General features: G+C 36.2%; 2 protein-coding genes across 3 annotated transcripts; both read left to right on the forward strand.

Moving 5' to 3' along the window:
- Positions 1-56,998: 56,998 nt before the first annotated feature.
- Positions 56,999-69,883, forward strand: LOC138712289 (uncharacterized). Its single transcript, XM_069843908.1, has 3 exons — positions 56,999-57,215; positions 61,739-61,798; positions 63,450-69,883. Exons 2-3 carry the CDS (start codon positions 61,778-61,780, stop codon positions 68,724-68,726), a joined length of 5,298 nt encoding a protein of 1,765 aa, XP_069700009.1. The 5' UTR covers positions 56,999-57,215; positions 61,739-61,777; the 3' UTR covers positions 68,727-69,883.
- A 6,510-nt stretch (positions 69,884-76,393) lies between these two features.
- Positions 76,394-117,368, forward strand: LOC138712293 (ankyrin repeat domain-containing protein 17-like). Of its 2 annotated transcripts, none has more exons than XM_069843921.1 (3): positions 76,394-76,724; positions 81,498-81,555; positions 106,145-117,368. In XM_069843921.1, exon 3 carries the CDS (start codon positions 107,576-107,578, stop codon positions 113,861-113,863), a length of 6,288 nt encoding a protein of 2,095 aa, XP_069700022.1. In that variant the 5' UTR covers positions 76,394-76,724; positions 81,498-81,555; positions 106,145-107,575; the 3' UTR covers positions 113,864-117,368. The 2 variants fall into 2 exon arrangements, with proteins under 2 accessions (XP_069700022.1, XP_069700029.1); XM_069843928.1 differs by having other exon boundaries at positions 106,145-107,724.
- Positions 117,369-121,896: the final 4,528 nt, after the last annotated feature.

Below are 121,896 nucleotides of genomic sequence, written 5' to 3' on the forward strand. Positions count from 1 at the left end.
AGTACTAGATTTTCAAGTATCATAGCAAATGCAAAGGTATTCAGATAAGCCCTTTAATAACTATACTATATTTTCAAGTATCATAGCAAATTTCATTTCTTTTATTATATTCCATAAATCTTACATGAGCAATGAAACTTTAAGATGTGGAACAAGTAACAAATTTTGCAATATCACAATTACAATTTTTACAAATTTTTACCATTTTTAACACTATTTTGCGAGCTGTAGCGAGATAATGTGAGGCCCAAGGATTCGCCAAAAGATTACCTGGCATTTGCCTTATGATTGGGGAAAACATCGGTAAAAACCTAACCAGGCAATCAGCCCAAAGGGAGTGAAATGATGTGAGGCTGAGAACTCAACATAGACCATCCGGCTTCAGTCCCACGGCTGGGGAAGACCTCGGAAGAAAATATGCAAAGTTATTCAGATAAGCCTTTTAATAACTGTACCAGATTTTCATGTATCATAGCAAATGCAAACGTATTCAGATAAGCCTTTTAATAACTGCACTAGATTTTCATGTATCATAGCAAATGCAAAGGTATTCCGATAAAACTTTTAATAACTGTACTAGATTTTCAAGTATCATAGCAAATGCAAAGGTATTCAGATAAGTTTTTTTTAATAACTGTACCAAATTTTCATGTATCATAGCAAATGCAAAGATATACAGATAAGTCTTTTAATAATTGTAATAGATTTTCATGTATCATAGCAAATACAAAGGCATTCCGATAAGACTTTTAATAACTGTACTAGATTTTCATGTATCATAGCAAATGCAAAGATATACAGATACGTCTTTTAATAATTGTACTAGATTTTCATGTATCATAGCAAATGCAAAGGTACTCAGATAAGCATTTTAATAACTGTACTAGATTTTCATGTATCATAGCAAATGCAAAGGTATTCAGATATGCCTTTTAAGAACTGTACTAGATTTTCATGTATCATAGCAAATGCAAAGGTATTCAGTTAAGCTTTTAATAACTGCACTAGATTTTCATGTATCATAGCAAATGCAAAGGTATTCAGATAAGCATTTTAATAACTGTACTAGATTTCCCTGTATCATAGCAAATGCAAAGGTATTCAGATAAGCCTTTTAATAACTACTAGATTTTCATGTATTGTAGCAAATACAAAGGTACTCCGATAAGACTTTTAATAACTGTACTAGATTTTCATGTAACATAGCAAATTCAAAGGTATTCAGATAACCCTTTTAATAACTGTACAAGATTTTCAAGTATCATAGCAAATGCAAAGGTATACAGATGAGCCTTTTAATAACTGTACTAGATTTTCAAGTATCATAGCAAATGCAAAGGTATTCAGATAAGCCTTTAATAACTGTAGTAGATTTTGAATTATCACGGCAAATGCAAAGGTATACAGATGAGCCTTTTAATAACTGTACTAGATTTTCAAGTATCATGGCAAACGTAAATGTGTACACATGAGCCTTTTAATAACTGTACTAGATTTTCAAGTATCATAACAAATGCAAATGTATACAGATGAGACTTTTAATAACTGTACTAGATTTTCAAGTATCATAGCAAATGCAAAGGTATTCAGATAAGCCTATTAATAACTGTACTAGATTTTCAAGTATCATAGCAAATGCAAAAGTATTCAGATAAGTCTTTTAATAACTGTACTAGATTTTCAAGTGTCATTGCAAATGCAAAAGTATTCAGATAAATCTTTTAATAACTGTATAGGTTTTCAAGTATCATAGCAAATAAAAAGGTATTCAGTTAAGCCTTTTAATAACTCTACTAGATTTTCAAGTATCATAGCAAATGCAAAGGTATTCAGATAAGCCTTTTAATAACTACTAGATTTTCATGTATTATAGCAAATACAAAGGTACTCCGATAAGACTTTTAATAACTGTACTAGATTTTCATGCATCATAGGAAATGCAAAGGTATTCAGATAAGCCTTTAATAACTGTACTAGAATTTCAATTATCATGGCAAATGCAAAGGTATACAGATGAGCCTTTTAATAAAAGTACTAGATTTTCAAGTATCATGGCAAACGTAAATTTTACAGATGAGCCTTTTAATAACTGTACTAGATTTTCAAGTATCATAGCAAATGCAAAGGTATTCAGATAAGCTTTTAATAACTGTACTAGATTTTCAATTATCATGGCAAATGCAAAGGTATACAGATGAGCCTTTTAATAACTGTACTAGATTTTTACAAGTATCATTGCAAACGTAAATGTGTACAGATGAGCCTTTTAATAACTGTACTAGATTTTCAAGTATCATAGCAAAAGCAAAGGTATTCAGATAAGCCTTTTAATAACTGTACTAGATTTTAAAAAATTATAGCAAATACAAAGGTATTCAGTTAAGCCTTTTAATAACTGTACTAGATTTCCATGTATCATAGCAAATGCAAAGTATTCAGATAAGCCTTTAATAACTGTACTAGATTTTCAATTATCATGGCAAATGCAAAGGTATACAGATGAGCCTTTTAATAACTGTACTAGATTTTCAAGTATCATGGCAAACGTAAATGTGTACAGATGAGCCTTTTAATAACTGTACTAGATTTTCAATTATCATGGCAAATGCAAAGGTATTCAGATAAGCCTTTTAATAACAGTACTAGACTTTCAAGTATCATAGCAAATGCAAAAGTATTCAGATAAGTCTTTTAATAACTGTACTAGATTTTCAAGTGTCATTGCAAATGCAAAAGTATTCAGATAAATCTTTTAATAACTGTACTAGGTTTTCAAGTATCATAGCAAATACAAAGGTATTCAGTTAAGCCTTTTAATAACTTTACTAGATTTTCAAATATCATAGCAAATGCAAAGGTATTCAGTTAAGGCTTTTAATAACTGTACTAGATTTTCAAGTAACATAGCAAATGCAAAGGTATTCAGTTAAGTCTTTTAATAACTGTACTAGATTTTCAAGTATCATAGCAAATGCAAAGGTATTCAGTTAAGCCTTTTAATAACTGTACTAGATTTTCAAGTATCATAGCAAATGCAAAGGTATTCAGTTAAGCCTTTTAATAACTGTACTAGATTTTCCTGTATCATAGCAAATACAAAGGTAGTCCGATAAGACTTTTAATAACTGTACTAGATTTTCATGTAGCATAGCAAATGCAAAGGTATTCAGATAAGCCTTTTAAATACTGTACTAGATTTTCAAGTATCATAGCAAATACAAAGTTAGTCCGATAAGCCTTTTAATAACTGTACTAGATTTTCATGTATCATAGCAAATGCAAAGGTATTCAAAAAAGCCTTTTAGTAACTGTATTAGATTTTCAAGTATCATAGCAAATGCAAAGGTATTGAGATAAGTCTTTTAATAACTGTACTAGATTTTCATGTATCATAGCAAATTCAAAGGTATTCAGATAAGCCTTTTAATAACTTTACTAGAATTTTATGTATCATAGCAAATACAAAGTTATTCCGATAAGCCTTTTAATAATTGTACTAGATTTTCAATTATCATAGCAAATGCAAAGGTATTCAGATAAGCCTTTTAATAACTGTGCTAGACTTTCAAGTATCATAGCAAATGCAAAAGTATTCAGATATGTCTTGTAATAACTGTACTAGATTTTCAAGTGTCATTGCAAATGGAAAAGTATTCAGATAAATCTTTTAATAACTGTACTAGATTTTCAAGTATCATAGCAAATGCAAAGGTATTCAGTTAAGCCTTCTAATAACTGTACTAGATTTTCAAGTATTTTGGCAAATGCAAAGGTATTCAATTAAGCCTTTTAATAACTGTACTAGATTTTCATGTATCATAGCAAATGCAAAGGTATTCAGATAAGTCTTTAATAACTGTACTAGATTTTCAATTATCATGGCAAATGCAAAGGTATACAGATGAGCCTTTTAATAACTGTACTAGATTTTCAAGTATCATAGCAAATGCAAAGATATACAGGTGAGCCTTTTAATAACTGTACTAGATTTTCAAGTATCATAGGAAATGCAAAAGTATTCAGTTAAGCCTTTTAATAACTGTACTAGATTTTCATGTATCATAGCAAATGCAAAGATATTCAGATAAGCCTTTAATAACTGTACTAGAATTTCAATTATCATGGCAAATGCAAAGGTATTCAGATAAGCCTTTTAATAACTGTACTAGATTTTCAAGTATCATAGCAAATGCAAAGGTATTCAGATAACCCTTTTAATAACTGCACTAGATTTTCGAGTATCATAGCAAATGCATAGGTATTCAGATAAGCCTTTTAATAACTGCACTAGAGTTGCAAGTATCATAGCAAATGCAAAGGTATTCAGGTAATCCTTTTAATAACTGTACTAGATTTTCAAGTATCATGGCAAACGTAAATGTGTACAGATGAGCCTTTTAATAACTGTACTAGATTTTCAAGTATCATAGCAAATGCAAAGGTATACAGGTGAGCCTTTTAATAACTGTACTAGATTTTCAAGTATCATAGGAAATGCAAAAGTATTCAGTTAAGCCTTTTAATAACTGTACTAGATTTTCATGTATCATAGCAAATGCAAAGATATTCAGATAAGCCTTTAATAACTGTACTAGAATTTCAATTATCATGGCAAATGCAAAGGTATTCAGATAAGCCTTTTAATAACTGTACTAGATTTTCAAGTATCATAGCAAATGCAAAGGTATTCAGATAACCCTTTTAATAACTGCACTAGATTTTCGAGTATCATAGCAAATGCATAGGTATTCAGATAAGCCTTTTAATAACTGCACTAGAGTTGCAAGTATCATAGCAAATGCAAAGGTATTCAGGTAATCCTTTTAATAACTGTACTAGATTTTCGAGTATTATAGCAAATGCATAGGTATTCAGATAAGCCTTTTAATAACTGCACTAGAGTTGCAAGTATCATAGCAAATGCAAAGGTATTCAGGTAAGCCTTTTAATAACTGCACTAGATTTTCAAGTATCATAGCAAACGCAAAGGTATTCAGATAATTTTTTTTTTTATTAACTGTACCAAATTTTCATATATCATAGCAAATGCAAAGATATACAGTTAAGTCTCTTAATAATTGTACTAGATTTTCATGTATCATAGCAAATACAAAGTTATTCCGATAAGCCTTTTAATAACTTTACTAGATTTTCAAGTATCATAGCAAATGCAAACATATTCAGATAAGTCTTTTAATAACTGTACTAGATTTTGCAGTATCATAGCAAATGCAAAGGTACTCAGATAAGACTTTAATAACTGTATTAGATTTTTATTATCATATCAAATCTAGAGATATTTACATAAATATTTCAATAATTGTACCAGATTTTGCAGTATCATAGCAAATATAAAGATATTTAGCTAAAAATTCTAATAACTGTACTAGATTTTCAAGTATCATAGCATATGTAAATCTTTTAATATTTGTACTGGATTTTTCATGTGTTATATCAATGTAAAGATATTCAACTCTCATTTTACTCAAATTGTAGAGTATTGTATACATTTTTCTTTCACTTACCCACTGTATAGATGCTACTTGAAGTAATGGCAAAGGAATGCTTTTTAAGTGGTGTGCAACAACAAACATTAGTTGCAGCAGCTCAACTCTAGTAATAAATCCTGTTATATCCCTTGAACCCACAGGTTGAAGTCGGGTCTGGCAGTCAAAGTAGCCCTTTCCGTTTTAAAAATGTATAATGAAATGTAATTTTAACTGTGTATAATACCATAGTTAGGCGTCGACTGGAAGTAAGGCACATGGACCAACAATGTGGTGCGAATTCTCTCTCAAAATTACTCCCAAACTTCTTGATTTTGTATAAAAATGTACAGTGTTAAGTCGAAGTTGAACCCAAAACATATTTCCTCCTTTAAGATGTAGTTTTTAAATGGAAAGTTTAGATAATATTTTGAAATACTGATGGAGTCGAGTTGAATTTTTAAATATATATTTCTCTTTTCCAAAAGCAGGTACTAGAATTTCTGTCTTTCACCAGAGGTGGCCGAAGATGGTGTTTATGCCGCCGTAGGCGTTGGTCTCCTTGCAGCAAAGCGATCATTGTAATAATTTAACACTCAAATGAATACATTAATCAGTCTCTTCATATATATAGTTATACTCGATAGTATACCTGTACTGAGTTTGCAGTAAGCAAAATATAATATTCATACATAATAAAATAATATTGTGTGCAATAGTGTCTGACATGTAATAGGAAGTCAGTCCATAAGAATAGCTCCTAAAAGTTGAGGCAACTACTTCCAGACTACACTGCAAGAAGGAAAGCGGGTGACGTGCACCATCGCACAGAATATCCACCGCTGCTACTCTAGTTAAAGGGCTTCAAATTCTTGGGCACCTTGCCCTGTTCAGAGTAGTCTTCTGTTCCAATATATTTTGAGCCTTTTGTTTGTAATTCTTGTATATTTTATTGTTAATTGTGGTTAATAAAACTTTTGTTATGGAAAACCAGTGTTCCAAAACTATTTTTTCACAAAGAAACCTGGGATATCATGTTTACAGAGTGTGACATTTTCAAAGCCGTGCAGTGGAGCATTTTCAGTGTCGCCACATTTCAATCTGTGTATTTGTGTTTTTGGGCGCACTACCTCTTAGCCACACATCTTTTTTCCTGTACAGGAGGCTAGTCAGTGTTGACAGCGTAGTCTCATGGTAGACACTTCATTCTCTTACAGTCTGTCTGATCGCAGACTACCATCATCCTACACAAGAAAACGTGCCGTTATATCAACAGCTTACCTATACATTTCGCAGCAATTTCAGTTACACAGCGAATCCTAACGTCTAGTTCAATAGAACTATCGAACATAACAACATTAGAAACTGTAGGCTCCAGAATGAACATGAACCTCGTCCGAGTACAATGTGATGCATATCTTCCAGGCGCACAAGTATATCAACGACTTCATCTCTCCAAGGAATCAAAGAGGCGATTTCTGAAATCAGGGGTTTCCCCCTCATGAAGGCCAGAGAGGACGCTGCCAAGGAGTGCTCAGACTACAGCGGCGCAAAGCATATCAACGAGAAGAGCAATATAAAAAGAACAATTTCGCAACTATTATCAACTGAAAATTGCGACACGTAATATTCCCAAATGCTCATCATCATCATCATCATCATCATCATCATTATCATCATCATCATCATCATTACTGTAAAATGATGTTCACGAATGGTAAATCTGCTATTAATGTGATAGCAATATTGAGAGGAAACTAATTTTGGGGACATTCTGTATATAATTTAACAGGCGAAGTTGTTAGTGTTCAGTAACATTGTGACCTATTGAACATATTGGGATAAGTGGCTTAATGTAATTTATTGCTCTGAAGTAAAACGGAGAATACTGACTGCCAATCCGTGGGGTTTCGTGGTTTTTTCTGTTGTTTCGTACCTGCCCACTAATATGCAACTTGGAATGATCTCTCGCTCTTGTGATGAAATGTTTTAATTTTTAATTATATAGTTAATAATAATTTCAGGTAACCTACACGAAATATTACAATCAGAGATACAGGCTAAAATAGCACGGTGCGGAACGAAATTGATTCGAATACATTGTATTAATTTGAATAAATTAGAAATATTTGCGATTGTCTATCTAAATATGAGCAACAACTAATATATGAAGGTAATATAATAAAATATATTATTACTGTTACTATTATTATTATAATTATTATTAATATTATTATTATTATTATTATTGTTTTTGTCCCGTCCCTTATCGCATCTACGATAGAACTCACGTATTTGTTGTCCTGTCATCTGGTATCTTCAGGAGTAGGATCTTCTCCGGTCTAGAAGTGTGATCACTTATTTGTCTTCATCTCCAGCAGCTTCTATCCCGTAGTTTATCAAGGGACAAAAACTCAATAACGTCGCACGTAATTTTCCCACATCACCTACTTCAGAGTCCGTTGTTCCCCAATCTGTACGCTTTAGAAACGATTCCTGATGCAATTTTTTAGTCTTTCTCGACACATTTACATATTTATCATATATCAGTTTACAGCTGATAAATCCCGTGCACACCTTCAATTTTCACACATATTCACCAAAGCTACACTTTACGAAATCCTCCCTATTACCTGGAAAAAGTATTCCTTTGTGGTTTCTTAAAGGGTTGAATTAAAGATATACGTGAAACATTATAATCATATATTAAAACATCAGAACTGTTCGTCTATGAATCGTATAGTTTGGATGTACGAAGTAACGCGGCAACCTTATAGCTTAGACTTAAACAAAAACCGCATTTTACAGAATAAAAAACACAAAATTTCAAATAATACAGTATAATATTACTTAATCGCAATTACAGAAAAAAGGCACTAAAAAGCAAATTTTTGGTTGTATATTCACAAATCAGGGCTAAAATAGGTAATTCGTAATGGATAAAATTAGTCATATTAATTCGAAATTTTTCATGCATGTATTTTATAATTTTATATCCTTGTAAATCGAAGGGTTATATTTTGCATCAAGAATATCATATAAATCCATTAATATTATTATATTAATTATGTATATGGATTAGATATGTATCGAACCTGGAACACTCCACCTAGAACCTACAACACTGAAAGACAAGGCATTTAACAACTTACGCTACGACAACACATCGGCCAACGGCTTTTTCCCTGCTACATGAGGCGTGCTGGTATGTTTCTATCTACACGTTATCATATGTATACACAAGCAACTGTTCGTTCATATTGTCATTAAGATTCATTCGTGTTTTCCGCAGTTGCTTCGATAGCTCCGAGGTAAAGCATTTGGCTCTAATCGTTGTGTTGTGTGTTATAAGAGTTCGAAACCTATTTAAACCGAAAGTTTTATTCTTTTATATATTTTTAAACAACTAATAATAGAAGAGCGGGCACGTTGCACGATATGTGTGGAATTTAGATCGCTAACCGACATCGTTGTCCTTAGCCAAGCGTATTAAGGCGTGGATTGTTTAGTTCATTCTGAAGTTTACTGGTTCTAAACCTGATATAAAATTAAAAAAGATAGTTTTTTATTACTTATATATTTAATGAATAATTGAAAATCAATCGCCTAACAGGATAAGAACAAAATTTAAACCCTCGACCAGCATCCCCTTCCTTAGCTTAGAACGCTAAGGCGTGGTTTGTTCAGCTTGTTCAGTTCAACCTGAATTCCAGCAGTTCGAAACCTGCTACTGTATTAAAAAAAAGTACATTTTTTATTACTTATATATTTAATGAAGAATTGAAAATCAATCGCCTCGCAGGATAAGAACAAAATTTAGACCCTCGAGCAGCATCGCCTTCTTTAGCCGAGAACGCTAAGGTATGGTTTGTTCAGATTGTTCAGTTGAATCTGAATTTCAACGGTTCGAAACCTCGTATTGAATTGAAAAAAAAGTAAGTTTTTTATTACTTATATATTTAGTGAATAATTGAAAAATCAATCGCCTAGTAGGATAAGAGCAAAATTTAGACCCTCGACCAGCATCGCCTTCATTAGCCGAGAACGCTAAGGCATAGATTGTTCATTTCGTGGTGAATTTCATTGGTTCGATACCTCGTGTAAAGTAAAGAAAAAAAAAGCAATATTAAATTTTTTTATTACTTACATATGTAAAGAATAATTGAAAATCAATCGCCTCGCAGGATAAGAACAACATTTAGACCCTCGACCAGCAACGCCTTGCTTAGTCGAGAACGCTAAGGTATAGCTTATTCACTTTATTCTGAATTTCATTGGTTCGAAACGTGGTGTAAAATAAAAACAACATTAAATTTTTTTTATTACTTACATATGTAATGAATAATTGAAAATCAATCGCCTCGCAGGATAAGAACAAAATTTAGACGCTCCACCAGTATCACCTTCCTTAGCCGAGAACGCTAGAGCATGGTTTATTAAATGTGTTCTCCTACTTTCATGGGTTCGAATCCTAGTGAAGCTGTAATATAATGAAAATTTTATTATCTAAAAATCACACCTCAGTGTCAAGAATCACGCCCCTGCCGGCCGAAGGCCGGCAGGGGCGTGATTCTTGACACTGAGGTGTGATTTTTAAATAAGACACCCCACTTGGTGAGGTGTGTTTTTTAAATAAGACACCCCACCGGTGGGGTGTCTTATTATCTAAAAATCACACCTCAGTGTTAAGAATCACGCCCCTGCCGGCCGAAGGCCGGCAGGGGCGTGATTCTTAACACTGAGGTGTGATTTTTAGATACTAAAATTTTCATTATATTATCGGTTTCACCGGGATTCGAACCCGTGAAACTAGAAGAACATATTTAACAAGCCATGCCTTAGCGTTCTCGGCTAAGGAAGACGATGCTAGTCGAGCGTCTAAATTTTGCTCTTATCCTGCGAGGCGATTGATTTTCAATTATTTATTAAATATATAAGTAATAAAAAGAATTTAATGTTGCTTTTATTTTTCTTCATTTCACACCAGGTTTCGAACCAATGAAATTCAGAATGAAATGAATAAACCATGCTTTAACGTACTCAACTAAGGAAAGCGATGCTGGCCAAGGATCTAAATTTTGTTCTTATCCTGCTAGGCGATTGATTTTCAATTATTCATTAAATATATAATAAAAAATTTATTTTTTTTTCTTTCAATTCGACAGGAGGTTTTGAACCGCTGAAATTCAGGATGAACTAAACAAGCCATACTTTAGCGTACTCAGCTAAGGAAGGCGATGCTGGTTGAGGGTCTAAATTTTGCTCTTATCCTGCTAGGCGATTGATTTTCAATTATTCGTTAAATATAAAAGTAATAAAAAGTTTACTTTTTTTTTTCAATTCAATAGGAGGTTTCGAACCGCTGAACTTCGGGTTGAACTAAACAAGCCAAGCCTTAGCGTTCTCGGCTAAGGAAAGCGATGCTGCTCAAGGGTCTAAATTTTGCTCTTATCCTGCTAGGCGATTGATTTTTCTATTATTCTTTAAATATATACAGGTAAAAAAAAAACTTACTTTCATTCAATTCCAGGTTTCGAACCAATAAATTCTACATTAAACAAGCTAAGCTTTAGCGTTCTTGGGTAAGGAAGGCGATACTGATCAAACGTCTAAATTTTGCTCTTATTCTGCAATGCGATTGGCTTTTTACTGTTATTTAAGTGTAGAATAAGTTGTAAAAAGAAGGTTGGTTTTGTTAATCGGTAGAAGGTTTCGAACCGTTGATAATAACAACGAAGGATATGAACCATGACTTAACAAGCTCGGCTAAAGCAGACGATGCCGGCTGGCGTTCTAAATTTTGCACATAACGTGCAAAGTGCGCGGTTTTCTATTATTAGTTGTTCAAGAATTTATAAAACGATAAAATTTTATTTGGATATATGTAGACTCCGAACTCTAACAACACACAATAGAGCTTTTATAACCGGACTCTTTACCACGGAGCTATCGAGGCAACTGCGGAAAACGCGAATGAATCTTAATGACAATATGAACGAACAGTTGCTTGTGTATACATATGATAACGTGTAGGTAGAAACATACCAGCACGCCTCATGTAGCAGGGAGGAAGCAGTTGGCCGATGTGATGTCGTAGCGTAAGTGCTTAAATGCTTTCTGTTTCAGTGTTCTAGGTGAAGTGTTCCAGGTTCGATACACCTCTAATCCTATATGTAATTAATGTAATAATATAAATGAATTTATGTGACATTCTTGATACAAAATATAACTATTCTAGTTTATAAGTGTATAAAACTGTGAAATACGTGTATGCAAAACTTAGAATTAATATAGCCATCTTTATGCATTAGGTATTATTTATTTTAGCCCTGAATTGCGAATATTCAACCAAAAATTTGCTTTTTTAGGGCCTTTTTTGTAGTTACTTATTACAAATATAGGAAAAAAAATATATTTTTATGGTTTTGATTGGATTCGAACCTTTAAAATGCGAAAACATTACATTTCATGTCCGAGACTTTATCACGGAGCTAACATGACTGCTAAGAAATACCCAAATAAAAGTTAATCACAAAATGAGCGAATGATAGCGTCTATATGTATGATAACGTTTAGGTAGAAACTCACCTGCACGCCTCATGTAGGAATTAAGAAGCTACCAATCGCTGTGTTGTCGTAGCTTCAGTAGCTAAATCACGTGTCTTTCAGTGTTCCAGGTTCAGAACATGTCTGCTTCATGTATTCAATTATTATAATAACATACATAAATTTAAATGATACTGTTATGTTAAGACATAAAATTAAAATTCTTACTCTCTAAAATTATGCGATATTTGTGTGTTGCTTTTAATAAATTTACTGTAATTGCGATTAAGTAATATTATACTGTATTATTTGAAATTTTGTGTTTTTTATTCTGTAAAATGCGGTTTTTGTTTAGGTTTAAGCTATAAGGTTGCCGCGTTACTTCTACATCCAAACTATACGATTCATAGACGAACAGTTCTGATGTTTTAATATACGATTATAATGTTTCACGTATATCTTTAATTCAACCCTTTAAGAAACCACAAAGGAATACTTTTTCCAGGTAATACGGAGGATTTCGTAAAGTATAGCTTTGGTGAATATGTGAGAAAATTGAAAGTATGCACGGGATTTATCAGCTGTAAACTGATATATGATAAATATGTAAATGTGTCGAGAAAGACTAAAAAATTGCATCAGGAATCGTTTCTAAAGCGTACAGATTGAGGAACAACGGACTTTGAAGTAGGTGATGTGGGAAAAATACGTGCGACGTTATTGAGTTTTTGTCCCTTGATAAACAACGGGATAGAAGGTCCTGGAGAAGAAGACAAATAAGTGGTCATACTTCTGGACCAGAGAAGATTCTAGTCCTGAGGATACCAGATGACAGGACAACAAGTACGTGAGCTCTATCGTCGAGGCGATAAGGGACGGGATGCAAAAAATGTACCATTAGAAGTAATATAATATTTTTATTATGTTATTATTATGGTAATATCTTTGCTAGTAGTTGTAGCTCGTAGGTAGGTAGACAATCGCAAATACTTCAAATTAATATAACGCCTTGGAATTAATTTCGTTCCGCAGCATGTTAGTTTGGCCTGTATCTCTGATACTATTACGTAATACAGGTTACCTCAAATAATTATTGATTATACAAGCTAAAGTTAAGAAATTACAACACACACACAAAGTGAGATATGATTCTAAATTTTATATTAGTGACTATATACCAAACTTAAAACAAAGAAATATAGGAAGACAACGAAACCCCACAGATTGGCAGTCAGTGTTCTCTTTTTTCACTTCAGAACAATACATTACATTAAGCCACTTATCCCAATGTGTTCAGTAGGTCACAATGTTACGAAACACTAACAACTTGGCCTGTTAAATTATATACAGAATGTCCCCAAAATTAGTTTCCTCTCAATATTGTTACCGTATTATTAGGAGATTTACCATGCGTGAACATTCATTTTACAGTATGAATGATGATAAATTTTACATATGGCGTACATGTAAATCTGTTGCACGTCGTTATATAAATTATATTAAAAATAACGGCTGAGACATTGAACATCTGTAGGGGAAATTATCTTTTGTGACAGCTTGTACACTTACCGTTTGGTTTTGCATTGCTTTCATTGAACTAAATTTTATGATTATAAATATTATTATAATGATGCATTGGTGAGTACAATCCCTGTAATAAAAGTGAGCATTTTGGGAATATTGCGTGTTGCAATTTTCGGTTGATAACAGTTACGCAATTGTTCTTTTTATATTTCTCTTCTTATTGATGTGCTGTAGTCTGAGCACTCCTTGGCAGCGTCCTCTCTGGTCCTCATGAGGAGAAACCCCTGATTTCAGAAATCGCCTCCTTGATTCCTTGGAGAGATGAAGTCTACGATCTACTTGTGCGCCTGGAAGATATGCATCACATTGTACTCGGACGAGCTTCATGTTCATTCTGGAGCCTAGTTTCTGATGTTATGATGGTCAGTAGTTCTAATGCACTAGACATTAGGTTTCGCTGTCTAGCAGAATTGCTGCGAAGTTATAGGTAAGCTGTTGATATAATGACATGTTTTCTTCTATACGATGCTGATAGTCTACGATCAGACAGACAGTAAGGGAATGAAGTGTCTACCATGAGACTACGCTGTCAACACTGACTAGCCTTCTATACAGGAAAAAAGATGTGTGGCTAAGAGGTAGTGCGCCCAAAAACACAAATACATAGATTGAAATGTGGCGACACTGAAAATGCTCCACTGCACGGCTTTGAAAATGTCACACTCTGTAAACATGATATCCCAGGTTTGTTTGTGTAAAATAATAATTTTTGAACACTGGTTTTGCAATACAAAAGCTTTATTAACCACAACCACAAAAAAAGCTGTACAAGAGTAACAAAAAGAAAATACAAAATATATTAGAATAGGAGACAACTTTGAACAGGACAAGGTGCCCAAAACGTGAAGCGCTGTATCTCGAGTAGCAGCGCTGGATATTCTGTGCTATGGGGCACGTCACCTTCCTGCGTTCTTGCAGTGTAGATGTCAACTAGGAAGAGCTATTCTTAGGACATCTGTGTACAAGTATATCCGATACAATGTTGTTTAATTATGTCTTAATGTTAGATTTTCTTTCGGCAGAAAATTCCTACACTTGTTATATGAAAAGAGACTGATTTATACAGAGTGGAAGTGAAATAATCCTGCAGATTGAAAGAGAGAAAATATGTTTTGCTTTTAAGTTTGACTTGGGTCGTTATATTTGTAACCGAAATCCACAAGCTTGAAAATAATTTTGAGAGAGAATTCACAACGTATTGTTTGATGTGTCACTTTTGTCAACAATGTAATACACAGTAAATTTACATTTCATTTTACATTTACAAGGCAGAATGCCACCTTGATTGCCAGTGGGGTCAAGGGATATGACAGAGATTCGAACCAGAGTCGAGCTGCTGCAACTAAAGTTTGTTGTTGCAGATCACTTGCCATTGCTTCTAGTGCATTGTGTGTAGCCTACATTAAAGGAAAACACAATACTGGAGCAACTTGTCAATTTAGAGTTGAATATCTTTACATTTCTGTGGCATTACCAATATTGTAATATGGCCTACAGTAACTAACAGTTGGGCACGAGAAGCACAGTTCCAGTGAGAGAAATTTTAGGAGTTTTGTTTTTCGTCGGTGATTAACATGAAATGTAAATTTTGTTCAAAACTAAACCTAATCCTACTTGAATAGTCTGCGCGCTTCCCAATCAAGAGGTCCAAGGATAGATTCCCGGCGTGGATAAATTTATCTTTAATCCACAGGACTTGGCGTTTGTCTTGTAATTGTCCTGTGCTGCCTCTGCGGTGGTCCGATCCCATGACTTGCAATGAGAGACGTCTAGTACACGGTCAAAAAATGTTCCTCCCCAAGGTTAAACAGAGAAAGAATGATGATTCCAATTGTAAGTCAGTATATTTCGGAATGTACAGGGAGTTAAAAATGGAAGGGGACTTGTTACACAACGCTTCATCACGGAGTAAATGTAAATTGTACTACTCCAGCAAGATGATAAACAATAGGTCCGCAATGAACAAGTCCTCGCACGATTCAGCTCTATTCTTGAATTCGTCTATGTTGTTTGCTGGTGAGGTACTGTCAGGATATTGTGGTAAGAAATATTTGAAATGTTAAGTTTAATTTTCCGAGGTTATGATTTTTACAGGCTCGTAACTTACCTAAGGAATATCGGTTGAAAGAAACACCGATTCCTTTATCTATGAAATATTGAAATTAATTCTTTATTTGAAACTTTTGTGTGTTTTAGTAGACCTATAGTTTGTATTGGTTTATATATTTATTAGTTACAAAGCATAATTATGCCACAATATTTGCATTACATTTTGACAAAGTAAAAAGCTCTATTTCGTGTTTGTACACTCAGATTTCTATTCAAGTTATGTCTAGAGAAAACAACGAAAGCAGTTCAACAATGTCACGAGTTTACAGAACAAAGCACTTCGAGGAACTGCCTACTCAGTCTTCACCACAAATCACGTGGTTTCGCTGCCAACAGTGTTCCCACCAAACCAACAGAAGAATAGGCCTACAGCTAAATTCTGCATTACATTTTAAGATATGTCTAGTTCTAATGATGGCTGACTTAAGCTGAAACTAGTCAACTAGGTACTTAAAACTTAGTTCATTTTAATATGTGAAAGTGGTTATACAGGGTGTGTCAAACCTTTAGGGTCAAAATTATACACTTTGAGATCAGGGGTGTCTGTTGTACAGTGAGGCAGGCAGGTAAGAATCTATTGCCCAGGTGATCATGAATATGAAATGGGCAGTGTTACAACCACATTCTCTTGCAAACCACAAGATATTTAATGTTTTATTTCCAAAACAACTTAGAGTTTGGAGCAGTTGTTGAAAGTGGCGACCACCCGTTTCAATACATGCATTACAACGACGCATGAACCAATAACAAATATCACCATGGAAGCGCCAGGCAGTTGTTTGTTATGAAAATTAAAGTAGCTTACAGAAACGTCCCTCATATACACTTTCAAGATCTTGTAGCGCCCGAAATATCCATTTCCAACCACTGGTTCCACATGTCAAAATGCTCAGTTTAGAGTCCTCTATCATCTGTATAATTTTGACCCTAAATGTTAGACACACACCCTGTATAAACTATATTCCTAAGCAAGATATGCATTTCAAACCGAGTAAATCTTATTGAAATGTACAAAAATACCAGAACAGTGCCTCGCCACTCTGAAAGCAATTTCTCGTTAAGTACATACTGTATTTATTGTGGATTATATTTCTTTAATTCATACGTAAATTGACGTTTGTGTGAAAGCTAATTTTTAACATGGATGTAAAATAAAATAATTATTCCTTTAATATACTAATTTCTAATATTTGAACTCCTAATGCTCTTTTGCACCTTTTATAATATACTACGAATTTGTAACCATGATATATTTTACAATTTTTGTAGCTATATTATGTCCGATGAAGGCTTATTTGAAATATTTAAAAATTTACTTTGTAACAGGGACAAATTTTTCATAATCTCTGATTAATACTGTGTGTTATAACAGTTGTGTTCTATCTTCAGGCAAACCAGGTTTAAAATCAATATTGTAAAAGAAATTTGTGGTGAATAAAGATGAAGTTCCAGACCACTCTTGCTTTATTGTACCATTATATCTGCTTTCATCGTATCAAGGATTTTCCGAGTTTTCACACTGAATTCTGAGGCAGATATACGATTCTCATGTGACTTCAGGTCAAAGGAATATAAGATAGTGAGAAAAATAAACACAGTCTTGACCACTATATTCACAGTTATATATTTTAAATCTGTCTGTATACATTCATTTCATGTTCTATGGATTTACTTTTTCGTTTTAGTCTTTACGTAGAAGCGATGAGGGATTCACAACCATTTGCATCCTACTGCGAAATCCGCATCCATCACGAGCCGTAGTATCTGCAACACAAATTAAATTATGAATCAGAAAAAAGACGAGCAGTTCAGTTCTGTTAAATCTATGAGGACAGTCTCTTACAGAAATCAAACATAACTGCTATCCGTTTAGTACCGAGGGTTGTCATGAGTAACGAAAAGAATTACCTCTACAGAAATAAAATAATAAAAGTGCTATAAACGTTTAATTTATCACTTTGAAACAAGTTCATACATAATATAATAAAAAACGTACGTAGATTTCAGATTGAGGAAGTGAACGGGCTAGGTTGCCTAGTAACAGTTGTGGTAACAGTAAATACAAATTAAGATTTAATATTTGCAAGATTTCTAAGAACATATTTATATAATACAAAATGTTGAGGTAGAAATCAACGTGGCATTTCAGTGAAAAAATTCAACATTCGTGAGCTAATAACATTCCAAGATAAAAGAAGAAATGTGTGATAGGAATAACTTGATATTAACTCGTACTCCATCCTGAAAACAATTACGTAATTATATAATTATATATTAAAACTAATATAAGAAAAAATAATCCAGACAATAAGAGCGACCTAATATTATAGCAAATTAATAACATTTACAAAAATTAAAATGTATAATGTTAATAACAATTTAATATCAACACACAAAAATACAAGTAAATAAAGCCAAAAATATACAGACAATATAAAAATCACAGAAGGAAACCTTTAGGAAACCTTAAGAATTGCATTCTGTAGGAATCTATCACGGACTCTCAGTCCTATAGAGTAATACCAATCTAACTTAATCCTAAAAGTGTAAGAAAAAGACAATTATATTTTAATTATTCGTCATTAATTCTAAATCAAAACATTTGTTAAATTTTTTTATTTTAATTGGGAACATGATTCTCAGTACTTTCTGCGAAACTATGTTTTGTCCGAGAAGTTTTCAAACGTCAGTGAGTTCCGGCGTTTAAATTACGTTTTTATGAAAAAACTTGAATTTTTCATCAATATCCTTCACGATTGGAATTTTGTTTCTGTAAAGCAACTCCGATCTTGGAGGTACTGAAATCTCCGCTAGGGTTACCTGTGTTCCGGCAACGAAACTAAGAGTTAAATAAATACAAAAGAACTTTGGAACTTAGTTCAGTTCCACACTGTGAATGTGACTTCCCAGAGAACTGTCCACAAATTTAAGCGATTGGTTTTTTTAAAAGGATCCTTGTACCCTTCTTCGCGCCTCAGATTACGCTGCTTTGTTAGTTGAATTTTATTTTCTTCCATGTTCATAGATTTTTATATCCTTAAGTTACGATTAATTTCTTCGATATCTTTTGTTTCATTGACTATTCTTACGTTTTCTCAATTCTTTCTTCAGATTTCTCAATTCTTGCTTCAATTTTCTCTATTCTTTCTTCAGTTTTCTCAATTCTTTCTTCAATTTTCTCAATTCTTTCTTCTTTCTTCACTTCATTTCTTTGAATTTCGTTTCGCCTTTTATTCACTATTTCACTCCCCCATTTCGCATCACACGTTCACCGTTTCACTTCACTACGCACTTCGCATTCCTACGATTTTTAAGAAGGGTACAAGTTTCACAGAAGAGAGAATTAGATAACGTAACATTGGCATCGAGCAATTCTTGGGAAATCACAATCGAAATTTCGATACAAAATTTGGCATGAACATTCTTAGTAATACGTCATAACGTACAAAATTTTTACGTGTGAATAACTTTCGAATTCAAATTTAATTCAGTAGTTTCTGAGTTACATGAATTACATTTTTCATTTTCTAAAAGATTTCAAACGAAATTATTATATTAAAATTTGACAATACACATTTATCCGAATACGAATAATTCACAGTGAGAATTTGAATGTATTTCTTAAGAGAAAAGTTAACAATAAGGTATGGTACATGACGTTTCTAAGATCTGTATCACAATTTAGTCCAAGGCTAAATATTCTTTGCATTACGGCAATATTTGTGTACTGAAAGTACGTAAACATTTTCTACTTTTTCGCGAACATGAGATTTATGTTCCCACTACTTAATGAACACTAACAGAAGCATGCAACACTCGAATGAAATTAGTTTTAATTAATTATTCATGAAGGCCAGCTGGAAAAGAAGTGTTGATTATATGAAGCGACTTGTTTTAATTATAAACATCTCTCCAGAACCCTGCAAATTAAAACATTAAAAAATTTGAAATGCTATAGAGAATACGAAAATCTTAACGAATGTGCTTACAAGTCACAAATTACGCATTTTTTTTTCTCGCAAGACCATACAAACACTGGAACTATATTTTAGTGTAATCAATTGAAAGTCATAACGATCACTTTCAGGTTATTATATTAAAATATATTTTATTTAAGAAAAAACAGCTGAAGTGGTATGTACACATGGTGCGAATGGGAGAAGAACGAAAACCAAAGCAATGGAGGCAATGAGGAAGGGAGAAGAGGGAAGGGAAAACCAACGACGATGTGTATGGATAATATTGAGATGGCAAGGAAAGAGGGAAAGGAATTGGGGAAGTGAGGAGAATGGAGGAGATGGATGGAGGCAGACCCGACGCCGTAAGGCAAAAGGGAAAGAAGAATATATTGCTACTTGGATTCAGAAGAAGAAAGTATAATATTCTATATTATATTAAATTTAATATATTACAATTCACAGTTAATGCAGTACATAGAAAATATGAATAAAAGGTTGTACCCGAGGAAACTGGCGTAGAAGCTGAAAGAGAAAATGGAGAATTCAACGTGTCACAGGAATATAAAAATTCAATTATAGACTATGTATTTCGAAATATAGGAATGATGTTTTCACGTTTACATAATGAGCAGCGATTCATTATCAATTTATTTTCCGCGATTAAAAACTGAAAATTTCAAATAATTAAAAATAACTATCATATTAAAACACAAATATAGTGAGATTTAATTCAGTTATCAGTACGGACAAATTATGAATAATACTATTACATAAATATAGAACTTAAATAACGCACATATAGAATAATAAACATTCTTACCCTATTTAATACATAAGTTATGGGAGAAATAATTATTTTTGTGTCGAAATTCTCAGAAAATTAATCAAATTCACGTCACATAATAAAATAAAAACTCATTAATTTTAGAATTAACCTCAAAATATGAGAAAACACTGAAACAAATGAAGTCCAGGTAAATAAAAAATATTACGAATTATCTCTTTCTCATACATGCAAATGTTACCATTGTTGTAAATTTAAAGAGTTAGGATGACCTGAAAAAAGTTATTTTCAAATATGAAATAATTTCAAGTAAACGATATTTCAGAACACTTTTGCCTCACTAGAATTATCTTAGGAAGTCATCTTTTACTGTCTTATTGTGTTTATGAAGTCTCTTGTTTATGCAGACTGAACTACATAATCAAAGCAGCGAAATGCTAGAGTTCTTAAAAAATATTTGAACTACTCAGGAACCTGATAAATAATTTCGTTCACGATTTTTATAATTATTATAGTTTAAAAATTCATCTAATTCTCTCGAAGAATTTTCGCTATACTCATTTCATCCTACGTTCCTCAACTACTTCCCGCCATCAGGTTCGTCTCTCCCAAGGTCTGAAGTGTTGCCTGTTCTATTTGATCCAGTTGTTTCGGCTGGCCTGATATATCGGACAGAACCAAAATGGAAACCATTTAGTTTGTAATACAAATCTGACGGAGAAATTCTCTGGTCCGAAACTTGCAATATATTGTATGTCAATTCTGATGGCATTGAAAAGTATAAAATCTCTTATCTGATACTTAACTTCGTTTCATTGCGGCTCCAGATATCTTCCTGAAGATCCTCTTGTTAAGGCATTACCTTCTCTGCTCTGTCATGCACGCCGCCTAGATTTGAGGCAACAAGGAAAATATTTTAGAATTCTGTACATGAACAAAATATAAAGAGTAAAAGAACAGTTTGAGACAATGTCATTGCAAAATTAAAACAAGATGTCTGCATATCACCCATATTTTTGTGTCATTGCGTATTTCATTGTAAGTTTCTTATTTCTAATGAAATTCATCCTCAGTTACCTGAACGAACGTCAAAAGTTGAATATTAATGTTCACAGTAGCGACCTGATTCTTAGAAGTTTCATAGTGAGAGTAAACGTATTCCAGAATTATGCATGAAGAGCGAAGGAATGTATTGCCCCGCACGATCTTTATATCGCCTCGAAAACTCACACGCCTGCATTTTGAGGCTATTAACGCTGTACGCGTTCTGATTGAAACATTATTTGTAGGTTGGATTATATTAAGTTATGTTCAATGTATTCTAAGTCATTTAAAATTTACCAATTGTTCGATTTTATTTTTCTCCGCTAATCTTTTTCGTGTTATTTAATTTTTTAGCTCAACTGTCACTAGAATACACATTTATTAAAGAATACGGGTTCCCTCCATTATCTATAGTCCCGTCGCTCTAATTTCCGGCAGCCAATCACGTTGCAGGTTTGCTACATTTAAACGTGTGCGTCTTGTGATTCGCTGATGAAGACGTTATGCATTTCCTAAGGCTTGATAAATACTTAATATAATCGCCCGCCATTTTGGCTCTTTCGTTGGCGTTCGCAGAAAGCACACGAGGACGTTATTTGCCGCTCAATTATTTGCTGAATTACAGTGCGTTTGATTTATTATCATAGGAGCTACGACATGTTTATGTTTAACAGTGTGGCAAATAGATTCCCCGTCTGGGATCTCGGCAACGAAAGAACAAAAATGGCGAACGATACTACCTACACTTTATAGAGTCTTCACTTCCTAAGACGTAAGCAAAGAGGAGGAGTCACGGCGGGAATAACATCGTCGCAACTACAGCATATACACCAGTGCCAATTAATTTATTACGTGATTTCCGCTGCCAATACTTAACTTCTCAGCATCAAAATAAACCATGATTTTGATCATTGGTGAAAGGGTTTCGGAGCCACAACAGTTTAAAGTTGTTAATTTTATGAAAATACGATCAATTTATTTATTTTCAATTTAAACACTGTGAAGTTCTGATGCCTCAAACTTTGCACAAAACATTGTATCACAGTTGTCTACGGACAGAAAAAGTTTCATTGTCTTTAAAAATTGCAATGTCAATTTTCTCTATATTTCGGTCGATTTGAGATGGAATAGCTCGAATGCAAGACCTTTCTTCAAGGAAGTGAAATTTCCACACGAAACACATAGTTCTTTTTTTTAGCATAGAGTAGGTTTATTTCCCATTTTGAAATGTTTTCTAAATTTGTATCCCAAATCTGAAGGGACCATGCTTCTCTGTTTTTAGAGTATAAGAAAACTATTGCTTTCTGTTAATCTATTTTTATTTGTGTAATTTGTCTCGATTCTAATTTTACAGATTCAGAGCAGCGCTAGGAATTTGAACTTCGATCTCTCTACAAGAATAATTTTGGTTAAATGCAGATCAGCTAATATTACCATTATTAAGAGTTTCTGTGTAATAGTTTGAAACCTGAATCGGGTTCATCTCATTCTATCCTGCAATAAATTGTTAACTACAGAATAGATGTAGGGCAATCTCGTAAAACAAGTAAATCTATCACACTTTCATAAATTTGCGTTATTTTGTTTTATAGTACAATTGTTATAGTATGTCACGATAAAGATCAAATTTATGGTAACACCTAAATTATACCATTCTTTCTTCAAAGTTTAAAATTTTTACATTTAAATAGTTTTCTTTCTTACAAAAGGATGATAATCGATTTAAGAACTTATGTGACTTATTAACTGAACTCACCGATTGCCATTACGAGATGGAGGAATCTGGTCCATGGCGCTGGTTCCCTTCTTCTAGTCGCAAAAATCTCTCGGCAACATTCCTCGGCAAAAAATTAAGAAATTTGTCACAATTCATGCCAAAAATATATTCAGATTTCATTAAAACGATTTAATATACATACAAATACACACAAAAATAACCCTCGTAAGTTTTATTTTCACTAATCCTTCAAGTTACAATGGCTATTATTTGTGTTACCTTCCAGAGTATTGCTGTCAAAATAATATTTCCGGAACAAATTATTAGGTTTAGAGAAATTTAGTGACAGAACTTAGTACACAGCTGAAAATGATCTCCTTTGTGAGGTAAGTATATGTAGATCCAAATTGAAACTTTCTTTTTATCAAATTCATTATATAAAACGAAACTTTCTTCACGTCTAATCTTTGGACAGTAGGCCTAGCAGTAGTTACCACCCAATGAAGGAGCAGTAACACCTTTTGACAATTAACATGGAGACCAGCAAATTTGTAAAAAAGTTACCGAAACATATAAAATTTTGAAATGAAAACTTGACATCCATCTCGACCACAAACCAGTTTTGTACATTTTCCATTAACGTGTTCTCTAATGGGAAGTTCCCGTCCGATTAGCGGTAATCTTGATTTTCAATTTAAGATTCATTTTTATTACATAATATGTATTATTTTAGAATATAATTTGAGTCAGATTTTGTTTATTTCTGACCACTCATATAAACTGAGGGAAAGAAGACAGAGGACGGACACTGGAAATTTTCTTTTCTCAATCGTACTATCAGGGACTGGAATGCTTTACCTGCAGACTTACTAAAGGCTTTACCAACAACCAAAAATGTATTTAAAATTAGGCCTAAAGACTTTACTAACAGACGGTAGTATGCCACTATTTAAAGGGTGTAACTGATGATTTGTTATTTGAAGTGTTGTATCAGTGAAGAAGTTTTTGTATAAGTGAAGTGTGTTTTTTTGTCAGAGAAGCTTTATAGTTCATAGTGGCAGTGCAAAGTATTTGAACAGTGAAATGTTTTTGAAGTTAGTGAAATCAGGATAGTATCAGTGAAATGTGTCGTAGTTCCAGTGCAGTGAGTGAGTTGACAGCGAAATGAGTGTAGTGTTGAAAGGTACTTGTGCTGGTATGAACATATCATACTCGTGGGCTTTAGTTCGAACGTAGTGTTAAGATATAAATTAGATTCGCTTTAAATGTTATTTTAAATGATCGTGCTTAATTTAATTTAGGATTATTATTATTACTATTAATTATTACTAGTATTTATTATTATTAGTAACATTATTCATTTATTATCAATTGTCATTATTGAGTAATTAATTACCACTGCCATCGGGTATTTACCCATTTGCAGTGAGAATACATACATTCCAGCGGAATTTAAATGTAAACTCAAGTTCCCGTAAACAAAAATTAACAGACGCATATACGTGGGCTATATTTACTTAAAATTTATAAATCACATTTCGTAATGAGAAAAGTGCAGTATGGTAAGTATTTTTCACCACCACCACCACCACCACCACCACCACCACCACCACCACCACCACCACCACATTTAATTGCAATGAAGATATGGATCACATTTACCACTCAGCTTATTTTCAAAATCTATTTCTAGAATTACTTCCATCGCCAATATTTTAACAACACTGCTCAACCATAACTACAACACTGACACACCGCACAGACATGGACTAACATTAAGACACTGTTCACTAATTGGCCAGGAAAGTTTTGTCATGCACAGACTAATCTACTGCACTTTTACCATTGGCAAATGTAAAGTGTTGACCAATGTATTTTTTATAGTTTTGAAAAAAATTAACGAAATTATAAATTTGTCGTCAAGTTCCCTCTATACCCACAATAAAATAATAGACCTCTTCTGCATTTTCCTTGAGTCATACTGACAAAGAAATGTGGCCAATTGATTTTCAAAAGTTTATTTAAAATTCTTCTATAATTCTTTAGCCAAATTACACCCAGAACTTCTAGCATGTAACATGAAAATTAGAAACGTGTTGATGTTTTCAATTTGATCGAATAAATTTATGGCCTATGTGTATGAATTAATCAGCCTATATTATATTTGTACTCTATAATTTCAGAATATGTATATTTTTTTCATAAATTGTTCTACTTTATTCACGTACGATATTATTCATCTTTATGTTAATATTGTAAGATATAATTTCATTGTAGCTGTAATTTTAATACTAGTCCCTATTTTATTTTATTTTATTTTCTATATTCCTCTTATATTAATAATATATCTGAACTGCGACCGAACACGAGCGCTGCTCATTCGGTCCTGAAATTTTGTTAATAGTATTGTATCCTCTTTTTATATTGATTGTAATATTTTATTTCTATTTCTACTGTTGCAATTATATTCTGTATTCTGTATATTTATATAATTAAATAATAAATTAAATAAATTAAATTAAAATACGAATAATTAAAAATTAATATTTACATTTCTTATTTGGTTTTCGTTGTTCGCTATAAATTGAATGTTCATGCATTAAAAACTTAGCCAAGAGTGAAAATTAATCAAAGCAAACTTTATGATATCGAAAAATATCAGAAGTGGACGTGACCCTCCACCCAAGTGACTTCAACGCGTTAAAAAGGATAACTTTTGGGGGTAATACAGATAGCCTACTTAAACCCCGGCCCAGGACACAAACACGGGTTCCCCCCTCCTCAGTTCGTGCGGTCTTGTGCACCCATTTTCATAGGAACGTAACTGGATTTTTGCCTTCGTTTTCTTCTCTTTTTATTTCTAAGTTCTTTTACCTTCCTCCCCCCATTATACTCGTAATATGCGATATACAAACGACTATGTGCAGTGTTCATTTCGTGTAGGAAGTATTGTGTTACAACTCTATCGCTGTCTTTCTCCGTAACCCAGACCGTTCGTTTACACGTAAATTTCATTTTTAAATGCCAAGAACACTCGTAACATAACAGATGTCAGCAGACAGTGGGTTATCTATCTGTAATCATGTAATCATCTCGCATGTAATCTGTTGTCCCAAGGTCAGCGGGGCGAGACTTGTACATGCATAGTTGAGGTCAGCGTTGCGTGCACCATGTCAGAGTCGCGTGCACCATGTCAAAGTCGATGTCAGTGTCGCGTGCACCATGTCAGAGTCGCGTGCACCACGTCTGCGTTGCGTACACCACGTCAGAGTCGCGCGCACAAAGAGTAGGAGGCGTATGAACCAGGAGTGGAGCCGATGACCCAGAGCCAGAGGGGCTTGTCCTTGAACCCAGAGGCGCTTGTTCCGAATGCTAGATGCGGTTCTCCCGGGTACCCGGCGCTTACCCGGTGTTTGTGAGGCGAAACGCCATCCACCGTGACCAGAGGCGCTACATAGTCCCGGGTCTCAGCCGCATAGCCCGTGATACAGCGGCGCTTACGAACAAGGTCAGCGGCCCGTAGCCCCAAGTCAAAGGTTCGTATCCCCATCGTCAAAGACGCGTATTGCCATCGTCAGAGGCGCTTAGCCTCGTCGTCCCAACGTCAGAGGTGCGCGGGTCGTAGTCAAAGGCATGACCCCGACGCCTGATGCCTTGTCTAGGGATAAGAGAAGTGGATAGGCGCGAGGTCAGTGGCGCGTGTACCAGGGGACAGAGGCGCATATCCCGAAGGTCAGTGGCGCATAACCTCGACGTCTCTGAAGGACAGGGAAGACAGGATGTGTGGCACTTAACCGCTTAACGGCGCAAACACACTGCGAACCTTGACACACCTTAAAGGTTGGACGCCCTTGTTTGCTAATAACGATGTAAGCACCAAGCGGACAGGGGTCCTGTCTACGAAAGTCAAAGACTTTGAACCAGAAATAAGTGGCTCATAGCCGTCAGTCAGTGGCGCATAAACCGGCGGACAGAGGCCCATGTCAGCAGACATCGGCGTATGCACCTGTAGTCGGTGTCTCATAACCACGTGATCAGTGACGCATACACCGGCGGAATAGAGGCGCATGGCCAAAGGGTCAGGGGCGCTTATTCACGACGGACATTGGCGCACGTCCCGAAGGATGGCGCCGTCACTACGGCCATTGGCGCCCTTACCAGCAGTCAGAGACGTTTGTCCTGTGAAGTCAGTTATTCATAACCAGAAAGTCAGCGACGCATGTACGGTACCGATGTCCACCCCAGAGATCAGTGGTTCACAACTGTGAGATCAGTAGCTTACAGTCGCGACTATGTGCAGTGTTCATTTTGTGTAGGAATTGTGTTACAACTCTATCGCAGTCTTTCTCCGTAACCCAGACCGTTCGTTTACACGTAAATTTCATTTCTAAATGTCAAGAATACTCGTAACATGACAGATGTCAGCCGACATTGGCGTATCTACCTGTAATCAGAGTAGCACGTCTCCCAGGTCAGCGTCGAACGTAACCCAAGCAAGCCACGTCTATAAAAGTCATGTAGACACAACAACGCTGTGCTTTATTATTCATAATCGATAATCTTTTAGCAAATTCAAATTCGTTTACATGAATTCGTGTGATCAAGATATCTCAATTTGAACTGGTTTTATAGTTTTGGTTTTAGTAGGTTATTTTACTTCTATCATACGGGTTCGAAATGTTCAAGATCTGAGATTGGTTATAATTGTTAATACCAGTTTATCTCACATTTATCCTTATGTTCATTTGAATATAGAACAAGAAAAATTATTGGATAATAAAATCTAGTGCTATATTATAAATCACTAATGACTTACAAGGCAATGTCCTGTAGTCCAAAAGTCAGTTTTTCGTAGGTGGCGTGTAGGGGCTCTTAGCACAATCGTCAGAAACGCGTTGTACTAAGGTCAGCGGGGCGAGACTTGTACATGCATAGTTGAGGTCAGCGTTGCGTGCACCATGTCAGAGTCGATGTCAGTGTCGCGTGCACCATGTCAGAGTCGCGTGCACCACGTCTGCGTTGCGTACACCACGTCAGAGTCGCGCGCACAAAGATTAGGAGGCGTATGAACCCAGGAGTGGAGCCGATGACCCAGAGCCAGAGGGGCTTGTCCTTGAACCCAGAGGCGCTTGTTCCGAATGCTAGATGCGCTTCTCCCGGGTACCCCGCGCTTACCCGGTGTTTGTGAGGCGAAACGCCATCCACCGTGACCAGAGGCGCTACATAGTCCCGGGTCTCAGCCGCATAGCCCGTGATACAGCGGCGCTTACGAACAAGGTCAGCGGCCCGTAGCCCCAAGTCAAAGGTTCGTATCCCCATCGTCAAAGACGCGTATTGCCATCGTCAGAGGCGCTTAGCCTCGTCGTCCCAACGTCAGAGGTGCGCGGGTCGTAGTCAAAGGCATGACCCCGACGCCTGATGCCTTGTCTAGGGATAAGAGAAGTGGATAGGCGCGAGGTCAGTGGCGCGTGTACCAGGGGACAGAGGCGCATATCCCGAAGGTCAGTGGCGCATAACCTCGACGTCTCTGAAGGACAGGGAAGACAGGATGTGTGGCACTTAACCGCTTAACGGCGCAAACACACTGCGAACCTTGACACACCTTAAAGGTTGGACGCCCTTGTTTGCTAATAACGATGTAAGCACCCAGCGGACAGGGGTCCTGTCTACGAAAGTCAAAGACTTTGAACCAGAAATAAGTGGCTCATAGCCGTCAGTCAGTGGCGCATAAACCGGCGGACAGAGGCCCATGTCAGCAGACATCGGCGTATGCACCTGTAGTCGGTGTCTCATAACCGCGTGATCAGTGACGCATACACCGGCGGAATAGAGGCGCATAGCCAAAGGGTCAGGGGCGCTTATTCACGACGGACATTGGCGCACGTCCCGAAGGATGGCGCCGTCACTACGGCCATTGGCGCCCTTACCAGCAGTCAGAGACGTTTGTCCTGTGAAGTCAGTTATTCATAACCAGAAAGTCAGCGACGCATGTACGGTACCGATGTCCACCCCAGAGATCAGTGGTTCATAACTGTGTGATCAGTAGCTTACAGTCGCGTTGTCATTGTCAGGTGAGTGGCGAGGGGCAGAGGCGCGTGTCCTGAAGGTCAGTGGTTCATGTCCGGGCTTTCTGCAGCATTACAACGTGTTCATAATGTGTGTATAAGATACGTGTGCAATGACCGACGATACCATTTCACCGTTTTTCGAATCCTTATCTTGGCTCCGGCTCAACGATCGCAGAACTTTACACTGTCTCTCTCTTCTATTTCAAATTCTGCGCATCTCAACCCCAAGTTATCTGTCGTCTCGTGTATTTACGCTCCAACCATAACCTAAATACTTGATCTCAGATCACCGGTACATTGGGTATACCTCATCATAACACTTCCCGATACTCTTCTTCATTCACCGTTTCAATTTCTCGACATTGGAACTCCCTACCTCATACCTTAAGGGGCTGTCAGACATTTACTAATTTCAAAACCCGGTTGTCAAAGAGACTGCTTAGACTGTGAGCTTTCCTAAAATATAATTTTTTGTAGTATATGATTTTTATTTTTAACATATCAATTTTCTTCATTATTTCAACAATTAATTCAATTCACATTATTATAATTGTTCCATTCTTAGAATTACATGTAATTAAACTTGTTTCCATTTATTATTATCAGGGAACGGATTTATATGGACTAAAAATATATGAAATATGTAAATATATATGTAGTTATTTTTACCAAAATATGGAATTAAATATGGATTTTTACCAAAATATGGAATTAAATATGGACTTAAAATTATAAAAAAATGACTATGTACGTTAAATATTGGTACATTTTAATCAAACTAAACAAAAAATATAATGGACGTACCTTATCTTCCAATGTAGTTTCAACAAAACACAATTTTTATTGTCTGTTACCATAACAATAGGTTACAAACATTTCTTTCAAGTGCTGAAAAGTGAATCTTCTTCTATTGTCTCTGAGGATAGATTTATACTGACTAAAAGAGCGTTCGACGTCACAAGAAGTAACTGGTACATAATTCAATTTCACAATGTCTGCTGGGGATAAGTCCAAGTTAATCTTCACTGTTGATTCACCACTCATCACAGCAACAACCTTTTGTAGTTCTTCATATCCAGGGTTTTTTTAAAGTACAGTGTCCACCTCAGCTCTTACTGCATCTGCAACTTTACCTCTACCACGATTCAGTTGTTCCACAGTACTATTTATAATTTCAAAACTTTCAGATAGTGAAAGGTGCCTATTTTGGAGACTTTTGAGCGTTTTTATGATGCATGAAAATGTATGCTGAATGTGAGCTAAGTCATTCTTCACACTTATGTCACAGGTAACTGTTTTCGCAGTATCAATTGAGACTGCATCTTCAGAGTCCAATGCAAGGAGAACATTGTTAATAGAGTCTATATGTTCGGCATAATATTCAACTGCTTCTAGCCATGTACCCCATCTAGTTAAAATTGGCTTTGGTGGCAATGGAATTTCAGGGTACATTTCTTTCAACACGTTAACTCTACTGGGAGCTTTGAGAAATACTTTTTTCACTGATGAAATCAACAAATCTACTTTAGGGAAATTGTCTCTGACCACTTCTGCCACACGATGAAATGCATGCGCCACACAAGTAAAATGAGTCAATTTAGGATATACAACAGATAATGCTTGTCCAGCTTTGACCATATAAGGGGCAGCATCGCTAATAAAGAATAACACATTATCGTACATAATACCCTTTGGCCACAGGATACCCATAGGTTCGTTGAACAGTTTAACTATAGTTTTGTTATTGCACTTTTCTAGAACATCACAATGTAAAAGAATTCGTTCAGAATATTGTTCACTTAACAAACCGATAACTACATTACCAACAAGTCTACCTTCTTTGTCGGGAGTCTCATCAATGGAAACCCAAATTGAACTATCTTTAATTTCATCTCTTATCTTCTGTATTGTCTCATCGTAGATGGATGGAGCATACGTCTTCCTAAGTGTTGACTCATCCGGGATTGTATGTTGAGTATATTTTTCAAGGAATTCCCTGAAGACCTTATTCTTTAGTTTGTAGAGAGGAATATCAGCAGAGATGAGAGAACGGCACAGGTCGATGTTAAACTCAGATCTTACATTCGATGTTGTTGGTTGTGTTAAAAACAATTGTCTCTGCTTGGAATTTAGTTGTTTGTTGGCCTGATGTTTACTAGTTGTAATGTGTTGTTGCACCAGGAACTTTTGTGTAGATGATACTGCACACTGACACAAATTACAAAATAATATTTTATTGTCAGTTGATAAACCATCTTCTTTAAATTCTGAAATGTAACTTGTTAGTTTTGATTTTAAATTGACTGAATGACGTACTTTTGGCATATTTACCGTCTTTATAGTATGATTTACAAAACTGAACCTATGTGTACTCTGACTGGCATTTAACTGTTGAGCTGCACAACTGAAGTCTGTTAAAAATTTTAAATTAAATTAATACAGTTTTGTAACTTACTTTCCCATTGTTGATAGGACTGCTAATTTTCAAATAACTCTGATGTTAAAGGGATTACTGAACATGTGTTTAAATCTCTATTGTTGAAATGTATTTTTAAAAGTTAATGGAATTTTGTTTTGTTTTATTGTTAAACCTAATATAATATGGACTGTTTTATATGAAATATGGAAAATATATGGAAATTAACGAAAATATGTACTAAACTCTAAAATATGGGAAAATATGGAAAATAAAAGTAGGATTTTTCAACCCTACACATTGTGAAACATAAAGATAATGCAAAATATAAATTATATTAGCTTTATAAGTAAATATGTATTTACATATAAATCCTTTCCCTGATTATTATTATTATTATTATTATTATTATTATTATTATTATTATTATTATTATTTCCGTATTTCTGCTACTTTATTGTTATACTAGCTGAGTGGATGAGAAGGCTTTATGACCTTAATTCTGCCAGTAGAAATAAATCTACTGAATAAATAAATAATTTTGGATAGAACTTTATACTTCTGATTTTATGATATATCACCTGAATCATATGGGTTCCAAATATTCAAGTTGTGATATCGGTTATTTATTGTTAAGACCAATCCATCTCACATTTACCCTGATGTTCATTTGGTTACAGAACGAGAAAAATTACTGAATGATAAGTTCTACTGCGACATTATAAATCATTAAAGACTTACATCAGCGAGCTGAAAAGCTTCCCTTTGGGCTTCTTCGTAACAGGCGCGGAAGTAGTGGCAACATCTGAAAGACGAAAAGAGCAAATGAGTGACTAGTACAAAAGGAATAGGAATATTTAAGCATTATCTGTAATAGGGATGTACCGAAGATTTTTATATGTTTGGAGTGGGTTTGGTGACTGATTATTTTGGTAAAAGACAGGGCAGTGACTGAGGTCACCGGGTCAGAGATGCTTAGCCCTTTCTCAGAGGCGAAGGTGAACTGTTTTGCAATCCTTGTTCGCGTAATGACAAATCCCCTCCTTACGTTTGTAGCGCTGAAATATGGACTAAATAACAAGGATATTTGGTACTATTGGCGTAGAAATCTGCCAGTCGATTTTATGCTATGAACAAATACAATTTGGACTAGCTGCTGACATAACTTGGACATTGTTCACATCCCGTTTCTAAGAGTGCCCTCATTTTCTAGACTATCCTGGTGACTTTAGACGTGCTATCATATGGTGTAACCTAGCTCATTAGTCACAAAAAATTGTTAGATTGAGTTTCTAAATCAGACATATCCTTGCAATATACATTATAATTTTGCAATTTATTCCGACTTACACTTTTACTACATCGTACTACCTTCGACCAATAAACGGTACGTATCCATGTGTTTCAACCGATCATGATTGCTTATCCTACAATTTTTATCACCTCCCCAACATTTGTTTTATCAGCTCCCTAACATTGTTTCTTTGTTTACCAACATGGCGATTTCAATAACTGTACCCTTTAAAATTCAGGTTTATTTCATCGTCTTTAATTAAAACTTTTCTAGCATTTATCTTGTTTATATTATTTAGGTTATGTTATGGCTTCCACTGTATGAGATAATGGATAGTCATGTATCAGAAATTGTCTAATATATGTTGATTATTTAAGTGGGATGCAACTGTTTTAATAAAAAAGGAACTGAATCGTCCATAGAGTTCACTGTACTTGTCAACTGGTAACAAGAGAACAGCTCATAGCATACTACTGCCATCTAGCGGAAAACTTATAATAATAATAATAATACATTTTAAGACAATTTAGTATTTTACTAAGTCAATGTTTTATTGTATTAGAGAAGGCCTACTTTATTTCTCCTTATCTTTATATACTTTCGTTTAATCGTGTGATAGTCAAATCCCACCGTAGTTTTTTTATTTTCTCTACATAAAGCGAAACCTCTAGCGAGATTACTGTAGAGAACAGCTGTCTTCTTGAAAGATTCATAATTTACATTTAAATATAAGAAAACGAGGTTAAATATATTATCAAGTCCTTACCTTACTGAATTCCGGATCACACGCTCCGCTCCACTGGGTACATTGCACCAACACATTTCAGCAACTGCACTAACGGCAAGCCACGTACTTCAGCCAGAGCCTTGTAGACGTGCAGTACGTGCTATGAACAAACACGTAGGCACCTTGAGTATTAGTAAGAACTGAATCTCAGTCTAGCAAATTCATAGACAATTTCATTGTAATTAATCTCACACTAAGGGATACAAGTTAAAAGTGAGGCACACAAGAGTTTACATAGAGAACCACCTGTTGACTTCTAAAATGTTTTTGTAACCACTATACCACGCTGTGGCTTTCGGGTGGTCACGGATCAAGTTTTTGTCCAGATTACACACGGTTATCACGTGATTGCTCAATTTCATCAGGTAGTGAGAACGTAGCTACGAATTACAACTGGGCACTTTTAGCTATTTAACTCCTCAGAAGTCCTGAAATGCGGATATATTTAAACCCATCGTTTGAACGCATTCAGGCCCTTTCTGTTAAAGATGTCATGGATCAACAAAGAATTAAATGTTCTCTAAATTAAATTTAAGAGCACACGAGTTGACACAACCCCACTTTCTCTACAAGACAAGATATTCAATGACGTTACTTAGGAAATACGAAGAATTCGACGTTACAGACTATTCTGGGGAACAGAACGACGCAGGACGATTCTGAACGTCTCGATTGTTCTCGAAGGGGAAGCTTACAACTAAGATCCCAGAAAAGTTTAAGAGTTAAAATACTCCTTTGTGAATCCTGCTGCCGAAGGTGCAACAAAGAAATCAAACCAGAGAACTGGGGTTTGATACCCGTACTGTATTCTTTAATTGCAAACGGAGAAGCGGGCGCGTACTGAAATGCACTGCCTCAGGAATTCAGCCCGTGAATTTTTCCTAAAGTCTTTATTTCAATATGAAGGTTTTTTAAATCCCATTATTCTACTACACGTTGGTTGGCCATATCAGACTACTGCTATTCCTATGACGTGCTTAAAACATTCTAATCTATTTGATTTCTTCCCTCATTCAATATAATGAAGATAAAGCTCTACATGAATCGCTAATGATCTTGGCTTCAGCTGCCCGTCATCTCTCGAAGACGAGGGGACTTTAGAGGCGTCCAATATTGCATCCACGAAATACACCAAGAGTAGTTAAATGCGTACTGGAAAAAAATTTAGCAGTAATTAAAACATTTTCTGTAGAAAGTACGACTAAAGACCTTTAATTTTGCTCCATTATTTGCACTTTAAATAGTGGTTTCCTGCCTGGAATCGACAACAAATATTGAAAAACTCTAGAAATTAAAAATTTAAATTTCATTTCAAATTTAGAAATCGATGAGTACATAACTTAAAAAAGAAAAAGATTGACTATCATATTTAATTTTATGTGCATTATCTTTTATCAAAGAAAAAAATACGAATCATCTTTAAGACAAAAAAATTTGAACGCAATTTTTATAATGGCAGAAGTGCAGTAGGTTGTAATTTCACCATCACCAAGCTTTTTTACAACTTACTAAACCTCCACACACTACGGTTAATTTTACTCAACACAAAATGGCCGACATTCAAAATACCTTCACCAAATTAGTTTCTACACGCTACATACATTTTTCTAAGTATTTTATTGCACTTTTACCATTTGCACAAAATGGTGGGCATTTTAACCATTCAAGAACCGCGATAAAATTTCCAGTTGCATCCAAACATTTAAGACCAATCTCTTTAATCAATTTAATTTACTGCTTCCTCTTTCCATGCATCGTATTAACGAAAAGACGTACAAGGCTAAGATATTTACCAGAATCCTACCCGAACAGTACGAAATACAAGCCTATAACGGACATTCTTAATAGAGTACTTAACTAGCGTCGCTTTGCTTTGAGTCAGAATAAATGAAACTGATATGGCTGCAGAAAATGTCGTTTAACAAAATGGAGTCCACGAATAAAATATTGCATGTGAGGTAACACGATTTTCCAGAAATTTCCAGAGTCCAGTGGTTCTCTAGAATGAAAGCACTTAGTCTTCTGAAATGAGAAATTACTTTAAGACATAAGCTATTCGAACTGGCTTATTCATATCGCATAGAATTTTAATATTCCCATTCTAAACTATCGTTACAGAGACTATCACGAATTTTAATTTAACTTACAGCAACAGAAAATATCTGGCGTGATTCAAAGTTACAGCTATTATTGCTTTCTATTTATTTTTGCTTAATTAAAAATTAGATTTCACCTAGAAATTATACTTCAACTCCACCTGAACGAAACACCGTTACAAATTCGAAACTCAACAGCCACCTTACCAAACCCAGGACCGTCCGCTCTCCTCTACGACGTATGTTGGACTAAATGGAGTCCAGCGTTCAGCAACACGTAGTAACGGCAAGCCATTCGGTTCAGCCAATGAGATTGCACACGGAAATTACGTAGTTATCGCTGTTCAGGAACTTTAACAACCGTTTCGTATAATATAGGATGATGAATAGCTTTAAATGTGTGTATAAGTTGTTGAAAATAATTTCTAATGCAACTGTTTAACATTTTCGTCTGTCTGCCTTCGAAATTCCATATACATACAAATAATCGTAATAAAATATTAAGGCGGAAGTTGACCCAATTCTAATATCCACTCCTTTACATTCGACCCTCTCGCATAGTACAGAAATTTACTAGCCCCATCTCCTGAACGCACTCAGGGGTGCACAAACCTATTCATACTATTAATATTAGATTTAGAAGTAAATAGGATTACTTTTAATTTAACAATTTGAAATTATCTGAGTACGTACAAGCTAATAGTGTCAGTGCAACATGAACTTTGCTTTACTACGTTCTTAGTTAACAAAGATTGCTACCATATTGATATAATTTGTCTTTAGTGAAATATATGGTACGTTCAAGCGTATCCGACCTATGATTTTAGCGAACTTTGTAACCACGAGATAAGTAAGAACCAAAGATATTAAAAATGGACAAACTTTGAAATAATTCCGCTAGTTCTCAATAGGTGGCACCATTATTGGGCGACGTTAAAAAAGTGTCAGGGAAAATGATTATGTAGATTAAGCATAAATTATTCTTCTAATAGAAAATATCAGCGGTTTCCACCCAAACTCAGTGTTGTTTTACAATCAATAGAGTGAGATGAAAAATATAATTCTATAACACGGGTATATTTATCTACGATTGGCAACACTGACTATTATCTTCGCCATCTATTCATAGAAGTAATAACTAAAGAATCCACATTTACACCATCAAATTATCGATCACTATCGATTAGTCGGATCAGATATCTTTGAACGTGAGTATACATTTTTTCAGGTTCAATGAAACTGTTTTCAAGAACATCGAAAATATTAATATATTAATTGTGACATATTATATAAACTGCCTTATTTGCATATACACATTCCACTTCTAGCGGAATTTTTTGATGAAGCAAGCGAGGCAATTATGAATGAAGATCCACTGCAAGAATGATGGATGTCATTTGGAATACATTTTGCAGGAGAAGCAATTGAAAGTTTGAAATGCTTATTAGCGTTCAAAGCTTAACTGTGATTTTCCGGTCATTACTGGACAATGACTATCAGTGTTAATGCCATATAACTCTCTATGTACATTCTATATGTCTTAAGCTATGCACTGACAGTCTCGGTTCATTTTCGACAAGAAAGTGACATCCATCATTCTTGCAGTGGACTCTGCAAATGAAACTACCTTTCATCTCAGACCATAGCCCCCTACTGTAACAAATTTTCTTGCAGTGTTTAGATTGAATAACAATAATTCTTAAATATCATACAGTATTAGCACATTCTGAGTCCTGATCTTCTTTATCTAGGCCTAGGTTTTTTGTTTGTTTGTTTGTTTGTTTGTTTGTTTTTTTTTTTTTTGTTTTCCATACATTGTAGAACTCGGTACCGAGATAATAGTCTAATGACTTTTCGCCTAAGTGTGATAAATAGTGGAGATTTTTAGAATCACAACCCACAATATCCAAAAACTTGTTTTTTGGCAATTAAGCAAAAACTTACATCTCACTAATTACCATTTGGCAGAATTATTTTAAATATGCCGTCTATTATAATTCTAAATATTAATAACTCTTTTATAGTAAAATAGTTTGTTCTGTATAAGTTTATGAGTTGTTAAACAATAAATAATTCTTTCAATATTGTGAGTTATGACTCCAGAGGCCAACCATGGCTCTTCTTAATGTTTTGTTTACTTCTGTAAAACCAGAAGAAAGGAGGTACTTAAATACAGAAATTGTAAATGAACTTAATTATGTCGAAAATTAAATGTTTATTGAAAAGTCCTCAGTATGATTTAGATCTAGGCTCCTAAGGCGACGGACTTAATTGATACTTTTGTTGCCAGATGGTGCAACACATTAATAATGCCGCGACCTCTTGTGGGGGTGTTGAACACTACGTAATGACATTCCTGTAATTAATTTCTGAGTTACTTTTCCAAAAGTAAGCGTGTAACAGCGAGTAACTAATTATTTCGTGTCTCAATTATTTTTTAAACGTTACAATTAAGTATTAGTATTTAGTATTTATTTAGTTAACTTGATATAGATGAGGCCATTAGGCCTTCTCTTCCCCTCCACCAGGGAATTACAACTACAATATTAAGAATACAATTAAAACTACAATTAGGCTACAAGAATTATTAAGTTTTCAACTAGAATTACAATACAAAAATATCTGATCCTACTAGTCGAAAAATGTGTCGGGGAAAATAATGGTGTCACCTATTGACAACTAGAGGAACTATTTCAAAGTTTGTCAGTTTGTTATATCTTTGGTTTTGATAACCCGTGGTACATGTGGCTTCTTTAGTTATTACTTCTATTAACAGATGGCGAAGATAACATTCAGTGTCGCCAATCGTACGTAAATAGGCCTATACCCGCATTACATCATTAAAAATTCACCTCGCCGCCCCCTCCGGTAATTGTAAAAAGCAACGGGAATCCTCTGCTACTGTCTTATGAGATTAATTTAGGTATTCTTAATCTACATTACCATTTTCCCAGAACACAATTTTTACCCGTCCCAATAATAGGATCTCCCACTGACAACTATACTTGTTTTTTTGAAAGATGGGACATGACAGGAGCGTTGCGATCGGAAAAAAAAACTGAATGTCACGTAGCGTGGTAGACCTGTTGCTATGGTAAAACGGTTGAGTTGCCAAACTTACCATTCTCACGTGGCGAGTGCTTAATAGCTCTTGGCGACATTTATTGCGCACACAATGTTAGCATTGTACGTTTCGCGTTTGATTCTCTGTCAATTTTTGTGTTGTTTTCTTACCTTCGCCTCAATTGTCAATGAACGTTTTAACGTCAGTCATCTTTTCATCAATTGCTAGCTTCCATCAGCTGGCAGCGTGATAGTCCATATTGGCAACATAGCACTGTAGTTCCAAGCTCGGCCGCTTAATTGTCATGTCCCATTTAAAAAAAAAAACAAATATAGCGGAATTATTTCAAAGATTGTCAATTTTTTATATCTTTGGATCCGATTTATCCCGTGGTTAGAAAGTTCGCTTACACCAGTCATGTCAAAAGAAGCTCATAGGCGCAAGCGCGCGCTTTAGAGCTCGGTAGAGCCTGAGCGCTTTACAGCGAAAAGGAAAGAGACAGACGAAAGAGGTGGTATATGCTTCTTTGGCGAGCCTTATACAGGATTGACCAGCACTGATTCAATGGATAAAGGGAAGAGAACTTATTAAAACTGTATCCATGTTAATTTTTAGTTTTATCTGAGAAGTATAAGTGCATTATAAGAATGTAAGTTTTAATTTTAATGCTCATTTTTCACAAGTTTGCTCTTTTATTCAAAAGGAATATTTTCTCAACCTTTGTACAGAAAAGTGAAATTTTCAGATATGTTTATTTGTTAGTCGTACAGTACTGAAACAATGTTTTCTTAAATCTAATAGGGGGAAGTCTTGCAGTACCGACCGCTTAAGGTTTTTGAGTTATAATAGAAAAAAATAACATTCTGGCACACTCTTTTGATATAATGTAAATACAAATATTACTTACTTACTTACTGGCTTTTAAGGAACCCGGAGGTTCATTGCCGCCCTCACATAAGCCCGCCATTGGTCCCTATCCTGAGCAAGATTAATCCAGTCTCTGCCATCATATCCTACCTCCCTCAAATCCATTTTAATATTATCTTCCCATCTACTTCTCGACCTCCCCAAAGGTCTTTTTCCCTCCGGCCTCCCGACTAACACTCTATATGCATTTCTGGATTCGCCCATACGTGCTACATGTCCTGCCCATCTCAAACGTCTGGATTTAAAGTTCCTAATTATGTCAGGTGAAGTATACAATGCGTGCAGCTCTGCGTTGTGTAACTCTCTCCATTCTCTTGTAACTTCATCCCTCTTAGCCCAAAATATTTTCCTAAGAACCTTATTCTCAAACACCCTTAATCTCTGTTCCTCTCTCAAAGTGAGAGTCCAAGTTTCACAACCATACAGAACAACCGGTAATATAACTGTTTTATAAATTCTAACTTTCAGACTTTTTGACAGAAGACTAGATGACAAAAGCTTCTCAACCGAATAATAACAGGCATTTCCCATATTTATTCTGCGTCTAATTTCCTCCCGAGTGTCATTTAGATTTGTTACTGTTGCTTCAAGATATTTGAATTTTTTCACCTCTTCGAAGGATAAATCGACAAATTTTATAGTTCCATTTCGTACAATATTCTGGTCACTAGACATAATCATATACTTAGTCTTTTCGGGATTTACTTCCAATACAAATATTATTGAACTCAATTATAAATACAAAAAAAATTCAGAAATTAATATTAATACAAAACATAAAAAGAAATTAAATGTCCATAAAATCGATACAATCAGAAAATTGGCAGGCGGTACCGGTCACATATTACTTTTGACAAAAATCACATTCATACGTGTCAGATGTCTCAGGAATGCTGGCAAGGCTTGGGGAGCCCACATTTGACATGAAGAACTCTGATCCAATCTTCGTCATCAGATTCCCCGCAAAACTGCATGTAGTTTCCTCCTTTTCGTCATTTTTCTTAGTTGTCTTTCTTGAGCTTTTTGGGAAGAATTATCCTGATAGGGGGCGTTTCCCACGCACCAGGCTCTAGACTCCTCTCTTCAACTTTTAATTATTTTTTCCTTCTAGATATGTCTTGGAAGGACTGGATGTCAAAACCTCACTTCCCCCCCCCCCCCAGAGATTTTCGGCGTCGACTCACTTCTCGCTTCTTACTGGCATCAGGAATTGGGCTGAGCTGCTGAATTGTTTCCTTTACAACAGTGGTATCATTAGGCCTATCAGAATACTGAGCATGCGCAGTGTGTAACTTGGAATACTGAGCATGCGCAGTGTGTTATAACTGTAACTTGGAATACTGAGCATGCGCAGTGCGTTATAACTGTAACTTGGAATACTGAGCATGCGCGGTGTGTTATAACTGTAACTTGGAATACTGAGCATGCGCAGTGCGTTATAACTGTAACTTGGAATACTGAGCATGCGCGGTGCGTTATAACTGTAACTTGGAATACTGAGCATGCGCAGTGTGTTATAACTGTAACTTGGAATACTGAGCATGCGCAGTGCGTTATAACTGTAACTTGGAATACTGAGCATGCGCAGTGTGTTATAACTGTAACTTGGAATACTGAGCATGCGCAGTGCGTTATAACTGTAACTTGGAATACTGAGCATGCGCAGTGCGTTATAACTGTAACTTGGAATACTGAGCATGCGCAGTGTGTTATAACTGTAACTTGGAATATTGAGCATGCGCAGTGTGTTATAACTGTAACTTGGAATACTGAGCATGCGCAGTGCGTTATAACTGTAACTTGGAATACTGAGCATGCGCAGTGTGTTATAACTGTAACTTGGAATACTGAGCATGCGCAGTGCGTTATAACTGTAACTTGGAATACTGAGCATGCGCAGTGTGTTATAACTGTAACTTGGAATACTGAGCATGCGCAGTGCGTTATAACTGTAACTTGGAATACTGAGCATGCGCAGTGCGTTATAACTGTAACTTGGAATACTGAGCATGCGCAGTGTGTTATAACTGTAACTTGGAATACTGAGCATGCGCAGTGCGTTATAACTGTAACTTGGAATATTGAGCATGCGCAGTGTGTTATAACTGTAACTTGGAATACTGAGCATGCGCAGTGCGTTATAACTGTAACTTGGAATACTGAGCATGCGCAGTGTGTTATAACTGTAACTTGGAATACTGAGCATGCGCAGTGTGTTATAACTGTAACTTGGAATACTGAGCGAGCGCAGTGCGTTATAACTGTAACTTGGAATACTGAGCATGCGCAGTGCGTTATAACTGTAACTTGGAATACTGAGCATGCGCAGTGTGTTATAACTGTAACTTGGAATACTGAGCATGCGCAGTGTGTTATAACTGTAACTTGGAATACTGAGCATGCGCAGTGTGTTATAACTGTAACTTGGAATACTGAGCATGCGCAGTGCGTTATAACTGTAACTTGGAATACTGAGCATGCGCGGTGTGTTATAACTGTAACTTGGAATACTGAGCATGCGCAGTGCGTTATAACTGTAACTTGGAATACTGAGCATGCGCGGTGCGTTATAACTGTAACTTGGAATACTGAGCATGCGCAGTGTGTTATAACTGTAACTTGGAATACTGAGCATGCGCAGTGCGTTATAACTGTAACTTGGAATACTGAGCATGCGCAGTGTGTTATAACTGTAACTTGGAATACTGAGCATGCGCGGTGCGTTATAACTGTAACTTGGAATACTGAGCATGCGCAGTGTGTTATAACTGTAACTTGGAATACTGAGCATGCGCAGTGCGTTATAACTGTAACTTGGAATACTGAGCATGCGCAGTGTGTTATAACTGTAACTTGGAATACTGAGCATGCGCAGTGTGTTATAACTGTAACTTGGAATACTGAGCGAGCGCAGTGCGTTATAACTGGAACTTGGAATACTGAGCATGCGCAGTGCGTTATAACTGTAACTTGGAATACTGAGCATGCGCAGTGCGTTATAACTGTAACTTGGAATACTGAGCATGCGCAGTGTGTTATAACTGTAACTTGGAATACTGAGCATGCGCAGTGCGTTATAACTGTAACTTGGAATACTGAGCATGCGCAGTGCGTTATAACTGTAACTTGGAATACTGAGCGAGCGCAGTGCGTTATAACTGTAACTTGGAATACTGAGCATGCGCGGTGTGTTATAACTGTAACTTGGAATACTGAGCATGCGCAGTGCGTTATAACTGTAACTTGGAATACTGAGCATGCGCAGTGCGTTATAACTGTAACTTGGAATACTGAGCATGCGCAGTGCGTTATAACTGTAACTTGGAATACTGAGCATGCGCGGTGTGTTATAACTGTAACTTGGAATACTGAGCATGCGCAGTGCGTTATAACTGTAACTTGGAATACTGAGCATGCGCGGTGCGTTATAACTGTAACTTGGAATACTGAGCATGCGCAGTGTGTTATAACTGTAACTTGGAATACTGAGCATGCGCAGTGCGTTATAACTGTAACTTGGAATACTGAGCATGCGCAGTGTGTTATAACTGTAACTTGGAATACTGAGCATGCGCAGTGTGTTATAACTGTAACTTGGAATACTGAGCGAGCGCAGTGCGTTATAACTGGAACTTGGAATACTGAGCATGCGCAGTGCGTTATAACTGTAACTTGGAATACTGAGCATGCGCAGTGCGTTATAACTGTAACTTGGAATACTGAGCATGCGCAGTGTGTTATAACTGTAACTTGGAATACTGAGCATGCGCAGTGCGTTATAACTGTAACTTGGAATACTGAGCATGCGCAGTGCGTTATAACTGTAACTTGGAATACTGAGCGAGCGCAGTGCGTTATAACTGTAACTTGGAATACTGAGCATGCGCAGTGCGTTATAACTGTAACTTGGAATACTGAGCATGCGCAGTGTGTTATAACTGTAACTTGGAATACTGAGCATGCGCAGTGCGTTATAACTGTAACTTGGAATACTGAGCATGCGCAGTGCGTTATAACTGTAACTTGGAATACTGAGCATGCGCAGTGTGTTATAACTGTAACTTGGAATACTGAGCATGCGCAGTGCGTTATAACTGTAACTTGGAATACTGAGCATGCGCAGTGTGTTATAACTGTAACTTGGAATACTGAGCATGCGCAGTGCGTTATAACTGTAACTTGGAATACTGAGCATGCGCGGTGCGTTATAACTGTAACTTGGAATACTGAGCATGCGCAGTGTGTTATAACTGTAACTTGGAATACTGAGCGAGCGCAGTGCGTTATAACTGTAACTTGGAATACTGAGCATGCGCAGTGTGTTATAACTGTAACTTGGAATACTGAGCATGCGCAGTGTGTTATAACTTAACTTGGAATACTGAGCATGTGCAGTGCGTTATAACTGTAACTTGGAATACTGAGCATGCGCAGTGTGTTATAACTGTAACTTGGAATACTGAGCATGCGCAGTGCGTTATAACTTAACTTGGAATACTGAGCATGCGCAGTGTGTTATAACTGTAACTTGGAATACTGAGCATGCGCAGTGTGTTATAACTGTAACTTGGAATACTGAGCATGCGCAGTGTGTTATAACTGTAACTTGGAATACTGAGCATGCGCAGTGCGTTATAACTTAACTTGGAATACTGAGCATGCGCAGTGTGTTATAACTGTAACTTGGAATACTGAGCATGCGCAGTGTGTTATAACTGTAACTTGGAATACTGAGCATGCGCAGTGTGTTATAACTGTAACTTGGAATACTGAGCATGCGCAGTGCGTTATAACTGTAACTTGGAATACTGAGCATGCGCAGTGTGTTATAACTGTAACTTGGAATACTGAGCATGCGCAGTGCGTTATAACTTAACTTGGAATACTGAGCATGCGCAGTGTGTTATAACTGTAACTTGGAATACTGAGCATGCGCAGTGTGTTATAACTGTAACTTGGAATACTGAGCATGCGCAGTGTGTTATAACTGTAACTTGGAATACTGAGCATGCGCAGTGTGTTATAACTGTAACTTGGAATACTGAGCGAGCGCAGTGCGTTATAACTGGAACTTGGAATACTGAGCATGCGCAGTGCGTTATAACTGTAACTTGGAATACTGAGCATGCGCAGTGCGTTATAACTGTAACTTGGAATACTGAGCATGCGCAGTGTGTTATAACTGTAACTTGGAATACTGAGCATGCGCAGTGCGTTATAACTGTAACTTGGAATACTGAGCATGCGCAGTGCGTTATAACTGTAACTTGGAATACTGAGCGAGCGCAGTGCGTTATAACTGTAACTTGGAATACTGAGCATGCGCGGTGTGTTATAACTGTAACTTGGAATACTGAGCATGCGCAGTGCGTTATAACTGTAACTTGGAATACTGAGCATGCGCAGTGCGTTATAACTGTAACTTGGAATACTGAGCATGCGCAGTGCGTTATAACTGTAACTTGGAATACTGAGCATGCGCGGTGTGTTATAACTGTAACTTGGAATACTGAGCATGCGCAGTGCGTTATAACTGTAACTTGGAATACTGAGCATGCGCGGTGCGTTATAACTGTAACTTGGAATACTGAGCATGCGCAGTGTGTTATAACTGTAACTTGGAATACTGAGCATGCGCAGTGCGTTATAACTGTAACTTGGAATACTGAGCATGCGCAGTGTGTTATAACTGTAACTTGGAATACTGAGCATGCGCAGTGTGTTATAACTGTAACTTGGAATACTGAGCGAGCGCAGTGCGTTATAACTGGAACTTGGAATACTGAGCATGCGCAGTGCGTTATAACTGTAACTTGGAATACTGAGCATGCGCAGTGCGTTATAACTGTAACTTGGAATACTGAGCATGCGCAGTGTGTTATAACTGTAACTTGGAATACTGAGCATGCGCAGTGCGTTATAACTGTAACTTGGAATACTGAGCATGCGCAGTGCGTTATAACTGTAACTTGGAATACTGAGCGAGCGCAGTGCGTTATAACTGTAACTTGGAATACTGAGCATGCGCAGTGCGTTATAACTGTAACTTGGAATACTGAGCATGCGCAGTGTGTTATAACTGTAACTTGGAATACTGAGCATGCGCAGTGCGTTATAACTGTAACTTGGAATACTGAGCATGCGCAGTGCGTTATAACTGTAACTTGGAATACTGAGCATGCGCAGTGTGTTATAACTGTAACTTGGAATACTGAGCATGCGCAGTGCGTTATAACTGTAACTTGGAATACTGAGCATGCGCAGTGTGTTATAACTGTAACTTGGAATACTGAGCATGCGCAGTGCGTTATAACTGTAACTTGGAATACTGAGCATGCGCGGTGCGTTATAACTGTAACTTGGAATACTGAGCATGCGCAGTGTGTTATAACTGTAACTTGGAATACTGAGCATGTGCAGTGCGTTATAACTGTAACTTGGAATACTGAGCATGCGCAGTGTGTTATAACTGTAACTTGGAATACTGAGCATGCGCAGTGTGTTATAACTTAACTTGGAATACTGAGCATGTGCAGTGCGTTATAACTGTAACTTGGAATACTGAGCATGCGCAGTGTGTTATAACTGTAACTTGGAATACTGAGCATGCGCAGTGCGTTATAACTTAACTTGGAATACTGAGCATGCGCAGTGTGTTATAACTGTAACTTGGAATACTGAGCATGCGCAGTGTGTTATAACTGTAACTTGGAATACTGAGCATGCGCAGTGTGTTATAACTGTAACTTGGAATACTGAGCATGCGCAGTGCGTTATAACTTAACTTGGAATACTGAGCATGCGCAGTGTGTTATAACTGTAACTTGGAATACTGAGCATGCGCAGTGTGTTATAACTGTAACTTGGAATACTGAGCATGCGCAGTGTGTTATAACTGTAACTTGGAATACTGAGCATGCGCAGTGCGTTATAACTGTAACTTGGAATACTGAGCATGCGCAGTGTGTTATAACTGTAACTTGGAATACTGAGCATGCGCAGTGCGTTATAACTTAACTTGGAATACTGAGCATGCGCAGTGTGTTATAACTGTAACTTGGAATACTGAGCATGCGCAGTGTGTTATAACTGTAACTTGGAATACTGAGCATGCGCAGTGTGTTAAAACTGTAACTTGGAATACTGAGCATGCGCAGTGCGTTATAACTGTAACTTGGAATACTGAGCATGCGCGGTGCGTTATAACTGTAACTTGGAATACTGAGCATGCGCAGTGTGTTATAACTGTAACTTGGAATACTGAGCATGTGCAGTGCGTTATAACTGTAACTTGGAATACTGAGCATGCGCAGTGTGTTATAACTGTAACTTGGAATACTGAGCATGCGCAGTGTGTTATAACTTAACTTGGAATACTGAGCATGTGCAGTGCGTTATAACTGTAACTTGGAATACTGAGCATGCGCAGTGTGTTATAACTGTAACTTGGAATACTGAGCATGCGCAGTGCGTTATAACTTAACTTGGAATACTGAGCATGCGCAGTGTGTTATAACTGTAACTTGGAATACTGAGCATGCGCAGTGTGTTATAACTGTAACTTGGAATACTGAGCATGCGCAGTGTGTTATAACTGTAACTTGGAATACTGAGCATGCGCAGTGCGTTATATCTTAACTTGGAATACTGAGCATGCGCAGTGTGTTATAACTGTAACTTGGAATACTGAGCATGCGCAGTGTGTTATAACTGTAACTTGGAATACTGAGCATGCGCAGTGTGTTATAACTGTAACTTGGAATACTGAGCATGCGCAGTGCGTTATAACTGTAACTTGGAATACTGAGCATGCGCAGTGTGTTATAACTGTAACTTGGAATACTGAGCATGCGCAGTGCGTTATAACTTAACTTGGAATACTGAGCATGCGCAGTGTGTTATAACTGTAACTTGGAATACTGAGCATGCGCAGTGTGTTATAACTGTAACTTGGAATACTGAGCATGCGCAGTGTGTTATAACTGTAACTTGGAATACTGAGCATGCGCAGTGCGTTATAACTGTAACTTGGAATACTGAGCATGCGCAGTGTGTTATAACTGTAACTTGGAATACTGAGCATGCGCAGTGCGTTATAACTTAACTTGGAATACTGAGCATGCGCAGTGTGTTATAACTGTAACTTGGAATACTGAGCATGCGCATTGTGTTATAACTGTAACTTGGAATACTGAGCATGCGCAGTGCGTTATAACTTAACTTGGAATACTGAGCATGCGCAGTGTGTTATAACTGTAACTTGGAATACTGAGCATGCGCAGTGTGTTATAACTGTAACTTGGAATACTGAGCATGCGCAGTGCGTTATAACTTAACTTGGAATACTGAGCATGCGCAGTGTGTTATAACTGTAACTTGGAATACTGAGCATGCGCAGTGTGTTATAACTGTAACTTGGAATACTGAGCATGCGCAGTGTGTTATAACTGTAACTTGGAATACTGAGCATGCGCAGTGTGTTATAACTGTAACTTGGAATACTGAGCATGCGCGGTGTGTTATAACTGTAACTTGGAATACTGAGCATGCGCAGTGCGTTATAACTGTAACTTGGAATACTGAGCATGCGCAGTGCGTTATAACTGTAACTTGGAATACTGAGCATGCGCAGTGCGTTATAACTGTAACTTGGAATACTGAGCATGCGCGGTGTGTTATAACTGTAACTTGGAATACTGAGCATGCGCAGTGCGTTATAACTGTAACTTGGAATACTGAGCATGCGCAGTGCGTTATAACTGTAACTTGGAATACTGAGCATGCGCAGTGCGTTATAACTGTAACTTGGAATACTGAGCATGCGCGGTGTGTTATAACTGTAACTTGGAATACTGAGCATGCGCAGTGCGTTATAACTGTAACTTGGAATACTGAGCATGCGCGGTGCGTTATAACTGTAACTTGGAATACTGAGCATGCGCAGTGTGTTATAACTGTAACTTGGAATACTGAGCATGCGCAGTGCGTTATAACTGTAACTTGGAATACTGAGCATGCGCAGTGTGTTATAACTGTAACTTGGAATACTGAGCATGCGCAGTGTGTTATAACTGTAACTTGGAATACTGAGCGAGCGCAGTGCGTTATAACTGGAACTTGGAATACTGAGCATGCGCAGTGCGTTATAACTGTAACTTGGAATACTGAGCATGCGCAGTGCGTTATAACTGTAACTTGGAATACTGAGCATGCGCAGTGTGTTATAACTGTAACTTGGAATACTGAGCATGCGCAGTGCGTTATAACTGTAACTTGGAATACTGAGCATGCGCAGTGCGTTATAACTGTAACTTGGAATACTGAGCGAGCGCAGTGCGTTATAACTGTAACTTGGAATACTGAGCATGCGCAGTGCGTTATAACTGTAACTTGGAATACTGAGCATGCGCAGTGTGTTATAACTGTAACTTGGAATACTGAGCATGCGCAGTGCGTTATAACTGTAACTTGGAATACTGAGCATGCGCAGTGCGTTATAACTGTAACTTGGAATACTGAGCATGCGCAGTGTGTTATAACTGTAACTTGGAATACTGAGCATGCGCAGTGCGTTATAACTGTAACTTGGAATACTGAGCATGCGCAGTGTGTTATAACTGTAACTTGGAATACTGAGCATGCGCAGTGCGTTATAACTGTAACTTGGAATACTGAGCATGCGCGGTGCGTTATAACTGTAACTTGGAATACTGAGCATGCGCAGTGTGTTATAACTGTAACTTGGAATACTGAGCATGTGCAGTGCGTTATAACTGTAACTTGGAATACTGAGCATGCGCAGTGTGTTATAACTGTAACTTGGAATACTGAGCATGCGCAGTGTGTTATAACTGTAACTTGGAATACTGAGCATGCGCGGTGTGTTATAACTGTAACTTGGAATACTGAGCATGCGCAGTGTGTTATAACTGTAACTTGGAATACTGAGCATGCGCAGTGCGTTATAACTTAACTTGGAATACTGAGCATGCGCAGTGTGTTATAACTGTAACTTGGAATACTGAGCATGCGCAGTGTGTTATAACTGTAACTTGGAATACTGAGCATGCGCAGTGTGTTATAACTGTAACTTGGAATACTGAGCATGCGCAGTGCGTTATAACTTAACTTGGAATACTGAGCATGCGCAGTGTGTTATAACTGTAACTTGGAATACTGAGCATGCGCAGTGTGTTATAACTGTAACTTGGAATACTGAGCATGCGCAGTGTGTTATAACTGTAACTTGGAATACTGAGCATGCGCAGTGCGTTATAACTGTAACTTGGAATACTGAGCATGCGCAGTGTGTTATATCTGTAACTTGGAATACTGAGCATGCGCAGTGCGTTATAACTTAACTTGGAATACTGAGCATGCGCAGTGTGTTATAACTGTAACTTGGAATACTGAGCATGCGCAGTGTGTTATAACTGTAACTTGGAATACTGAGCATGCGCAGTGTGTTATAACTGTAACTTGGAATACTGAGCATGCGCAGTGCGTTATAACTGTAACTTGGAATACTGAGCATGCGCGGTGCGTTATAACTGTAACTTGGAATACTGAGCATGCGCAGTGTGTTATAACTGTAACTTGGAATACTGAGCATGTGCAGTGCGTTATAACTGTAACTTGGAATACTGAGCATGCGCAGTGTGTTATAACTGTAACTTGGAATACTGAGCATGCGCAGTGTGTTATAACTTAACTTGGAATACTGAGCATGTGCAGTGCGTTATAACTGTAACTTGGAATACTGAGCATGCGCAGTGTGTTATAACTGTAACTTGGAATACTGAGCATGCGCAGTGCGTTATAACTTAACTTGGAATACTGAGCATGCGCAGTGTGTTATAACTGTAACTTGGAATACTGAGCATGCGCAGTGTGTTATAACTGTAACTTGGAATACTGAGCATGCGCAGTGTGTTATAACTGTAACTTGGAATACTGAGCATGCGCAGTGCGTTATATCTTAACTTGGAATACTGAGCATGCGCAGTGTGTTATAACTGTAACTTGGAATACTGAGCATGCGCAGTGTGTTATAACTGTAACTTGGAATACTGAGCATGCGCAGTGTGTTATAACTGTAACTTGGAATACTGAGCATGCGCAGTGCGTTATAACTGTAACTTGGAATACTGAGCATGCGCAGTGTGTTATAACTGTAACTTGGAATACTGAGCATGCGCAGTGCGTTATAACTTAACTTGGAATACTGAGCATGCGCAGTGTGTTATAACTGTAACTTGGAATACTGAGCATGCGCAGTGTGTTATAACTGTAACTTGGAATACTGAGCATGCGCAGTGTGTTATAACTGTAACTTGGAATACTGAGCATGCGCAGTGCGTTATAACTGTAACTTGGAATACTGAGCATGCGCAGTGTGTTATAACTGTAACTTGGAATACTGAGCATGCGCAGTGCGTTATAACTTAACTTGGAATACTGAGCATGCGCAGTGTGTTATAACTGTAACTTGGAATACTGAGCATGCGCAGTGTGTTATAACTGTAACTTGGAATACTGAGCATGCGCAGTGCGTTATAACTTAACTTGGAATACTGAGCATGCGCAGTGTGTTATAACTGTAACTTGGAATACTGAGCATGCGCAGTGTGTTATAACTGTAACTTGGAATACTGAGCATGCGCAGTGCGTTATAACTTAACTTGGAATACTGAGCATGCGCAGTGTGTTATAACTGTAACTTGGAATACTGAGCATGCGCAGTGCGTTATAACTTAACTTGGAATACTGAGCATGCGCAGTGTGTTATAACTGTAACTTGGAATACTGAGCATGCGCAGTGTGTTATAATTGTAACTTGGAATACTGAGCATGCGCAGTGTGTTATAACTGTAACTTGGAATACTGAGCATGCGCAGTGCGTTATATCTTAACTTGGAATACTGAGCATGCGCAGTGTGTTATAACTGTAACTTGGAATACTGAGCATGCGCAGTGTGTTATAACTGTAACTTGGAATACTGAGCATGCGCAGTGTGTTATAACTGTAACTTGGAATACTGAGCATGCGCAGTGCGTTATAACTGTAACTTGGAATACTGAGCATGCGCAGTGTGTTATAACTGTAACTTGGAATACTGAGCATGCGCAGTGCGTTATAACTTAACTTGGAATACTGAGCATGCGCAGTGTGTTATAACTGTAACTTGGAATACTGAGCATGCGCAGTGTGTTATAACTGTAACTTGGAATACTGAGCATGCGCAGTGTGTTATAACTGTAACTTGGAATACTGAGCATGCGCAGTGCGTTATAACTGTAACTTGGAATACTGAGCATGCGCAGTGTGTTATAACTGTAACTTGGAATACTGAGCATGCGCAGTGCGTTATAACTTAACTTGGAATACTGAGCATGCGCAGTGTGTTATAACTGTAACTTGGAATACTGAGCATGCGCAGTGTGTTATAACTGTAACTTGGAATACTGAGCATGCGCAGTGCGTTATAACTTAACTTGGAATACTGAGCATGCGCAGTGTGTTATAACTGTAACTTGGAATACTGAGCATGCGCAGTGTGTTATAACTGTAACTTGGAATACTGAGCATGCGCAGTGCGTTATAACTTAACTTGGAATACTGAGCATGCGCAGTGTGTTATAACTGTAACTTGGAATACTGAGCATGCGCAGTGTGTTATAACTGTAACTTGGAATACTGAGCATGCGCAGTGTGTTATAACTGTAACTTGGAATACTGAGCATGCGCAGTGTGTTATAACTGTAACTTGGAATACTGAGCATGCGCAGTGTGTTATAACTGTAACTTGGAATACTGAGCATGCGCAGTGCGTTATAACTTAACTTGGAATACTGAGCATGCGCAGTGTGTTATAACTGTAACTTGGAATACTGAGCATGCGCAGTGTGTTATAACTGTAACTTGGAATACTGAGCATGCGCAGTGTGTTATAACTGTAACTTGGAATACTGAGCATGCGCAGTGTGTTATAACTGTAACTTGGAATACTGAGCATGCGCAGTGTGTTATAACTGTAACTTGGGATACTGAGCATGCGCAGTGTGTTATAACTGTAACTTGGAATACTGAGCATGCGCAGTGTGTTATAACTGTAACTTGGAATACTGAGCATGCGCAGTGTGTTATAACTGTAACTTGGAATACTGAGCATGCGCAGTGTGTTATAACTGTAACTTGGAATACTGAGGATGCGCAGTGCGTTGTAATTAATTGAAATAAAGCACACACGATTCAGTACGGAATTCTTGGTCATTCATTAATGCACGTTTCAAGAATTTTCAGTTGGATCGCACGCATTTTTTGACGTGTTGAAATTATATGTTATGTGTACTCTATCAGTACTTCCTTTATTTCTATATTCTCCATTATGCATTATAATTAAGCATAAAGCTGCGTATAACTAGTAAATACAATATCTCTACACGTATTGCATTTATTCGTTTCATACGGTACTCCAATCTGAAGTCTGATTAGTTCAATATGTTACTGGAGCTAAAGTAGCGCTGAGGTAGTTCCCTTCGTACTCATACACTTACACATACGAATTAGTTTTGATTACCTTAGGCTTTTATTATGCTTTGCGTATAGTATGAAGTACATATCCACAAAAAATAAATTCAATGGTTTTCACTTCACAAAATATCAAAACTACCTCAGCGCTAGTTTTCGTTGTAGTCAGCGATGTATGCATTGGAAGGGAGAAAGAAACTGGCTACTCTACCCTATTATATCTTTGTTTAGTTGCTTTATAAGTGATACCTATTAGTCCTATTAGGACTAGTCTCATGATGTGAACTTGCCTAGGTGCAGAAGTCATCTCAGGAAATGGAAGCATAGGCCTAACTGTTGGACTCTCAGTGTGATCCACGTTCGAATCCATTGCTATGTCTGTCATCATTGATGGTAGGTAATCGAGCTCTGTGAACACATTGGGATTCAGGGGATGAATTCCTGTACTCTGAAATCCTTTTGTTGCAATTTCAGCCCGTGAAACTCTTACAACTGCGTCAGCTACAAGACTCGCTATTTCATACTCTGTTATCCTTGCAGCGGGATTCTTTCTCATCCAGAGCCCACAAGCTTCATAATATGCATCTTTAAATGGCTTCATGAAAACACGATCAAGAGGCTGAAGCTTGTGGGTCGTGTGTGGTGGAGTGCTTTAGATATGAATATTCTGGTTTCGAGCATAGGTGATCACCTCCGAGTCCTTATGCTGACATGGCCATCTGAAATTACCAAAATGGGGTTTTGAACAGAAGGTTTGGCATAGTGAGCAAACTGCTGCGTCAACTGGGATGTCATCCATCCGTTTGATTGAGCTTCACCTGTGCTCTCTTTGGGAGCACCAATGAGGAGTCTTTCATTCATGCGTTGTCGAGGAAATATGAAAAATGGTGGAATGTACTGACCCCCAGCATTCATACAGAATAGTACAGTAACAATTCTTCCCCTTTCAGCCGAAGTCAGTTTACCGACTTGACAGTTCTGTTTCAGCGAAATAACTTTGGAATGTTTTTTTACAGTAGTGACACTAGTTTCGTCACAGTTATAAATTTTATAGGGTGTGAATTCATATTTTTCCATTACATTTGTATGTCTCTCAAAGAATCGATTGACTACTGGCTTGTTAAACCCAATTGATCTATTAAGGCTTGTCGATTCAGGAGTTCGGAGAGACAAATTCGGGTGCCGTTGCATGAAATCATAATAAAATTGCTTTCCAGCAGTCTTTTTGTCACGGTTGAATTGATGAGGAATTTTTAAGGCCTCAGCAAGTTGAAAAGCTAGATTCAAAAACTTTTTCCTTCTGAGTGGTAATAATCTATCAGATAGATCTTTCACATGACCCAATAGAAATCCTTCGAATTCGGCATTGAACGTGGGTTTAAAACGTCCAAGTGCAGGAGTGAATGTAATTTCCTTACCTCTTTTTACGGCAGAAACACTATAAATCAACGTACTTTTGGGGATATTGTATATTTCAGCAGCTTTGCGGATAGAAAGTCGGCCTGTTAACACTTTCTCTACAGCCTGTTTCATAGAATCTGGATGCCATTTTCCTTTGGAAGGTCTGCTTATCACTGGAGGCATCATGAACGTTCTATAAAAATATTAAACAAACATAATTTACATGAAAGAATATGACCGGTACTGCAAGATCAAGAGGTAACCGGTACTGGCTGACACACAGCGAAACATATAATATTTTTTTTTTCTATAGCATCATTATGTTATGTAACATGGATCATGCACAAAAGTAATTCATAAATCATGACTGAATCGAATGAAACAAGATTTATAACGATACTTACCGAATTGCCTTGGTGTCTGTCAATTTAGTTGTAGTCGATTCGCGCCACAGCAAACAGAAAAGTCTTTCAATCGACTTTGTTAACGAATGGATGTAGATTTAAGTTTGAATTACATACCAGTGATTATTGACCGTTAGATGTAACGTACACCACGTTGCACGTCCTGCTAATTGTTGTCGGTATTTAAAAACACACACTGACCTTTACTGTATGCCGACCGGCGCTGCAAGACTTCCCCCTATATCATAAATACGTATTACTGAAGATAGTGTATTGAAAATTTTGAAAATATTCGCATGGAAATTGTTTGTAAGGAAATGAATTAATAAAGCAACTACTGTACATCATAAATAAAAGATATGTGCCTATATGTTGGTAAAACGTCAGCTCCATAGCTTCAGCAGATTTCGAGAAAATAAATTAATATTCTGATGATAGGAAGTTGCTCACCAATATCACCTTAAAAACATAATGCGATAAGAGTTTTGTTATGTAATATTAGTTGCACTTAAAAAAATACCTAGGTAACTTTGCTTTGTACTATAACATTTTTTTTTATTATTTTACTGATTATTTTTATAAGGCTAAAGATATCATCAAAATCATTTCCGACTTATCATGTCATACTCAATCTCTTTCTTTGGGATATCACTTTCTTTATGAATGATGTGTTTCAATCATTTAGTACAGTATAGTTGTACTGCTATGGAATTTATGTGAATATTCCTTCTTAGCCCTTTATTATGTTATTAACGTTTAAAACAAAACAGCAATATTAAGAAATTGGTGTTAGTACTTTTGTTTTACAGACAATACAGATAATATCAAACAGAAAGAAGCCATATAAAAATAACGACACAAAATTTCACGTTCCGTTTGAAGTTTGTACACCACTGTTTTCTTAATCCAACAGGCTGCTTATTCATGTACAGTACATAAATCCTTCCTCATTCCATACCTAGCGCTTGATGCCCGCGCACGACGTCAAGGTCAGAAAAATGCGCTTGCTTTGATATCACTGACTTACACGATCATAAAATTGTAGGTCAGATAACTTTGAACGGTATTATACACAGTAAAGAAAATACATGATTAATAGAAATTAGACAATTTATTGTAGAATTTAAGAACAAACAAAAAAATATTTTTTTTTACTGATGTAAAATTTAGACGTAGAATAATAATTACTTAAGGGTAAAATTATCGGAAATTTAAGTATTTTATTTTAGATTAAGTTAAGTATTTACAAGAAGCCATGGTCGAACGAGTCTCAATTTCTGACCAAGTGCCTAGCAAGTAACCGTGACAAATTAGGCTACCTAACTGCTACGTTATTTTTGAACCATCCCTAATCTTTACGCCACCGGTATGGTCTAAGTGTAGCAAGTGGGATTTATGCTACAAGACTGCACTCTGGCGTCGGACTAAATCCCGGTTGGACTGACTGCGTCGTTGAAATTTTCAGGTGGTTTCGCCAACTGCCAGACGAATGTCGGTTAATCCCCTCCGAAATCCGAGGAGCAACACCCCATGAAGGACGATGGCTGCTTTCCTCACGTCCACATGCCTCAGAAGAGGTCAACGATCATCCAACCAAAACAATGATCCCACTAGTCCTGATACTATTTTATTTACCGCTATCACACATCTCTGGTCATTTCGCATTTCGTTGTTAGTCACTCCGCTCCTTATCTCACCACTTCCGCAAATGACGTCACGTTAGGAAGTGTTATCATCTTACTTGACAAGGAAACTTTAATTGTGGTTTGTACACAGCAGGCAGTCAACTAAAATTTCTGATTCCGAGTGCGGTACAGTTGCAAAACTATCCTTTACAGTGTACGTGCTGTTGCAGGCATATGTTTAGGCAGCTGTCCGAAGATGGTTAGAACTTCATAAGTGACGCCAACAAGGCAACTAGGCAGAAGACAATGGGGTAGTGTGGCAAGTTCCTTCCTCCCTCCATGTCATACATCGCTGACTAGCAACATAGTTCAGGTAATTGCTAGCATGTTATCGATTTAATTCATTCTTGACGCAGTATTCATTTCAAACATGGCCTACATAATTGTAAAACTGCCTATGTGGGTATAATAGATGTTTTTCATATAATCATGGAGTTCATCAGCTCTCATATCTGTTGAAGTACTGCGAAGTTTTTCACCTGAAGAATGATGGATACAAAATTTTGGATCACAGTAAGTGTTGTGCAGTTCGTGTAGAGCTGTGTCGGATATCAGGAAGTCTTGATAAAGTCATTCCAAGAGAAAGACGTCCACTGAAGTACAACTGAGGTAGACCTACTTAAAAATATAGGCTTCACTGGAAGAATAGGTACTTAGTTTCCAGAGAAGCTAGTTATCACCTAAGAAAAGTATTTGAATCTGCTCCAGATTTCCGTTTTCCATAAATTCCTAAACTCCAAAGAATTTCACTGACTTTGGAACCATAGTGCTATCACTGAGATTGCTAACTGTAGCACTTTGCATTATTGCATCTAAATTCACTGAACAACAAGAACTGACGTAGAGCAGCATGAAACTGAGGAATCATATTACCCATTATTATTATTATTATTATTATTATTATTATTATTATTATTATTATTATCATCATCATCACTATCATTATTATTATTATTACTATCACTATTATTATTATTATCATCACTATCATTATTATTATTATTATTATTATCATCACTATCATTATTATTATTATTATTATTATTATTATTATTATTATTATCACTATCATTATCATTATTATCACTATCGTCATTATTATTATCACTATCATTATTATTGTTATCACTATCATTATCATTATTATCACTATTATTATTATTATTATTATTATTATTATCACTATCATTATCATTATTTCAATTGCGGTAGTTTGTTTACCAGACGTCAGGATCTTGATTGCGATCGTATTTTTTTTTGTAAAGCCCTTAAAGATGATATTGATTGTGAATCATTCATAAGCAATATAAGTCTTCGTATTCCTGCTAAGGGTTTAAGATTTCAAAAAAAAAAAAAAAAAAAAATTATAATACGAATTCTAAATCTCTCTCTCCGGTCTGCAAATGTATTAAATATGTTAATTTGCATGGATTGAACTTGGATCCATTTAATGTGTAGTATATACTTTTGAGTTTTTATCTCAGTTTTATTAACTTACTAGCAGTACCCGTGCGCTCCACTGCACTTATTAGAAATAAATATAAAGTAATTACATAATTAAAATAGAACATTGGGTCCAGGGAACATTCGTGTTTGATAGAAGACTAAATCGTTTAATGTGCTACTTAATTTAAATTGTATTTAAATAATTAAAATGCTATTATTTTGGTCCAGAGATCACTCATTTTGTGCAAATATAATTCGTTTAACATTTTTCTAAATTAGTCTTGAATGCATCATTTAATAAATCACTCCAAATTAATAGAGTTGATTGTGTATGAAGATCATTTTTATGTTAACCTTACTGTGCATCTTTTTTTTTGTTAAGTTTATTTTATTCACGCCTTAACATCTGTGGTCATGTCGCGTGTTTAGAATGTGTGGGTATATCAGCAGGCCGTTTTTACTCTTGTTGAGTTCCTGTTTCTATAGTGTGTTGTAGATGGATTATGTTCATGTAACTGATTATAGACTTTGATTAATGTTTTTGGTATTGGTAATTGAGGCGGTGATGAATAATGGCATGTATCTTTCCAATCCGGCATTTGCCTTTATGACTAAGAGAAATAATGAAAAATCTCAGTCACATTGGTCGGCCACGGGGTTTGAACTCGGGACCACCGAATGCGTGTCTCAAATGCTACCGCCTGAGCCAACTCGCTCGCTTGTTTTGTTATTTTATTTTATTGGGTTATTTTACGACGCTGTATCAACATCTCAGGTATTTTAGCGTCTGAATGAAATGAAGGTGACAATGCCGGTGAAATGAGTCCGGGGTCCAGCACCGAAAGTTACCCAGCATTTTCTCGTATTGGGTTGAGGGAAAACCCCGGAAAAAACCACAACCAGGTAACTTGCCTCGACCGGGATTCGAACCCGGGCCACCTGGTTTCGCGGTCAGACGCGCTGACCGTTACTCCACAGGTGTGGATCGCTCGGTTGTATATCATTGTTTATGCAAAAAAAAAAAGAGGTACCCTACATAAATATTATTTTAAGAAACACAGGAAACTAATATGGGTAAATTATGAGCGCAGGAACGCCATTTCATGACACCTTTTAAAATAACTCAGCTCCAGTGATCTCTATGGTAAAATGAGTGTATAAAATTAGAGTATTTTATGTGGACCAAATAAAGGTGCAATAATCAAGTTATACAATATTTCGACATAATATCAAGTTTTCTGTGCGTACAGATTTATTTTCATCTTACCTCAGTCCTCATTTGTAGCATTACATCCATCTAGAGAAACTACAAAGTTCAAATAGTGAAGGTTAATTAGCTTCTGAGATTACTTCATACAAACACACAAAATATTCTCTGTATATTAATATTGATAAACGTCAAGGCCGCCTTAAATAGACGGAGTCATTTGTTTTGATTTCATTGTAGCCATCGTCGTCGTTCCTGCAATAACTCCTATGTGACATATCGATTTTCAGATTTTTGCTCTATTAAATAACTTAAATAGTGATGCAGCAGATAATACAATCTGCTATATATAATTTAATTATATTTATTTCTTTCGAAAATGTAAGAATTCACGATCTCCTATGCACTACTGCCATAGAATGAATAAATTTGTTTTTCTTCCTACTAAAAAATTTAATATTTTGCACATAGAAGTTACGGAACGACGAAACTATAATCTGTGGCGGCGGTGGAAATGTATTGTAATGTTATTTTAAAAATCTTGTATATCCTTAAATATCAGTCCTATCAAAATTTTGCCTGGGATAAAACTTATCGGAAATCAGTTTTAAAGAAACGTTTGTTATGTAACATTTTTTACAAAAATCAATAATAAGTGAGATAGTTCGGTTTATTAATTCAGGCCCCCTTATAACCCCCCTTTTGAATAAAGTATTTTGAATGCTATATAGCCTAAAATCTAAGTTACAACGAACTTAATTTATATTCCAATTTTCATCGAAATCCGTTCAGCTATTATCGCGTGAAAAGGTAACAAACATCCAGACAGACAGATAGACAGACAGACATACAAACAAAAATTTCAAAAAAGCGATTTTCGGTTTCAGGATGATTAATTATACATGTTAACACCAATTATTTTTGGAAAAGCGAAAATTACCAGAAAAATTTCGCTTACAGATTTATTATTATTATAGATGCTATTTTTTTTTAGATATGTATCATAATATAAATTCTCATTGCATATCTTTGTAATACTACTTATATTATTCCAGTCTTCATTTATATGATTTCATTGATTCATTTGTAATTCATTTTATTTAATTGCCATTATTTTAATTATCTCATTGTACTAATTTAATAATTATTTGTATGTATTATTTGTATTTTGGTATCTATTCATTTTGTCATTATTGTTTAATTGTATTGGTCTGTAATTTTAATAATATTTGTACGCACTTTCGTTATTCCTTGTTCACTGTAAATCTTGTGCTGAACTGTTATTGGCCCAGGCTGTTGTACAGCACATTAAACATTAGTAAACAAATTAATAAATTATTATTATCATCACTATCATTATCATTCTTATTATCATTATTATTTTCACTATCATTATCATTATTATCATTATTATTATCATCACTTTCATTATCATTATTATCATTATCATTATTATTATCACTATCATTATCATCCTTATTATCATTATTATTATCACTATCATTATCATTATTATTATCACTATCATTATTACTATTATTATCACTATCATTATTGTTACTATCATTATCATCATCATTAGTATTATTATTATTATTATTATTATTATTATTATTATCATTATTATTATTATTATTAATATCATTACGGTGTGGCGAAATTTTGTCCCGGAGTTCTTTTACATGCCAGTAAATCTACTGACATGAGCCTGTCGCATTTAAAGACACTTAAATACCATCGACCTGGGCCGGAATCGACCCGGAAACCTCGAACACAGAAGGCCAGCGCTATACCAACTACGCTACCGACGCCGACTCTAATGAGTTTTTTTAATAATAAATTCGTTTAGCGTTAGGATTTTATTGTCTTCTGCTTGCTTAATTTATAATGCTGATTATACAGTATGTGGCTTACTATTGACTTTGTCGGTTACACATAAGTTATTTGTGCTCACAGACAGTACAGGAAATTCTATAAATTGTAAACGTGGCAAGCTGTCTCTGTGCTCAGTCATATTTTCTTTCTTTTTTGGGGGGCGGAGGGGGGCAGTCTAGCATAGAGGAATATTAAACTGGTCCCTGCATGTCACTTTTATTTGAACTGCTCCAATATTACATGTAACTTTGTAAAATAAACTGATTTACATTTACGCTAGACTGCTAACATGAAGTAATTGTTTCCAGGTTTGTTTAACGACGTTTGATCACAACATCAGCAGCAGAATGGCCGCCAGCAGGAAGTGTGTAAGTATCTGATATCAGCAGACACTGTGTTTCATAATATTATACTTAAAAAGCAGCGGAATTTCATATTTTCTCCTGGTCACATGCAGTCAGAAGCACAGATCCTGGGTTATTTGGAATTCATTGTCACGTCACAGTATAAAGATGTATAAAGTATAAAGTATATACCTAAGGTATACTGTGTTATAGTATGGTCACGTGTTGAAGTTTGTTCTCTAACAGTCGCCAGCAATGGATTTTAAAACGTCCAGGACTGAAGTAATAGATACGTATAGTACGGTAGTCTGTAAGTAAACTATGGTGGGACCGATGTGTCTGCTGGTTTTACATCCACACCTCTCAGCAGAGAATATTTACAAGAAAGACACAAACTCAACAATGCACGTGTGTATTGCCTATGTACATCCTGTAGTTAAAATCAACAATCAACATTTTAAAATATAAACCGTTTTTTAAACGAAATACCAGTAGTAACGGTTATAGTCTAATAAATCAACAATAAACATAAAACTGTCAGGATTCGGATACATTCTGTTGTCTTCCTTATGCATGGCGTGCGTTTAATTGAATGTGGAAAAATATGGACATGCCTCAACAGAAATCATCAAAGTGTACATGAGTTCTGAAAGTGAAATGAAAAATGTAAGTTAACTATGCTCCTCTAACCTCTGTTAGTGTGGAGTGTGCCTTCTCCGCTTACAGACTGATATTGACTGACAAAAGGCACAGTTTGAAATTGGAGACTTTGGAAAAGATGACTGTTATATAGACTGCTCAGAAGCCAATCAGTGTAAGTCATCAAATGAGGGTTTTATTAGATAGTTCATTCCAAAACCCCATTAAGATTTAAAAAGAAACTAATCACTTATTCATGTGACAATAACTCAAATAACATAACACACACATAAGTGTCAAGTAATAAATGTCACTATTAGAGGCAAAATATAAAAAATTACTGACTTATTGTTTATATCCACTGAACTGTTATCAAACATCTTTGTGGCAAATCTAAATCTAGGTCTGCTAGTCACAATAGTCATCGGTATCATCCTGGTGGTCACATCTCTGTTGAGTCCCTGCAGAAGTAATGGTAGTGATATCGGCTTTTGGGTGCTCAGTTACAGAATTATCTGAATTAAAAGCAATTAAACTTAATGTTGTGGTAGGCTATTCCATTTGCTATTTCAGTTTTTCTATTTGTCAGTTCATTGGATTACTTCTTATGGGATTACGAAGCCATGGCAGCCATTTAACTGACGTTCTCTTTCATACGTAATGGCATTAAGTGTGCTTCAAAATAACAGTAATTAAATAAATAAACCTCTTTCGTACACACAATAACATCTGTTTCATTTTGAAAGTGTGACATTCGTAATGGAAGACAATTTATATCAGTTTCAATGGTGTAAGGCTAGCGAATTTTTCCCTTAGGCTGTGTTCTAACGTGCTAGCAAAGTACACACTCTGAGATGGCGCTCATATATTTTTCTCTTTCTTACAGGTTCCTCGTACTTTCTCGAGTTAAATGTTGCCAAGTGCCCCTTATTCACATTCTGGAAACTTGGCAACTTTAGATTAGCAGGCCATCACTTCCAAAATAAAATAACTGCAAATAATTATCATGAAATATTTATTTTCTTGTCCTTTACAGGATTACAAGAAGACAGGCGGTGCCTGCGGCATGTCGGGGCCAATGTACGAAGTGAAGCTGTCTGGTCTTCTTTTTCTTAGAGGAGTCAATGAGGGACAGGAGTTCCGTATTGCCTCCAACATGGAAGCAGGTGGGAAGTTTGACGATATTGTATTTAGCTTTGGAGGTAACACAACGTTCGTACAGTTGAAACACAAAGCAGGGACATGCCAGACAGTAACGGAGAGGACTCTGACGGCAGAAAAGGGCGATTTCAGCATTCCGATGTACTACAAGTCCTACTGTGAGCTCAAGAACAAGTGGGGACAGCATCAAGATCTGCAGCACTGGGGTCCATTCCGTGATGTGCGGTTTGTTGTTTACACAAATGCTGCAATGACTAGAACTCTGGCTGAAAATGTTGACGACACTGCACTCGATGATGTGCTCATGACAGGAGGCAAATGCATACATTTCTCTGGCTACGACTTGTTGAAGGACAAACCTGAAGCGAACCAGTTCCTCCATCAGTTCAGATATTACACCGAGCAAGCCACCGAGAAACAACTTGATCAATTCATTAAGGCAGAAATTCAGGCTGCATTAGGAACAGAGTCCCATTTCGACAAGTTTCTGTCCCATGTAAAGAATTGGTGGGAAGGCCCTGGTTCGTACCTCACAAAAGATGTCGAGTTTTGGGAGCAGATGGTGGAATGCAGTATTGCTGACATCTGCAAAGCAAAAGAAGATCAGCTCTCATTACTTAATGTACGATTTGATGAAAGGTATTTGAAATCATTTAGACAGCATCTGCCAGCTGAAGGTGGTCTTCTGATTGTTAAGAACGTCAATGCTCTCACTTCTCTGAAAATCCACCAAAGTCTTGAAAAGAAGATTCTGATAGATGCTAATGTATTACAAGATCGAATGAGTGAAGTGTTAGCTCTGTGGGATCGATGGGATATACTTGTAGTGAATGGCTGGGCCAAGGAAATACCAGAGTTACATAAACATTTAGGTTCAAGAAAGACACTTATTGAAATTCATGATGGTGAAAAGACAGACAGAAAGAAGCTTATTGATGGTGAAAAGTTGATAGAAACAAAGACACTTAGTGAAATTCATGATGGTGAAAAGTTGAAAGAAAGAAAAACTCTTATTGAAATTCACGATGGTGAAAAGTTGATAGAAAGAAGGACAATTATTGATACTCATGATAGTGAAAAGATAATAGAAAGAAAAACAGTTATTGAAATTCATGACAGCGAAAAGATGATAGAGAGAAAGATAGTGACTGAAATTCATGACGGTGAAAACATGGTAGAAAGAGAGACTCTTACTGAAACTCATGATGGTGGAAAGTTGATACGATTCAAATTTAGAAGTCATACAGATACATTCCGTTTTGATCAAATCGATAAGGAGACAAAAGAAAAAGTATTAGAATGCAAACTGAAATTCCAAGGTGAGTTCATCAAGCTGAAATCGTTGGTTGACATCAGAACATTTGATGAAGCAATAAGTGCTGAAATTGTAATACAAGTTGTTTCTGGAAATGTCGAAGGAATTGGAAAGGAACTCACTAAACAATACGAATATTATATTCCTCGTACTTTCTTGCGTAGAGAACATGTGTATAGGACAATATTTTTTGCTGAAAATGATTGTATGGTTGTGAGTGGAGTAGCACAACAATATCTGCAGCAATTAGTTCCACCTGGAAAATCTGTAGAGACATTTGATGAAACGAAACACAATGAAACAAGCTATTGCCGCCATTTTGTTGGACGTAAAATGGACTTTGAAATGGCCACAAAGGTATACAATTGCGTTCACTGGCTTCACAAGGAGGAAACTGGTTTTGTTTGGAAACAATCAAAAGGTGGTGTAACCAATATCATACGGCACTTAACAGATGAAACATCGAACAGGAGCTTGAGGAAAGCCATGTTGCTGTCCGACAAGGTGAAGGTTCTTGTGGCTCATCCTGGAATGGGGAAATCCACGGAAATGATTAATTTAGCTCACGAACTGAAGCGAAATGATCCTGCCTGTTGGGTGGTGACAGTAGTTTTGAATGACCATACTGATTACCTGAGTGGGCATCTGGTGTCTCCTATCGATCTCCTGATAAAGGCAGCAAAGTTCGACAGTGCCTTCCAGAAATCACTTTTCGAATTTGAGTTGAAAAATGGAGGCAATATCGTAATTCTAATAGATGGGTTTGATGAAATCAGCCCTAATTATTCAGATATGGTATTAAACACACTAAGGCAACTTACTGCGTATAAATTCAAACAATTATGGATCACTTCTCGTTCTGTGACGAGGAAAATGCTGGAAAAGGAATTCTCCTGTCTTGCATTCGAGCTTCAACCTTTCACAAAAGAAAATCAACACGATTTCCTCGCCAAACTGTGGAAAAATATATCTGATGGTCCCTATGACATCAACATATTTATTGCCAGGTTGTTGGAAGTTATAGGCAGGTCACTAAATGACAAACTTGGACAATTTACAGAAATTCCACTACAGATCCTTATGTTGGCTGAAGTGTTTCAAAGCAAAGCCTCTGACTACTGTCAAACCGGGAACATAGAAATTCCTGACAAACTGGATTTGTTGGATCTCTATTGCAGATTCGTGGATAAGAAATGGAATATATATATCAATGAAAAGGGCGAAGGCATAACAACAAACATAGTTACGCAAGAAATTTACCAATCGCAGAGGAAAGTGCTTGAGCAGAACCACATGGCATGTGCCTTGCATTCCCTGCTGGAACGTGAAGACCTTAAGAAACTCAGCTGTTTCCATGATATTATGAGCCAAGTCGAAGCTTTCCAGACCCGATTTTACCAAGGTCTTGAGAAAATCGGAATTATTGTTGAAATTGTTAATTCCAGAGCAGTGTTCATTCACAGAACCTTCTCAGAATATTTTGCTGCAAAGTGGTTTGCAAAAAATATCAAGAAAGAGAAGAAATATTTAGAAAATATATTGTTTGATCAGAAGTTCAAAGTAATAAGTACATTTTTTCACCGCATTCTGACTCAAGGGTTTCAATTGCATGTGGCTGTCCTAAATGAAGACAAAGTCTCTCTCCTCGAATTGCTCGATTCCCAACGGAGTGATGTGAATGAGAAGGACAAAGGTGGGAGAACGCCCTTGCACCTGGCTGTGGTGAATAACATTGAATGTCACGATGAATATCATGGAAACTACGAAGCCATTCGTAATACAACTACACATGAAGTCCTGGAGATACTACTTGATCACGGTGCTGATTGTAGCATTGAAGACGAAGTCTTGTGCTGTCAACCCCTCACACTGGCAGACAGATTTGGAGCATGGTCAGTTGTAGAGAAGCTACTGGAAAGACACGCACAAAACAGTGACATTAGCTTCAGCTTGGAGCATATTAAGAGTAAGGAGCTCCTAGACAGAAACTTGAAAATGGTAGCAGAAGGTGGGTACATTAATATTGCCAAGTTCCTCTTCAACTCTGGTGTAAGTGTTCAGCATCCAGTGCGAGTAAAAAGTAACTGGGAATGGGAAGTAGTTACTGGCATAATGTTACACGTTGCTGCAGTTGCGGGAAAGGTAGAAATGGTGGAATTTTTGCTAAATGCTGCAAAGAAAAAATTAAAAGACTACAACATGACATATTTTAAGAAGGCTGATGACAATTCTCGTAGATATAAAGTAAATATGTTATTTCACAGGGATGAATATATTAACATGCAGGACGATATGGATAATACTGCTTTGTCATATGCTGCCCGGCATGGTCATGTGCAAACTGTGACACTGTTAATAGATAGAGGAGCGGATTGTAATTTACGCAATAAGGATAGTGACAGTCCAATATTCCTTGCATCCCAGAATGGTCATGTGGAAGTAGTGAGGCTGTTAATAGAGAGAGGTATTGATGTTAATGCATGCAATCAACATGGTGAGAATTTGCTGTTCACAGCGGCTAAACATGGGCATGTGGAACTTACGACATTTTTAATAGACAGAGGCATTAATGTCCATGCACCCAATAAGAACGGCGACAGTCTAATATCCAGTGCAGTGGAATATGGCCGTGTGAATGTTGTGAATTTGTTAATAGAGGAACATGGCATTGATGTCAATGTATGTAACAAGTTTGGTAACAGTCTAACATTTATTGCAGCCAAATGTGGCCATGTCAACATTGTGAAGTTGTTGATAGATAAAGGAGCGGACATTAATGCGCGCAACAAGCTTGGCGAAAGTCCATTATTCATTGCATTGAAGGTGAGGTACGGTGATGGAAATATTGAGAGGTTGTTAATAGAGAGAGGTGCCAATGTTAACGTACGTACCAATGACGGCATTACTCCAATACTGGCTGCAGTTGAAAGTGGTCTGCTGAATGCTGTGTGGATGTTAACAGAAAAGAACGCTGATGTTAATGTGCGCAATAAACTTGGTGAGACTCCTATAATGATGGCACTGAAGCACGGCCATGAGGATATTCTAAAGTTCTTACTAGAGAAAGGAGCGGATATTAATGCAAGAACCAACGATGGTGTGAGTCTAGCAATTGCTGCAGCCAAACGTGGTCTGGAGAAACTTACAATGTTATTAATAGAGAGAGGAGCAGATGTTAATGCAAGAACCAAAGATGGTGTCAGTCTAGCAATTGCTGCAGCCAAACGTGGTCTGGAGAAATTTACAATGTTATTAGTAGAGAGAGGAGCAGATGTTAATGCAAGAACCAAGGATGGTGTTAGTTTAGTAATGGTTGCAGCTGAAAATGGTCTGGAGGAAGTTGTACGTTTATTAATAGACAAGGGTGCTAATATTAACGAAAGCAATAAGCATGGTCAGAGTCCAATATTGATAGCAGCTCTACGCAATAAGAAGAATATTATGTGGCTGATGGCTGAGAATGGTGCCGATGTTAATTTGTGTGATAAGGACGGCATTACTCCAATAATGGTGGCAGCCAAAGACTATGACGTGGAGACTGTGAGAATGTTAATAGAAAAAAATGCTGATGTTAATGCACGTGGGAAGTGTGGTGAATGTGCAATTCTGAATGCGACTGTAAGAAGGCGTGTGGATCTTGTGAGGCTGTTAGTAGAGCATGGCGCTGCTGTCAATGTATGTGATGAGGATGGAGAGACACCAAAGTCTATCGCAGTTAAATATCGACATGAGGCAATGGTGAGGTTGTTAACAGAAGCAGGTGCAGTGAATCAGTTAGAATTATTTTATGACAGGCTTATAAGATATTTTTTCCCGTGTCACAACTATCATAGATGATCTTCTTCTGCTTCTTCTTCTTCTTCTTCTTATATTTTCGATTCTTATTCACCAATTCCCATTCTGCAACTTCCCAGTGTTATCAATATGAATTATATACGTAACTATAAAAACTCTAACACAGTAAAACATGTGAGGCGGACAGCCTCTGTAACATGACCACCTCTTTCAATTGACAGCATTTTTAGGAACCACCGAATTTCAATGTTTCCTTCATTGTTCTATATATACTGTATTTTATTTCATGGAGTGCATTTCATAGAAAAATATTTTGCCGACAGACCTTCTACTACCCACTACTAATTGGTTGTCATAAATAAATATCTTCCTTACTGTGACGGAAATCTTGTCTTCTCCTGTCAGTAACCAATCACAACCCCCGTTCAGAAGAATTGACAGGCTCCCGTCAAATGCACGTGGAGGCAGAGTTGCCGCATCTTTTCCGAATTCCAAGAAACTCGTCAGTCACACTGTCTCATTTCGAGGGTCACCAGGATTGTGGCAACTGTGCAATGTTGGGACGAGTAGACAGGATGGAATTGTCAGAGGTGTTTATGCAGGAAGTCATAAATCTGTAAGTGGGTGTTCAAAGGAACCACCGAACTGCACTCCTTGAAATAAAATGGAGTACACACTTTTAACACTTAGATAATCACTGAATAACTTGCAACTTCTTTACTGTGCTGACTTTTTAGATAATTACCTGGTGACTAGTTTCGAAGTGTTATCCTTCATTGTCCAAAGCCTAGTGAAGGTCCGCACTATCTTCTGTTTTTCTCTTGTGGTGGGGTTTTTCGTGATTGTATCGAAAAGGGTGTGTGTTTTGAAATTGAGTTTCAGTGTTTAGGATAAGCTGAGGGTGTGTTTTTGTATCTTTGTATATTTCGTATTGTTTTATGTTGAACCAAACATATTAGTACATCTGATATTGCTTTCATTTTATATAAATCATAAGCAGAATACATACTGATATACATAAGCCTAGTAATATGTAAATATTTAGAAGTAATGTATAATATTTGTTGTAAGAAAGGTAAAATTGGAAGTTACTTCATGTATATTTTTACTTAAGCACTGCGTAATTTGTTTGTTCTGTAAAAATGTGTAAGTAAAAAAACTAATTATCACAAATGTTAGTATTTTCATATATATATATATATATATATATATATATATATATATATATATATATATATATATATATATATATAATGTTAACATATTTATTATCATATTTTAATGTTTAATCATGTTTAAATTTTATATTCAACCAAACATACTAGTATTATATATTATAGCCTATTACAGTACTTTCATTTTTTATATAACTCATACCCAGAATGCATACTGACATATATAGGCCTGGTAAGATATAGATATTTAGAAGAAATGTATAATATTTGTTGTAAGAAAAGTAAAATTTTAAATTACTTCATTTATATTTTTCTTTAATCTGTGCATAATTTGTACCCACACTTCGTGCTACAGTTGAACTGTCCATCAATCTATGTGATAGTCATGTTTCCTTTGTAGTTCTGTGGGTATCCTTCCTGCTCACGCATGATTCCTCATCCCCAAGCCATACATATAACTGTGATTTGTATGTACGTGTTACAAGGTAACATTTGTACTCAGTATAGTTACAGACATACAAGCCATGCTCCCCACTAATTTCAGATGTTATTCAGTATTCCTCTTTGGTACTGTTAATGACCTTTAAACCTCCTCACCTCCACTTACTCGTACAAATCAGTGTGCGGTTTACAAGATACAAGGTGTCTATTATTGCATTTTGCATCTTGTGAACTAGATTTAAACATTCTCCTTATCCATTTAGTCTTAACTTTTCGTACATACAAATCGCAGCTCTAGTCACGAGTAAGCTAGTTTTCCTTCTTGTTACTGTTTCCATTTCTCACAGTCTGTTACTTTGACTGCAGGCCTCACAGCTCTGCCTTTCCTCACTGATAAGCAGGACACATCAGAGTGTGATCTACCTCAGTTTGCAGTAACAACTGATTCCTCCCTGCTTGGCATGAGTTGTTTTTCTTCATTCAGAATTGCTATTTTATTTTATTCAATCTTTTAGCATGTATTATATTATGCTTAGTCTTCAAATATCTATTGTAAATGTATCATGTGTTGAAGAAATATTGTGCCATTGCCTAGCCAAAAAGTATTATTATATGAGAGTTTATCGTAGTCAATTATTGTAATTTTCTTATCGTGTGACAGAGATTGCGTTTTTCACTTATTTGTTCCAGGTTAAGCTATTTTTATTAAACTGTTATTTAAAGTCGAGAATATGTATTTATTTACAGATTGTGGAGTTACCTAATTTCTCACGCCTTCTATTCCGTAGTTGAATTCATAACATTCAACAACGCTTCCTGAATGTTTCTGTTGTATTATGTATTGATACTAAAACTTTGTATTGTACTAGTAGACTATATTATAAAACTCTTCTGTATATATTTGAACCAGAGAGTGACTACGGTATAATTAAGATCCCTATTAGAAACAACAACAACCAAATTCCGTGGCTTAAAAATCGATAATGTGTTAAATTGGATGAAATTATCTCCAAACTAAATTCAGCTTGTTTTGCTGTTAGATCTATGCAAAAGATAGTAAATATTAATACCTTAAAAACAATATACTTTGCACTCTTTCACTCGGTAATGAGTTTTGGAATAATAATCTGGGGAAATTCCACAGATAGTAACAGTATAATCCCATTACAAAAAAGAGTAATTAGAATAATAGTAGGTGCCAAATCTAGGGAATCGTGTAGGACTATTTTCAAAAAAACACAAATAATGCCCGTGGCTTGTCAGTATATCTTTTTATTAATAATCTTCCTCGTATGTAATCGTGAAAACTTTGTAACTAATTCAACAGTTCATAGCATAAATACACGTCAAAAAATGACTTTCATACTCCATCGGCAAGTCTATCGTGCTGTCAAAAAGGAGTGCGTTATTTGGCAGTAAACATTTTTAATAGCCTCCCTATCGATATAAAAAATGAAACTCAAAACGTAAGATTATTTAGGGCCAAATTAAAGAAGTACCTAATTTCTCACGCCTTCTATTCTGTAGGTGAATTCATGACATTCAGTAACGCTTCATGAAATTGATACTAAAACTTTGTGTTGTAGTAGTAGACTATATTGTAAATCTCGTCTGTATATATTTCATCTAGACTGTGACTATAAATTAAGACTTTATAATAGTATTAAGTTTTTTGACGTGTACGATATTCTAGCTGTAAAGCAATGTATGAATATCATGGAATGTTAATAAATACAATACAATACTAGACAATGTAGTAGCCCTACTACTAATATTTTTTTGTTTGACATGTTCCAAATCCTATCTATGAAGTGCTGTATGAAAACCATGGTACTCGAACCTCCCAATAATGGGCGTACTGAGAAATGTGCATTCTGACCCCAATGTGCCTTAAGCCGTCAATGTCGGGTAACCAGGCTTCTCTCGACGTAGGGGTACTGAGGGCAAAGAAATTCACAAAAGTGTGGTGTTCTAAAAAGAGTACAAACATTTGTGAAAATTCGTTGTTGGCATATTTCCTAGACAAGTCTACATTCCCCCTCAAGTTTATGGTGTGAGTATTCCGTGTTAAAAGCTATGTTGGTGATAGTGAATAGCCTATACAACTATTAAAATAATATACCGTAGGAGGGGGTGAAAGTTCTAGTACTAATAAGGCAGCAGGCGCTAAGATGAACGTAGTTCAAACTGTGGAAAGCCTCGATATAAAGAAAGAAATACAATTAAATCCTGAATTGAATCGGAATATTGTAAATTTTAAGTGATTTGTATCAGATAAAATCTGAAGAAATACCAAATTTAAGGACCATATTTTATTTTCATTAAAGCTTTATTTTAATTAGCCATTTATACAATTCAGGATGTGGGCGTAACGTCAAACATCTGCTTATTTTTGTTCAACCTTCATTTGTTTTATTCCTTTTGTATTTTGTTTTCATTATTGGATGAAAATACAATATTAATGCAGCAGATTCCTTGCTTAAATTATACAATTTGGATCTGTGGCAGGGAGCAAAAAGGTCTTAAGTAAAAATTTTATACTTTGGAGGAAAGCAGTAGAAAGATTGAAATTGGTGTCAATTATAGAGTTTTTTTAATTAAGAGGTTTTTCCTGGATATTATTTGTTTATATTTCTTCTAAAATAGGTAATGTTGCTCATTTAACAATTTTCTTGATTATTTCCAAAAATAGCCGCACTTAAGCCCTTTTAAGACTAGAAACGTGAGTAGAAGGGACTATTAAACATAAGACCTTTTTCATGTCAAAATAAATGAGAAATGTAAATTATTAGAATGCAAAATGGGTCTTAAACAATTATAGGACTGTTTACCCTGATGCTTAAAGTTTTGAAAGGAAAGGGCATCAGTATGTGATAAAATGGCTGAAATCAAGTTAGACCCTTTTAATAGGGAAGCATGGAAAGTAAACTTGTGATGGTTTGTAAGAAATAAATTATTAAATATTCTTAAGCTCTTTATTCTATGTGTGCTCGATTCAAAAAGTACTTAGGACATTTGGTAACGCTCTATAAATCCAGTCAGGAGTCTTATTTGACTTTAGTCGTTTTATCAGATTGTAGAGAATTGTTTCTGCTTTCAGAATTATAAAAATCTCATTTTCACAAAAAATTGACTTAAGACATTTTTCCTCCCGGCCACAGAGATAATGAATTATGAATTATTTTTCTTTGGATAGAATACTTCCTGAATTGCATCCAAATATTGTAAATGATCTCAGCTCTGCAATAACTTCAGTTCGTCATCGTAGGGAGGTAAGTTAACTTGCTTCACTTGGGAGACAAGTTCTGGTTATTTCGTCAACACAGAACACACATAATAGCATTTTACCATAGCAACAGTGGAAAAAATTGAGTAATTTAAAACTAAACAAATACACTGATGAACACATGAAACACGAAATAGCACGCTGAGCGCTGACTTGGACAATGTTGAGACTGATTCTGAATTCACTGCTGTGATGTTTTGAACCAGACGAGAAGAGCATGCGTTTAGTGTGGTTGTCGCAGTGGTTCGAATTTTGTTATTTTTGGTATTGCACCGGTGGTAAAGGGACTTTGAAGCTGTTTCATCTCATTAAAATAAAATTATAGTCTTGAAATTTTGGCCAGAAAGAAGGGTTTCGCCCAGCCTGCCACGCTCTTGGTTAAGGGTGAGTCAGAAAACACCACTGGAGGGTGAAAACTATACTACGTTTCTGGAATCTGTTAAGTAAGTCGATGCAATTGAGTGGAGTCGATGACAAGCGAATAGGGGTAGCCTATCAGTTCGGCAGTGTATTGCGGGCTGCATCGGCTCACAGCCGCTAAGTTTAAGATGCGCGTGGAAGAAAGTGGTAGATAGGGTGGCATTTTAGACTCTCGTCTTCAAGCAATGCTTTCTCCCAGAGAGGTCGTCGGACTGGTCCTCTCCAATCACTACTTGGATGATCGTCAACCTCTGCTAAGGCACGTGGACTTGAGGCAAGCAGCCAGCTGGTCAGTCTGGACGGTTGAAGGGCTGTACAGCCACGGAAAAACAGAGAGAAAGCATAGCCTATTAGTTGTTTTTAACGACTCTGTACCAACTAGCTACACAGTTTATTATTGTTGTTTAATATGATAGCGGAACGGAATTGAACGAGATGAGACTGAGAATTTGATTACCCAACATTCGTCTTACAGGTCTCTTTGGAAAAAACCCTCAGAAACATGTAATCAGGCATTCGGCCCAATTGGGAATCGAACCCACGACCGAGCGCAACCCCGGATCACTAGAAAAACTCACTACGGAGTGATTTATGCCGGTGGCGTGCAGAAAGGGGCATCTGCGGAAATACGGGATGAGTGACGTCACACAAAATTCAATGGAACGTCATTCTGAATTCCTTTCCATGGAAGCAACCCTTCAACTGTTACAATATATAAAGATTTCTATGAACCCATTTTGTAACACTGTCTGTTTTCCCTTCAGATTCTTGTTGTAGATTACACAGATTCTGTAATATGTCTACTGTAGTTTGAAGCAGAATTCTGAAGTACTTCATTCTGTAGGCCAGCGTATAGGTAATTAAGTAGGACACTTCGCGTCGGTACCTTTGATGTAGCCGGACTGATTTCAATGACCTTCAAGCCAGCTAGAGCGTGAGGTTCTGCTTTCTCCCTAGATTTGGCGCTGACATCACATCAGCTAGCAGTCGACACAGCGGAAATATAACACATATAATTAATACATCTAGGTACATTATGTACGCAAATAAAATAAATTGGATCCATAAAATAATAAATCCGGCATTAACTGTAATGTCTAGACTCTAGAGTTCCTTTATAATGAGAGTTGAGACGTTGACCCCAACAACAATTAAAATATGTACTGATTTTATAGCACTGAAAATGGAAAAACAAAACTCCTATGAGAAGTAAAACCATAGGCCTATTCCTATATTATGTTATATACAAATATTAAACGAATTTGATAATTAATTTTATAATATCTTATATTATTTTATAATATAATTTAGTATATCTGAAATATAAAAAAGTATTATTACGACTAGTTTGTCATTGAGAAATAAGGAAAAGCTGTTAACTTAAATTTATTTGAAGCAAAGCGTTACTAGATTATGCACTAGGGTAGGCGATGTTTGGATCCTGTGTCTCAACTCTATTCTCAATTATTATCTTAGCGTATGCTCGATTACACTAACCTCTAGCGCTTGAAAGTGGAACTAAACGCCGGCGCACAGAGAAACAAAAGACAGGAAAGTTCGCTCAGTGTCCATTCTTCATAATCCCTATTCGCTGTGTAGGCCTTCAACATCTTCAAGATTTGCGAATTACAGCTTCCATCTTCAGTCAGACCTGAATGATCACTTAGTCTATAGGACTCGTTATGCCTGGTTACCCCAAACAACTCCAGTGCCGAATCCTATCTCAAATCTTTATTGTAAACATTTGTTCTCAGTGCCAAGTCTTGTGTTGCATTAACTTAATCAAGACTTCCATCTTTTCCTCTTGAGAAACAGTGATATGATACTCCACGTATCATCAATGAAAAACTGTAGAGAAATAAATATGAAGTTCTGAGTCATTCAACATACAGTCCGGATATGACGCAATCACCTTATCATTGCCTTCATGTATGAACAGATGCGAAGATGCGTTATCGAAACCAGTTAAGAATTTCAATGGGGTGGGCGTTATATTCTTCCTTATGGAATATCAGAAGAAACGTTTACAGCAGGATTATTTTCAAATCTTGGAAGCGAAGGAAAATGTATCCATAGAAATTATATTTTGTACAGTAATCAAGAAAGACAGAACCTTTATCACACGGTGAGTAGATTGTTGTGCAACATCTCTGGACACGATAACAAGCTCTTGACTTGTGGTACCAGTCATGTCATTTTTCTCATTAAATATTTATCTTATCATTACTTTGGAACTTTATCTTATCATAATCCTTTCTCCCATTGGCTGTCTTCAAACGTCACTAGCATGATCTCCTCTTCCTTGCTTGTGTAAGCTACCTCACAGCTTTATCTGGCTGTTTGTTAACCGGTAGATAAGGCAGTATAAAACTCCTCAGAAGCAGGGCTGTATCACTACTCATTCTCGTTTTCAACCAAGTGGTTTTTGGTTCGAACTTCTTCACTTTTCTCTCCGTGTACAAAGTCTGTGTACGATTGTGTTCGGAATTGACCAGAACTCCGTCACCGTTGGTAGCACCGTTCTTCGTTTCGCACAGTGTTAACAGAACTTCATTTTCAAAGCTATTCGGCGATGTGTGCAATGGAGGGGAAAGAAACTGATCACCCTACCTCATTGTTTCCTAGTCTAGTTGCCTCATAAGTGGTGCCTTCTTGGTATCACTTGTGAGGTTCAGACATGTCTTCGGACATTGACTAAACAACAACAACAACAACAAGGTAAGTTCTTGCTGTGTAACAACAGCTTCTTCTTCATAATCATATAGGCTAACAGTGTGGAACTGATAAACAGGCTTCCAGAGTTTGGACCCGATAAAATAAGTTTACTGTGCATGCACTATAGGTTGTTGACTCGCTGCAGGTAGATAGAGATGTGTTGAGCTAACAACGTTGCTATTTAGAGTAGAGTACGGTAGTATGGGGGAACACACACATATGGGCATTCTGAAAGTAAATATACATTACACAATGACAATGTCAAAAGAATGTGAAAAGCATTTATTCTCCTGTCTTTTACAAGCATTTGTGTTTAATTATACATTATCCTATTGGTTGTCTTTAGGAAGTGCAGTTACAGTACCGAATTGCAATGTACTACAAGATACATTCTCAGTGTCTCAAACGTAAATCTTTTTCGGTTATCTGCCAAACACAGTTTGTACTGCAGAAAGCTGCGCTCTACGTCGCATGACGTGATAGGAGCAAAACGAAAAAACCTAACATCATTGCAGTCTCTAAGAGACAGTCCTTTATTCTCGGGTGACTCTATGTCCACTAATTTGCTGTTTATGTTACACAATGCTCCATATCCGTTATTTTTTACATAAAATTGATTTCCACTTCTGTTTTACACGTTCAGTACCCGGTGTACTTGATGTCTCATTAATTCTCTGCATCATTTTCTAAATTAATTTGAGGGCTTCGGGCATCTCTTGCTCTGACTTTTCTAACCGTGTAATAGTTTCAGACACAGTTTGTATGAACACCAAATTATTCGTCAGAACCTTCAAATCCAGAGCGTTTTCCTTTGCGTACTTGTTGTCATTCATTCTACAGTACCCCACCCACTGTACGCTTTACCACTATACTCAGTACGCCGTTATGCGGATTTCCCACTGAACTGCTCTATTGGGTCCGAAGTCTCGAAGCCTGCTGATAAAAAATGAATACCTGCTTCTCCCATCACTGGCTACTGATAAGGGTCTCTGCACTCCCATAATTCAATTTTTCCATATCAGAATGAATTTTTTATCCACTTCTTTTATGACATATTATCCCCTACTGGTCTGAACAGAATTTTGAAATATGTAGCCTATCTGTTGTACAGAAAAGAAATCTTGAATAGTCTCTCACCGCTTCAAGTGCAGAACACGAACCCTCTCGTCCCGCATTTCCGCTGGACGAAACAGAATTCCTTCCCAACCGGCACAGGCAGGCGAAGTTGCGTGTTGGTCGTAATTCAGCCAATCAGAATGCAGGAACTAGTAATATCTGAATACGGCTACATAATCTATATATATAATTTGAACTGGTAATGAAAATTATGGGAAAACGGCTGAACGGATTATAATAAATGACCCCTCATTTTGAAGCTTGGAACCCAAAGTTTTTCAGAAAAATAGTAGTTTTCAGTGAAATGTCAATTTTTCAACATAATTATCCTGTTTTCTAAAATCCATCTGTCGTCAGTAATTGCATTTCAGAATAAAACAAAACACACACTGCAGTAAACAATATTACACGAAGGCCATGATCTGCAAGAATGCTGACATATTTAGAGCTCAAATTAAATTGGTTATTAAAAACTTCAAGACTTGCTAAAACAATTCACAAGTCTGATTCTGTGGTGTGTAATTTTCTGAGTATAGTTGTGTATTGGATATTAAAAACTACAAAACTTGAGGTGGTTTGATGACATTATTACCATTAGAAATGAAATATTATTATAGTTAATGCCATTATGTCACTGTTTTTCATTAATTATACATATTATTGCTATATTGATGATATGAAAGTGAAACGTTTTGGGGTTATATAAGTAGATGTAGAGAATATCTTAAATTAGATCTTGATTTCTATAATTTACTAAGTGGCGTATATATAGTATATGTTACTGAAAACTATAAAAGTTACGTCAGATAATAATATTGTTATTAATAACCAAATGTTTTTATAGTTATTAATCAAGTGAGGTTGGGTCTTTTTCACATATTTAATGGCGGTGTGTTGTAGATATTTATAGGCCTATACGTGATTCTCTTCAATATTGGTTCGAGAGAGCGCAAGAATTAGAGTTCCTAAGGAAAGACCAAATAAGAGGCCTACAAGATTTTTTAGTCTCCCGATCATTTCAGCAAGATCTCTTAGCAGGATAAAATGATTTTACTCTCTACATTTCAAGGTAGTTTACGAAACATGCAGCAGCTAAACCAAGATGCTATGTCTATTGTTCAAAAGCATATCAAATGTGATATATATATTTTTTTTAACTCTCACCTACAATCCACAATGACCTGAAATAGCTACTGCTTTACTCCCACATGAAAAACCGTCTGATCGTCCTGACATTGTTACTTGCGTTTTCGCTTTCTAACTAAAAACTGAAGGTGTATAGGTTCAAGAAAAAGTATTTGGCATAAAAACGCCGTTCAGAGGGATTATGTTTCATTACTATGGAAGCAAATAACTTTCCGAATGTCTGGTATTCTTCATTGAAAATAAATCTGAAAAATGTTTATTTGAACGTCTAATGAACTTAGTTTGCAGCATTTGCTGCACAAGCCACTAGTGTGTTTATAAATTGTAAGAAGTACACTACTAGACAAAAATAAGCACACGTTGACCATAATGAATGAATTAACAGCCGATTGTCCCTGAAGGGCTAGGGCCCCCTCCTGCGAGGGGTAGCTCGGTAAGACTGACGCCGGGAGCCAGTCCGTGTACCGGAACACAGCGCGAGAAATGCGTTAGCTACGTGTTTAGTTGTAATTGATGTTCAGTACATTTGATACTGTTGATCATGCAATCCTTATTAGCAAGCTGCAACATATAGCAATCAGTAGGATTAGGGTAGAGTAGCATAAATCGCACCGCTTCCTAAATGGCACCACTGCTAGTTTAAAACATGTTACTGTAGTAGTGTGGCATCTAGTGGTATTGTTACAATCTACCACATGAACTTCCACCACAGTCTACTATAGACCTATACATTCACGAAGCTTGGGGTGATTTTTTTTTTGCATTTTTCGCGATAGTTGCTAGCCGCTTGGAGCGCTGTGAGTACTAGGAACAACAGACTGTGTCACTGCCATCGTGATCTAATACAGGCCGTAAGGCAGACCATGTGACTCGCTTAACCCGATCACGAAGGGCGGCGTTTCAACCATATAAATTAATTGGAATGCATAAAGAATAACATATATTTCTCTAAAATGTAGTGTAATTCCGTTAATAAAATTTAAAACAATGATTAGGAGACACTTCAGACATAATCACTTGCGAGTTAAGGTGTAATATTATTTTTTTGTGTGAAAATTACGTTGTTCGTGTGTGTGTAATACCTGACTTTATTTCGATTAAATATTGCGAAATTCTTGTACATTCATTTATACACGATTCAATAATTTTGAGTTGCACCCGCACGGATATTTAGATATGTTGAAATTATAGGTTATGTTTACTGTACCAGTTGCCCATTTCTGTTTAATTTTAGTGGTCTCCAATGCCCTGCCACTACATATGTATGTTATATCACATGGATATTATAGGTTATGTTTACTATATTTAACTTATATTCCTATATTCGCAATTATACATTATAATTAAACATAATATCATGTATGACACCCGTCACATTCTATTTGTCTGTATTTTAATACTACAATTGAGTACTGAATTGTATTTACTGTACCTACTACCTAAGAGACGAAGTAACACAATCGTACGTACACTAATTTCATAGGAGTGGTATGGTAAATTTTGTGTCTAGAATTAAGGGAGGTAGATGTGCTAAATTAAAATCACAATATAAATTCGCTTTATTGAACCTCAAAACAGCTTCCATTCTAAACTATGTTGATGCGAACAGATTATGTTAAGACGTAAAATTCTCTTCACATTAATTATTTCTGCAACACATTACGGAACAAGAAGTAAACGGAACTTATGGATACATTACACTAAATAAAACTTAGCTATGATACGCAATAAAGTTATAATATAATATTTCACTGAGCTCCATACACTGAAATAGAAAAGCCGAACATACATTACGGTCTGGTCTAGATCGAAAAGGCATTGACTGTGCCGTATTTCGCATTGTTGTGAAAAGTTGTGTAAACTGTGAAATGTTCGTTATCGGTTGTAATAACTGTAAATAGCTAAAATACAATAATTTGAATAATAATATGGGACAAGAAGACGTTTGTGGTACTGCAAGGATACATCAGGACATTGAGAAATTATAAGCGCAATAAAGAAGAAATACACATTCTTTGATAAGAGAATTGCACGAATTGTCGATAGGTATGAAGCCTGTAACGGGAGTAACATCCTTGGTTACCTACGTACCATAGGTCACAACTTCAGTGGAAATTTTGGTTGAATTTCCATAAAACAGGGTGAATGTATGCGACTTCAAAATCCAAGCTAATACAGAGCATTAAAATAATTATACAGCGATGTTATGGACTCATAATAAAAACAACCTAAATGTAATCTGTACTTATTATTTTGATGACAAAATTCCCTCAGTATATAAAAAACTAAGAAAAAATATATAAGATAACGAAATATCTTCGATGACAAAATCCCCTAAGTAACAATAAACATGATGACAAAATTTATTTGACGACTAAAAAACTAATAACGACAAATAGGTGACGAACTATAACGGTGACGAAATTTCCGGTTACGACATGCCCTAGACCCCAATATTACATGTGACTTTGCTATATTTAGGCTAAATTGTTAATATCAAATAATTGTTTCCAGATTTGTTTAACGACGTTTGATCACATCAGCAGCAGGGATGGCCGCCAGCAGGAAGTGCGTAAGTACCTGATATCAGCAGACACTGCGTTTCATAATAGTCTGTTTACTTCGTACGATTAAATTTAAAAAAGGAAAACAGCGGAATTTCATATTTTCTCCAGTTCACATAGGCTACAGTCTGAAGGACTGATCTTAAGTTATTTGGGATTCGTTGTCACGTAGGTTATTGAAGTGTTATCTCTAACAATGACAGAAATAGAATTTAAAACGTCCAGGACTGAAGTAATAGGTACGTAACTATAATGTAAGTAACCAGGGGTGGGACAGCCCATGCCACAGATCACAAACAGGAAGATGTGCAGCTCAATGCTTAAACGATGCCAACGTAGGATGCCAGGACGACCGTAGAGCCATCTGCTGGCGATTGTAAATCTGAAGTCGGTAACAGCATTTACTATTTTACCACCCACCTCTCTTTCTGTATCGGTAACAATATTCACTGCTACATCAGACCATCTTATTCACTACTGCAATGTACATCATTCATATTCCATTTCGATTACAATTTTATCCTCCACTTTCCAGCCCACCTGCTAGTAACAATAGTCAATAGTTACCAGCTTCGTATTTCGCGTTGGATAGGGAATGGAAAGGGCTCGTTTTTTTATAACTCTTAAGGGATGAAATGTCTTATACGTGTTCAACAGATTATCAGGTAAGGAGTTGATACTTACTGGGTTTTAAATGGAAATGTATTTACTGAAATTGTAAAAATAAATGAAACATAACGAGTTTATTATTGGTACGCTTCATGCACACAAATGCGAAAGAATTAAGGTACGTAATACGTGTAGGCTCAAACAGAAGGAATCCGGACTTGCCATTCTTTCCACAATCCGAAATATGTTGAGAGGCATGTAATATTGTTCCCTTAATCCTATCTCGTTAAATGACTTCCGTCTTGGGACCTGCAGAGAGTAATACAACCGTGTTTTTTATAGGTGACTCTAACATTGAAACATACGATTAGCTGTGTATCTTTTAATATCGCAATAAACAACAAAAGGTTTTTATTTGGTATCGTGGACTTCATCTGTAGTAACTTAATAGAGCCCAGACACCTGGTACACAGCATGTTTTGACCCTGGTTTTCTGTGACATGATGGAATCATAGAAAACAATGTTGTGATATTTCTTACATCCCTAATAAATAACACATATCATGTATTTAATTCTTTTACATTTGTTTTCTTGCAGCGTATCTGTCATCTCACCTTACAATAAGCTCAGCGATAGTATGTGAAAACTACATCACAATAATTCACGTTATGTTTAATATGGTATTTATAATTTCATTAAATACATTTCCATTTAGCCTATATAATTAGCAGTAAGTATGTATTAACTGCTTACCTGATATTTTGTTGAATCGATTAAAAGAACACGTATAACACACACTAACAAAAGACGTGAACAGTACTATATTCTGCTGGTACTATGGCCACTGGGCTCGAACGTTACAATTTGAATTTCAAATGAAAATACGGTCCACATACGTCGCTCACGATTGGAGCAGAATTCGATTTGTTTGCCACCTACTGAGAAATGAAGGAACGATCAATTATTGAAGACAGACTCCGTTAGATGTCTATTTCATATATGAAATCTTCCGATCAGAGTTGCACCCCCCTGGCCCATGATGTGTCTACTCTGACCAGACAACAGCTGGCTTTACATCACACCTCTCAGCAGAGACTATTTACAAGAAAGACACAAACTCTACAATGCACGTGTGTACTGTGTAGTTAAGGGGAGGCAGGGGTGAAATTTTCGAACAAAACTGAAGAAAAAATGAAAATTTGGTTTTTTACATTTTTATTATCTTTATTTTCATATTCCGATGTTAGTTTTTGATTTTGTACCCTTTAAAAATATGAAATTAAAACCAAGATAACTGTATTACTATATTATTCCCATAATAAACTAATACTTATCATTATTTATATACCTTCTCTGAACATATAAATAAAAAGGAATATTGAAAATTTCTTACAATATGGTGCATGGAGCATTTTATATCAAACGATATAAAGTTTTATAAAATTATTAATATTTACAGAACTATTGTACTTAGAAAGTTTAAACTTGGTATGTCCATCACTAATAACATACTTAGCATCCATGATCAATTTCAAACAAATCGGATAAATTTTGTGGATTTTGAAATATTCACCTCTGCCTCCCTTTAAAATGAAAAATCAATATTCTAAATTATAATTTTTTTTAACGTCTCAATTTGTGAAATACCAGTGGTATCGGTTATGGTCTAATAAATCAACAATAAACATAAAACTGTCAGGATTCGGATACGTTCTCTTGTCTTCCTTATGGCGTGCGTTAAAGTGAATGTGGAAAAATATGGACATGCCTCAACAGAAATCAGCAAAGTGTACTTTATACGATGACTCTTAGATGACTACTGAAATTGAAATGAAAAATGTAAGTACGTTAACTATGCTCCTCTAACCTCTGTCTGTGTGGAGAGTTCCTTCTCCGCTTACAGACTGATATTGACTGACAAAAGGCAGTTTGAAATTGGAGACTTTGGAAAAGATGAGTGTTATATGTAATGCAAAACAAATTGCAGTGCAGTAATTTTTTATTGCTTGACTTCTGTCTAAGAAAAAAACTTAGGGCTATTATATTATTTTAAGTGTCTAGAGAAGGCCAGCTTAAATAAGCCATTACTATAATAATAATAATAATAATAATAATAATAATAATAATAATAATAATAATAATAATAATAATAATAATAATAAAAATAATAATAATAGTATAAATAACAATATTATTATTGTTATTATTATTACTATCATTATTATTATTACTATTATCATTATTATTTTATTAATTTACAAGCTAACTTTAGATGCCTAAGCGGACGTACCTTTTTTAGTACTGTCCTCAGATCCGAAGCGTAATTGTAATTACACGTGCGGTCAGTTATGCTTTCCCCACGGCGCACAGTGGGGTATTTGGTCGATTTAGGCGGCCAAAATTATTTTTTCACTTCAGTTGAGCCTAAACGTGAAGTCTTACTAACTGATTGTGTATTAAGCTGTACAAGATACTTTTTTATGAAGAAAAATATAATTTCTACATTTTTAAGCCATTTAATTAGGACCTATTCCTTATAATCAAAATTTAAGTTTAATCTATTTTATTATTATTTCAAATCTGACTCACATTGATCAGACGGGTGGTGGTGGTGGTTATGAGAGCTAAGGTTGATCAGAAAATTCTGTTTGTTATGTTAGTAGATTCTTTGACAAATCTTATTCTAATAGCGCGACAATAACCTGGCTTAGAAGAAGTTGCGTTCTATCAGATCAACTTCTTATTTTGCTACAAATTAGTTGAAGTGGTACAAAAGAACTCTGAGAAATATCTGTATCGGGATCATATAATTGTGAAATCTCTGTTAATATTAAGCATTCTGTGATTAATCACATCCTTACTTACTTACTGGCTTTTAAGAAACCCGCAGGTTCATTGCCGCCCTAACATAAGCCCGCCATAGGTCCCTATCTTAAGCAAGATTAATCCAGTCTCTACCATCATATCCCACCTCCCTCAAATCCATTTCAAAATTATCCTCCCATCTACGTCTCGGTCTCTCCAAAAGTCGTTTTCCCTCCGGCCTCCCAACTAACACTCTATATGTGTTTCTGCATTCGCCCATACGTGCTACATGCCCTGCCCATCTCAAACGTCTGGATTTAATGTTCCTAATTATGTCAAGTGAAGAATACAATGCGTGCAGTTCTGCGTTGTGTAACTTTCTCCATTCTCCTGTAATTTCATCTCTCTTAGACCCAAATATTTTCCTAAGAATCTTATTCTCAAACACCCTTAACGTCTGTTCCTCTCTCAAAGTGAGAGTCCAAGTTTCACAACCATAAAGGCTTATCTTGGGGTTTCGTAACAGGAATTTTACGGTGATTGGTTGTTAGCCCTTCGCCCAACCCCCAAGCTGGAGGACCACCCCTCATCGGCTGTCCACGACTGCTTATTCAATATATTCGCAGCTACCCTCCATATCTGGAGGTCGTCTCCCTTATTCGGTACCCGAGGACCCATTTGCAAATTAATACCAATGAATTATTTTCGTCTTCACTTCAAGTTTTTACAACTCCTAGCAAAGGCGTGTAATCCTATAGTCCAAAAAAATCTGTAACTTTATCTAAGCAAAAGCATCGGTAACATCATATTACTGTTGTCTGGATAGCAATCCAGTTTTGCCTTCTGTAACACACTGTAGCAAGCTTTACTTTATATTATCTCATATCGTAATCTTCAAAGATCAGCTTCAACAAACATGCCAAGTTCCTAATGTCACCTCTGAATTTCTATGCAATTCTTCTGTCTTCTTTTGCTTCTCTCACTCAATTCCTGAAATGTCTTCGTTAGTCCCATCGATTCGTTACTTTAGGAATCACGAATAAAAAATCTCGGAGTGCATTTCGAATCTAATCTCAATTGGGATACGCATATTAAATATACATGTAAGAAGGCATTCTCTATTCTCCATTCACTAAAAAGATTGTATCATTATCCATCTAAATTAAAACACACGCTGGTACAGACACTCATTCTACCTCACTTCGAGCTCAGGATTGATTCCGCTCAGAAACTACAGCGTGTTCATAACGCGTGCGTCCACTTCATTTGTAATGTTCGATACTGTGATCATATCTCACCTTCTTTCGAGAAGTTATCATGGTTTAGGTTACATCAGTGATCGCCAAAAGCTGTGTCGCGACACTTGCCCCTGTCTCCACTCAAGCGTAACGATGACATCATATATCCACCCTCTGTTTACAGCCACCACTTCGATATAAATAAAGACCTTTATAAGCAGCGGACGTACGCATGTAATGTTACAAGTGTGTAGGATATTATGTTTCGATGTCTTTTCCAAAACAGATAGTAAGTAAAAACTTAATTTTAAGGAGCATGGGAGGAAAAGTATTTATTTTGTGCAGATGGCAAAAATATGAGATACTTAATTTGTTGTAAAATTTTAAATGAAGTATAAAAGAACAATGTACGTTGTCATTATTTTTCTTGTTATGAAGACTACCACGCCCTTACCTGTAACTTGAATAATAAACGAACAATAAAAAGTAACGGCTTCTATGTCTTAATCGGGGTAAAATACATCGACTTTTTTTTTTTGACGTATGTAGTGTAATTGGAATATTCCATTAATAAATAAACAATACAAATTATTGGCTTCTATGTTTTAATCGGTGTAAAATACTTCCACGTTTTTTTTCTACGTATGACTGTAATTTGAATATTTCATTAATAAATAAACAATAAAAAATCGGCTTCTATGTCTTAATCGGAGTAAAATACTTCAACTTTTTTGAAGTATGTAGTGTAATTTACAACTTCGTGACCAGTCTGGTACGTTTTTATAGTTTCAAATGTCTGCTGATGTAAAGTACACGCTCTTTCTATGGTAAATAGGAAAATAAATTATTTTATTTTATTAATAATACAAAAATAATTAATAGGAGGATAAAAAATTAACATGGAAAAAAGTATGTATAGTTATTAAGTAGAAGAATATTATATTGCTTTCGTTTTTTGGTCACAGTCCGTCTCTGCACTGTTATTCACTGCATTACCTGAGGAGATACCCACTCCACCCCTCTCCCTGCGATAGTGGTGTGCGGGTTGCATTTCTATTACGTCACAATTTCGTGGTGTTTGGCAACCACTGGGTTACATGAAAGGAGAAATCTGCACTCACTTTCTCTCTTATATCGAATTATGCACACTTCATCCCCCTGTTATATATTCGCTCGTTTTCATACTCTCTCTCTCGCTATCATAATATTAATACTCGATCACAACGCGATAACACGCTAGAAATTCCACTTCACACATCATCTCTGTATTCCTCATCTTTCACTGTTGCTACCTCTCGTCACTGGAACTCTCTGCCGCCTGAAGTCAAGAGCTGCCGAACATTGAAATCTTTCAAATCCAAGTTAGAAAATTATCTTATGACGAGTTGTCAAACTAACTTAATATTATGACAAGTGTTGTATTGCATGTTTCCACGTATTCACATTTTTTAGGTTCTAGTGATATTTAACTTATTTTATATTTTTGTTTTCATATTTTCCGATAATGGTATATCTATAATGTGATGGTCCACACCTGTGGAGTAACGGTCAGCGCGTCTGGCTGCGAAACCAGGTGGCCCGGGTTCGAATCCCGGTAGGGGCAAGTTACCTGGTTGAGGTTTTTTCCGGGATTTTCCCTCAACCCAATACGAGCAAATGCTGGGTAACTTTCGGTGATGGACCCCAGACTCATTTCACCGGCATTATCACCTTCATATCATTGAGACGCTAAATAACCTAGATGTTGATACAGCGTCGTAAAATAACCCAATAATATATATATATATATATATATATATATATATATAATGTGATAACTTGAGCTATATATAATCATAATTTTCCTTACTGTGTGTACCTAAAAATATTGTATTCATTGTATGCTTTGTACTGCACTATTTTATTATTATTATTATTATTATTATTATTATTATTATTATTATTTATCTTTATTATTGTTATTATTATCAATAATTGTCTTATTTTTTATACTTTGTATGTCTAATTTATTTTGACCTGCTGTTCACATTTTATTATGCTTTTTTCTTTCTTTCTGTATGTTATATATTATGTCTGATTTCTACTTACTTGTTGTTTACATTATATTATTATCTTATTCAGTTTTGTGTCTAAATTGTAGTGTATTTTATAAATTTGTAGTGTTTTTTGTAACGCAGTTTTACTCTTGGTTGAGAGTTAGAGAAGGCCGTATGGCCTTAACTCTGCCAGGTTAAATAAATCACTATTATTATTATTATTATTATTATTATTATTATTATTATTATTATTATTATTATTCCTTCTAGTCAATCACTGTTCTTCTTAATGCATGTATTTTCTTTTTTGTATACTATGGTCCATCTTGATTTCAATTGAGATTTAAAGTGTGAACATGTACGCTTTTTCTTTCATTTGTTGGTCTCAGTAGTTTTCATAGGTTAGTAGGTAATTTTTCACAAATTCTCTAATTTTTCGTTGATGCTTGGTTAACTTTGCAACTGCATCATGTTACACTACTTCGTTCCAGTCAGTGTATTGGCGTCCGGTTGCCCTGAAAGTCGAATAATATAAAACAGGAATAAACATAATATGGTCGAAGAATTTACATTTCTACTAACAGATATAGTTTATTTTCACTAATACCCTACTTACTTCATCCCTTCAAATATGAGTTTTCATTTGTAAATAATATTTTTTTCCTTCTCCTTCATATTTTGACATGTGGGGCCCTAAATGTTATTTCATGCAAAATTTATATTTTCAAAATTTGAAAAATTATTTTATCTTCCCTCCATTTTTCTTCAACACGTATTTGTATTTTTACAAAATAATTTATAAATTAATATTTGAACACCATAATATAAACAGTTTTATAAAATCTGTGCACTTACTACAGAATAAGCCGAAATTTTGGTGATGTGCATAATTATGCACACTGGGTCGCAAAGGGTTAATCAACCTATATCTTGGAAAACCGCGCGATTCCGCGGCAGATTTTTACGAAATCGTGAAGCAAAAGCCTGAACCTTTCTATTGCAGTAAAAAACAGTACCCGGAAGTGAACCAATAGGGATATCTTGTGCGAAGTTTTACCGCTAGATGGCAGGAGCGTTCCATGGGGCGCAACATGTTGTAGGACTATGTTATGTCATATGCTACAGTTGTTTACGTTTTCCCGCTTGTTGGTTTCCTGTGCGTATCAAAATTATATTTATAATTAGGCTATTTGGTATATCCTAGTATAATTTAATATAATTCAATATTTTCTTACCTCATAATTTAATTTAATTTACAATAAATAATAACGTAAACCTGTATAATATTGAGCGGTTCTCCGAGATGGGTGGGGAAATCTGCAGTATGCAGAATATAGATACGAGTACATTGAATGTTCATGAATTTAAACGAGAACTTTGAGAACGAGGTGCACGAATAAAAAAATGGGAACTATGTCGAAGGTGAATATTGCCTCTTTAATCATTAGTATTTAAGAACCGTAAGCTAAAAACAGGATATGCAGCCACCAATGTTGTTTTTTTATAGGGAAGGGACTATCGAGATTGAATTCCTTGTATTTTTTCTGTAGTTGGAGAAAGATCGAATGCAATTTTTAACAGGATGATATAATATGATCGCAATAGTATCACGATTAGTCGTGTGTTTTGTAGGTTAAGGACATGCAGTTTTGAATACTGTGTGGGATGATTTTGAAAATTTGAAGTTAAAACATGGTTTTAATAATTAGGGCACAGTACATTAAAAACATTATTCACGAAATGGATTTCACTAGGGATCGTCCTGGATAATAAACATCCCAGTTTATCGAGAGTTTACTGCAGGCGTAAACTTCGGAGACTCCTACAACTACTGCATATAATCTAAGCTGACATAGCTCGCTGTCGAGATTGCATAGGTTTTTATTTTTTTTTTTCTTTTTCCTCTTCCAAAATGAAACTATAGTCAACAATTCCTTACTTCAAGTAGTTACTTTTATTTAATAGCGAGGCGCAATTTAATTACTTATATTTTTTTAAAGTTTAAAGCATGTATTCAGAACATTTCTGGACCTGATTGAAGACAAAAAGCTTTCCCTGGTTTTTACGTATAGAAACATAACATAAATTTGCCGTTTTTAGTTGTTTTTAAGAGTATTTAATATCCTAATACACTACGTATATTCTCAATGTTCATATACCGAAAAACAAATACACACGCAAAGCGCATCCATCGAAGTACACGTGCGCTATCTGTTGGTGCTAGTTCAGGATATCCCTATACACATGGATTTAGCCTACGAAAATAATGGAAAAACGACATTTTTTCAGAGTCTTTGTCTTCGTCAAAATAATTACAATATCGATGAAAATATTTCAAATATATTCCCACTTACTTTCTTCATCAAAATCAGTAACTGTTCACTTCAAATCATACACGGAATAAATAATATTAATCGTAGAATGTAAGCTTACACAGGCAATGCCCAGAAAAGATATGTGCACTAAAAGAGATGGTCAAGTTTCGACTGTCATACGTCCTCAAGGTCTGCGCAAAGCGGTGGTAATTGGGCAATTTACTGTATTGATCCCTGGCTGTTCAGCTTTGCCATGTGGCATTTTCTCCCACCTAGAGTGGGTTTTAGAAAATCGGCCAAAGACCCCACTGTGCGGCGAGGGGTTTTCCGTAAGAGTGAGCCCCCACTCGTTTGCCGCGCACTGCAGGGAGTAGCAAACCAGCTGCTTCTTGTTGACTCCGCTGACTGTCGTAGCGCAGCTGTTCCCTGGTGTGTGTTGTGTTGTTCGTTACTTGATTCAACAGTGTACATAAAGTGTGTTATGCCTGTGAGTTTACAACAGCACAGCACAGTCTACTATATACAGTCGCGAAGCTCAATATGTAGTAAGAATGCAAACATGGGTAGTTGCCCACCACTAGGATCGCCACTATCGCCTCATCATCGCAGATCTCTCTCCTAGTAGACGACAAAATATGTTACACTTTCGTTGTGTTCTTTTGTTAAAATTAACACCTTCCTTCCATTATTGAAATATTAAATGCATAAAGTTAATTTATTATTTTAATGAAGTATATTAAATTCCACCATAAACTCGAAGATACCTGCAAGAAATAGGTTAATATTATTTTTGTTGTGCAAAACGAACTGAAATTTACTATAATAGCTTCACTCATTCAAGATTATAGCGATAATTAACTATGAAACCAATAAATATTAATTTGCATTTCCCTTTACAACAATAATAATGGAAATATGAATTAATGGAGTAACTTACGTGTACCGGTACTTGTAGTGTAGGCTTACGTAGTTAACAAAGTGGGATGAGGTTAAGCAATAATAATCACAGCAGAATTGGAAATAAAACGTGATCAATAAATTTTATTGTAACAGACTTTTTCTACGTCTCTAGTAAAGTAACAAATAAAAATAACAAAATTAACAGCTATAATTAAAAACATATCCTTTGAAAAAAAATGGCCTAAGCAATAATAATCCCACTAGAATTGAAAATAAAACGTGATCAATAAATTTCATTAAAACAAACTTAATTTTCTAATTACTACGTCTCTAGTAAAATATTATTATTCCAATTATTGTATTATTGTATTTTAGCCATTAACATTTTTAATTACAACCAATAACGAACATTTCATAAGCATCAATGTGAAATACGCAACGAGCTAGCACTCGATGGAAATACGACACAGTCCAAAGTCGACCGTGGACAGTCTATTGTTTCTAGTTGCTAACCGCTTGGAGCGCTTTATCACGAGATTTGCAAAAAATCACCTCAAGCTTCGCGACTGTATATAGTAGACTGTGAGCACAGCTTGTCTTCATTTACGATTCATGTGCAGTGTTGCCAATTCAGAGGTTTTCCCGCTAAATCTAGCTGTTTTGGATAACCGTCTCGAGGGTAAAATTATATTTTTATCAGTGGCGGTTCCTCGGGGGAGGGAAGGGAGGAACGTCCTCCTCATATTTTTCTTCTTCTGAAAGTAAATACCAAATAAAATATGTGCTTTAAAATTCGAGGAAAATTCGATAATTTTTAAGTTCACAGCTATAAGAAAATCTTGGTTGATCGAGTTTTAAACGCGCTCATGTGCTGCTAGAAAACTGTGAGAAAGATGCGAGATTGTTTGTGTGGAGGAAAGTCAATCCATTCCTCCTTTACTGCAGTTAACACACCTAGACAACAGCGCGGTAGCGGCCAGAGAAAGAAGCAAAGTTTTAAAGCGAGTAAATGAACGGAGAAGGAGGAGATCCTCCTCTGAATCAGTCATGGGCGGGAAATAGAAACCGACTGGTCGTGCAGCAAGCTCGCTACCGCTGCCATCTAACGATGTTGCATTCAACCAGACTAACACATCTTGGAGGAGGCACAATAAAAACAGTTTTAACGTAAAGTTGTAAGACACCATATAAACTTTTTTAAAATTATAAATGAAAATATATTATTCATTGAACTTTATATGTAATTATAGGGTACTATTCATGATTTGAAACTTTCGAGGATATTTGAAAGTTAAAGTCGGGTTTGTATAAAACAAAGGGGAAGTAGTTCTACGTTAGTATCGTAGATCATTTTGGCCACTGAAATTCACTTCCATTCATCGTCTACTAGACAGGACAAAATCCAAGTTGTGAGTTTTGTACAAATATATTCGAAATTGAAAGTACTCCAAACTACATTATTTTTAACATAAAAAATTAATCGGCCAAGGGCAGCTTTGAAAAATAATGGTAGTATGACTTTACAAGAACTGACATTTTTCAAAAGCATGTGATACTGAACATGTAAAATGTTCATGTGATAACACAGACCACGTGAATGGGTGCAGTGTTCTCGCTTTCCTAACAGATTATTTTTCATTCCCATAAAACGGTTCTGGTTACGTGTTAGTAGCTAGTCTCTTCCAACACTTGTGATGCTGTAGTGTACGCAAAAATGCTGCGAGGTTGTGAATTTCCTTGTAACGGTTAATTTGTGCAATTATTCAACAATGAATGGAAGTGAAAACATGTTATATTTTGGACAATTATTTAGGAAACTCAGTTTACAAGAACAGATTATTGCTATACAAAAGAGAGGCCAACCGGAACACTATCTGGTCTTACATGTATGCATGTAGGCTAATTTGTGGCATGTTTCATTCAAGAAGGTGTCATTTTATGCAGTTAACTTCTTTCCTCTTCTTAAGAAATATGTGGGAGCCGCCACTCATTTTTATCCCGCTTAGCGGGAATACTAGCGGTTTTTACTCTTTAAAGTTTCTGAAATGAAATTCATATTAGCGTTTAATACCGGTCGATTCTAACAATCGGAGAGTAATAAAATTTAAGTCCGGCTGCATTCTAATCAGACGTTAAAAATCGAACATCTGCTGCCGCCGTGATGTGACAACAATGACTGTAATATTATGTAGAGATTACAGACAGATTAAATTCAATTGCTTAAAGAATATTATTTGTGTAAGACGTGTACCGTGACAGTGTTAACTATTACTCGTTTTATAAATATGCCGGTACAATATCGTTAAACCTTTCTCTGTGCTATTTATCCGTAAATAATTGAGATGTGGGGCCTCCATATCAGCAACGGTTTCGTAAAGCGTGGACGTGAAGTGTAACTTAATGACAAACATAATTGAATTCTGGAGTGAAGCAGCCAGTTATAGGTACGCATTAGATATAAATCCTTTTCAATGGTTGGTTAATCTTATAGCAGGGTGACCGGACGTCCTGTTTTTAACGGGATTGTCCCTTTTTTCAGCCTCTTGTTCCCTTTCCGAGAAAAGTAGGCTAGGGACGCCAAATGTCCCGTTTTTTTTAAATGGCGTCCCGTTTTCTTAAATTATTTTTGAAATATTTCTTTTTCTTTTCTTTTATTTAATAATCATGTAAAATATTGATTAATTTTACATTGTTTCCATCAGATGTCACCGTAATGAATTCAATAAACGATGTTAATCACAAAATGTCATTTCAAAAATATGTCTTGCATGAACTTCTATAGTTTCCTGAAGGAAAGGCCAACACTTGTAGAGCAAATTCACTCATCAGAGAAATATGGTGCAGATTTATTTATTTATTTTAGTTGGTTATTTAACGACGCTGTATCAACTACTAGGTTATTTAGCGTCTATGAGATTGGTGATAGCGAGATGATATTTGGCGAGATGATGCCGAGGATTCGCCATAGATTACCTGGCATTCACATTACGGATGGGGAAAACCGAAATGCATATTTATGTACAGTTCATCTTTATGGGGAATCTTAAAATAGTTCAAAAGGTAATATGAGGCAAAAAAAACTGTTATGAAACAAGTTCAGAATACAGTGACATGGATAATATAATGTAAGATTAAATTAACCTGAAGTATTTTTAAACAGATAAGTTAATCTAATTACTCCAGACTATTTGCAATATAAAAAATGGTTAACAATGACTTTAGCAAAGTATGCCTGTTACTCTATTATGTATAATTATTTATTAGGCCATGTATAGCATAGTTATTGCAAACAGTGTAGTATTTATTACTTTAAAATAAATAAAACTGGACCTGAGGATTTGGAGAAAATATGTACCCTGGCTACGTACAGAAATGAATGTGGACAGGCTAGGAATAACTTACTACCCAGGGGACCTCACAGTCACAGGATTAAGTTATATCCCTGCGTTAGAAGATTCAGATGGGCTGCTAATTTGAGTGAGTGATTGTTACATTATAATATGCTTCTTATCAATACTAATTGCATGAGTATAAAATTGGAGGTCTTCCATTCATTGACGAAAACTTCATTGACCAACTTCTGCGAAAGTTAAACTTGTGCGCTATACTACATTATTATTATTATTATTATTATTATTATTATTATTATTATTATTATTAAATTGAATAATAGCAAATATGCATTAGAATCTAGAGATTTTTGTTAGAAAATCGCGGATTTTCTAAAGCCTTCTAGCGGGATTACATGAACAGCTGTTGTGGAGTAACGATCAGCGCGTAGGGCTGCGAAACCTGGTGGCCCGGGTTCGAATCCCGGTCGGGGGAAGTTACCTGGTTGAGGTTTTTTTCCGGGGTTTTCCCTCAACCCAATACGAGCAAATGCTGGGTAACTTTCGGTGATGGACCCCGGACTCATTTCACCGACATTATCACTTTCATATCATTCAGACGCTAAATAACCTAGACGTTAATACAGCGTCGTAAAATAATCCAATAAAATAAAAAAAATGAACAACTGTTGGCAACACTGTTCATGTGTGTTAACTCAGCTCGTGAAGTTCGAAGAAGTTAAGAGCCTCTATAATTTGTTTGTGTATTGTTGTATGGTCGGTTTGTTTTATTGTTTTACCCTCCCGCTAATCACGAGATCCGGCTAATGAGAGGCGTAAATTTATGGGTGTACTAGCAGTACCCGCAGAGACCTGCAAGAGAGCGATGCTTAACGATATCTGAGATCGGTTTTACCGAATGCACTTCGTGTGTAATCGCTCGAGCTCGGGTTTGGCCTGCGCTCGCTCGAGCTCGCCCGGGGGATCGCTCCCCTGTCGGAACGAGCGCTCGCTTCAACCACTGTACGCGAAGCAGTATGCTACAGTACTACGTAGTACAGCATTGGTAAAAATCGAATGCATTCATTTGATTATCAAAACCATTCGAAATAATAGAAATATTCACAATATCACTCGATTATTCATTGATTTTGCTTACCACCACAACAAGCCGTATGAAGTTACACAAAATATGTACTCGCGTAACAGAATATGTTCCATTTTAAGATAATGATAAGAGCTTCGAGTTCAGAATCATATGACGCAAAAATAGAATGATAAGCTTCGAATGTTCTGTGTGGTTGTAGCGTACTGACTCTTCTAACAGCCCCAGTATCTGACCCTGATCTTTATTAAATTAAACACCTGACCTACATGGCGATAAGAAAAGAGAGCGCTGCTCTCAGGCTACAGGCCTACGTATAGAATGAGTAATCAACATACTGCAATGTTAATGAACAATTCATTCATGCATTCGAATGATTTAATCCTACAATGGAATAATCATAGAAATCATTCGATTGTTTTCAACAATTATATATTTTAGTGGAAATTTAATTAATTACACATTTTTCTTTGTTTAGATTGAAACAGCCTGAAATGATTTTCTGTATAAATATATTTCATTCCTACTCAGTTTAACATTTAACTTCAAAAACAAACTGAGACACAAATTTAATCGTGATAATATTGTAAATGCAAATGAAATGTTTGGTTATATTACTATAAAATGTATATAAAACCGAGAAATTACATTTAATACGTGATAATTAAAAATGTCTATCGAAGTATGAAATGCAAATAATAAATTAGTAGCGATATATTTTGTTTCATCTCGAACGTAATATGAACTTTACTCATTAACTTGGGAATATTTTTATTTTAGTAGGTTATTTTACGACGCTTTATCAACAGCTTAGGTTATTTAGCGTCTGAATGAAATGAAGGTGATAATGCCGGTGAAATGAGTCTGGGGTCCAGCACCGAAAGTTACCCAGCATTTGCTCGTATTGGGTTGAGGGGAAAACCCCGGAAAAAACATTAACCAGGTAACTTGCCCCGACCGGGATTCGAACCCGGGCCACCTGGTTTCACGCTGACCGTTACTCCACAGGTGTGGACAATCCTATGTACTTTAAGGTATTCTTATCGCTTACTTCTCCGAATTTAGTCCAAGCAGAGCTAGTAGGTAACTGCTTTCCCTTTTCTTCCACTGCTCTGACTCTGCTGATTTAACTTTATTTTCGGCATATACTTTTGACATCGTGTCTTGTAATCTTCTACCATCAACAGAGACGGTGTCCGAGCCTCTGCTTGAGATCGACGTCGATACTATTGAATCATCTTCAACATTCGTTTTGATGAAACGTACTGATTAGACAAGCCTACGATTCACCTACTGCTTACTGCTACCGGAAGAGCGCTCATGAACACCGAGCGCTCGTCGTCAGACCCGATCGCTCGGTGTGTTGCCTTACTTCGTGATTTATCGGAACTATTCGTATATGATCGCTATTCATTCAGTCAGTGCCTTCCTGGACTGTAAGCGATATCCCGCGCTCGCTCTCTTGCAGGTCTCTAGTACCCGCACGCTTCGCTGCACGTGTTATAAATAAATAACATTGACTTAAATCTGTTACAAGTCCAAATACAGCTTTGTTATTGTTAGTGAATATTTAATTCATTATCAATTATAAATCGTTTGCTCCTGAATTACTTTCAAAGTTGTATTTAGAACTACAATGTAACTGTTATTACCATGCAATAGGTTATGGAGTTGTTCGATTAATTCTACTCTTAAGCTTGGGTACAGTAGAACCTCTATTATCCGTGGTAATGAAGGGGATCGGCTGAACGGTTGATCGAAAAAATCGGATAATCCGTACTATGAAAGATTTTATTTCCTGCATGGTCTTGTATTTAACTCGCTAGGCAGTGGATCAAAAGTTCACCAACTTAAGTCTGGTTTTCAACGACGGGTTTTTAAGGAGCAAGGAAGCCCTTTGTAATGACTGTCTCAGGAAAGATAGGAATAAAGGAGGTCTCATGTTGTAGATTTACATACTTTTTACACTTTATCCTTGTTTTTTTTTTTTATTAAATGGCGCAGTTGTAACTCCAATCTCGTATTCTGATGCGAGATAAGCCACAGTTTCTCTTTCTCAAGCCATTCAATTATTTCCATTTTTTTCGATACTTAGCACAACACGTTTTCTGTTAACATCCGTGGAAGACATTTTATATACAAGTTATATTATAGAACGGCAATTTGAACAGTAGACAATGTTTCGTAACGATAAAGGCTTGTAATAACATTCTCTAGCAAAGACATATGTAGAACCTACTTGCACAAAAGAGTACTTAATATAAATTATTCATTTCTGAAGAAATAGACAGTCGGACAATCCGTCAATCGGTTACTAGGGTGACGGATAATCGGGGTTCTACTGTATTATGTTAGACCTAACAGCGTCTGAAATAGAATAGGCTATATTTGTAAGAACTGAAGGTTGTTACTCCCAGTTGGAAGATGGCTTTGTCACCAAGCGATACCATTTGAAATAAGGTGTTGTACTCCCCTATATTATTTAAAACGTGTGTTGATAACGGATGTACTACTAAAAGTACCTACCTAAGTTTTTAACTGGTCGTGGAGGCTCTTGAATCTCAGGAAGAAAAACTTTTCCAGCAGCGCAACATATTCAAGACTAATTCACAAACATGTTAAACGAATTATTCTTGCAACGAAAACGGACGCTCCCTAGGACAAATGGTCGCATTTTAATTATGTAATTACTTCATAATTTCATCTGGTATTGTATGACGTTATGACTGAAATGCCTATGTTGTTAATTGTTTTTATTGTAACATTCGACCATAACTGACCGAGTATATAAGATCTCGCGCTCAGAGGGGTGGGGTTTGGGGTTTGAGAATGCTTACAAACCACAAGTCATGCTGAAGATGTTGGTTTGTTAATTATTCAATATGGAGAATTGTGCACCACATAGAACTGTTACCTATTAAGTATACATTACCGTAGCTCACCCAAATACGTAATTAAGCAATAAAAATATGTACTGTTATGTTACTGAATAATTAATACTGAATATGTGCCGCGTGTATATTTGTAAAATTATTCCATCTCTGGCTTTCATTCTTTTATAAAAAAACGCAACGTAAATCAGACATCAAATTTCAGTAGGTACCTCCAAATAGCACTAAATTTAACTGCAGTACATAAGCTTATAGCTAACTATCAGTGTCGATATTATATAAAGTTTTCTGTGCGTAAAGTTCTGTTTAGTCCTACCTTATATGCATTTTTTGTGCCCAGTCTTCGATTCACTCAAGAGCTTCTGTAATGACATAAAGCCTACGTGCATCTAAAGGAACTACACTTTCCAATGATGAAAGAATTATTTAAATCTATTAAATAGTTTCTTGAGATTGCCTCACACAAACACTCTCTCTTTATAATATCATAATATTTAGTATATTATAAACACATATCATATCATCCCTAGTCTATATTAATCCGATTGTTGTCCAAGGACTCCAAGGCCGCCTTAAATAAATGCAGAGTTATTAGTTTTATCTTCATTTCTGCTATATTCGTGGCTAATCTGACGTGACCAAGATATAAAAAGATTGTTATTTTAAAACAGAAATATCTCGCCATATGGTATTACAGAACTCCTGCATGGAAATATTATGTACTTCGGTACATCATAGTAATATCAGTCCTATCAAAATTTTGCATAGGAAATCGTTTTTTTAAAGAAACTTTGTTATGTAATATTTCTTATAAAAATCAATAATAAGCGAGATATTTCGATTTATTTAATTCAGGCCCTCTTATAACCCCCTTTTAAATGGAGTATTTTGAATTATAAATAGCCTAGAATCTAAGTTACAACGAACTTAATTTATATTCAAATTTTCATATAAATCGGTTCAGCCATTATCGCGTGAAAAGGTAACAAACATCCTGACAGACAAAAATTAAAAAAAGGCGATTTTCGGTTTCAGGATGGTTAATTATACATGTTACCACCAATTATTTTTGGAAAATCGAAAATTACCAGAAAAATTTTGGCTACAGATTTATTATTAGTATAGATAGTTACTTGAGTTTATCACAGACTAACTTATATCAAAAAGAAAACGTATGAAACATGTATTCGGGGAGGCATCCTGTGATGGTCCCGACATTGAAACAATTTAACAACAGCATTACAATATTAAATCTGCGTGTCTTTTTTATTACGAGGTCAGGAAAACGCATTCAAATATTATTTTTTCAATATCTTTTCGATATAACAAAAGAAAAACGTGTAGCCATCGTGAAAGAAGAGTGCATGCAAATAATAACAATTTGGGAATAAAGCAGAAATCAAACATTAAAAATAGTAAGTTTATGTGTATTGACTATTGAATCAAATTAATTCAACTCTTACATACAGAAGGCAACTCTAAATTAATTTATGATACTTCGGACTGGCATACTAGAGTTGCCAGTATCTGGTAGCTATTATACTGAATGTCATGCATTTGAGGCCTGAAAAAACTTGTCCCGTGGGAAATCCACATCGGAAACCAAAAATTCCGTATTTACGAACATTATATCTTATAGCCAATGGTTCGTTTTTCGTTTAGCCTATTCCTTTCCCTTACTGTTTGCATGAATACCGCGTTTTGGAGTTATGATAAGGAACAGTCACTATTTTATGAACATCAATGTCTCTAAAAATGTGACAATGACGCAACTTTATTTAAAACTTTAGGGGCCGTATTCAAAGACATTCTTAGCGCGGGCTTCCGGTGGATGATCAGCGAACTAACGTTTTTCGTATTCATAAACCAGTGTTAGCGATATGATATGATATTAATCCCGTATAAATCATTAGTCGATAGCCGGGGCTAGTTTAGCACGCTCGTAGCGCGGGCTAGCGAAATGTCTATGCATAGCACCCTAGCTGCTTCTGTTTCAGTTAATAGTAATATACGTTACAAGAGCGGTATGTTGACGTTTTCATGGTCGAGGAAAAGATTGAAAAAGCGAAACGTAGTTGAGCTTTTTTAATTTCCGAGAACTTGAAAACAATCATACCGCTCGTGTATCGTACATTATTTTGTGCGAAGATCGTTTATTACATACCTGAAAGACGAATTTCTAATTAGTTGCAATGAAATCTCCATGTTGGTTTCTGTTTAATGGCGGCAACTTCGGAACACCAAAATATCTTTCTTCAACATTGTTGCTATAAAATGTTTTCTGTGTTTACTATACTCCAGCAGGCCGTGATATACGTCTGTCTTCCCCCCCCCCCCGTTTATAAATGCGAACTTAAAACAAACGGTAAGGTTATGTAATGATTTATTTTTCATTTTAATATTTTAACAATATTATTTATATAACATATTGCAGTACTAACATCCGCATCTGGAATCTTGTTTATTTTTTCACGGCTTCCTTAATGTTACTTGTATCAGGAATGCAATAAGTCTCGTGGAGTAGTAGACTTTACTTAATTTTTGCAAATATTTAAAAACAATAATTAACATTGCAATTTAGGTGAAATTGCAGTGGTAAGTTTCCAATTTATAATTATTACTATGTTAAACGTCTCTAAAAATAATATGTTAAAAGCCTAAAGCAGTAAAATGAATGTCGCGCTTAAGCGGTAAGAAGAGGGAAATTGTTATGAGTATTACGTTGGGAATACTGAATGTGGTATTTCACACTTAGTCTACTGCGTATTGGTTCTGTGCGGAAAACAAGCAAATACACACGATCTCGCATAAAAGTAATTTTAATCTCAAGCAATATCTGTGCACAATTGCTGATACTGCAATATTGTTGTTTGATTTGTGTGTAGTATGTGTGAAGAAGGAAAAGTGTTTGAAACAAAATAAGTGTTTCTACTTGGCATGAAACAAAGAGGAATTGTTGGATTTAGGCTCAACTCACAACTTTGCGATTGTTTTGCAGTTTTTGTGTGGTTGTGCTGTCGGACTTCTATTTATGGTCGCTTAAAGTCCATATCGGCCACAGACAGCCGCACCGCAAGCTCGCTATTTGCCAAGAAAGCGTCTGTTTTCAAGAATACGGTATAAAGCGCTGTCATTTCCAAGGATACGGTGTCAACGGCGAGTGGTTGACGTGTCGCACATGTGAGTTGCACTCGGCCACGATAGCGACAATTCTGGGGGAAACAACTTTATCACTAAATGTTATAATGCATTTACGGTATTTCAAGTATAATATAATATGTAGGTCTACATTTATCAAATACGTAATGTAACGAAACTTTTGGGTAAGATGGGCTGAAGTCATGGTGATTAGGCAGTGCTTTACGTCGCTAAAAGGTAAAGGAAACGCGAAAACGCTCCTGTTTTTAATTAACTAAATTCTAAATTGATCTTATCACTTCTTCGAAAATGTCTGGGAAAGCTCACCTTACCCCGCCCACGCTGAAGCTTCGTACCTTTTAATTCTCTTCGTCAAAACACACAAATAAATCCCCAGACCTAACTTCCTATGAAGAGTCACTTGAAACTACTTCTAGATCATCATGTCTACTCATGCAACAGACTGTCCTCTGTACCTTCCAGTATAGGCCTATTGCTAACGGCACACTTCTAAAAATGATTTAACCACTGTTTCAGTTTTCACGGCATCCCATGACATTTTGACTAATCACAAACTCTGTATCAGATCTATTTTCAAAGAAAAAGATGCGCCTTGTATGTCAGTAAATATGGCAACTCTTCCCAAACTACGTATAGGCCTGCCATTAATGTCTCTTCTAAATTTTATTAATACATAACATAAAGGTACAGTGCATCAGTTATTCACAGATTTCAAAAAGGCACATGACTCGGTTAAGAGAGAAGTTTTATATGATATTCTTATTGAATTTGGTATTCCCAAGAAACTAGTTCGATTAATTTAAAATGTGTCTCACTGAAACGTACAGCAGAGTTCGTATAGGTCAGATTCTGTCAGAGGCTTTTCCAATTCACTGTGGGCTAAAGCAGGGAGATGCATTATCAACTTTATTTTTTAACTTTGGTCTAGATTATGCCAGTAGGAAAGTCCAGGATAACAGACAGGGTTTGGAATTGAACGGGTTACATCAGCTGCTTGTCTATATGGATGACGTGAATATGTTAGGAGAAAGTCCACAAACGATTAGGGAAAATACGGGAATTTTACTTGAAGCAAGTGAAGAGATAGGTTTCGAAGTAAATCCCGAAAAGACAAAGTATACGATTATGTCTCGTGACGAGAATATTGTACGAAATGGAAATATAAAAATTGGAAATTTATCCTTTGAAGAAATGGAAAACTTCAAATACCTGGGAGCAACAGTAACAAATATAAATGATATTCGAGAGAAAATTAAAAACAGAATAAATAAGGGAAATGCCTGTTATTATTCGGTTGAGAAGCTTTTATAATCCAGTCTGCTGTCAAAAAATCTGAAAGTTAGAATTTATAAAACAGTTATATTACCGGTTGTTCTTTATGGTTGTGAAACTTGGACTCTCACTTTGAGAGAGGTACATACGTTAAGGGTGTTTGAGAATAAGGTGCTTAGGGAAATATTTGGGACTAAGAGGGATGAAGTTACAGAAGAATGGAGAAAGCTGCACAACACAGAACTGCACGTATTGTATTCTTCACCTCACATTATTAGGGACATTAAATCCAGACGTTTGAGATGGGTAGGGCATGTAGCACGTATGGGCGAATTCAGAAATGCATATAGAGTGTTAGTTGGGAGGTCAGAGGGAAAAAAAACCTTTATGGAGGTCGAGACGTAGATGGGAGGATAATATTAAAATGGATTTGAGGGAGGTGGATATGATGGTAGAGACTGGATTAATCTTGCTCAGAATAAGGACCAATGGCGGGATTATGTGAGGGCGGCAATGAACCTCCGGGTTCCTTAAAAGCCAGTAAGTATAGGCCTAATATAAACATATTAAATACACTTAATATATTAAAATCACCACACAAAGTATAATAGAACAAACGAAAAGAATAACAAACAGTGAATATAAGTAAATCATTTTGGTTAAAGTAGTTAAAAGTTTTGTTGAGGTTATTCTATTGTTTTTGGGTGAAATCTTAATATTTATTGTGACTTTTAGTAATAAAGATTCTTCCAATAAGAGTGTCCTATTTTAACATATAACAGCTGCTGTTGTGTTTACGAGCTATAGCAGTCATATTTTTCCCATGGTTACAGTTGTTGTTGCAAGTAATCATGGGACGTTAGAAACGCTTAGAAATAGTTAAAAGTCATTATCAAAATGGGTCATCTGTTCGCCAAGCATTCCGTGCATTACCTGAAGTGTACAGCGTGTGTAAGATAACGGGCTGTGATAAGGGATTATTTTTGGCCTCAATAGTAAGGTATGGATCTCAGAAAGTTCTGGTATAAGAACGATGGCGCCATGTGCCATACTGCTCACGAATCAGTCGACCTTCAGAGGGAGAAGTTCACAAGCTCCGTCGTCTCGGGTGGTGGTGATGTTAACTGGCACCCGAGATCGTCTAATTTAACGCCGCTGGATTACTTCTTTTGGGGTTATGTTAAAAACCGTGTTTATGCCAACAAGTCAGAAACAGTTACTGACCTAAGGAACCATATCACGGTCGTTATAAGTGAAATTGAGCCTGGTTTATCTTTGTCTGAACTTCGAAAATTGAAAAACCCGTATACTTATAAGCAAAACAACTAAGCCACGTCTGCCGTTTAACAGACGTTCTCTTCCGTACATAATGGCATTAAGTGAGCTTCCAAATAATAGTAATGAAATAAATAAACTTCTTTCGTTAATACAATAACATTTGTTTCATTTTGAAACTATTACACTCTTATTAGAAGATTCTTTAGCTATATCAGTTTCAATAGTGTAAGACTTAGGGCCGTATTCATAAACGAGACTTTCGATGAAGACTACCCAAAGTCGAGTTTCGTAGTAAAGTTTAACTTTGCTAAAAGTCCTATTCATAGACAATACTTCTGAGACTTTGACTTTGACTTCTGTAAGTCGACATCTGACGATCGTGTTCTAATGTTGGCAATAAAAATCACTGGCTTCTAAACGACTTAAATTTATAGATAGTTGAAATAGAGTAGGCATTGCCACAATCAAAGTCATCTTTTGAGTCACAAATCAATGAAACAATTGAACATCGGTACATGTTAAGCGATTGTTAACCGTTCTTGCAGCTTTATATAAGAATAATAAATTATTCGAGGGCTTATTGTGAAACTAACGTAAGTACAAAAATTGACATTCTTAGGTCTTTACACCAATCGATATTAATTTGTTCTTCTACCTGGCCACAAAAAATCGTAACTCGGTTCGAACAGTTATAACACAATTCGTAACTACAAAACATAATGGTACAGTTTATCTGAAATAGTGTTGCCTGTTAAGAATTTTGTTGTGAATAACACATCGATTGTAGTTGCGTTAGTTCCACATTAAGCTCTCGAATTATTTCACTGTAAAGTAACAGACTATGAAAGAGACATGTTATCCTGCTGTCAGTTGGCAGAGCTATTCCCTGCTTGTCTGCAGAAACTACTTAAAAATTATTTGAAATCAATATGCAGAAAACATTATTATGACGACCGCAGGATTATAAATTAACTGCATACCCAACTGTATAATCTATCCTTTATAGAATTCAATAGTCAAAATCAATATTAAGCTGTCAATCCTTACCGGTACCTGTAGCGTAAAATCTGGTGTAACAGACAATCCTTTTTTATTATTCATCAATGTAAGTTGAAACATGACGCGGTATTTATTACTGACTGTTTATCAAATCTGTACCTTGATTTTAATTTATAATCTATAATAATACGCTAAGGAACATGATCAGCTTTAATAATCTCCTGGATATCGTCAATATTCACCAAAAATTCAACAATTTTCTAAATATCAGCCATTTTCCTTATGTTCACGAACGAAAGTCAAAGTCTAGATTTCGGCGACTTCGAAGTAAAGTCACGATTGAAGTTTACTTTCCTCAAAGTGTCGACTGTGAATAGGAAAATGGTGACTTTGTACTTTCCAAAGTCAACTTTGGTCCAAAGTCTCGTCTATGAATACGACCCTTAGGTATTCTTTTCCTTAGACTGTGTTCTAATGTGATAGTAATTAAAGTATATGCTCTGAGATGGTGACCACAGATTTGTTTCTATTTTACAGGTTCCTCGTATTTTCCTCCAGTTAAATGTTGCCAAGTGCCCCTTATTTACATTCTAGAAACTTGGCAACTTTAGACTAGTAGCCATTCATTCCAGGAAATAATTTTTTTCTGATCCATTACAGGATTACAAGAAGAGAGGGGGCGCCTGCGGTATGTCGGGGGCAATGTACGAAGTGAAGCTGTCTGGTCTTCTTTTTCTTAGAGCAGTCAATGAGGGACAGGACTTCTGTATTGCCTCCAACATGGAAGCAGGTGGGAAGTTTGACGATATTGTATTTAGCTTTGGGGGTACCACAACGTTCGTACAATTGAAACACAAAACAGGAAAACGTCAGACAGTAACGGAGAGGAAACTGACGGAAGAAGAGGGCGACTTCAGCATTCCGATGTACTACAGGTCTTACTGTGAGCTCAAGAACAAGTGGGGACAGGATCCAGATCTGCAGCACTGGGGTCCATTCCGTGATGTGCGGTTCGTTGTTTACACAAATGCTGCAATGACTAGAACTCTGGGTGAAAATGTTGACGACACTGCACTCCATGATGTGCTCATGACAGGAGGGGAATGCATACATTTCTCTGGCTACGACTTGTTGAAGGACAAACCTGAAGCGAACCAGTTTCTGCATCAGTTCAGATATTACACCGAGCAAGCCACTGAGAAACAACTTGATCAATTCATTAAGGCAGAACTTCAGACTGCATTGGGAACAGATTCTCATTTCGACAAGTTTCTGTCCCATGTAAAGAATTGGTGGGAAGGCCCTGGTTCGTACCTCACAAAAGATGTCAAGTTTTGGGAGCAGATGGTGGAATGTAGTATTGCTGACATCTGCAAACCAAAAGCAGATCAGCTCTCATTACTTAATGTACGATTTGATGAAAGGGATTTGGAATCATTTAGACAACAGTTGCCAGCTGAAGGTGGTCTTCTGATTGTTAAGAACGTCAATGCTCTCACTTCTCTGAAAATCCACCAAAGTGTTGAAAAGAAGATTATGATAGATGTTAATGTATTGCAAGATCGAATGAATGAAGTGTTAGCTCTGTGGGGTTGATGTCCAGGGTGGGATATACTTGTAGTGAATGGCTGGGCCGAGGAAATAGCAGAGTTACGTAAACATTTTGGTTCAAGAAAGACACTTATTGAAATTCATGATGGTGAAAAGACAGACAGACAGACGCTTATTGATAGTAAAAAGTTGATAGAAAGAGAATTAGTTACTGAAATTCATGGCAGTGAACAGAAGGTAGAATTCAAATTTAGAAGTCATACAGATACATTCCGTTTTGGTCAACTGGATAAGGAGACAAAAGAAAAAGTATTAGAATGCAAACTGAACTTCCAAGGTGAGTTCATCAAGCTAAAGTCGTTGGTTGACATCAGGGCATTTGATGAAGCAATAAGTGCTGAAATTGTAATTGAATTAGTTTCTGGAAACGTCAAGAGAATTGGAGAGGAACTCTCTAAACAATACGAATATTATATCCCTCGTACTTTCTTGCGTAGAGAACATGTGGATACGAGAATATTTTCTGCTGAAAATGATTGTATGGTTGTGAGTGGAGTAACACAACATTACCTGCAGCAATTGATTCCACCTGAAAAATCTGTAGAGATATTTGATGAAATAAAACACAATGAAACAAACTATTGTCACCATTTTATTGGAAGTAAAATAGATTTTGATAATGCCACAAAAGTATATAAACGCGTTCACTGGCTTCACAAGGAGGACACTGGATTTGTTTGGAGACAATCAAAAGGTGGTGTAACCAATATCAAACGGAACTTAACAGATCAAACATCGAACAGGAGCTTAAGGGAAGCCATGCTACTGGCTGAGAAAATAAAGGTGCTTGTGGCTCATCCTGGAATGGGAAAATCCACGGAAATTATTAATTTAGCTCACGAATTCAAGCGAAATGATCCTGCCTGTTGGGTGGTGACAGTAGTTTTGAATGACCATACTGATTACCTGAGTGGGCATCTGGTGTCTGCTATCGATCTCCTGATAAAGGCAGCAAAGTTCGACAGTGCATTCCAGAAATCACTTTTCGAATTTGAGTTGAAAAATGGAGGCAATATTGTAATTCTGATAGATGGGTTTGATGAAATTAGTCCTAGATATTCAGACATGGTACTAAACTCACTAAGGCAACTTGCTTCGTATAAATTCAAACAATTATGGATCACTTCTCGTTCAGTAATGAGGAAAATGCTGGAAAGGGAGTTTTCCTGTCTTGCATTCGAGCTTCAACCTTTCACAAAAGAAAATCAACACGATTTCCTCGCCAAACTCTGGGAAAATATATCTGATGGTCCTTATGACATCAACATATTTATGATCAGGTTATTGGAAGTGATAAGCAGGTCACTAAATGACAAACTTGGAACATTCACAGAAATTCCACTACAGATCCTTATGTTGGCTGAAGTGTTTCAAACCAAAGCCTCTGACTACTGTCAAACAGGGAACATAGAAATTTCTGACAAACTGGATTTGTTTGATCTCTATTGCAGATTCGTGGATAAGAAATGGAATATATATATCAATGAAAAGGGCGAAGGCATAACAACAAACATAGTTACGCAAGAAGTTTACCAGTCGGAGAGGAAAATGCTTGAAGAGAACCACATGGCATGTGCCTTGCATTCCCTGCTAGAACGTGATGACCTTAAGGAACTCAGCTGTTTCCATGATATTATGAGCCAAGTCGAACCTTTCCAGACCCGATTTTACCAAGGTCTTGATAAAATTGGAATTATTGTTGAAATTGTTAATTTCAGAGCAGTGTTCATTCATAGAACCTTCTCAGAATATTTTGCTGCAAAGTGGTTTGCAAAAAATATCAAGAAAGAGAAAATATATTTAGAAAAGATATTCTTCGATCAGAAGTTTAAAGTAATAAGGACATTCTTACACTGCATTCTGACTCAAGGGTTTCAATTGCATGTGGCTGTATTAAATGAAGACGAAGTCTCTGTCCTCGAATTGCTCGATTCCCAACGGTGCGATGTGAATGAGAAGGACAAAGGTGGGAGAACGCCCTTGCACTTGGCTGTGATGAATCACATTAAATGTCATGATGAATATGATGAATATGATGAATATGATGAATATGATGGTAATTACGAATTCATTCATAATACAACTACACATAAAGTCCTGGAGATACTACTTGATCATGGTGCTGATTGTAGCATTGAAGACGAAGTCTTCTGCTGTCAACCCCTCACACTGGCAGACAGAATTGGAGCATGGTCAGTTGTAGAGACGCTACTGGAAAGAAACGCACAAAACAGTGGCATTAGCTTCAATTTGAAACATATTAAGGATAAGGAGCTCCTAGAGAGAAACTTGGTAATAGTAGCAGAATGTGGGTACATTAATATTGCCAAATTCCTCTTCAACTCCGGTGTAAGTGTTCAGCATCCCTTGCCAGTAGATATTTACTGGGAATGGGGCGAAATTACGCATACTGGCACAATGTTACACATTGCTGCATATGCGGGAAAGAAAGAAATGGTGGAATTTTTGCTAAATGCTGCTAAGAAAGAATTAGAGGACCCTAAGATGAGGACATATTTTAAGAAGGCTGATGAAAATTCTCGTAAATATAATGTAAATATGTTATTTGGCAGAAACGAATATGTTAACATACAGGATGATATGAATAATACTGCTTTATCACATGCAGCTCAGCGTGATCGTGTGTATATTGTAGAACTGCTAATAGAGAGAGGAGCGGATTTTAAGTTATGCAATAAGAATGGTGATAGTCCAATATCCCTTGCAGCTCAAAATGGTCACACATATATTATGACGCTGTTAATAGAGAGAGGAGCGGATTTTGAGTTATGCAATAAGAATGGTGATAGTCCAATATCCCTTGCAGCTCAAAATGGTCACATATATACTGTAAGAATGTTACTAGAGACAGGAGCGGATTTTGAGTTATGCAATAAGAATGGTGATAGTCCAATATCCCTTGCAGCTCGAAATGGTCACATACAAATTGTAACACTGCTAATAGAGAGAGGAGCGAATTTTAAGTTATGCAATAAGAATGGTGATAGTCCAATATCCCTTGCTGCTCGAAATGGTCACATACAAATTGTAACACTGCTAATAGAGAGAGGAGCGGATTTTAAGTTATACAATAAGAAAGGTGATAGTCTAATATTACTTGCAGCTCGAAATAATCACGTGCAAATTGTGACGCTGTTAATAGAGAGAGGAGCGGATTTTACGTTATGCAATAAGAAAGGTGAAAGTCTAATATTACTTGCGGCTAGAAATAATCATGTGCAAATTGTAACGCTGTTAATAGAGAGAGGAACGGATTTTAAGTCATGCAATAAGAATGGTGACAGTCCAATATCCCTTGCAGCTCGGAAGGGTCACATACAAATTGTGACGCTATTAATAGAGAGAGGAGCGGATTTCAAGTTATGCAATAAGAATGGAGATAGTCCAATATCCCTTGCAGCAGAAAATGGTCACATACAAATTGTGACGCTGTTAATAGAGAGAGGAGCGGATTTCAAGTTATGCAATAAGAATGGAGATAGTCCAATATTACTTGCAGCTCGCAAGGGGCACATACAAACTGTGATTCTATTAATAGAGAGAGGAGCGGATTTTAATTTATGCAATAAGTATGGTTACATTCCAACATCTCTTGCAGCTCTGTATGGTCACGAGCAAATTGTGACGCTGTTAATAGAGAGAGGAGTGGATTTTAATTTATGCATTAAATATGGTTACAGTCTAATATCTATTGCAACTCTGAATGGTCACGTGCAAATCGTGACGCTGTTACTAGAGAGAGGAGCGGATTTTATGTTATGCAATGATGATGGTGATAGTCCAATACTCCTTGCAGCTCGGAATGGTCACTTGCAAATTGTGACGCTGTTAATAGCGCGAGGAGCGGATTTCAGGTTATGCAATTGGAATGGTGATAGTCCAATATCCCTTGCAGCAAAAAATGGTCACATAGATATTGTGACGCTGTTAATAGAGAGAGGAGCGGATTTCAGGTTATGCAATAGGAATGGTGATAGTCCAATATCCTTTGCAGCTGAAAATGGTCACATACAAATTGTAACACTATTAATAGAGAGAGGAGCGGATTTTATGTTAAGCAATAAAAATGGTGATAGTCCAATATTCCTTGCAGCTCGAAATCGTCACGTGCAAATTGTGACGCTGTTAATAGAAAGGGGAGCGGATTTTAAGTTATGCAATAAGAATAGTGAGAGTCCAATATTGCTTGCAGCTCAAAATGGATTCATACAAAATGTGACGCTGTTAATAGAGAGAGGAGCGGATTTTAAGTTACGCAATAAGAATGGTGATAGTCCACTATCCCTTGCAGCTCGAAATGGTCACATGCAAATTGTGATGCTGTTGACAGAGATAGGAGCGGATTTTAAGTTACGCAATGAGAATGGTGATAGTCCACTATCCCTTGCAGCTCGAAATGGTCACATGCAAATTGTGACTCTGTTGATAGAGAGAGGAGCGGATTTTAAGTTACACAATAAGAATGGTGAAAGTCCACTATCCCTTGCAGCTCGAAATGGCCACATGCAAATTGTGACTCTGTTAATAGAGAGAGGAGCGGATTTTAAGTTATGCAATAAGAATGGTGATAGTCCAATATTGCTTGCAGCTAGGAATCATCACATACAAATTGTGAAGCTGTTAATAGAGAGAGGAGCGCATTTTAAGTTACGCAATAAGAATGGTGATAGTCCACTATCCCTTGCAGTTCGAAATGGTCACCTGCAAATTGTGACTCTGTTAATAGAGAGAGGAGCGGATTTTTATTTACGAAATGATAATGGTGATAGTCCACTATCCCTTGCAGCTCGAAATGGTCACATGCAAATTGTGACTCTGTTAATAGAGAGAGGAGCTTATTTTAATTTACGAAATGAGAATGGTGATAGTCCACTATCCCTTGCAGTTCGAAATGGTCACCTGCAAATTGTGACTCTGTTAATAGAGAGAGGAGCGGATTTTAATTTACGAAATGGTAATGGTGATAGTCTACTATCCCTTGCAGCTCGAAATGGTCACATACAAATTGTGATGCTGTTGATAGAGAGAGGAGCGAATTTTAAGTTACGCAATAAGAATGGTGATAGTCCACTATCCCTTGCAGCTCGAAATGGTCACATACACATTGTGATGCTGTTGATAGAGAGAGGAGTGGATTTTAAGTTACGCAATAAGAATGGTGATAGTCCACTATCCCTTGCAGTTCGAAATGGTCACATACAAATTGTTACGCTGTTAATACAGAGAGGAGCAGATTTTAAGTTATGCAATGAGAAAGGTGAAAGTCTAATATTACTTGCAGCTCGGAATGGTCACATACAAATTGTGACGCTGTTAATAGAGAGAGGAGCGGATTTCACGTTATGCAATGAAAATGGTGATAGTCCAATATTGCTTGCAACTTGGAATCGTCACATACAAATTGTGAAGCTATTAATAGAGAGAGGAGCGGATTTCACGTTATGCAATGAGGATGGAAATAGTCCAATATTGCTTGCAGCTCAAAATGATCAATTAGAAATTGTGAAGCTGTTAATAGAGAGAGGAGCGGATTTACCGTTATGCAATGAGAATGGTGATAGTCCAATACTCCTTGCAGCTCGGAATGGTCACATTCGAACTGTGAAGCTGTTAATAGAGAGAGGAGCGGATTTTAAGTTACGCAATGAGAGAGGCGAAAGTCTAATATTACTTGCAGCTCGGAATGGTCACGTGCCGATTGTGACGCTGTTAATAGAGAATGGAGCGGATTATGTGTTATCCAATGAGAATGGTGATAGTCCAATATTTCTTGCAGCCAAGTACGGTCACGTGGAAGTTGTGAGACTCTTAATAGAGAGGGGTGTTGATGTCAATGTGCGTGACAACAACGGTAACAGTCTAACATTGATTGCACTCCAATATTTCCATGTCGGCGTTGTCAACTGGTTGATACAGATGGGAGCGGATATTAATGCAAGAACCAACGATGGTGTTAACCTAATAATGGCTGCAGCCGAAAATGGTCTGTCGGCAGTTGTAAGTTTATTAATAGACAAGGGTGCTAATATTAACGAAAGCAATAAGCATGGTCAGAGTCCAATATTGATAGCAGCTCTACACAATCATCAACACATTATGTGGCTGTTGGCTGAGAATGGTGCCGATGTTAATGTGTGTGATAAGAACGGCATTACTCCAATAATGGCTGCAGCCGAATACTGTGACCTGGAGACTGTGAGAATGTTAATAGGAAAAAATGCTGATGTCAATGCACGTGGCAAGTGTGGTGAATGTGCAATTCTGAATGCGACTGTAAGAAGGCGTGTGGATGTTGTGAGGCTGTTAGTAGAGCATGGCGCTGCAGTCAATGTATGTGATGAGGATGGAGAGAGTCCAATGTCTATCGCAGTTAAATATCGACATTACGCAATGGTGAGGTTGTTAACAGAAGCAGGTGCAGTAGAAACATTTTATGACAGGTTTATAAGATATTTCTCTTGTCACAACTATCATAGGCGTTCTTCTTCTTTTTCTTCGTGTAATTTGTCTCTTCCTTTTTCTTCTTCTTCTGTTTCTATTTCTTCTTTTTCTTGTACTCCTTCTTCCTACTCACCTCTTTCTCGATCCCTTTCTCCTTTTCATTCTCCTTCTCCTATTCTTTTTCATTCTCCTTCTCCTATTCTTTTTCCTTCTCCTTCTCCCTCTTCTTCTCCTTCTCCTATTCTTTTTCCTCCTTCTCCATCTGCTTCTCCTCCTCCTTCTCCTTTCATTTTCAATTCTTCTTAATCAATTCCCATTGTGAGACTACACAGTGTTATCAACATGAATTATATACGTAACTATAGGAACTCTAATACATTAAAACATGTGAGGCTCACAGCCTCTGTAACATGACCACCTCTTTCAATTGACCGCATTTTTATGAACCACCAAATTTCCAGGTTTCCTTCATTGTTCTATATACACTTTTAACACTTAGATAATCAATGAATAACTTGCATCTTCTTTACTGAGCTGACTTTTTAGGAAATTACCTGGCTGACTAGTTTCGAAGTGTTATCCTTCATTGTCCAAAGCCTAGTGAAGGTCCGCAGTATCTTCTGCTTTCTTGTTGTGGTGGGATGTGTTCATGATTGTATCGAAAAGGGTGTGTGTTTTGAAATTGAGTTGAGTGTTTAGGACGAGCTAGGGTTGTGTTTTTGTATCTTTGTATATTACATATCGCTTTATGTTGAACCAAACATATTAGTACATCTGATATTACTTTCATTTTTATATAACTCATAACCAGAATAAATACTGACATACATAAGCCTCGTAGCATGTAAATATTTTGAGTCAATGGGTAATATTTATTGTAAGAAATGTAAAATTTGAAATTACTTCATTTAGGTATATTTTTATTTAAGCAGTGCATAATTTATTTGTTCTGTAAAAATGTGTAAGTAAAAAAAAACTAATTAGGCCTACTAGAAATGTTAGTATTTTCATCTAGCCTATACATATAGTCTATTATTTGACATATTTATTTTCATATTTTAATGTTTAATTATGTTTAAATTTTATGTTCAACCAAACATACTAGTATATCTTTTAGCCTGTTACAATACTTTCATTTTTTAATATAACTCATATCCAGAATACATACTGACATATATAGACCTACTAAGATACAAAGGTTTAGAAGAAATGTATAATATTTATTGTAAGAAAGATAAAATTGGAAATTACTTCATTTAGCCTATATTTTTCTTTAAGCAGTGCATAATTTGTACCCACACTTCGTGCTACAGTTGAACTGTCCATCAATCTAAGTGATAGTCATGTGTCCTTTGTAGTTCTGTGGGTGTCCTTCCTACTCACCCATGATTCCTCATCCCCCAAGCCATACATATAGCTGTGATTTGTATGTACGTATTAAAAGGTAACATTTGTACTCAGTATAGTTACAGACATACAAGCCATGCTCCCCCCTAATTTCAGATGTTATTCAGTATTCCTCTTTGGTACTGTTAATGACCTTTAAACCTCCTAACCTCCACTTACTCGTACAAATCAGTGCGCGGTTTACAAGATACAAGGTGTCTATTATTGCATTTTGCATCTTGTGAACTAGATTTAAACATTCTCCTTATCCATTTAGTCTCAACTTTTAGTACATACAAATCGCAGCTCTAGTCATGAGTAAGCTAGTTTTCCTTCTTGTTACTGTTTCCATTTCTCACAGTCTGTTACTTTGACTGCAGACCTCACAGCTCTACCTTTCCTCACTGATAAGCAGGACACATCAGAGTGTAATCTGCCTCAGTTTACACTAACAACTGATTCCTCCCTGCTTCGCATGAGTTGTTTTACTTCAGTCAGAACTTATATTTTATTTTATTCAATCTTTTAGCATGTATTATATTATTTTTAGTCTTCATATCTGGACTGTAAATGTATCATGTGTTGAAGAAATATTGTTCCATTGCATAACCAAAAAATACTATTATGTAAGAGTTTATGCTAGTCAATTATTGTAATTTTCTCATGTGAAAGAGATTGTCTTTTTTATTTATTTATTTATTCTAGGTTAAGCTATGTTTATTAAACTGTTATTTGAAGTTGAGAGTAGTTATTTATTTTGTGCAATTACCTAATTTCTCATGCCTTCTATTCTGTAGGTGAAATCATGACATTCAAGAACGCTTCATGATTATTTCTGTGCTGTATTAAGTATTGATACTAAAACTTTGTGTTGCACTAGTAGACTATATTGTAAAACTCTTCTGTATATATTTGAAGTAGACTGTGACTACAATTTATTAAGACTTTACAGTAACCTATTATTAAGATCTTTTTTTTTTTTTCGTTTGACAAGTTGCATATTCCTGCTATGAAGCAGTGTATGAATACCGTGGAATGCAAATACAATACAATACAATACAATACAATACAATACAATATAATAAAATACAATACAATACAATAGACTATAATAGAAGCTCAGCGGCTGATTAATTTTTTTTTGACTGCAGTGTTCTCCAAATTAATCAGAAGAAAAGAAAACAAAAAAGTATCGATAGGCCCCTAACTTTTATTTGAAAGATAATAGTAGTAGGCCTATACTTTTGGTTGGCACTCGCGATAAAGCAAATCTTGTGCCCGGGAGTGAAATTTGCATTACATAATTTAGGACTAATATTACACGCTTAAGTCTACACTAAAATAATTACTTAATTGTTTAATTTCATTAATCAAATATAAGTGGGTCTACGCAAAAGTGAAGAAAAAAATATCAAAATAATAATACAAGAAATTCAATGAAATTTTATCAGGTAATATACAGAAAGGTTGGTTATCTGGAAAGTACAAGGGCGATGTTCCTTTAAACAATAATAAAATAAAATGAGAAAGTATTAAATAATAAAATTGTAAAATAAATAATAAATATATTGCAAAAATCCTGTATATTGAAGTAATATAGCCTATTATATACATTAATTATATTTTAGTTCTATTTTGTTTATTGAATTTTGAAAGATTCATAACATTTATATATATTTCCAAAATTTAATGTAAGAGAGAAATATAAAAAAATGAAAAATATAAAAAATGAAAATATATTTTTAAAAAATATTAGAATACTAATCAGTATTTAAAATCAGTTGAAGTGCTTGCTTTTTAAATAATTCATTATTGGAAGATGCTGATTTTGAATGTTTTTATGAAGTTATTATAGAATCTCGGGCCGAAATTTGAGGCATGCCTTAGTCCTGCTTCAGAATTGCATTTGGGCTCAAACAAAGGACATGATATGATGTGTCTTCTTGTACTGTAACCATGGCCATGATAGTTATTATTTTATGGTAGTATTTTAATAAGGTGTATATGTACCTATATATAAATTCCTAGTAGCCTATATGATAATCCATTTTTTCTTAATCCTGTACATATTGTTATTATTCTCCTCTGTAATAGGCTAATATTAGTGAAGACTTCATTGCCCTACCCCATCCTTATTGTAGGATGGAATGTACTAAACCCATATATATTTCTCTTAATGTTATTTTTGGAATAAAATGCTTTAGTGAAACAGATTTATCAATTATTTTACGTAGGTTAAGACACAGATAGTTTACATGATAATCCTATCGTAAATGTTAATCTATAATAAGTTGCCTAGGTATTTTACTTGGTTTGATTTCTTTATTTTTGAGCATCTACAAATTGCTAACTGAGAGCAATTGCTGTCATGGATAACTAAACTGTATGTGCAATTATCTTTTTAAATAAAGCTAAATGATCTAAATATTGCTGTTACAATGAATTCACTATTGTTAATTTACTTACTTATGGCATTTAAGGAACCCGGAGGTTTATTACTGCCCTCACATAAGCCCGCCATCGGTCCCTATCCTGAGCAAGATTAATCCAGTCCCTACCATCATATCCCACCTTCCTCAAATACATTTTAATATTATCCTCCCATCTACGTCTCGCCCTCCCCAAAGGTCTTATTCCCACCGGCCTCCCAACTAACACTCTATATTATGCATTTCTGGATTCGCCCATACGTGCTACATGCCCTGCCCATCACTATTGTTAATTATCAGTTTCAAATTTATATTGTTGGACTCGTTTATCTCATCTTCAAATAAATGAGCTTGTATTAAATTATTTTATGCTCGACCAGCCGAAATGTAGTAAATTATACACCTGGTAGTAGCCCTTTAATGCACCTCATTAAAGTACACCTATTCATTATAATTCAGTTATTCAGCCAATGACAAATCACCACTGTATCATTATAAAACCGCAAGCATCGATTATTCTAGGATATGCCATCGAAAGGCAATTCCGAAAAGTCACGGAGGCTGGAAATCCAATACTGTCGTTGAAGGCTATGTTCTGTTACTATAATAATTAGCGTTAATTGTAAGTAATATTGAAATAAATTCAATTTATCATCTCGTTTTTCAATTCTAAATCAATTTCCAGGTTAGGCCTATATCAAACCTAATGTTCATGTTATTCTCTAGATTATATCAAGGTCAATGACATTCGTGTTTCGGACAAAAATCAATACTTTCGCGTCTGCGCACATCTCACAATTCAGGTCAGTTCCGCTTCTCACTTACATAACCATAACATGAATACTTATGAATAATTTCAAGTTATAAATATGGTCGAGCATAAAAAGTCGTATGAAACTTGCCTATAATGGTAATTAAGACGCTGGTATGAAAATTGTGAAACGAGCGCAAGCCAGTTTCATAAACAAACATACTCGCGTCTTAATTACTATCATTATAGGCTCGTTGCATAATGTACTATAGTGTACATATGGGCCTACTAATATCCCATCAGAGGTATTGTATGCTTCTTGTTTATATTTGCAAACTATTAGGCCTATATCCTGCAATATCATAACCTGTATCGTGTTCCAGCCATGCTTCTGTTAGTATAATTACATCGAAATTAATATTAAACATTTGTAGCATAATAGAAAACTCCGGGAAATTTTTATTTACGCTGGGAATATTTATTACTACATTTTTATTTTAGATTTGGCGTATTTCCACTTTAAATGGTATTCTGCAGGTTGTTACGTGAGCATATGTTTCTATTCGAGAGACACGGGATTATTTCTCGCCAGCAAGGCCTTGCAGTGTGGGCAATCTTCGAACACACGGAGCGTTGATCGCACAAGTAAAATATTTGAAGAGACTCCAACTGTTCAAGTGACGAAGTGGTCGTCCAAGGGTTGAACATCGCTGCCTATTGATGATGGCTCGTAGGAACCCCAGGAAGAAGCTGCGGAACTGTACCCACAGCGCTGAAAGCCAGTGGAAGGCGTGAAATTGCCTCCAACATTGCAGGATTCCTTATCAGGACGAAAAGTTACATTTGTTGGGATCAAATGTCTGAATATTTAAATTCCTTTCAATAATTCATGGTTACAGGGCTACATTGCTCCCTTAAACTGACCCAACATGTTGGGAATTAGTGCAATGGCTTTCCCAAAACACGCTATGAAATGTTCCGTATAAAACAATTTTTTTTCTCGAAAAGAAAGCAAAAGTAACCAAAATTACAGTACATTACACGTTTTTGATCGAAATAGGCATATCTCAAAGAATAACCCCTAAAATTGACATTAGTTACAGTTCACCCTGTAGGCCTATACAGATTAGGTTGGATTAGAAAATGTCGAATTCTGATAAATAGGAAGTAGGGCGTAAAGAGTCTGCCATGTATTCCTACATTTTCGCCGTTACATTCCATTTAACTTTTTTTTTTCAAGAAATGCGTGATATTGGAAATAATGACAGATCTCTTTTACCAAATTACTTTATATTGATAATACTTCCATTGAAAAATAATAAACAAAACCTTGTACTATTGTAGGTTATAAATAATATTATTTATGCTGGAAGGTAAGTACAAAAGGTAAGTAGGATTTACCAGCCGAGAACTCGTTTGCGCCGGAACGAAGCGAGGACTACCAATATTGAGTCCGAGGATGGTCAACTATAAGTACTCACCTCCCGAATTGCATATAAGATTTTATGCTCGACCATGCCGAAATGTAGTAATTATACACCTGGTAGCAGTCCTTTAATGCATGTCATTAAAGTACACCTATTCATTAAAGTTCAGGTTTTCGATTATTCTCGGATATGCAATCGAAAGACTAGGGAAACGTCACGAAGGCTGGAAATCCAATACTGTCGCGGAAGGTTATGTTCTGTTACTATAATAATTAGCGTTAATTGTAAATAATATTCAAATAAATTCAATTTGTCATCTCGTTTTTCAATTCTAAATCAATTTCCAGGTTATACATTCTCTGCATTATATCAAGGTCAATGACATTATTATTCCTCGGAAAAAATCAATACTTTCGCGTCTGCACAAATCTCACAATTCAAGAGCTATGAACAAGGTCACTTCCGATCTTCTGTCAGATACAAATAAAATGAATACTTCTGAATAATTTAAAGTTAGAAATATGGTCGAGCATAAAAAGTCGTATGAAACTTGCCTATAATGGTAATTAAGACGCTCGTATGAAAATTATGAAACTTGCTTGCGCTCGTTTCATAAACAAACATACTTGCGTCTTAATTACTTTCATTATAGGCTCGTTGCATAATGTACTATTGTCCACTCACTGATTCTAAATATACCTAGTTATTTCTGCTACATTATTTTAATTTTATATTCATTTGTATCAGTTAATGGGTGGACTTGTTGATTGACAGTCTATTGTTTGTTACCATGGGACAATAGTTGTTTATTTATATGAAATAGATATGCAGACATTTTGATTTATTTTAATGCTCGTAAGAAAGAGATGCATGACAGCACAGAAGAGGCTACGAGTGCAGCTTGTCAATTTCTACTTCCAGAAAAGTCGAAGAAAAGATATGAGAATGCTTATAAGTGCTTCAAAGTGTGGTGTTCTAAAAAGGGTACCAACATTTGTGAAAATTCGTTGTTGGCATATTTCCTAGACAAGTCTACATTCCCCCGCAAGTTTATGGCGTGAGTATTAGATGTTGAAAGCTATGTTAGTGATAGTGAATAGCCTATACGATTATTAAAATAATATACCAAAGGAGGTGAAAGTTCTAGTACTAATAAGGCAGTAGGCGCTAAGATGATCGTAGTTGAAATTGTAGAAAGTGTTGATACAAAGAAAGAACTAGGCTACAATTAAATCCTGAATTGGATCGGAATATTGTAAGTAGTATGAGCTCCTGCTAGAATTGCAATAGCACTATCAATAAGTAATTTTTATCAGATAAAATCTGCAGAAATATCAAATTTAATGGACATATTGTGTTTTCGTTAATGCTTTATTGCAATTTGTTATTTATAGGCCTACAATTCAGGAAAGAAGTTAAAACATCGGCTTATTTTTGTGCAACCTTCATTTGTTTTATTCCTATCGTAGGCCTATTTTGTTTTCATTATTGGATGAAAATAGGCATACAATATTAATGCAGCAGACTTGTTGGTTAAATTATACAATTAGATAATGCATTATGAATTATTTTTCTTTGGCTAGAAAGAAATAAATACTAGTACTTCCTGAATTGCATCCAAATATTGTAAATGATTTCAGCTCTGCAATAACTTCAGTCCGCCATCGTAGGGAGGTAAGTTAATTTACTTCGCTTGGGAGGCAAGTTCTGCTTACTCTTCAACACAGAACACACATAATAGCATAGATACCATAGCATGAGTGGAAAAAATTAATTTAAAACTAAACAAATACATTGTTGGACACATGAGCGCTGACTTGGACAATGTTGAGACTGATTCTGAATTCACTGCTGTGATGTTTTGAACCAGACGAGAAGAGCATGCGTTTAGCGTGGTTGTCGCAGTGGTTCGAATTGCATTTTTGGTATTATACCGGTGGTAAAGGGACTTTGAAACTTGCCCGTGACGTCACTCGGGAGAAGTTGAGCCTCTTCCCTTCCCTTTCCTTGACCAAGCTAGTGGGCAGGCTATGTTCATAAATAGAATTCCTCCCCCCTCTTGCGTCCTGAATGCTCATTGGTTCAGCGAGCTGTGACGTCTGTTGCGCAGAAGTCTTGTTTTGTGTTTGGAAGTCTGCAGATTCCTGTGAAGCTGTGTGTTTACAAAGGGGTTACTCCCCTTTGATGTGTCACAGCACTTTGCAACACCCCTTATTTGTGATTGGTCTCTCTGTCTATCCCTACTCGTCTTTGTACTCTTTTCTGATTGGTTTTAGTCCAGCCTGCCCCGCTGTTGGGTAGGGATGTCACAAAACGTCTGTCACTAAGAAGGACCCAAGTGCAAAT

Source organism: Periplaneta americana, chromosome 2 (assembly GCF_040183065.1).
Source record: "Periplaneta americana isolate PAMFEO1 chromosome 2, P.americana_PAMFEO1_priV1, whole genome shotgun sequence".
Classification (NCBI taxonomy): domain Eukaryota; kingdom Metazoa; phylum Arthropoda; class Insecta; order Blattodea; family Blattidae; genus Periplaneta; species Periplaneta americana.

Excerpts from the sequence above, each read along its gene's own strand:
- LOC138712289 (XM_069843908.1), top strand. The coding sequence starts at position 61,778 with ATGGCCGCCAGCAGGAAGTGT. Across the intron at positions 61,799-63,449 it reads TGGCCGCCAGCAGGAAGTGT|GATTACAAGAAGACAGGCGG; the intron begins GTAAGTATCTGA and ends TGTCCTTTACAG.
- LOC138712293 (XM_069843921.1), top strand. The coding sequence starts at position 107,576 with ATGGTTGTGAGTGGAGTAACACAACATTACCTGCAGCAATTGATTCCA.